Below are 144,179 nucleotides of genomic sequence, written 5' to 3'. Positions count from 1 at the left end.
TCGATCACCGACCTGGAACTCTAAGGGCTTTCGCCGTTTATCAGCGTAGCTCTTTTGCCGGTCGCGCGATGCCTGTAATCGAGCTCTGATCTGGACAATCTTTTCTGTGGTCTCGCGAATGATTTCCGGTCCTGTCATTGCCCTATCCGACGTATGTGTTCCTGCTAGCTGGGTGTCACCTACTTCAGCCCAACATAACGGTGATCTACATTTACGCCCGTACAGTGCTTCGAAAGGGGCCACCTTAATGCTCGAATGATAACTGTTGTTATATGAAAACTCGATCAACGGTAGGTGGGTATCCCAAGACTTTCCGAAGTCTATCACACATGCACGAAGCATGTCTTCAAGCGTCTGAATGGTTCGTTCGCTTTGACCGTCTGTTTGTGGGTGATACGCGGTGCTCATATCAAGATGAGTTCCCATTGCCTTGTGGAGCGACTGCCAAAAGCGTGACGTGAACCTACTGTCCCTATCCGAAATGATGGATTTTGGCACTCCATGAAGTCTTACAATCTCTCGTAGGTACAAACGCGTCAGCCTCTCCATCTTGTAGGACTCTTTGATGGGCAGGAAATGGGCAGATTTCGTCAGTCGGTCGATTATTACCCATATGGTGTCCAATCCGTCCGATGTCTTGGGCAGCTTGGTCACGAAGTCCATAGAAATCCCCTCCCATTTCCACTCAGGGATTGCCGGTTGCTGTAGCAATCCGGAAGGTTTCTGGTATTCTACTTTCACTTTGGCACACGTAAGGCACTTACTAACATAAGTTGCGATTTCCGCCTTCATGTTAGGCCACCAATAGTGCTGCTTAATGTCCAAATACATCTTGTCCGAACCAGGATGAATGGAGTATCGTGTCTTGTGGGCTTCCTTCATAACGATCTCCCTGAATCCTCCGATTTTTGGAACCCAAATACGGTTCATGAAGTAGTATACCCCATTCTCTTTGACTTCCAGGTTCTTCTCCATTCCGCGTAATGCCTCGCTAGTTCTGTTTTCCGTTTTCATAGCCTCTGCCTGGGCTGATGCAATTTGAGTGGTCAAATGAGACTGAATGGTTATCGAGTGCGTTTTCGTACGTCGATTTGTGTATTCCTTCCGACTTAATGCGTCAGCTACCACGTTGGCCTTGCTTGGATGGTACTTGATCTCGCATTCGTAGTCGTTTAACAATTCCACCCATCTTCGTTGTCTCATGTTCAGCTCCTTCTGATTCAAAATGTGCTGGAGGCTCTTGTGGTCCGTAAAGATGGTGCACTTTGTACCGTACAGGTAGTGCCTCCAAATTTTTAGGGCGAAGACCACAGCTCCCAGTTCTAGGTCATGGGTTGTGTAATTTACTTCGTGCGCCTTTAGTTGACGGGACGCATATGCTATCACTCTTCCACGTTGCATGAGAACGCAACCTAAGCCTTGATTTGACGCGTCACAGTATACCACAAAATCTTCCGTTCCTTCAGGTAGAGATAGTACAGGAGCGCTGCAAAGAGCTTGCTTCAAGGTTCGAAACGCAATCTCTTGTCGGTCTGTCCACTTGAATGGCACACTCTTTTGCGTGAGCAAGGTAAGTGGCTTGGCGATTTTTGAGAAGTTTTGGATGAATCTTCTATAGTAGCCTGCTAGGCCTAAGAACTGACGAATTTCTGTGGGAGTAGTCGGAGTTGCCCATCCTTCCACAGCTTTGACCTTAGAGGGATCCACATGAATTCCATCTTGGCTAACTACGTGACCTAAGAAATTCACACTCCGAAGCCAGAACTCGCACTTGGAGAGTTTGGCGTAAAGCTTTTCCGATCGCAGCGTTTCTAGGACTTGTCGAAGATGTTGGCCATGCTCCTCTTTGCTTCGAGAATAGACGAGGATGTCATCGATAAACACAATGACGAAGTTGTCCAAGAACGGTCGACAGATTCGATTCATTAGGTCCATAAATGCGGCAGGTGCATTTGTTAGACCGAAGGGCATCACGACGAATTCGTAATGTCCATAGCGGGTTCGGAAAGCGGTTTTAGGAATATCTTCTTCTCGGACCTTGAGTTGATGGTATCCGGACCGTAGATCTATTTTAGAAAAATAGCTAGCTCCTTGGAGCTGGTCAAATAAATCATCGATTCGCGGGAGTGGGTAGCAGTTTTTGACAGTGAGTTTGTTTAACTCTCTGTAATCGATGCACATTCTGAAAGATCCATCCTTCTTTTTGACAAAGAGCACCGGAGCTCCCCATGGCGAGTAGCTAGGTCGGATAAATCCCTTGTCCAGAAGCTCACTGAGTTGGCTGGACAATTCCTGCATTTCAGCAGGAGCCAGTCGATATGGTGATTTAGCGAGAGGAGTTGCTCCTGGGACGAGGTCGATTCGGAACTCAACCTGTCTCTCTGGGGGTACTCCTGGAAGATCTTCGGGAAACACGTCCGGAAATTCACACGCTACCGGAATGTCTTGAATGTTAGTTTCTTCTTTTGTCTTGTCCACTATGTGGGCCAAGAACGCTAAGTTGTTCTTTCGCAGATGTTTTTGCGCTTTGATGCACGAGATGAGGCGGAGATTCGTACTGGGTTTGTCTCCGTAAATTACTAGGGTTTCGTGATTCGGGAGACGAAGGCGAACGGCCTTCTCGTGGCACATAATCTCAGCATGGTGGGGGCTTAACCAATCCATGCCGATAATCACATCAAAACTCCTAATTGATACTGGCATTAGATCTATTCGAAAGACGTGCTGGTTAAGGGTTAGGGTACATCCGATGTAGATCTCCCTAGTGGATTCGGTCTTCCCATTGGCCATTTCCACCGTATAGGTTTCATTTAGCTTCTGGGGTTGTTGTTTTAGTAAATGTTTAAACTTCTCGCTTACGAAACTTCGCTCCGCTCCGGTATCAAATAAGATGCATGCATAAGTGTGGTTTAGGAGAAACGTACCGGTCACAACTGCGGGATCTTGGACTGCATCACTCTGACCCATAGTCAGCATTCTTCCTGTTCCTCTGTTTCCGGAGTTGTTGTTGTTGTTAGGGCAGTCTCGACGGAAATGTCCCGTCCTTCCACACCCGAAACAGGTGTGGCTAGGCCCTGTGTTGTTGCCGCCAGCATTGGTGTTGTTGGTGTTGCGGTGATTGTTGTTGTTGTTCTGGTTGTTTCCCTGACTCTGGTTCTGAGAAGGATAAGTCCTGCAGAACCTTGCAGTGTGTCCCCTTCGGTTGCAACTGGTGCAATGGAACTCCTTACATTCTCCATGGTGATGGAAACTGCACTTATTGCACTTGGGAGCATTACCGGAATAGGGTCTTGAAGCATTTGAAGCAGCTGAGGCTGGAGCATGTGAGGTGACTGGAACCGGCGCAGTAACAGCGTTAACTGCCACTGTTTGTTGCCTTTTTGAGGTCTCGGGGCCCTGATGCCCCTTTCTTTTGTGGTTCCATCCTTTCTTACCATCCCCCTCCTTCTTCTTCTCGGTCTCCACTGGTTTTTCGCCCTTTTTGTGGTTATGATCATATAGCCTCTTTGCCAATCTCTTCGCGCTGTCAAACGTTTCAGGGTTAGCAGCTATCACATTCCCTTGAATGGGGGATGTCAGTCCCCAGATGAATCGTTCAATCTTCTTTCCCTCTGATGTGATCATACCCGGGCACAACAGGGATAGTTCGCTGAATCTCGATATGTAAGCATCGATGTTCCCATTATGCACCGTGAGATTCCACAGCTCCTGCTCCATCCTCTGTATTTCACCTCGGGGGCAGTACTCAGCCGTCAACATCTCTTTCATTTCTGTCCAGGGTATAGAGTTGGCGACAGGGAGTGTCATAGCTTCTATGTGACCATTCCACCAAGTGAGTGCTTGGTCCACAAAAGTGCAGGCCGCGAACTTCACTTTCATCTGCTCGGGGCACTCGCATATCTCGAACACCGACTCTACCTTCTCGATCCATCGCTTTAGAGCGATCACTCCCCCAGTGCCGTTGAAAGTTCGGGGTTTAGCGTTCGCAAAATCCTTGTAGGTGCACGTTTTAGTGAGTCCTTGGTTCGTCCCGTTGTTCGAACTTCCGGAGCCTTGACCATTGCCTCCTCCATTGTTTCCTCGGTGAAGTTGTGCCATAGCTGCCGTGACCACAGCAGACACAGCTGCCTGGAAAGTTGTGGAGTCAACTTCGGGCGGAGTTGGTTCGGGATTCCCGCGAGTAGGTCGGAGAGGCATCTTCTTGTCACGAAACGGAGAGATGTTGAGTGTACGTGGTTTCGGTGAGGTTGTGATCCTACTAACTAGGGGTATGGTACGGACTTAAGTACTTCTATCATTTAGCACACAATCCTAGATTCGCAACACATAGCAAACACGTAAAAGTTCACTGATATTATCCTATGTCTCTTCCACTATTGCAGACTAAACATACATTCTCTTTTTGGTGATAAAGGGTATAGTTTTAGGTTCCCTAGCTATCCCGATCTCATCAAGGCGTGTGTTAGTTTTACCTTGGAGAGAATGTAGTTGATCAGGCTACATTCACTCCTTGGTATCACTAAGAACAGTCCCGAGTTAACCGAGATACCAGCATTATGGTGTTTGATTCAGCGTTAGGTCCTTACTCCTAATGCAAGCAAGTGTATTTTATTCATTTGTTTTGTTCAGAGTTATGTTAGTCCTTCTTTTTGGTTTATAGTTGCATATCAATGTATGGCTCGACATGCTAGTTCACTATAAACAAAGCTCTGATACCAACCTGTCACACCCCCGAACCAGACGGCGGAAACGTCCGGGGGCTGTCGTGACTCAATTGAATACCATAACATTGAATATATATGAAACAAACAACATTCGTCACCATTCATCAACATAATACAACCAGCAGTGTTTACATGTCATACTTTGTTGAGATATTACAATTCCAAAAATTAATATTGTTTGGTTCATTCAAAAATGAACTGCAACCGTCACTGAGCATGATTTCCCTTGACTCACTGGTTTCCTGAGAATACAAGTATTTTGAAAAACGTCAACATATGAAATGTTGGTGAGTTCATAAGTAGTGTTTGAAATCGAATGTTTATATTGTTTGAAAAACCACCAGAAAATCCGATATTTTCTGAAAAGAAAAGCTTTCAAAAACGTTTGTGAAGATCCATAGGTATGCTTGTTTGTTTCTATACTTGCAAAAATTGTTCATTTAAGTTGTATGCGTTTAAAATCTGTATGTGATAAAAACCCTAGGGAAACCCGATGTTCCCCTAGTTCTTTTGAAATCCGTTGAGTTGCGTTGAAACCATTACAAAAATAGTAGTATCGGTCCCAAGCGACGTTGGAAGGTTCTCGAGCATTGATTATTTACTACAAACCCGCATTACACAAATGCCCGGTTTATAGATATACCAACGATTCCCGAAGGCGTCGTCAGTACTAATCACGTTATCCAATCGCCCGGACTATGAGTGGTCCCACATCCGAAGAGAAAGAGGTCACGAAGACCCCGGTAACTCTATTAACCGGCTGGGGAAAAATGTGTGCGAGGGGTCCCCGACCCGCCTCGTAAAATGTGTAGACTTTTCTAGCAATACCATGGCCCTTGGGGTCCAATGATACAAGCCATTGAAAGTCACCCTACGTTGTGCCAAGTCGGTAAAACTCAACACTTCGTAGAAAAAAAATGTCTTCGGGCCTTAAGATCAGGTCATTGGGCTAGCTAGGCCCAACAAACAAGATTTTACACTTTTGGGGCCCAAAGATGGTGCGTAGACGTCTGTGCACACTCGTATGTATGTGTATTACCAATCGTTATTTGTATGTATCAAGAGTTAGTAGTTGTGGATTTTCATTGGCTCGAGACCGAGCCAATTCGTTTAACAACGACTTTTGGTATTGTAATGAGTTGTATTTCGTTGGTAGTTGAGGTGTCATTATTTGATCACATTGTACATAATGAATCAGCCTTGAAATATTTCTGTTTTCAGCCCCTCATTATTTGTAAAATTTACATTTTCAACCCTTTTATTTGAATATTTCCCGGTTTGGTCCTTAAACTATTTTTCTTGACATTTTAACACCAAAAATTATTGAAATTAATATTTTCCAGCATATTTTTCAAAGAAAACAGTTTAAGTCCCTGAAAATGCAGTTTTTCTCGGTTTTAGCCCATCTTTTCGCAATTTTGACAATTTTGGCCCAAAATGGAAAATTTTTGCAACTTTGGTCCTTTTTAAATTTAAAAAGCATTTTAAACCTTTGAAAAGGGTTTGGGACACTTATAGTCCACTGTTTTACAGAATTTCACAGTTTTGGCCCTTCAAAACAGAAAAATTCGCATAATGGGCCTTATTGGGCCGAAATTTACATTTTTAGCCCAATAGGCTTGAAATTTATGTTTTTAATCCTCAAAATGAATAAAATTCCAGAAATAGCTTTATTGAAACTGTTTTGACACATTTCAACTATCAGAATCTGTAAAATGTCATTTTGGGCCCTTAATTTTGTATTTTTCACATTTTTGGCCCAAGATGTGTGTTTTTAGCTTAAAGAAAATTGTTGCTAACCACTTGGCTATTTATCTAGTATCACTTATTATGTAGTAACATATTTGAAGCTAATATCATAAAACATGAGTTATATCTCGGTTTTGAGGGGTTTAATGGCTAGATCCAACATTAAAACACATATAAGCATACATATAAGCATGGAAATCATACAAGGCATACAAATACATATAGATCTACACTTTCACTTGTATTCCCCCCCACAAAAACTCTTAAAAACAGAAAATAGGGGTATGAATCTCACCTTGAGTGGGTAGTTTCGGTTCTTGAAGAAAAATTGGAAGAAATGAAGTGATTTTTGGCCCTTGCACTCCTTGATGAACTTTTCGAGATTATGGGGTTTCTAGAGTGCAAGATCACGGTTTTTACATGGATTAGGAAGAGATTTTGATAACAAAAGAATTTAAACCATAGATCTATGCATAATCTTACCTTAGATGATGATTTACTTGCAAAATCCTCTTGGAAAGTCCCTAAATTTCGAGATTTTTGGAGAGGGGAGGAAAGGAGAGTTCTTTGAGTGTTCTAGAGAGAAAGTTGAGATATTTTGGTGTGTGTGATGATGCTTGGCCGAGAGTGAGAGAGGAGAGAAGAAGAGATGACTTTTGAAGTGATTTGCATGGAGATATGGACTAAGATGCATGGAGACATGTTGGGTAATAATGAGGTGGCAAGCAAATAGTCAACCCTTCTTCTTGGGCTTTTCTTTTGGGCCGAAAATGGGAAGGAAAAAAAAGGTTTTTGGGCTTTTTGCTCCTAAGCCCAACATTAGTGTTAATTAGGGTATTTATTGGACTTATAAAATAAAATTGTGATTTTTGTGCTTTATTAAGCTAGGTTAGGTTTAATTATGGATCAAAACTTGTGTTTTATTTCCTTCTAGGTTCTACCTAGCCCAAAATATTGAAATAGACGAATGTGGGTCCAATTAGAGCCCAATTAGGGTCCTAACCCATGATAGTCCAATTGGAAGCTTATTGGTCCATTTGGATCCAATAAAGAAGTCTTAGTCCAAAATGGACTTAACCAAAACTTCTAGGGTCTCCAATTGTTTGATGGCTATCTATAGTACTTGTATCTTGTATTTGGTTAAAGTTTTTGATTCACATTAATTTGAATGTATAGATTACATAGCTTAAAATTCACAGTTGTGACACCAGACGCCGACTCGGCAAGTTGGTCACTTAACTCGCGACCATGACCCGCTCCGACTCGACGAGTAATCGCACCTACTCGTCGAGTAGCTTCCTCAATTTACACTTTAAGCCCATGAACTCTTGCTTCTGAACTTGGGATGTTACACAGCTATCAGGTTAGAATGCCCACATACTATGAGTCCAATCATCCTCGGGATGGAATACTCTTGGCTCATAACCATCGGGTTGGAATGCTCTAGTCTGTTGGCTCTCGCAGAAAGTAAAAAAGCCTCAACCACCAATCAATCATGTGCATATATATCAGATAATTACATAACAGTCTACAGACAGTCAAACCGATCTATAGATCACTAAGCATAGCAACATCTTATCTACCAGGATACCGATCTAATTGATCATAACCACATATACACATCCCATCTACCAGGATACCGATCTAACAGATCTCACTAATAATAAGCAGGATAACAATCCAAAGGGTCGGCCTTGGTGCCTTCGACCCTTGAGTATAGTGAGGAAAACTCACTTCAAAAGTAGTGTTGTAACACCCGAAATCAGAAAGGTCAAGAAAGGAAAGGAAAACCATAAGTTAAAGAGGGTCGACTCGTCGAGTCCAGGGAGGAACTCGGTGAGTCGGAGCGGGATCCGGGTGTAAAGTAAGTAACCGAATCGGCGAGTCGGCAAGTGGACTCGGCGAGTCTGGTCTGGGTTGGGAAACCCTAATTCCGGGACTTGGTACCCTATTTAAGCATCTTATTCTCTTCCCTAGGGCTCATTTGCGACCCCTATAGTCCAGAACCCCAAACCCTAGCCACCATAACCGTTTTTGGAGCAAGATCTACCCTTGGTGAAGTAATTTGGAGCTTGGAAGAGAAGAGATTCATAGCGGTGCAAGAGGAGGCCTTGGATCCAGAGTTGGTGGAACTTTTTAGAACATTTGGAGGTAATGAATTGTTATTCTTGGCTTTCTCCTTTCTAGATCCATCTTTCATGGAGTTTTAGGGTTTCTTTGAGAGTATGTGATGAGAAATTGGTGCACAAGTTAGATCTGGAGTTGAAACTCCAGATCTGAGCTCTATTTGGACCAAAGATGCAGAAAGCCGTATTAGTTGCTATGTAAAAGCCATTCCCCATGAGTTAAGTTCCTTTCTAGCTTGGTTTTTGGTATTATGAGACAAGAAGCACGTAAAGGTAGCAACTTTATGTTGCTAATGGACTCTAGGAACCCAGATCTATTGTTTGGAGCAAAGGAGTAGCTCTGTGACTCGAGATATGAGAATACACGTAAGGACTCGGTGAGTCTGGGAGAGGACTCAGCGAGTCGGGCTAGATACCAGACTTAAATCGCGTAGTAACTCGGCGAGTCACATGGGTGGACTCGGCGAGTTAGATGAAGATAGGCAGGAACTCGACGAGTTGGAAGAACAACTCGGCGAGTCTGTTGAAGATTGCCTTGGACTCGACGAGCCTGTTCTTGGACTCGGCGAGTCAAGTCGCGAAACCCCAAACCCTTTTAGTTAAGACTCGGATCAGTGAGTTGAGTGAAGACTCAGTGAGTTAGACAGGACAGAACTCAGAAATTAGTAGACTCGGCGAGTCATGGTGTGACTTGGCGAGTCGAGTCGCGAATGAAAGGAGTTTCTGAGCTTATGAACTCGGTGAGTCAGTAGGCTGACTCGGCGAGTAGGGTCAACCTGGAAGGTTGACTGTGACCAGGACTTTGACTTTGACTTTGACCAGAGTTGGCTTAGTTGACTTTTAGAGGACTGTCAGACTAAGTGTCATATTGATATTGGTAGCTCGGAGAGCTAGAGGAGTAGCGGCTCAGAGGGTTGTCAGTTAGCAGCCAGAGGGTTATCAGCAGAGCTCAACAGTTCAGGTGAGTTTCCTTCCAGTAGGAACGGGTCTAAGGCCACAAGGTCGACCCGTTTAGTTAGCAGTAGTTTCTGGACTTCGGTCCGATGCAGTAGTTAGTATGTTTGATGCCTTCGTGGCTCAGGCAGGATTTATGTGTTATGTGTTCCAGGCTACGGCCCGATGCAGTATGCAGTATATGTGTTCATGCTAGTGATATGTTTATGCTATGCTATGTTGAGTTAGTTTCGGACTTCGGTCCAGTGCAGTTAGTCCGAACTTCGGTCCGATGCAAGGGGCAAGGCCCCAGTTAGTCCGGACTTCGGTCCGATGCAGGGGACAAGATCCCAGTCAGTTTCTGGACTTCGGTCCGATGCAGGGGGCAAGGCCCCAGTTAGTCTGGACTTCGGTCCGATGCAGGGGACAAGGTCCCAATCAGTTCCGGACTTCGGTCCGATGCAGGGGCAAGGCCCCAGTTAGTCCAGACCTTGGTCCGATGCAGTGGGCAAGGCCCAATATGTGTTTTATATGTTTGTATGGTATGTAGAAGTTTGGGGGAGCTCACTAAGCTTCGTGCTTACGGTTTTCAACTTTTGGTTTCAGGTACTCAGTTTTCAAAAGAGGAGCTCGGAGAGGTTGCAGTGCACACACCATAGTCAGTTAGCCTGGGAATGTTTTACTCTGATAATAAGATTATGTTTTGAATTAATACTCGGAAACTATGTTATGACTTATGATACGGTTTTTATGAATATTGTTTTAGTAATGTTTTAAAAGAAATTTTTAGTCGTGATTTTTGGGTCGTTACAAGTGCTGTCGTGATAATATCCAACTCCCAATCACAGCTCCGAACTCAACCGCCTGTAACCATTATATGACTAATTCCATCAAAATTCCAAATTACCAAAATACCCTTAGAAGTCAAACTTGGTCAGCCCTTGGTTAAAGTCGAACAACGGTCAAGGTCAACAGTCAATATTGACCCAACTCGTCGAGTGTAGCTTAATGACTCGTTGAGTTCCTTCAGAACTCAAAAACCGTGAAAACTCGAGTCAACTCGCCAAGTTGCCAAACAAATCGTTGAGTCCACGTAGTGTCTAGAAGATCGGAAAAACCTTAACCAACTCATCGAGTTATCTCACCAACTCGCCGAGTTCACTCAGAATCTAGAAAGCAAGAAAATCCTTATCCAACTCGTCGAGTTGGCTAAGCAACTCGTTGAGTTCCTTCAGCCCTTTTCTCATTCAGACGCTTTTAAGCGAAACCAAGGCTTCGGACTGTAGATCTAGCCCCCTATGGTGTAGTTACCACGTAAAATTACCAAATTTATGTGCATGCAATGCCTCAAGAGGCTAAAACACCCAAAAACTAAGCTTAAGAAGAGGTTTAGAGCATGGAGAAAGGCCAAGACTAGATAAAGTCGACAACTTTATGTCCATGGGGCCTAGAGGAGTCCAAATCTGAGACCATGTCCTCATGGCAAGCTCAAACCCGAGAGTGACTCCATTTTGCATCAAAAATGACCATATACTTTCATAAGAGGAGATCTAAGAAATGGAAAGCCAAGGTAAAGACTTTTTACGTCTAAATGGTTGCTAACACAAAGCAGATGTCAGATCTACTGTTTCTCTCTTTGCTCCAACCTCTTCAAGCTCCAAGTTCCTTCACAACCACACCAAAATCGCTCTCCAAGACTCTCACACACACACTCAAGAAGGTATAAGGCTCGAACTAGGGTTTCTCTGGATTGTAAAGTGATAAGGGAGGCCGATAAGGGGACTTAAGGTCCTTTAAATAAGGTGTAAACCATAAAAACTAGGGTTTTCATGCACAACCTCAACTCGTCGAGTTGGGGTCCTCCAACTTGTCGAGTAGGTTCCATAAACCACGCGGCCTGATCAGTTTCTACACGACGAATTGGGGCCTCCAACTCGTCGATTAGGTCTTAAATGATGTATAAGAATTCTTGAAATTCATACCTAAAAATTGGGATGTTACAATTAGTTTCATGTTTTTGTCTGATAAAATTAATTTTAGAGAAAAAAATATGTTTAAATTTCATGTGCATGCCATGTGAGCGTCATGTGTACGTAGCACTGTCGAAAATACCCGTTATCCGAATGACCTTACCGATTTTTTCGGGTATCAGGTAAATCAGGTATCGGGTTAAATTTTTTGGGTAACCCGATTGTTTTTTTAGGTCGGGTATAAGGTACGTTTGTTGGGTTTCGGCTATACCTGAATTACCTTAATTATTTTAGAAGTTCCTTTTTTTTTTCTTTCGTAGAGTTTGTACTCCGTAGCATGTATTTGACCACGCTTAAACTAACTGTCATTATTGTAAAACATGAATCTCTTTACTATGGAAGTATGACACCAACAATACGAAAAACATTTATTTATATGTCACCATGTTCTTTAAAACTTATTTGTTTCCTAGATTATAGTTTTTATTGCAACTAACAAACTCATTATCTTGACGAAACTTCAGAACATGAAAAAACTTATGGCTACAATTATCTTAAACATTTTAAACTTTTAAACTAAGATCTTTAATTATTTGTTTTTTAACACCTTATTATATTAGAATAAGCTATTAAAAGATTACTTGATATCTCAAGTATTATTGACTAAAAAATCTTAATGTTCAAAGTTTGAGTAACTTCGTTTGTGCCTCGTTTGTTTATATAAACAAGACTAATAGAGCATGACATATTTATTTCATTAAATTTCTTTTCAGGTGCCATTCCAAAAAAATTATATATTTCGGGTAATACCTGAATTACCCAAACTCGACCCGCTACCCGAATTACCTAAACCCGAATTACCTGAACTTAATTTGGGTCGGGTAACGGGTAATTTTTTTAAACATGAAAAACCCAAATTGTCCGACCCGAGTTACCCAAAACCCAAAAACATTACCCGAGTGTACGAATGTAGTTAGAATTAGCTTGCATCGATCACGTAGGGCAGTTGTATGTAGAACATGCTATTGCTTGTATCAATTGTTAAATTGTGATAAAAATGAAAGTTTAAGGGCTTAATTACCATACTTAGAAATTTATTGGCAAAATAGTGACAATTTTAATACTTTGATGGTTAATAAAATCGAGAACTCCGAATGATAATTATTTGTGTGAAATAATATATACTTTTTTTGGTTTTCTAATTTTAGCTGATTGAAGATGGTTAATGCAACTTTTAACGCATTCATAGTATTATTTATCCGTCCGGTGTCAATAAGGCTGGCTGAGGTGGTCATCGGTGGTTTAAGAATGAAGAGGATGCGATGTTACTATTTATCCATTCCAGAACCAATCCATTAGATTGTGGAAATGATATTTAGGCCCGATGATGAGGAGGGGCAAGATGGGCATGTGAACAGGGTCCAACTTTTTTCGGGGCCCATTTTCTTTTAATACTATGCAGGAATCGGATGCAGGAATCAAAATTGAATCTGTCCAACACACGAAGTCTGTCCAACACATGAAGGCAGGAGACCAACGATCATTCAAGCGAGGGTAGATTAAACGATTAGGGTTTAACTCCGAACACTATCTGCTCCATACTCATTGAGTTTGGTATTCTGTTACACCACAATAAAAAGGTATGCCTTCTCCGGTCAAAAATTTTCTTTGGTTATCTAAGGACACAAATTTTCATGGTTTCTTTTCATTTATATGTTGGTCGATGAGGTTACGCAAGAAAAATAAGTTAATTTGGGTGAAAATTTGCAGAATTTTTGTGTAAGATATTAAGATAACATAGTTATAGAGAAGATTCCAAAATCAATCAATGTATATGTGGTTTTAAAGCTCTATAATGAAATTAAAAAAAAAAAAAAAAGACAGAAGAATAATTGCCATGCACGAAATATTAGTTTCTGATTACTTGCAATGGTCTAGCATATATTGGTAGAAATTAGAAAGTGTTGTTATATATAAAGTACAAAAATGTTGTATTTGGAAAAATTATGTGATTTAAGGCATAGTTGACAATGAAAAGCAAAGAGAATGAAGGGTTCTTATAGTTTATCCTTATATGCAACATGCCTAAACTGTGATTGATTAATTGAGTTGTTATGAAAAAAATCTTAATTTTTCTGTAATTTGATTGTTTGCAACATTCACAAATTAACAATTTGATAGCAACATTGTATTAAATCTTCAACAACAACAATTTTAACAAATCAATAGTAGGTCAAAATTATAACTCATGCATCCCTTTTTTAGAGAAGAAAATCCATAATAACTTTTATAAAACAATATTAATCTACTAGCTAAAGAGACATGAAAGAAAAAATGTTCATTTATGTTGTTGGAAATTATAATCATTTATGTTTATTCTTATAAAGTTTTTTATCGTTTTAAAAAACTTTAGTATATATAATTTAATTCGTTATATGTTAAGACCTAAGGACTTTTTTTTCCCGCTCGTCCTGTGCATTTGAATCCTGAGGCCAGCCCTGATGAAATTCACTAGTGGTTAGGGTGTGAACACGCAAAAAAAAAAAAAGGAGAGAGAGAGAAAAAAAATGCGAGGGGAAGAAAATTAAGCCAATCATATCATCATTTTTCATCCATCTTTATAAAGACGTCACAACCAAACCACCGAGGTTGGAGGTGGTGTTCACGCGTCCTTAGCTCTTCCAGCTCAACCCTTCACATGTGGAAAGCTATCTATTCCGAATAACCTAATGAAATTTAGAAGTTTTACATCTTATTCTCAATTCTCACATACCACAATCATAAACGAAACATCTGGAGGACATGAATCTAAAAGAATCAATAAGAAAAAAAAATCATTTTGTCGACATATAACAACCATGTATTATTTTGCATTTTATGTGTCGGAGGTTCTTGATTAGATAATAAAGCAATAATATGTTCATCAAGACATACGCCAAAACAGATATTTTTTTATATGTATAATTTATTTATTTCTTTAGATGCCCAGTACTTTTCCTATTTAATTTCAAAATATGAAAACACAAACAACTCAAAAAATAACATACATAAATTATAAAACTAAGTTCCAAATTAAAAATAGACAAAATACATGGCATATTAACCTAAAGTGATCCATTATACCCACCACTAATCATTATAATGGTAGTGTTACATTATCACCACAATACTGTTATTAACCATGAGATATCTACCATTAAACACACAATTTCATATATTTTTTTAATTAAATTTAATTCAAAAATACAATGAAAATACAATAAAAAAATATATTTTAAACTAGTTTTTTATTCAATAAAAAATAATACATTAATTTAAAAACAACTTAAAACAAAATAGAAAAAAAAAACCAAAAAAATACAAACACAAACAACTTAAACTAGTTCTTTAAACCTCATTTTTTAAGTAATCCATTTTTAAGAATCTTTAAATTTTAGCCAAACTTTGAGGTATGTAAACGGCCTGTGGTTTGTGTCTTTATATTGATGAATGACCTGGATTCGTTTTTTATAACAAAGTTATAAATTCCGACGAACTCGCGACATTTTACCTTTATATCGCGATACTTGAAACATATTTCTTTAATATTACGACTTTAACAACTCATTAAATTGTGGAAAATATTTCGAACTCTTCCCCAAAAATCTCTAGACACACCCCTACTTACGTCTTTCAAAACTGACACTCATGCTACTGCTAACTTCTCTTTTTCCTCTTCCGACCGATTCTACATTTTGGGAGCCATAATTTTTGAAAGATCAAGAAACACAATTGTGTGATTGTGAGAGAAGAATTGTGTGAGATAGAAGAAGGTGTATTGCAAACTAGCCGTTAGAAGCATTAAATTGCAAATCAAATTCAATTGGCCGTTGTTTTCCGTTGTATGCACCACGAACGACCACGGACACAGAGGACCACGGATTAGGGGTGAGCGCGGTGTGGTTCGGTGCAGTTATTAGCCAAAACCTCACCACTAACCACAAATGCGGTTAATCCATTTTCAAAACCGCTTGGTGCGGTTATTTTAGCGGTGCGGTTAGGCGGTTATTTTTACGGTGCAGTTTTATTTTTTTTGTGTTGCGGTTATTAACTGCATGGATTTGGTGCGGTTATTTTGTGTGATTTTTAACCACAGTTTAGAGCTCAAACGGTTTTAAAAGTTCAAACATATTATTTGTAATATAAAAAAACATAATATATAAGACAATTAGCTTAAATCACAAACAACTAATATTTAAAAAATATAAAATCAATAGTAATTAACAATAAATATCTTAAAATTGTCTAATTTCACAATTTTTTTCAAAGTTAAACATAATAAAAAACCAACACTCTTATTTTCTAGTATTTTATACATATTTCATCCATCAAACTTGTCTTATTTTTAATATTTAATATAGAAATAATTAATTAAAAAAATTGTATATAGTATATGAGGCGCGGTGCGGTTTTTTTGCGGTTTTTGAAAACTAATAACCTTACCGCACCGCAAATTTGTGGTTTTTGAAAAACAAAAAACCTCACCATCGGTTTTTATTGCGGTTGCAGTTTTTAGGGTTATTGCGGTTAATTTTAGTGGCGGTTCGGTTTTTGCTCACCCCTACCACGGATCGTCAGGGTGTTATTCACGACAGTGTTCTATAGCCACGGAGACCACGACCTTCCTCGTCATCGATATACGAGATGTATTTTTAATCCAAAATTTTAACATTTTACCTAACTCATTCAACTCGTTTGTTGGTCACCTTATCAAACACGTGTAAATAAGTGTCGGGTTTTGCTACGTTTTTTTTTCTTCGAATTCAGGTCTTCCATTTTTTACACACACGTAGACGTAATGCAAATGACGTTTACCAAACACAAGTGGTGTAATTGCTTATGGCCCCGCACACACATTTCAATGCAAGTTCGTAGAATCTTTCCGCCGCCACCAAATTCCTTCCCCCGCACCAAGTTGCTTCTCCGATTCCCCACAGCAGATATCAGCAACAAAAGGACCACACAATATAATAATAATAATAATACATTTACATCTTGGATTGGTTGCAAGGAGTAAATTGTAATTATATATTTTTATTTACAGTAGCAATCTTTTGTGAAAATTTTATAGAACACTTGAAAACACAAGTCTAAAGGTTTTAATTACCACGTGTTTATACACACTTTGTTTTTGATATTTTTGGTTTACTTGCATAAAAGAATGAAATCTTGTTGTAAAAAACTTTAGAGCATACGCTGACCAAAAACTTTGTAAACTCAAAATAATTAAAGAGTCGTCGCCCGTTTGGCGTTAAAAAAGAATACGCCTCTTCGCCCGCGTTATGGACGCCAGGTGTCAGGCACTACTTGACCCTTTCCAATTTCTTCGACTCTATATAATCACCCATGCCTTGTCTTCTCAATTCATCAATCACTTCTTCTTCTTCTTCTTCTTCTTCACAAAAACCATTCCTTCTCGAAGTTTCTCTCCTCCGGCGATTCAAATCAGTCTAATTTTCGCAGATCCGTAGTCAGTGGAATGGCGAACGCCAAGATTATCTCATCCTTGATCGTTGATCAACTCTCTGTTGTTGCCAGGTAATGAATCATCTCTGTTTGAGGGAGCTTTATTAATTTGTAGAAAACTTTTTTGAGATTAAGAAACTTTGGAGATCTAATCAGTATGTTTTGAATGATTTTAACAGACGTGGATTCGCGACAGCAACACAGGGGAGTGTATCTGGAAGCCTGAGAGGAAGTGGAGTTGGAATGATGAAGAAAGGAGGCGAGGAATCGAAGAAATCGACTCCATGGGTTCCAGATCCCGTTACAGGCTACTACAAGCCGGAAAGCCAAATAAACCAGGTTGACGCCGCTGAGCTCCGTGAACTACTGTCAAAACAGAAAAATCGTCAACACTAAATTAAAGCCATTGAAAATGGATTCTTAAGTTGCAAGATGAAGATGAGTGAAGCTGATTAATATCATTCATCCAAAAATCCATAGCGCCATTGTTTAGAAACTTATTGATTTTGTTCAGCAGCAATGAAGCATTTGTTTTTCATTTGGCCGGTCAATATTCTTGTTACTAAGCTAGGAATCATTCCATTAATAAAAAAAATATACGTTAAATACTAGTAAACATATTCGTGTTGGAAGTATGTTACTTTTTATTCCACTGAACTTGAAACATTTATCTATTCGTATACTCTGTGCCTCTATAATCTCTGTGAGTGTTTGGTTTGGGAATCCGACGTCTATTAGGTGTTTTGTTGTGATATTGACGCAATTTACTTCTATCGGAATACTTCATTTTTACATGATGTATCATTCGTACAACTATTTTTATTGGTAACAAATTAATAGGGTTAATGAACTGTAACAAAAATTGATTTGTTATATTATTAATGAACTGTAATGTGTTAGAAACTGGGTAAGGTTTATACCGGAGATACCCCTTTGATTGTGTAAATATTTTCCGAACTGATATTTATACCTTATGTCCGGTTTACAAGAAATTCAATATAGGATAATCTCAAAGGGACACTAACGATTCTAGACAAAGAAAATATAAGCCAAATTACTAATTAATCCTGAGTTCGGATGAAGAAAAACGAGAGCTAAAGAGCAATGTTTTAAAAACCGGTTTTTTAGTTGAACCGGTATGGTGACCGGTTCCCGGTTCAACTGGTTCGACTGCTGGGTGAACCGATTTCTATATTTTTCATGTTTTTTTTTTCTATTTTCCTAAACATACATACATATACAAATTATGAATTTGATGTTTACAAGTTCAAACATTAAAAATTCATATAAAAATAAGTTGTAGATGAATCCAAATACATTAAAATAACACATAACCATAAGTTTTAGTGTTTTACATCAATTCATATATGTCAAAAAGAAAATAACGTATAATACCGAAATGAAATATAGTTTTTTATGAATACAAACACATCAAAAGAATTTATAACATTTGTCATATGTTATTATTTAGAGAAAACTAAATAGATTCGAAAAAAATCAACAAAGTTTATTATGTAAATGGTTTTTTTTCATGTGTTTTTATTCAGTTTAACCGGTTTATTTTAACCGGTTCAACCGTTCTTTTTTTCAAAAAACCGGTCGATTCAATCCGATTCAGAAATCAATGTAAAACCGATAATAGTTGAACCGTTCCCTTTCCCGGTTCCCGGTCCAACCGGTTCGACCGGCCGGTTCAAACGGGTTTTTAAAACATTGCTAAAGAGTATCCCTTTTAAGGAAGAGAGCAGTTTATATAGAAAATGAGATGTAGGGTTTCCTATTTTAGGGTTGGTCGTCATCGGTTTCTGTGGAAACAAATCAAGGGAATCCGGAATAAATGAGGAAATCAATGGTTTCCAAAACTGATGATCTTAGTCAGTTTTACCATATTCATCCTCAAAAATTCGATTTTTCCACTATGTACCCACTTGTAAAATCCAAAAAGTTTTTTTGGGGCGCTGCCCCTCGACCCCACCCATTGACCTGGCAGCGAGACCCCAACCAGGGGCTCTGTCCCTTGGACCCCGCTAAGGGTGGGTGCTGCCCCTAGACTCCGCTAAAGGGCGTTGCCCCTTTGGAAACCCCGAACCCGGGGGTGTTTGCCCCGGACCCCCCGACTTGTCGTCGAACCGACTTCTAATTCGATCTTATACATGTGTGCACTCCGCACATACCCAAATATATATATTTGAGTACAAATTACGAAGCCCCTTAGCTCATACGTAAGTTCCAATTACACAATTATCTGGGTGACACTAAAATCACCAACATAATGCATATCTATATGAAAAGAAATTAGATTTTAATAGAACATTAGAGTGGACAGTATTGGCTCGAGGTGCTCGGTATCAATGTTTCCATCTCTCCTCCATGTCCGGTAACAGAAAATTTGAAGTTGCCACGGGTTGAAGGAGCTAATGCTCCTTCTGTTTTTTCTCCTCTCAACTTGTACCATGTATTCACATACTTTTACCAAATTATGTGACATTTTCGTATCTTTAGGGTTGGCACACTTAGAGGTGAGAGGACAAAAAATTTGATATGTCATCAAATTTGGGAGGAAGAAATACAATTTCATTGTATTTTCCTTTGAAATAGCTCGTCAAGAAAATCTCAGTGTAACGCTGAGTTTTTCATATAAGGTATACCCCAAAATTTCTCATTTATCATTTAAAGTTTATAAAAAATAATTTGGTGTACACTAGCATTTTGGTATACAAAAAGTTATCACAAGGATCGTACTGGCCCCAAGTATAGGATCGAGTTGGGGGTCACAATAATCTACTTGCAAAAAATATCATCACAAAAACATAAGCCTCATGGCTTAATTAGTAATAACTAGTCTTTATATACTTATAAAGGAAGCATTTTTCCTTTCACCATATTTATTTGAAACTCCCATGATGCATTTTACTCAAACCATATTCATTTGAAACATCTTATTTTAATGAATACCACTCAAAAGTCTCTTAATAATGATTTACCATTCAAAGGTTTTATAACTTATATAATATGTTTAATAAGCAATTAATGGATAATCTACTATAAAAGACTAATCTATTTGTGTAGACACACAAATACCAATCACATATAAAATTCACAAAGAAAACAAGTCTAAAGGTTTTTGTGTTGGTTTGAGGGCTTTGGATCAATTTTCAAGTCATGTTATTATGTTAAAGTTTTAATTTTTAAGTTTGTTATATACTAATTCTTTTTTTTCTTGGTTTAAGTATTCTTTTAAGGCAACCGTTGTATGTTGTGGTTGAAATTTTAATATAAATTAAATCAGATTAATGTTATCGATCATATGTTATAAAATGTGATATAGATAATATTTAATTAAATATTGTATATATGTTTGTATGTTTGTGTTGCTTCAAAAAAATAATTAATTAAAAATCATGAATATGTCATATTATCCATATTATCCATGTAAGTCTCTTTTAAAATGAAAATTGTCTATCGTATCATTTTATATTTTAATATATATTTAATATTTTAAGTATAATAATAAATGCTTTTTAAAAGGTTTTTTCACTTATTAATAATAATAAGTGGTTTTAAAATTAACAAACAATAGTTATAAATAATAAAATCAAATTGTAAAAATCATGGACAATAATTATTTAGTATATGTTTCATATTTAAATAATAATTATTAAACAATAATATTAAGTGTTTCTTAAAATTCTTCTTTAACTTATTAATAATAATAAGTGGTTTAAAATTAATGAACAATAATTTTAAATGATAATAATATCAAATTATAAATTACAAAACGTTAGCTACAAATAAATTATATTTTAAATGAACAACTTTAATGAAATTAAAAAAATAATTACATAAGTAAAAATTTAAATTAATCAATCATAACAATTGTTAAAAATAATTCTAAATAGATATTTATATTTAATTTTGTTACCGAGGAATGTGGGTTGATGTCACTAAATATTATTGTTCAGAATAGTTGAGATTATATATATATATATATATATATATATATATATATATATATATATATATATATATATATATTAATGTAAAAATATTATGTCAAAATTAATGTCAATAACATAATCATTATAAACACATATTTTTCAATATTCTAACAATATATTTTTAACTTGCGCCGCGCAACGCGCGGGACTTTGTTTAGTGTAACATAAAATCGCGTAGTTCACATAATCATATAAATCATGTACATCATGTATCACAGATCTAATAAAATCAAGTTATCAGAAAATGATTTATCTCTCAATGTGATCTATCTCTTGATGATGATCTGTCTCTCTTTCTCTCGATCATAATCAATCTCTCAGTTAAGATCTATTTCTCATTTTCTCAATAGTGATCAATCACTCGGTTACGATCTATCTCATAAATCATGATCAAATTCTCAATACTCATTTTCTCAATCGAAACTATCTATCAAGCATGCTTAATTTCTCTATCTAACAATCATGATATTCCTCAATTAATAACGAATCTATCGATCAAAATCTATTTCTCAAATATCAATCGCTCATCAAATACCAAATTTTCTTTAATAATCAATCATATATAGATCATAGTAAATTACACATATAGCGTAACATAGATATCACAACAACGGATGTTAGAGTAGCGTTACTCGTCTGATTAGCCGGTAGACTAATTCCAATCTCGGTATTGATCCTTTGTTGCATATCAACTCGTATAGGGTAATACCTATTTATCATATAATAAGTTCCTCATAATCTGTATCAACTCAATACTAGCTGTATTTTGTGGCCACTTGTCACGATAATAAACAAATATCATAATATAATCATAAAAGGCTTAATCTGTAAGCTAAATCTCTCTTTAACAATTAATTTTCAAATATTAAGTTTTCTAACCCTCATCAATCAAATTTAATATTTAATCATGATATATTCTGAAACATCCCAAAAATACGGTCCAAAAATTTAGTTTTGATTATTTATAAAAACCATAAATACCATTTGTCATCCCTTAAAAAGAACATAAGTAATGTATCTCAAATCATCATAATGAAATACTATATTCAAAATCATGTGTCAAATATCAGAGTTTAAACACCCCAGGCCGAATTAATGGTGTGTGCACTACAATCATCCTGAGCTCTTCCCCTTGCTACCGGAAGTAACTGAAACCAAAACTAAAATTGTAAGCACGAAGCTTAATGAGTCTTCCCAAACTACCACATACCATACATATACATGAAATTACGAGATACCGTCCCCGCCCACACTCTGTTGTCTAGGAGATTTGGGCACCGCCCACACTCTGCTATCTAACATGCATACAAGTATCACACAGACGACAAGTATATCTACTCCTATCAAAAATCGCATAACTATACTTAATAATACTACGAGATTCGCCCCCCCCCCCCCACACTCGGCTACTGTGAGATTCGGGCCTCACCCACACTCAACTACCAACATATCACATATACGGGACGACCTTGGTGCCTTAGACTCATTCCTACTAAAGGAAACTCACCTCGCAAAGCTGACTGCTGAAATCCCGAGTGAGGAATCTCTGATGGTTGCTCCCACGACTTCCCGACTATTATTATCACAATAACACTTAGTCAAAACCTGATAATTCTCCTTAGGGTAAAATGACCATTTTACCCCTGGTCAAAGTCAACACTTTGTTTAAAGTCAACCTTCTAGTTAACCCAACTCGTCAAGTTGCTCCATCAACTCGTTGAATCCTAGAACCTGAAATCGTGATCTAACTCGTCGAGTCTCCCCTCGACTTGTCGAGTTCCCAGGCTACTCATAGTTGCGATCTACCTAATCAACTCATCGAGTCCCTTTACTAATTCGTCGGGTCCTACCTTAAGCTAAAACGGGACAAACCAACTTAACTTATCGAGTCCCTCTATGGACTCGCCGAGTTCCCTGTCTGGTTGAGTCATCTCAATGGATTAAGCTCCTACCCTTTAGATCAAAACTCAATACTTCGTCTACACTCTGGCAATACACTTTTAAGGGTAAAGTTTCCAACTTTACCGGTTATTAGTCTTTCTTAATGGGTTTAGCTCAAACGCTAACTCTCTAAAACATAGATCTTGGTCCACAAGCCATAAAACTCTAAACCAAAGCACACTATAATAGATCTAGGCCTTGGACATCAGTTAGACATGTAAATTTCATAGCTTTCCTTCCATGCATGGCCTTTTAGGGCTAAAAAGGCCATAATAAAGTTTTTAAGCTTGCATGGGGCTTCCATGGTCATAAAGTTTGCACCTTTATACCGTGGAACCCGTTCTAGATCCCAGATCTGAAATATAAGTCACTTGGGACGTCCAAATCCCAAAGACCAAGGTTCTTAAACCAAAACCTTCATAAAAATGGAAGTAAGTAGATCTAATGAATGAATGATCAAGTTAGAGACTTGATTGCCAGAAAGTGATGAGGATGGAAGGAAATCCTTGGATATACTATCTTCTCCTTGAACCTTCTAGCTCCTTTTTCTTCTTCTAGCTTCATGAACAAACAAAATCACTCAAGAATGGTTCACACACTCCCAAAATGCTCTAGGGTTTCGTGGATTGGAGTTTAGGACTTGGAGGCTGGAAATGAGGCCAAAAGGTGGGGATTAAGATGCATACATAGGGTGCAAAACCCGGAAATTAGGGTTTCACTCTGGCAAACCTACTAGCCGAGTCGAGGGCTCTCGACTCGTCGAGTAGATAGCTAAAAACCCGCGTCCAAGACTCGATTCGACTCGACGAGTCTAGGGCTTCCAACTCGTCGAGTAGCTCTATAAAAATGAATAATTTATAAATAAATGCATACAAAAAAACCAGATGTCACATTTTCTCAACAATTTTACCAATGGGTTTGTAACAGCACCATATCATGAAACCCATAATATACTCGGGTCTATCGAATCTAAATAATAATCATATATCATAATTACAAATTATCGAGGTAAAAGATACTAGAACGTATGTCGTAACTCGACACCGTTTCTCCTGTACAATGGTATATCTCCTCTGTGAGAATCTATAATGCCCATGTTTCCTACTAGACTTAGTTATCAATCTCTGTGTGTGAGTTCTATAAATTTTAGTTACCTGATACCTGTGTGAAATCTTACGTCAAAATGTAATAAATATGGGTAAAATATATATTAAAAATAAAATGTTATTTTGGATAAATATTATAAAAAAAGTCGTAGCAATCAAAAAAGCAAAAGCATGCATACGTAGAAGACCCAAATCTGACTTCGTGAGAGGAAATTATGATTTTTCGAAGTTTCAGCGAAACATTATATGAATTATAAACCGAAATTGAAATCAGTCGATTGTGAGGAAAAAGTCTAAACCAGAGTTGAAGATCTCATAAATACCTATCCGTCGATATAAAGACAGTTGAGAATGGATATCATATGAAAAAATTATGATTTTTATACAGGACTTTAGCAGTCTAAGCTGGTTGAAAATATAGATTTAAAAATAAAGTGAGAATTAACCGACTTAATCTAATTGAAAGTTGTAGATCTCATAAATAGCTACCGATAGGGGTAGAGGCGCGCATTTGCGTGACGCGTCACCATGTCGACCATTTGCGTGACGCGTACCGATAGGGGTAGAGGCGCGCATTTACTTTTCGGTCCTATATATTCTTCGATTTACATCCTCTTTTTCCACCTCTTTCACCCAGAAACCTCTGGATTTCTTTCATATCTCTAGTCCATATTACTCCCTAGTTATCAGTTACTTTAGCAAGGCCCTATGGTGTCAGATAGCCAACAATTAGAAGTTCTCGGGTCAAAGTTCTGTCGGCATAATTCTCGGTTTTCATCAGAATACTCTGTAAGTTGAGCTACACTTACTCTACTTTAAGTGTGATTTATAATTATAGTCATAGTTGTTATTATGAACCTATAATTAAGATTTATCAGTAAATCCAAAGTCATTATACTGATTGGTCTACTTACTGAAGTGATGTCTAGGTTGGATTTAGTGAAGTGTTTAAAGTGAGATTTCCAAGCAGTATACGTTGTATACCAAACAGACCCTACCTCTAATATGATCTTACCTGGTTATTCCTTACTTGATAGATCTTGATGTAGAGACTGGTATTATTGACGAATCTAAACTATCATTATATAGTCGCAAGGATTATGAAACTAGACTAAGACTTAGTGCAATGTACATCTAGGTCTTTTGAAAGGATAAAATGTCAAGGCGAAGCACTTCCCTAACATATGGTCACCTGCTTTTGTTAGGTGAGTGCATAGTTACATTCAATAGCATAATGTAATAAAAGTATTTATTAAATGTTAATTATATTAAGTATACCTTGTGCTATTTTTATAACAATGGTAGTTTTGATTATTAGGGATTATGTTAAATTGACTTTAGATAGTATGGAATAGTTATAGACTTATAGTATGGAAAAGTTATAGACTTATAGAGGGTAATTAGTTCCAAATAAGGAATATTGGGTAGGTCTCATTCTAGGATAGATTGTGAGATCAAAATGGAGTGTAGTAGTTCTCCTCTTTTTGGATGACCAGAAATGGTGGGTCCAAATCAGACAACTGGCAAGTATGTTTGGGTCATCGACCAAAGTAGATGACAACACTTAACTATTCTAGGCGGTCTAATGAATTACATTACTAGTGCATACTTATAACCCATAGACGTAGATAAATTAGGATACCATATTTATCAATAGATCGGAACATTGGTTGCCTTTATATGACTTATATTGGCCATGGACTCCCCTAGCTGTGTAGTCAACCATATACTCAAACGGTTTACCAGGTAGGGTGATTCCTCCAGATAATCATTGCTTTAGGATTATTGAGAATCGATTGGGCAGGGTAGGCGATCTTATGTCACATTATACCTATAATGTTTGTTTCGGGAATGTTATTATATATTATCATTAATATATTATGGGATTGAAAATCATATGCATCTCATCAGGTTTCGCAGACCCGACCCACTTATTTTATTTGCATCACAGGTAGCGAATGTAAGGTAGTCGAAGTCCAATTAGGATGCCAAGTAAAATAAAGAGATGTGCATGTTATAGTATTTCAGGGCCTTTTAGTATTTACATTGTAATGTATGTTTGGATATGAATGATGACATCCTCAGAGTTTTAATATAACAAAATAACTTCTGTTATCTCAAAATGTTTTACTACACTGAGAATTTCCGCATCTTAATTTATTTAAGTGTAACATCTTAAAAATCAAGGTAAAATTTTCATTTTTAAAATCCAACCAAAAACCATAATCGTTTACAAAACATTGTTCCCAAAAGTAATAATCACGAATTAGAGTATCCCACAATCAAATATCATAAATCAGAAAGATGTGCAGGATCACGCCTTTGCTTTTCCCTGATCATCTAAAGTACCTGAAACAAAAAATTTAAATTGTAAGCCAAAGCTTAGTGAGTTCCCCAAAAGTACCACATAACTAATACAGATAACAACATACATATATGATCCTTCAACTTGACTGGACTGCCTCACATGGCTTCAGCCTATCTGGACTGCTCTCCAGGCTCCGGCATGACTGGAACGCCCCGTAGTCTATCCGGACCGCCGTGGGTATCTTGGCCTTCAACACAAAGCATGACCGCCTCAACCCAACAAACCATAACATGTCAACATATACAATAAATATCTATAAACAACAAGTACAAGTAATAATACAAATCTACCAATCTAACATATGCTTAGTGAACACAGGTAATCATACATATCTACCAATCTATCATATGATCAACATAATGTCAATCCAATATACCAGGATACATAATCCAATGGTTCGGCACTGGTGCCTTCGACCCACAAGTACAATAAGTAAAACCCAACTCACAGTCTGAAAAGATAACTGAATATATCATAACTCCAACTGCAGACTCTATAGGTCACCTATGCAACAAACAGTAAACTAGTCTTAAACTACTGCTCAAAATACCAAAAATGCCCCTAAGTCAAACTTGTTCAAACCCCAAGTCAAAGTTCAACGTCAGCAAGTAAAAAATTCAAGGGAATGTCAAGTTGGCTGAGTACGCCCTGCATACTCAGCTGCTATGTTGGGCGTAGTTGCATCTCAGTACATGCAGTGTACCCATTGGTTCGCCCAACGTACTCCGTCTAAATCGAAAACTTCATATTAAGAACTTATTCCTTAAAACATCTCGTCCAAACTCAGATCTAGACCCATAACATCATTCTAAGTCATAAAGTTTCCACATTTATGACTTTCCATGGCTAGACAAAGCCTAAAAGCTAAAACCCTAACTTAATTATCCATTAAGACATCATGACTCTTGCATGGAAGGGATATAAGACCAAGATATCTTTTTTATGGTTCTTAATAACTCCATAATGGATAAAGGTTCCAACTTTATCCATTAGGATGATCCAAACAACCAAGATCTAGTCTTTCAGTCTCAAAAGGACCAAAAATGCATCTTTCTCAATTTAATCCATTAAGTCTAAGTCTCCAGCCCTCATATCTGAATCAATATGATGTTTAGATGGATAAAGTTTCCAACTTTATCCATAAGAAGGTCACAAACTTTCAAGATCTAAAATTTATGCACTAAAGTGACCAAAAACTTACAAATATGAAGATTAACAAGATCTATGAAACTAATGGGCAAGTTTGAAGTTTTTTACTCATAATGGTCCAGAAATGATGTAATCTTGTTGGATCTATGCTTGAATCCTTCTTCCATACACTTTACTACCACCTTGTTCTTCAAGATTCCACCTTCTAATGGATAAATAAGCTCATAAATGATGCCAAAGCTCAAAATAAATGAGAGCGGGCTAGGGTTTCGAGTTAGAGGCCCAAGAGGATGGAGGCTCATGATAGGAATGACCCCCAAGAGGTTAGAGACCTTAAATAGGCCTCAAAACCACGAAAATATGGTTTTTACACAGTGACGGTACACCCAACGTTCCTAAAGTTACGCCCAACGTAATAACCTAAAAAACATGACTTCTTTAGCATAGTATTTATAACGTACTCCTAGTGTATGCCCAACGTACTACCAGACTCTCCAACTTAACTTCGAACAACCATAACTTCTTTGTTCCAACTCCGTTTGCATTTTTCTTTATATGCACGTAAATGTATTGAAGAGCCCCATAATCCTATCTTATTACTTTTAACTTAAAACATATCGAACTAAAATCCTTATTCTAAAAAAGAAGTCCAAAACATCAATTTTCCCATTTTACCGTTTGACTCCGAAACACAAATCAATGGCTTGGATTGCATAACCAATATTATCAACATCTAATAGGGTCTAAACCCTACTCCCTTGAAGCCCAAGGCCTTTAATTGATCCATTTGTTGTCCAAAATCCCCAAATAAGAAACTTCTCGAACCAGGATGTTACATTAAGTGTAAAGAAAAAGTTTTAATCGGTTCTAAAAATTAGGGGATGCCACATTATCTCCCGAGAACGACTCCTGAGCAGCATTTTCGATCACGTGTGCCAAAAATCCCTCAAAATGACAAAAGACTCCCATATTTATACTCTAGGCATTGCCACGTCGTGGCCATATGTGTGCCATGTTGTGGAGATCAAGTGAAGCCTGGTTTCGCCATGTGTCTCAGTGACTCGACTTATTCCACGTCGTGGAGATTATATTGACATGTGTCTCGATGACTCACTCATTTGCCATGTTGTGGCAAGCATACCTCCACGTTGTGGTGGTCAAAAGTTTGGCTGTTGACTTGACTTCTGTAACGACCAAAAATTTCAACCAATTAAAACATTTTAATTCATTCAAATACCGTTACGATCATACATCTTGTTTTCAAAATAGTTTAAACATCAAAGTATTTTCCCCAGAATCATATTACATAAAGCATAAATATGAGGAGCGGTACGATCAAGCCTTCGCCTTGCCACGATCTCCTGAAGCACCTGAAACAATAAACCACAACTGTAAGCCCGAAAGCTTAATGAGTTCCCCCAAAGTACCCATACACACATAAGCATATGCATACAGCAAAGAATAACATACTATGGGTCCAATCAACCTTCCAGTTGGAATACCCCTGGCCCTCAACCATCAGGTTGGAATGCCTACATACTACGAGCCCAATCATCCTACCGGGATGGAATAGTCTCGGCCCACAACCATTGGGTTGGAATACCCAAACACCTATACGTACAACACTAGCTACTATGGGTCCAATCATCCCTTAGGATGGAATACCCCAGGCCCCTCAACCATCGGGTTGGAATGCCAACTACTATGAGTCCAATCATCCTACCTGGATGGAATACTCCTGGCCCATAATCATCGGGTTGGAATGCCCCACTTCCTATACATACAGTAACTACTACTACTACTACTGTTAATATGGGTCCAATCATCCCTTGGGATGGAATACCCCAGGCCCCTCAACCATCGGGTTGGAATGCCAAACTACTTTGAGTCCAATCATCCTACCGGGATGGAATACTCTTGGTCCACATCCATCGGATTGGAATGCCAATCTACACTAGCAGACATGCACACATAACATGCATACATAAAACAATCTCTACATAACCAACACACTAGGGCCCTATCATCTTACCGGGATGGAATACCCTTTGCTAATGCTCAACATACATAACCTGCACGTACCTCCTACCAGTGCACGTAGTGCAATACCAACTACCGGTCTATAAATAATCACTACCCAACTACCAGGGCGCTGATCCAATGGAACTAGCCATCATACAACTATCCATTTCTCAAGGATACTAAGCTAACAAAGCATATTCTCATATCACTATCTCATCTACCAGGATACTAGCAGACATATCATCACATAACATAACATGCTCTAACAACAATTCAATGGGCCGGCCTTGGTGCCTTAGACCCTTGAGTACAGTGAGGAAAACTCACCTAGAAACTGCCGGAATCCTGAAACTCTCTGACTACTGACTCGCCGGGAATCCCAACCATCATATGAAAACCATCACATAAAAAACCATCACAACTTTCTAGACCCAAAGTCAATTTCTCATGCGAAGCCCAATTTACTAAATTGGGCCCACCTCACCAAATGGGCCTAGATCTAAGGTCCATAATAATTATTGGGTCTAAAATATTCCATCCATACTGTTCAGTCACGGCCCAAGCCCCACTAGCCCGATAACAGCCCAATCTCTTAAGGCCCAAAATCACAAACCCAACAGAGGGAGTACGCTGGGCGTACCCCTCTTGGTACGCTGGGCGTACATCGATGCTCGCGGACTGGAATCGGGACACAGACCCACTACACTGAGCGTACATAAGCTTACGCGGGGCGTAATCTCGCTGAACTAAAATCTTTCATAAGTTCTTAATGGCTTAAGCTCTTAAGCCCAAACTTCATATCCATCGACCAAATATGCCTAGGATTCATAAAGTCTCAAACTTTATTACTTGGGACGTCCATAAAGCTCTTAATCCAAGGTCTTAATCCATTAAGACCTTCCTATCTCACACATGGGACAACCAAAGCCATTGGGACCTCATTTTTCTCACTCAAGACCTCTCTTAAGGTTTGAAAGGACAGCTAATCTCAACCAGCTCGCATCATGCATCGCTTTGGGGTTTTTGGGACAAGAATGATGTCAAAACTTCATAACACTTAGATCTACAGAATATGATTGCCAAGCAAGAGACTTTATACCTCAAAAGGACTCCAGAAGATGATGCCTTTCCAGATCTACGAGCTCCAACCACCCCACTCCTTCTTTGACAACGTCTTCTTTCTTCTTCTAGGATCTCCTTTGCCAAACCAAGCTCTCCAAGGTCAAATATCCACAACAATGGAAGAAGAACAACTACTTAGGGTTTCTGAGGGTAAGAGGGCAGATATGGAGGCTGGGGATGGAACCATAATGTTCCTTATATAGTGGTTGGCCCTAAAATTAGGGTTTCTGGACACTGGATGTACGTTGGGCATAATTCCAGTAGGCTGGGCGTACATTGAGGGACCCCGCGTTTCATTAACTCCATTACGTTGGGCGTAACCCAGCCTTACGCTGGGCGTACCCACGCGTGTCCCTTGCATGCATGGCCTTACTTTGTCAACTTTTTCCATCAAGTGCCATAAGTGACAATATCTTCAAAGTGCCATAGCTCGTTTATTCTAAGTCCGTTTCCGACGAACTTTATATCCACGAAAAGGTGGCGAGAAGCCCTACGCTTCTAGCAACACACCCCGACCCGAAACCTTCTCGAATAAAACCCATTGCCCATAAAAGACCGAAACGCCCTTACTCTTGATCTCGGGGAACCATAAATAGCTACTCTTAGAACGAGGCGTTACAACTTCCGTTGACTTTCTCAAAATAGCAACATACTATCATCTCAATCTTCAAACGGCCATAACTTTCTCATACGAACTCTGTTTTCGGCAATCTTCATATCCACGAAATCCTCTCAACAAGCTGTACAACATTCCTCAATTATCTTTTGCTAAATAACATTTCTCAGTTGAAAGCAACTTAAAGCTTTATTTTATTTACTCATTTCATAACATTCAGATCTTGTGAAATAATATGTGTTATGAAAAAACATGAAAAACGCAGGTGGTACAAGTAGGCACCCAATAGGAGAGGTTTTAAGTTCAAATCTTGGGTGTTTCAATCAAATGAGGACCATAAGAAAAGTGTGTGACGCAGTTCCGAAAGAAGTTATTTAATATATTCGCCAAAGTTGAGCCATCTTCTCCAAACCTCACAATATTGTTGGGTCGCAGTGGATGTCGCTGGTGGAGAACCCATTTCATTTTAGAAATAAGAAAACTACATATCAACTTAAAAAAATCAAAACATTTAATAATTTGAAAAAAAGATATAGAACTAAAGTTATAATTAAAAACAAAAAAAATTCACATTTAATTCAATTCTTATAAACAATAGCGTAATGCCTCCAAGACAACTTTGGCATAATAATTGGGAATAAAATATTAAGAATACAAAATTACGTTAATCAATAAAGCCATAAGATAACAATAACATAATCCAATATTGAAAAGTAACCATAAGTGAGTGGTCGACTTGTATGGTTGGATAGTTAGGTTACACGTAACATAAATTATGAACATGGCCATGGTATCACCAAACCATTGAATAAATAATGTTCACACCTAATAAATTCGACATTTGTCGCGCGTATATCTTAGATATATCATAAATATGAGTACTGTAATTATGAATTTAATAAATGATTAAAACTTTTAATCTGATATTTTAGATGTATTAAAAAGGATGGTTTTGCTTATATATGCATATCTTACTTCTTGATGAAGTTTTTATTTATTTATTTATTTATTTTTATTTATTTATTTAGAAGATAGGTTAATCTCATTTCGTAATTTTCTTTAAAAGAGTTAGATATTAGCCGAATGTCCATTGATTATACATATATTGTGTGCGAAAGAAATCATCAATAGACCGAGAAAAAATCGTTTGTGCAGTGAAAAAATCTTATTTGGTGATAAATATATTTTCTCGTATTTCTTCGTTGAAGAAGAAATCATCAATATACCGAGAAAATATCGTTTGGGCAGTGAAAAAACTTTATCTTGCCGCAACATGATAAATATATTTTTTTCTTGTATTTCTTCGTTTTCATATAAATTTTTGAGTGAAAACTATTTAAAAAACACTATTTTACATACTTAAACGTCTTTTTAGCTATGGAAATGTTTTCGAAGATTTTGAACGGTATAAAAATGTTTGTTTTTTACTTTTTGTAGATCATATCTGAGCAGTTAAGAATTTTTATAGATTATAGTATATACAAACTTTTCTTATTTTTGTAGGTTAAAGTTACATTATAACGCCCTTCTCTATTATTGGAAATAGCTTTCAAAGATTTAATACAAAAATCAAAACATGATATATTGAGAGCTTTTGAAATTACCCTTCCATACACGATGAGGTGTAGGAATGATCATTCATTGGGCAATAAGGAATTCTAAGAAGATGCTTAGAGTTCAAGCAAACCGGTTGCTTAAGGAACAAACAAGTTTTATTTATGACAGTTTGTAATTAAATAAGATTCTAATTGTTAACTATATATAGATGCATATGATCGAATAGGATCATATCACATAAGAGACTTACATAGATTTGATTGTAGAAAAGTTTTGAGATATATAGTTTCTTTGTTATAATAAGTATAATTCTCGTTTCCTCATGTTCTTATTTTCGTGTTTTATTTTCGTGTTTTGCCAATTATTTACAACAATTGGTATTAGAGTTAGATAACATCATAGTGATCCACGAATCATGATGGGACCAGATCCAAGAATGTCTAGAACAAAGGAAGGTCCGTCCTTGTCGCTCCATGTTCCGATGTTGTCAGCAATAAATTACACCGTATGGGCAATCAGCATGAAGGTGATCTTAAACATACATCAAGTTTGGGATGTCGTCGATCTAGGAGTGAATGACCCGAAGAAGAATAAAATCGCTATTACAATTCTCTTCGAAGCGATTCCTGAAGATCGAATTTTGCAAGTTGGAGTGATGAGTACGGCTAAAAAACTTTGGGATGCCATTAAAACTCGTCACCTTGGAGAAAATAGGGTAAGAAAAGCACAACTACAAACTCTAATCACGGAGTTTGATAACTTGAAGATGAAGGAATCAAGCACTATTGATGAATTTGCAAGCCAACTGTCAGACATCTCATCAAAATCTGCATCCCGTGGTGAAACCATAAGCGAAAGAAAACTCGTCAAGAAATTCCTTATCAGTTTGCTGAGAAGATTCATTCATATCGTTGCTTTGATTAAACAAGTTCTCGATCTCAAAACAATTGGTTTCGAAGATGTAGTCGATCGTTTAAAAGCTTATAAAGAATGCATTCGTGAAATTGAACCAACAAGTGATCAAAGCAAATTGATGTTTCACAAAATCAAAAAATCAAATCGGGGCTCAGACTCGAACCGAGGAGGAAGAGGTGGCCAAGGAGCAGGATGTGGTGGTCGTGGAGGTGGAGGTTGCCACAATAATTCTCATCAAAAGCAAAATCGTTCCGCAACACCGGTTAACGGAGACTCCGATAAATCAAAAGGTAAGACTAAAGACCAATCTAAAGTGAAATGCTATAGATGTGATAAATTTGGTCATTTTGCTTCACAATGTCCCGAACAAAAAGCAAAACAAAACAGGGATCAAATGGACGAAGGGAAGAACATAACCCACATTTGCTTATGCACAAGACTCTTTATGAAACTGTACTCCTAAATGAAGATCGTGTGATACCAAGTAGATACGAATCAAAAGATGGTGACGAAAACATATGGTATCTAGATGATGGAGCTAATAACCATATAACGGGAGACTTATTGTTTTTCACGGAAATCAACAAACGAATAGGAGGAAGAGCCAAGTTCCGTGATGATTCATTTGTCGAGATTCAAGGCAAAGGGTCTATACTCTTTGAAGGAGAAAGCGGCAAACAAAAACTATTTATCGATGATTATTATATTCCAAAACATAAAGTTTAGGCCATGCAACGGAAAGCATATGTGAAGTCTCCATGAAGAAAGACTATTTACTGTTACTTGATAGTAGAAACTCACTCATATTCTAAGTGAAGATATCACCAAATAGGCTTTACAAAACTAAAATTACAATTGGTAAACCGGTATTTCTACATAGTTGGCTTAGCAATGAAGGGTGGTTATGGCATGCTAGACTTGGGCATACCAATTTTGATACAATCACTAAAATGAGCAAAAAGGAGTTTGTCACGGCTTTACCACAAATCACAGGAAACAATCAATTATGCGAGATGTAACGCCTCGTTTCGGGTACACATTTAAATTGTATTTTGTTTATTTTGTAGAGCTACTCGATGAGTTGGGAGCCCCAGACTCGTCAAGTAGAAGCGGGATTGGACGCGGGTTTAAAGCCATCTACTCGACGAGTTGAGAGCCCTCAACTCGACGAGTAGGCCTGCCAAAATGAAACCCTAATTTCGGAGTTTTTCACCCTATTTAAGCAACTTAATCCCCACCTTATGGCCTAATTTCCAGCCTCCAAATTCCAAACCCTAATCCACAAAACTCTAGAGCATTTTGTGAGTGTGTGAGCCATCTGTAAGCAATCTTGTGTGTTCTTGAAGCTTGAAGAAGAAGAAAGAGTTAGAAGGCTCAAGAGGAAGAGAGTAGATCCAGAAACTACAATTCTTTGGCTACATTTTTTGGTAACCAAGTTTCTATCTTGACCTCTAGTTTATTAGATCTCTTCCTTCCTCTTTTATGAAGGTTTTGGCCCAAGAATGATAACCTTTGGAGAATGGACGACCCAAGTGGGTAATCTTCCAAATCTAAGACCTTGAATGGCTGGTATGGCATAAAGGTGCAAACTTTATGCCACTAGAGCCTCCATGCAATTCATAAAGTGTCATCTTGGCCTTTTTAGCCCAAAAAGGCCATGCATGAAGAAAAAGGTGGGAGCTTTACGTGTCTAAGTAGTGTTAGGGGTCTAGATCTGTGGTTGTAAGTCTTGTTTTGGTGTATGGATGGCTTAAGGACCAAGTTTTAGGTCCCAAGGAGTTAGGGTTTGAGCTAAACCCATTAAGAAGAGGTATTAACAGGTAAAGTTGGAAACTTTGCCCTTAAAAGGACATTTTCTGGGTTTATGTGAAGCATGAACTCAACGAGTTGAGTCGATTTATCCCGATTTCGTGCCAGGTGGAACTCAACGAGTTGACTTGGTTTATCACGAGTATGAATAGCATAGGAACTCGATGAGTTAGGAGGTAACTCGACAAGTTGGGTCAACTGGAAGCTGACCTTGACTTTGACTTTGACCAGAACGTTTACTTTTGACCACGGGTAAAATGGGCATTTTTCTGTTAGATGGATTTTTAGTTTTTAACTAAGTGTTCCTTGTGAATTTATAGCCGGGGAGTCATTGGAGTAGCCATCGGAGATTCCTCACTTGAGATATCAGCAGCCAGCTTGAGAGGTGAGTCATCTTCCAGTAGGGACAGGTCTAAGACACCAAGGTCAACCCGTTTATGTATGTTAGCGTATGTCGGACATAGGTCCGATGTCGGGGTTATCCCGATGTAGTTTATATGTTTATGTGTTCCGGACTTCGGTTCGATGCCAGGCGGGGCCCGATGGAGGCCTCTATGCTTGATGTCTTTGTGATTCTTGCATGTATTGTTATGTGTTCTAGATCTCGGTCCGAGGTCGGGCAAGCCCGAGGAAGGTCTAGTTTATATGTTTATGATATGTGTTAGATTACATGTTTGTTGATATGTTATATGTATACCAGACTTCGGTTCGATGCCAGGCGAGGCCTGATGTCGGGCAGGCCCGATGTCGGACTTTGGTCCAATGTCGGATTCATCTGATGCTGGGCGGGGCCCAATGTAGTGGGAAAGGCCCAATGTATGCTATTATGTGTATGGTATGTGGTAGTTTGGAGAGACTCACTAAGCTTCATGCTTACAGTTTTTAGTTTTGGTTTCAGGTACTTCCGATGGCCTGGGATATTTTAGACTCTGATATTTTGATACATGGTCTTGATACAGTATTATGATATGATGTTTGAGATACACGATTTGGTATTTTATTATGTTGTTTTATGAATTATGGGTTTTCTTAAATGGTTTAAAACGAAATTTTTGGACTATATTTTTGGGATGTTTCACAAGATATGCCTAGTTGGAAAAAAAACCCGAAAACCGTTCCCCAAGAATTCTAAGTACCGAGCTAACAAGACGCTAAAACTTATCCATAGAGATCTATGTGGACCGATCTTGCCGCTGACAAATGTCGGGAATAGGTATAATTTTGTGTTAACAGATGATTACTTACATCTTATGTGGTGCTATTTAATGAAGGAAAAGTTTGATGCAATTAAATACTTCAAGAAATTCAAGATGAAGGAAGAAAACGAAACCGAAAATAACATACGAGCACTCCGAACGGATAGAGGCGGTACATCACACAACATATATAAAGACGCCACAACAAAATGGCATTTTATGTGGTAATCTTTATGATGGTCATGGAATGATGAGGCACCTTACGGCTCCATACACGCCACAACAAAATGGCGTTGTATAAAGACGAAACCACACCCTTCTCGAGATGACCCGAAGTATGTTAAAAGCAAAGCAAGTTCCTAATTATTTTTGGGGTGAAACTGTACATCACGCAACATATATAATAAATCGAATTTTGAAAAGAATGTTAATATATATGACTCCATACGAGTTATACTATAATATATATATATATATATATATATATATATATATATATATATATATATATATATATATATATATATATATATTGCACATCTATGAGTATTTGGTTGCCAGCTCAAAAATCATAGACCTAGATATAAAGAAGCTCGATGATCCCTCCAGAAAAATTGTGCACTTTGGAATGGAACCAGGAACCAAAGCATAGAGACTCTACAATCCTGTAAACAAAAAAATTACAGTATCACGAGACGTTATTTTAACTAAAATTCAAGTTGGAATTGGGAAAAAAAGGTGATTCTACAATGAAGCTTGTAATGTTTTAGGTGCATTGGTCAAGTCTCGTCGACATCGGAGATAAACCAATTAATCACACACCAGAACAAGCTGACGTCAAAATAGGTGGTAACAACGATAAAAGTGATGGTGGTGAGGTAATTTCACAACATGATCCCACAATCAATGAATTTGTCGAGCATCACGAGCCTCAAACGTTGTGACGATCAAATCGAGTGGGTCAAACACCACAAAGATATGATGAATACGAGATAAACTTTTATGTTGAAAATCTCGATCGATTACTTGCACTTAATGAAGATGATCCATCAAATTACCAAGAAGCCAAAGATAATCCAATGTGGATGAAAGCAATGAAAGAAGAAATCGACTCGATTGAAAAAAATGGAATGTGGAAATTGGTTCCAAAACTGAGTCACACAACCATTATTGGATTAAAGTGGATGTTCAAAGTCAAGAGAGATGTAAAAGTACAAGGCAAAATTGTTGCAAAAAGATATATACAAGAACCATGTGTTGACTTTGAAGAGGTATTTGCACCAGTTGCACACATCTAGACTGTACGAATACTAATAGCTCTCGTAACTTCAAAAAGGTGGGAATTACATCATCTTGATGTATAATCCACATATTGAATCTGTATGCCCAAAAATCATTATTGAGTAACATTGCTAATAATATATGATCCTATAGGGTCACACCTTTATCAACTTGACAAATTTTGTATATATATTATTAATAAGATTATTAATAAACACTATCAATTATTGTATATTTAGTTAGGGAATAATTATTGTTTTATGAAGATAATAATTATAAGAGAGCACTACTAGTTATTATTTCATATAGTATGAATTAATAAGTCATGCACAACCTTTTGGACTAGTTGGATTCTTTTGTCTTTCACCTAAAGACAAAGTTTATATTTTATAAACTTTGAGTTTATAAAAATTAAAGAAATATTCTCTTTTCAAGAGGTATGGCTGAAAACATAGTTCAAGGAGTAGAGGTTGCTTGTCAACCTCTGTACATTGTCTCTCATGCTCCTTATACTAGCCATTACTTTAGAGTATTTTAATAGTTAGACTTTACTTTGCATGGAGTATTTAAAAGAGTGTCTTGCATGAGTTTTGAGCTAGTTTTTGCTTCTTACTTTATCACGGCCGAAATTATTCTCACTTCTTCATTTCTCTCTATTTTGAAGTTAGTTTAGTGATTTAAAGCTTCTTTGAGTTGTCTCATGTGGTGCTTATTTAAGTTAAGAACTTAAAGGCTTAAGACACTCAAGAATACAAGAAGGAACTAGCATTCCAGGTATCTTACTTTTGACGGTGGATACACATAGAGAAATCCTATTCTTGAATTTTTCTATCTTCATCAACACCCCAAAACCAAGTGGGTTCAAAGGCTTCAAAATTTGTCATTTTATAAAGTATTTGGTTGTTTTTATTTCATTATTACCTTTATAAATGGATCCTTGATGGTTTGGTTTTGTTATAAACTAAACATAAACTTGTTATTTTTATAAGACTTCCGTTGCGGTTTTTATGAAAAGCAAACTTATATTTTGTATATAAACCCATAAGTAGTATTAGAGCATTTTTTATATGTTGGAAAATAAACATGAATTTCTTTTGGTTAAGAAAAATGCATATTTATCTTATTTGGCGACTTCTTGATTAAAATTGATTATTTTTATATACAATAATGTTTCAAGCACTTTGGTTATACAAAAGTTGCCTTAGAAAAAACAAAGAGCTCTTTGTTATAATATTTTGTAACGTCCCAAAGTATGTCAAATAAGAGTAATTATTAGAAACCAACCAGTTTTCATAAGAAACCAACCAAAGTATGTCAAATAAGAGTAATTATCAAAGTACAAATCCAAATCATAAAAAAATGCGGAGCATGGGTGGATGTGCAACGATCAAGTCGGGTCCTTCCCTTTCGTACCGGAAGTACCTGAAACCACATACAAAACTGTAAGCAGAAAGTTTAGCGAGCTTCCCAAAAATACCACATACATCACACACATAATATAGCATCATGTGGACGGGTATCGTCTAGAGCACATGGCGTCCAAAAGGGACGCATATCGTCTAGAGCACATGGCGTTCTCTAGGGAACACATAGTGTTCTCCATTTGCTCCCATTTTCTTCCATTAAGAGCTTAATCCTTAAGCTCTTTTTCTCAAATACCATATCTAGCCCTAAACTAACGTCCTTAACCATAAAGATTCCAACTTTATGGTCTTGCATGGCTAATAAGTGCTTAATATCAAAAACCTTCACTTCTTAACCCAATAAAACATCCTAGTTCATGCATGGAAGGAAACTAATGACCAAGACTTCATTTTTAAGACTTCTCACACCTTAAAACATCTGAAAGGAGAATTCAAAGGTCCTAGAGTATTTCGTACTCACAAGGATCAAGATTTTAGACAAAAAGGTGCCAACTTTAAGCTAAAATAGATCTAAATGAAATACTCATCAAGGTTGGAGCTTTTTACCTTTAGAAGATGCACAAGGGAAAGAAGATGTTGGATCCAAAGCCTTAGGTGAAATACTACAACTTCTAGGTTCTTCCTTTACCACCAAGATCAACAAAATATTTTGAAGAACTTACCTTAATATGTTGGGAAAATGACACTGTAGCCCTACGATGTTTTTCATATTTTCTCATTCAGTCCCTTATGTTATTTATGTGCCTTTTAAGGGAAAAAAGTTGGCTTTATTGGGTCGAATAGGTCCTTTTGTAAAAACTAACAAGGTCAGACGACGACTTCCTCATATAAAACGTTGACCACTTGACCATTTGACCAGTGCACCTCCTTCCTTCATTTTCTTAGTTTCATCTTATTCACTTTCTTCATCTCCTTCTTTCTTCTTCTTTTGTTTCGTTCTTCTGGTGCATCCAACACAAGAAAATATGGGCATTCGCGATTGTGGAAGCATGACAATCATAAGGACTTCCACCACTAAGAAGAATCCCGGTAGGGAATATTATGCTTACCTGAATATGATACTCCATTCTCAAGAAACATTTGGGTTTTCAATTCTAACCTAATTTTGCTGATTTATGGTAGTGAAATTTGTAGGGACCTAGGAGTGGGTTTCTTATGTGGGTTGATGATGTAACATCCCAAAAATCAAGGAATTTTTTTATTTTTAAATCAAGTAAAATAATTGTTTTTAGATACCATTCAATCAAAACCATTCATCTACAAAATTGTGTTTTCAAAAATAGAAATCATATATTAGAGTGACTCCAATTCAGTCTCATCAAAATCAAGAGGATGTCCACGATCACGTATTTGCGTTGCCACGATCATCTGAAGTACCTGAAACAATAAACCAAAACTATAAGCACGAGGCTTAGTGAGTATCCTCAAAGTACCAACACACAACATATAAGCAACAAGTATTTGTTCCACAACCTCCCGTTTGGATTGCCCCTGGCACACAACCTTTCGGTTGGAATGCCTAATACATAACGGGTTCACAACCTCCCGGTTGGATTGCCCTTGGCCCTCAACCTTTCGGTTGGAATGCCTAATACATAACGGGTCCATAACCTCCCAGTTGGATTACCCCTGGCCTACAACCTTTTGGTTGGAATGCTCGGACCCACAACCTTTCAGTTGGAATGCCCTGGGTTTGTTGAATGCTCGCACAAAGAAATACAATGTCAACCGAACTATACTATGTTGACATATAACATATATTCAGCAAACACATAATCATACAACCAGTCAACAGACTCACATGCAGATCTACAGATCACTACCGCATAACTACATCCCATATACCAGGACAGTTCTAACAGATCAATACAACTTAACAACATTCTCTAAACTAGGATACATAACTTAGTAGGCCGATATTGGTGCCTTCGACCCACAAGTATTGTCAGGAAAACTCACTTAAATAGAAGAATTCTAAAACACTGTGATGCGATCCCTTTTAAGCACTACTTGTTCAAGCGAATCCACAAATACCAGAACCAGATAGAATCTCAATCAATAGCCCAAAATCCTCAAGTTTGACCAAAAGTCAAACTTGGTCAAAAAGTTAACAGTCAGCAGACCCTCTTGACGTGACCATCTATGGCTCACATCGTGAACCACTACATGACAAAATAGTCGGGTCTTACACTCCTCATGATGTGACATGCATCTTCCTCACATTGTGAGATTCGTCTGAGTGACAATTCATTCCAAAAATTTCTTAATCCATTAAGCCACTACTCCATTTTTTCAAGGAGGCTTCCTAACACTCCTAGTATCATAAAAATTGATGCTTTAAGGTCTTGCATGTCCAATACAAGACTTGAGCTCAAACTAGGCCATTTATGGAAGTAATTTTTCAAGCATGGACTCAAACTGATGGGTTTTGGTCATAAGACATCCTATGTGCTCATACAAACCCTAATGCTTGGATCTAGGTTTCTCTATTGTACATGCTTTGAATCCAAGACTATAAACCCTAATTCTAGCATATGGAAATCAATATTAACATATAATTAGATTTAAGATATTACCTTGATTGTTATGTAGCAATAACAATCCCAATTCCTCCTTGAATTGACTTTGGAAGGCTTAGAGTCATAAGTGTCACTCCTCTAATGGCTTACAAACACCAAGAGCAAGTGGAGAAGGTATAAAGAGAGAGGAGAGAGGTAGGAATTCGTCCTTAGACGCTCTAGGGATCAAGTGCACGAATTCTAAGGCCTTAGGGGTCTTTATATAGGGTTGGGATTAGGGTTTCAGTCCTTATCCTTATCTAGTTACTTGCCCATCAAGTAACCATAAGATAAGCCTTGAAAAACCCTTATCTCTTGGGCCTTGGACGATTTTAAGGATATCCTTATCCTTGAATTCGTCCATCCTTTAACAAGGATAACCATTGCCCTATTTTGCAACTATCACATAATTACAATTCAGCCCCTCTAGTTTAATTAATTACACTTGATCACAAAATTAATTCTTAATTAATTATTGACCAATATTAATTAAACAAATATGATTTCTCCTTTAATATATTATTCTTATAACATATTAATAAATCATAATAACCTCTCTCTCTTTATTTATTTCTCCAATCAAGTTGCTTTGGTGAAGGCAACCCAAAAGGACCATGCACCGTCGGGTCAAGTACATACCAAAATAGTTATGGACTTAGACACTAATCCAACAGTCTCCCACTTGGATAAGTCTAATAACTATTATGCGTATGACTTCAGATCCTGATCTGCAATGGTAGCTTTCCAAAGCCGCTTTCAACTCTGATCCTATCAGATATGTGTGTCCTTAGATAAGGGATCATATATTCCTCCATTCTAGATATCATATGAGATATGATTTCAAATCATTCTCTTTGTACTATATCTCGATTCCGATTTATGACGACTGACTAATTGAATAAATCAAATCAGCCCTAGCCCGGCTGAGCATTTACGTTTGTCATCACTAAACTATCGAGGGGCCCAAAGATATCGCCTTTATCCTACTTTGAATAAAAGGAATGGATAAACTTTGATACAATGCTCGCTTGCACTCACGCACCGAATCACACACAACAATATGTTTTATAACACCAAGTTACTAGTGCGTTTACATATTATCAATGTGCAACCGATTCGCAAGATACAACTCACACATCTCGGTTTCAAGAATATAAGATGTTATCGTCTCACCAATCACTCGTGATACAATTCATGGAGTGATCCAAGTGAGCACCAATTCATGATAGTCTTCATTCATATCTACTTCCAACATATGAACGATTGTGGCCCGTTTGAATAATTCAATTATTCTTAATAAACTCAATTATTCTGGAAGTCAAAACATGCAAATGTGAAACACAAGAATAATACTAATCCCATATGGCCTCAACCCTTTGAGCATAAATAAAACACCTTTTATTTATCACCATATTGATTACTCATTATTTGTCGTTTCGGGTAATCAACTTCTTACTTGAATTATTACACTTGTCCTATGCTCCTAGCATGCACACAATGTTTACCCATGGTTCTTGCTTTGTGAAATAGACCAAATTGAGCACATTCCCCATCATTCTCATTTCACAACTCCAAATCCTTTTTCATAAGTGCAAGAATATCAAATACTTGCCACTTATAGAATATGCTAGATTCTAACACTTTATGCAATGATCCTTTCGTAATATCATTGCACCAAAGTCACAAAGACTATTGCCAATGATATTACAAAGTCTTCTATCGGAAATTGTTACAAGACAATTCCTTAGATATGATGTCTCTCACTCAAAGTACATTCTTTTGAACATCCTTTTGCATAAAAGTTTCTAATCTAGTCATAGATTTTCAATATTCAATTCCCAATATAGACACATTTCCATAATTTCCATATGACAACTTATTCTTAATAGAATCTTATTTATTCATAATAATGTCGATATGGTCCATCCAATATGGAAACATTTCCATATTTTCCAATACTATACATCCAACTACTCACAAGCGACCAATCCTCGCCGAACTTTGGATTGTCCTTTGATAGTTGTTTAATAGTTTTAGTCAAAACCAATTCTAGTCCCTTTTCCCTCTAAATGCGCTAGACATTTGGAAAATTTTAGAATGGTCAAACATTAAATCATTTGCAATCGATCCTATACCCGAAGCGTATGCGACACGACGCATAATGTTTTATTTGCTATGTTCTTAAAATTCGAATTGTGAAGAGGAATGCCGTAATCATAATCAAAATTTTAAGAACACACTATGTACCTTTGACTAAATTTATTAACATTCCACAACCTAAGCCTTAAGATTTGAAATGAAGCATAATATTCTCTCCCTTAATTATAGCAAAACAACTTTACAACTCTTACGACTTTGCAATGTATAACTCTTGTTTTCTATAATTAATATTGCCAACTTGCAATACATGCCTTAATAATCATACAATCATAACATTTATGCTCCCACTATCATGATGATTATTATAAAACATAACACTTATGCTCCCACTAGCTTCGACATGTATTCAGAAACAGCTTAACTTTCAGAAAACAATGCTTATTGAATTTCTTAAGTTCATGTTTCTAATACTTAATGCTTTTATAATCTTTTATCAAGGCTTCTTGAACTTATACACCTTTGCCTTCGATAGTTCATATGTGTGTCTAAACACTTAAGACTAATTGCCAAACCTCACAATTCAAATTATGGAAAGGGATACCGTAACCATAGTTGAATTCGAGAATGCAATTTTACAATCACTATCTTCTTAAAATCTTTCTTAGTGAAAGCATTTCCTCACAATCATTTTCATGATGGAGGAAATCTTATGACACTTAGATTTAAACGGTGTATGTGTTCCTATCCATGTGAATTTGTTAAAACCAAAGTCTATGACAAATTCAAACTCATATGGATCGAACTTTCTTAATTTTTTATTTCTTGCCTTATGGTAGCACAGCTGCCCACCATGTCTTCCAAGTAGTTAAGCAGCTCACCTTTTCTTATCAATGTACTCTTCATTGATCAAGGTCCTTGCCTTTTATGCATTCAAATGATAACTCATAGAACTCACATGCATAATTAACTTAATTAGAACGACATAGAAACAAAATAATGTCAACACGATGGGTTGTAAACCTCAACTCGTGTGCTAGTGATTATCGATAAGGTTTATTTGATTTGTTCTTGAAACCTTTCAAGACCATTAAGACTCCCACTGACTCCTTGACATATAAGATTCTCTTGTCAATAAACATTTCTTGACAAACAAATATTCAAGAGTTAGTGTAGCTTTTATCAAGACAAAACACTTCATAACTTTGGTCCTATTTGGTCTTTGTCTTATCCAAGACATCACAACTTTCCACAATTGATGAATGTTATAAACCTTCTTAATTCTTGTCACTCATTGTCACAATCTTAACTCTAAGACTTGTTTTGGAACGAAGTATGATTGACTTTATGATTTAACCATTTCCTGAATTCTTGATTCCTCTTCTTAGACATACAATTGTACTGAGACTCATTTAGAGGATCAATTGAGATATGGTTCTTAATCATTAAGACCTATCATAAATCATAAAAGGTACTCTCCCATCTTCTTAGAATGGAGAAACTTTTATCTTTCTGCCTACTTGATTCTTCTTATTCGTCCTGCTATTGATCTAAACCCTTTAATCAATTCAGAATTACACTTAATCTTGTAAGTATGATCATATTTACTAAACCTTTAGTAAATCATGACGAATATCTTTGTTACTCTTATGGTGGACTTGAGTAACACGCAACTTTGTGTGCTCGATCTCTTAGTCCTTCACTTGACACTTTGTCAATGAATTAGTCTAATTTCCAAATATGAAATTTCTCATTCATCGTGCAACCAAGTTGCATGATTCCAAGTTTCTGTCCAATTGAAACTTGGGCGATGAGAAACTCTCCCTGTTTGGTAAACTCTCGACTTTCCATAAATGACATAATAAGAACCAAATCCATTATTGATAATAATAGAAACATTCAAACATCAATTTTTTTCATATACGCCATTGCAAGGATAAATAAATAATATAAAATCAAAATTTATTTTATTGCGGAAAAATTTGTCCTTACAATGCAATTCATTGAAAAACTATGCTAATACATCTTTCTTAGCAATCTAATTCTAACTCTAAGTAGTAGCTCAAGAATCTAATCTTCGAGAAATGCGATCGAAATCTATTCCTTCACGGTTAGATTCTGCTCACTTCTTCACTTAATCTTCCTTTCTTTTCTTCGATCCTACAAAACATCAATTGTAATCTTATCACATTATGTATTAAGAATCTAGAATAGAAGCTTAAAAGAGTTAGTCAATGGATTTTACCTAAAGCAAAGCCATATGTTTTGACTCTCCCATCTCTTAGATCTCTTAGGTAAATAGGGCAACTTCGTCTCTAATGCCCCTTCTATTGGAAATAAGAGCAAATTGACTCTATCATAACAGGACATGGAACTACTTCAGACATCGCCTTTCTCTTATAATCAAACTTTTCAATCATTGCATGTCTTTCGTTGCCATTGTCTACATCCATAGAGCTCTCGAAGGTAGATTCACCAATCAACATTGCTTTTCTATTGCGCCAAACCATTGCTGATTCAACAGCAATAAGCATATAGGTGAGATCTATAAGGGTCACGTTGCGGTTCATCATATAGTACTCTCTTACGAACTCACTATACGAGTTAGGAAGTGACTGAAGAACCCAATCAACAGCCATCTCCTCACCGACAACAGATCCCATCATTCTTAGTCTATCAATGTGCGACTTCATCCCTAGGACGTGTGCACACACCGACTTTCCTTCTTTATGTTTACTTGCCAAAAGGGCTTGAGTGACATTGAACCTTTCAATTTTAAAATCTTGTGGGTTAGGGAGAATAATTAGAGGAGGTAGAGGAAGTGAAGCATGATTTCTTGTTCCTCGATCGAATCGTGGAATATCATCTTCATGTGGAATGCTTGTTCCACGGGATTTGAGAAGACCATAGTTGTCGAACTTTGACATCTACAAAACGGGAGAAAAACGAATTCAAGTTAGTTGATAGATTGAGTCCTTAGTAAATCACCCAAATGAAATACTAAGGCTACGACCCAACACAATATTCTACAAATCGGGAGAGGGATGTCGTAACCCTAATTGAAGAATATTTGAAGGTAAGTGAATGACGATTCACTAATTTCCACCGCAAAAAACAAAAAAGAAATTTAAGTTTTACATCTATGAAAACTCCTAGATCCTTTGAGATTCATTGAACTTTCAATGGCATGTTTAAATCTCGATATGCCCCTCTAGTTTGTGACTGGGATGCCGATGATCACAAAGCGGGTGTGAATGACCATGCAAACTTACATGGTGCCCTCACATGTTACAGTCACCTATTCGATGTGCCGGTAAACCACAAACGCTCCACCGAACTATGACAAACATTGAGTCACCCTTTGCTACCTTTGCTTAGAACCATTTAGTGTGCCGGTAAACCACACACGCTCCACTAACGTCTTCGCAAGGGCACAAAGTGTAATTTCATGGAGTTGCATCAATTCACTTTTGCCTAAGTAACTAAGATTGGGAATTTTATGAAAACATTTAGTTACTTTTATACTTCATTCGGCTAACGACCCTCCACTAGTCAAGAGTGCGGTGGGTAAGAGTGGATACCCATTCAATCGCCATTTTATAGGCAATTTCCTTAAACACCCATTATAGACCAGCTTCGTGAATGAGGCCTATTAACGGTAAGACTGACTTTTACTCATACATATATAATGCTAGACTTTTAATGTTATATATAGTATAGGGTGTATTTTATACTTTCAAAATACTAGGTGGTTTAATTTAACAATTATACTTTTAATTCAATTGTAAACCTAAACTTTTATGGATTTATTAAACTTCTTTTAATTATACACCTTAATTAATTAATAAAACCATAAGGGTGTGATTTGAACTTTTTCAAAACTAGGGTCTTAGAATTTAACATTCCTAATTAACTTTTAATCAACTTTTAAATTCCAAAACTTGAGGGCAAGTTATGAAACATTTCAAAACATTAGGGTTTTAACTATTTAAATTTCAAAACTTTTGGGTTCAAATTTAAACTATAAAACCTAAAGGGCAAAATATGAAACTTTTCATAACAACAAGGATCAAATAACAAATAATTTAAAATTAACATTTAATCACATAATTATCCATATTTGATTTATTTAATGATTTCTTGCAAAACAATTTATCAATTTACTCAAAATAATTAGTCAATTATCTTATAAGGAAACAATTATCTTATTAATTGATAAATATCTTCAATTAGATCAAAAATATTGTCAAATATATCATATAATTGGATTAATATTGATCTAACATGATAAGGTAACTATCCCAATGCAAAAACAACAAGAAATCCCGAGATAACCTCCATCTGACGAGTTGACTCGTCGAGTCAAGCCTGAACTCGTCGAGTCACCTTGGACTCGGCGAGTTCAGCTATGGACTTGGCGAGTCCAGCCTCCAAAATACCAAAAATCAAATTTTTCAGATATACAATGCATCAATACAATTGAAACCAAGCTAGGCTCTGATACCACTGATGGGTTTTGGTCATAAGACATCCTATGTGCTCATACAAACCCTAATGCTTGGATCTAGGTTTCTCTATTGTACATGCTTTGAATCCAAGACTATAAACCCTAATTCTAGCATATGGAAATCAATATTAAGATATAATTAGATTTAAGATATTACCTTGATTGTTATGTAGCAATAACAATCCCAATTCCTCCTTGAATTGACTTTGGAAGGCTTAGAGTCATAAGTGTCACTCCTCTAATGGCTTACAAACACCAAGAGCAAGTGGAGAAGGTATAAAGAGAGAGGAGAGAGGTAGGAATTCGTCCTTAGACGCTCTAGGGATCAAGTGCACGAATTCTAAGGCCTTAGGGGTCTTTATATAGGGTTGGGATTAGGGTTTCAGTCCTTATCCTTATCTAGTTACTTGCCCATCAAGTAACCATAAGATAAGCCTTGAAAAACCCTTATCTCTTGGGCCTTGGACGATTTTAAGGATATCCTTATCCTTGAATTCGTCCATCCTTTAACAAGGATAACCATTGCCCTATTTTGCAACTATCACATAATTACAATTCAGCCCCTCTAGTTTAATTAATTACACTTGATCACAAAATTAATTCTTAATTAATTATTGACCAATATTAATTAAACAAATATGATTTCTCCTTTAATATATTATTCTTATAACATATTAATAAATCATAATAACCTCTCTCTCTTTATTTATTTCTCCAATCAAGTTGCTTTGGTGAAGGCAACCCAAAAGGACCATGCACCGTCGGGTCAAGTACATACCAAAATAGTTATGGACTTAGACACTAATCCAACAGTCTCCCACTTGGATAAGTCTAATAACTATTATGCGTATGACTTCAGATCCTGATCTGCAATGGTAGCTTTCCAAAGCCGCTTTCAACTCTGATCCTATCAGATACGCGTGTCCTTAGATAAGGGATCATATATTCCTCCATTCTAGATATCATATGAGATATGATTTCAAATCATTCTCTTTGTACTATATCTCGATTCCGATTTATGACGACTGACTAATTGAATAAATCAAATCAGCCCTAGCCCGGCCGAGCATTTACGTTTGTCATCACTAAACTATCGAGGGGCCCAAAGATATCGCCTTTATCCTACTTTGAATAAAAGGAATGGATAAACTTTGATACAATGCTCGCTTGCACTCACGCACCGAATCACACACAACAATATGTTTTATAACACCAAGTTACTAGTGCGTTTACATATTATCAATGTGCAACCGATTCGCAAGATACAACTCACACATCTCGGTTTCAAGAATATAAGATGTTATCGTCTCACCAAACACTCGTGATACAATTCATGGAGTGATCCAAGTGAGCGTGGGTTTAATCCAATGCTCAAATCATATTCATAAGCACTCATGAACGTTGCAGCAAACATTTGCTTACCCAAAAACCATGCCTTTGACCCATCGAAAACCAAAATCGATCCGATTTGGAAACTGGGTGTTACAGATGAGGCTAAATATCATAGGCATGATGTCGAAGTCCAAAATAAAACCTTGAGGGAAATGGTAATACAAATTCGGAGCCTGCCTGTTTGCTTAAAGGAGGTGGTAAGCCAAAATTGAAGCTGAAGATTTGCTTACTGTTCAGTTAGGTTTTGTTTTTTTGGCATAATTGTTTACAAGCTGTAATTTGATGTATCTTAGAAATTAACTTGTTATGGATCAATGATAAAGGTTTTTTGGTTTTTAACAAATTCTTAACCTTTCGTCTTCCTCCTTCCTCCTCCATCATTAACACACTGCTTCACACCTCCATTTTCATTGAGGTTCATATCCATCACCATTAAAGTTTTCATTTTACAGTAGCAGAATAACAAAGAAGATCAGTGTGTAGAAAGAGAAAGCAGTTGAAGTTGATATAGGGAACAATCAGAGATATTGGAATACAGAAGTCGACATAGTTTTCAATTGCAGAAGGCGATACACTCCAACGACTTTTTTCTGGTTTACATGCCCGTGATTTTGACTTTTACCATCTGATTTTGGCTTTGAAATAGAAAGATGCATAACTGGAACAAAGAAACTAACTACTAAAGGTAAAGGGTCTAAAAGATAGGTCACTATTAACTTTGTTCCATTAAAAGTCACAGAAATAACATAAGAGACTAAATGAGCTAAAAAGATAGGTCACTAGGATGTTGTTTCTTCACTACATTATTATTTTTGCAATGGAACTAGACTTGCTCCCCTTAACTTATTTTTGACTAGAAGTATAATTAATTTAGGAGCTTTCAAGTTGTCTTGTAATATTTCACAAAAAATTAACGATGCTAAACTCGTAAGCAAAGCATGTATGAAATTACTATTGGTCTCATTTTATATGGATGGGAAGCTATATGGAAAGATATTAACAAAGTAGTTGAATATGTAGTACAAAATCTTATAGAACTCGATAGTTCTTAACATCATCCATGTTTTTAGTACAAGGTATGACTTCCATCTGTATTTAAACAACATTGACCCAAACACCCTTCACTCTACTAAGTTCTAAACTAAATAGGGTAGAACTAAACTTTTAGTTCCTTGACAGTAACTCTAAGTTGAATTTTGGTATTTGATCAAGATCACTCAATTTGGAACATATTCATGATAGTATGATCATGATCCATTAAAAAAAGAGTAATCAATTATATATATATATATATATATATATATATATATATATATAATATGTCTCTTTGTTTTGGTTATGTAAAATTATGATTGGGGAATTGCAATTATGATCAAATGGAACAACAAACAAGATACAACCAAGGGAGCATTTTAATATTTTCTTCATGATTGTAGCATACATTGTTTGTGTTGAATACATATTTTAAGATTTTTGGTTTGAGTTTGGACATATGTATCAAATTACAATATGATGTTACATATTATATGTTTTTAGTTTCATAGTTGAAAGAGATTAATAATGTATTTTGTAGTATTTGTAACGGATGGAGCAAAAATACGAGAAAATCAATGAATAAATGTTGCATTGCATCAATTAAGTGTTTCTTAAAATTGGAAAAATGTTGCCATGTTGTACTTAATAAACACGATAAAGTGTTTTCAAAATAAAGAAAATTCCTACACTTTTACAATGGGATACAAAAAAAAAGGGTTGCACATGATACTTAAAAGTGTTGACATTGATTGGAGGTAGTACTAAAAAGTGTTGCATATCGTGTTAAAAGTGTTGCCTATAATAGTTAAAAGTGTTTTTGTAGGATGATAAAAGTAATGAAAAAGTGTTGCGCTTTGTGGAAAAAAGTTGCATTTTAAAAGTGTTGACTTATAAAGCAGAGACAACATTTTCGAAAAGTATGGCATATTCTAAAAAAAGTGTTTCTTTACACCTAAGGCAACTAGACCTAAGACAACACTTGGTGAAGTATTGCATTAGGAATTATACAACACTTTTAAGGCATAATACAACAATTTATGGGTGTTGCAGTAGTTTCATTTTAAAAGTGTTGACTTAAAAAAGCAGAGACAACGGGCGTGTTTGACACGGAGCGTTTGAGAGCTTCTAGCTTCTAGCGTTTAACAAAACGCTCATTTTTGAATAGATAGTCTCATTTGGCACTACAAGCTTCTTACGTTTAGTTTAAACAAAACGGTCCAAATCCAAATGCTACTTCATGTAGAGTTTAACAAAATGCTACAAGCTACTTGTTACCTGCTACACGCTACAAACTACCCGCTACCAGCTAGTTTTGCCCAACACGTCCAACATTTTCGAAAAGTATGGCATATTTTATAAGAAGTGTTTCTTTACACCTAAGGCAACGAGACCTAAGACAACACTTGGTAGAGTGTTGGATTAGGCATAATACAACACTGTATGGGTGTTGTAGTAGTTTCATTTTGTTATAGTGTATATACAGTTATCCATCCAAAATCTAGATAAGACTATGCCTTAAAAGTGATTTATAAGCCCGTGCAACCCCTCAACTTTGTATGAGAAATGTAAATTTTTTCTGTTGAAGAAGAATTTCTACACCTAGATAATATATTGTGCTACACCTTAGCCTAGATTGTTGAAGACGATGGACAATGAAGATGAAAAGAGGAGCAGTGAAGTCACACACGAGTTTCTATACTTTACAACTGAAACTTCCGACATCTTCTTGCTCATCTTCTTAATTGCAGATCCAAAGCATAGTAGTTGCTTTACTTGTTTTATGAATGTATCCAAATTCAAAAATCGTTAAATAGCTTTATAGATTATACTGTATTTTAAGGGTTTTTATATGGATTTGATTGTGTGACATCCCCAAAATCACGGCCAGAAAAGACTGGTTTAATTTATGCTTTTAAAAAAATTTCAGAGTAATCCTTTGATTAAAAGAGTTGCGGAATTTGTTTCCAAAACAAAATATGATAAAATAAGATTTACTAAAGCATTTCTTAAAGAAATGTATTTTTCATTATATTACAATACTCGGGATGTCATGTTCTGATAAACAGACCAAAAGCATAAACATTTCAATACAGACCTTACAACAGTTATTTACAACAACAGGTCTATAATCCAAAAATAACTTGACAAGTCATCCAACTTATGCTCTGGCGCCACTACCTGTAATACAAAGAAACTGAGTGGGTCAGGCTTGGGAGCCTGGTGAGCATATAGGGTTTTCAACCCACAATAAGTAATTAAATTTATTTTCATTAACCAACAATAACCCAATTACCCATTCCCGTTATACTCACTTTATGTCCCTAAAACAACTAATACATGGGACCTACTCTAAGAATATTTCATCGGGGCGACAACACATGCGTTCGGGGGTTTCCCAGCAATATATGTCAAATAAGGCAACCATGAAGGGGATGGAATACAGCGAACGAACACCCAAGTTCATTAACACCTACAGGTGGCACTACTAGAAAAACAACCTTTTACGACGCTCATTGCGCGTCGTAAAAGGCTCAGACGACGCGCAAATGCGCGTCAAGGAAGGCCCTGTCATAAAGAGAGACGACGCGCATTTACGACGCTCATTTACGACGCGTAATTACTACACGCAATGCGTATCAAGGAAGGCCTTGTCATAAAAGAAGACGACACGCATTCGCATGTCGTAATCTTACAACACGCGTGTTAATGACACGCAATGCGTATCAAGAAAGCCCCTGTCAAGAAAGGTCATGTCATAAATGAAGATGACACATTTTTTTGCGTATCATAATTTTAAATGTTTAAAAAATATTATTTATAGATTTACTAATTTTCAAATTAAAAAATACATTAAAAATCTCATAATATAAAATAAAATACCATAAATAACAAATATAATTCATTTCACTAATATGTCAAATACAAATAATTATTCCAATAGTGAGTAAATGTTATAAAAAAATGAACTCATTTATATACAATTCCATCATCTAGCTTACTATGTGTCAACAATTCTCTGTGTGTTTACTTTTGCTTGAGTCTCGTTTCCTCCAAAGCTTCTAGCCATGCCAAAATATGATATCTTGAGTCTCGTTTCAAGAACCAACATCACCTTCAATCACCCAATTAAACTCTAATGTTGGTGTTATTCACCTTTCTGTAGATATAATAAAATATATATTATGGTATTATTCACCTTTCTGTAGATATAATAAAAACATTGAAATTTTAAATCATAATATGGCAAGGTGAAGGTGTTCAAATCACTTTTGAAAAATAAGAGATAATTAATTCGGACATGAATGTCAACATGGTTATATATTAGATAGAGATATTATATGCCCAAAAATGGAATAATTTTTATCTTTTTGTTCAATATTCGTATAATTTCATAGATACAATACAAATATAAATAATGAAAAATAATAATAATAATTAATAAAGAGAAACTTAGGTACCTGATCTGTTGGGTGAAGGGGGGATATACTTCCCTACAGGAAACAACTTTTCTTACCCTTTTCCCTCGACCAAGAGTTGCTTCCTCTTCACTCTGGCACTTCTCCGATCTAAACATCCACAATAATCACAGTAACGACTACATTCAAACAATAGCAATGTACTTCCATTTATTTATTCTTTGCAACATTGTAATTTTAACTAGGTGGGGAACCCCCGCGTTGCGGGGGTCGGATGCGACAAGTCTTTCAACAAAATTTGAAATATGAACAAAATAACTTTACATAGGGTAGTTTAGTCACAAATTAATAATGCCAAAACAATAAATAAGCAGCTTTAAATATATACTTTATGTTGTTATGCATTGCAAGTTTGTACCTTCATTCCCAATCATCTTTGATTTCTTTTATAAGCAGTAAAAAGCATCTTTGATCTCTTTTAGAAATGCTACATTTTCTTACTTCTATAATCAATAAAGACAATTAATAATGCAAGATTATAAGTTTAAACTAATAAAAGATAAACTAAAGTACCTTCATCAATTTCTTGTATTCGGACCCCCTATTTTTTAATGTCATAAGGACTTTTCTAAACATTTAACTGTCACGGGAACAATTTATGTAATTGTTTGCTACAACGGGGACCATATATGTAATTTATAAATACATGTTTTTTTATATTTTCTATAGACAGTAAAAAATGAATCAAAACAAACCACCAAATGAGCATGTGAGCCGTCAGCATGGGGTAAGTTGTCTTGATTTGCAGCCTACGTGTGTTTCATTGCATTTACCACAAGTAATATCTCATCTACCTTCACAATCTGTCATCCAACCAACATTGGATTAATTAAAAAGTTAAAAACCCAACACTAAAAACATATAAAACCAACAATTATGTCATGATATTTGGGTTATTTATCACATGAGCATTTGTTCTACTTCAAATGGAATAGCTATCTATGTGATCATGCTTTACTTTTGTTGATCCAAATTCTTATACAATATCTAAAACTTTCGAACATATCCAGAATCTGAATTGAAATTACATATGTTATTCAAAAAACACAAAAGATAAATAATCAAAGAAGTGAAAAATGGAAAAGTACATGTTTACCTTTTGCAATAAATTAGTTGTTCTTCAAATTAATTAAGCCCTAATTTCAGAAAAAGAAGATTAACATGAAGATGGAACAACTTAGGTAAATAAAGAACCCAAAAACCAACACCTGATTTGGCCAAAATTTATCGAAACCGCGGAGCTTCTGCTATGGGTAAAGAAGATACAACTCTTCCCTCTGTTCTTAAAGAGAAAGGAGATGATACGGTTGGTGACTACTGACTGCAACTTGCTTTTATAAGAACTCATGGATTTTGAACTATCACAAGAATTCGAAAGGTTAAAAAGTAATTTTTCCATTATATTTAGAGTAAATGCTTAAAAATGTCAAAATCATAATTCCTGAAACAACTTACACATCTGAGAAAATGTGCCATTTTTTACTTGGAGTTTTGCTTCCAACAGCTAAAGGCGTTTCCACCCTTTAAAAAGTATAAAGAAACGACAAAAATTATCTAAACCATTTAAAAGAATAAAAAAAATTAGAGTAATTTATTAGTTACCTTCTTTTTACTGAAGGTGTTGCTAAGCTTATTCACCCCACTTTTAACCTAGGAAACAAATTTCATCGTAAGTTTAAGTTCCATTGCATATGAAGGAATGTAAAAAAAATGTAATTTACCTTAGGAGTTCTTGTAGGTGTTAGATGGAATTTGGGTGTGGAATGAGCAATAGGAACAATTTTTTTGGTTTCATTTGTATCCGCCTTTTGTAACGACCATTAGTAAATTAATTTTAAAGAAATCCAAAAATCATAAAAAAAAAAATCATTTGTTTCCACATCAAAATGCAACGTACGTGCATTTTCTTGCATGTAAAAAAACACTAAATGAATAATTAAGTGTTATTTATGTTTGTTCAGGCCCCACAAATTACACACAATCACACACTTAGAACTCACGAAATGTAAATTTGTGTTCACTTCTTGAAAAACCTGACTCTAAATTGATTAAAAAAAAAGCAATCATAAAATCCGACTTATACTAAGTCTAAAAGAGTCTTATTCAAACATAAAAACTTAATAAATTGAATGTTTCCTAAAATACCCCCGATACTAAATTCTTCCCAGAAAAGACCATTCTACCCCTGGCCAAAAAGATAACAGAAATTTGGGGGCTTAGCAGACATACTTACGACTAGTTACTTTACAATAAAATGTATGAAAATTCAGAATTTTTTTTCAATTAATTTTTAGATCTTCGTGAGGATAAACGTTATTTAGCAGATCATCCTGGACTTCTAACCTGAATATGTTCTTTATACTTGAAGTCAAAGATAAGAATGTTTGACTTCAAAAGTCAAAAAGGAAAAAGTAATGTATAATAAATAAGTATAAAACAATCTCTCCACACATTATACCTTGTTGCAATCTCTGTGTTAGTGTCTTCAACTTTTTACAACCTACCAAAAAATAATGCAGTATCAAAATAAAAACACAATGTCTTTTGTGCCCTTTGACTCTGTTTTGAACCTCACACTATGATCATAATTTGAGCTAACTAGTACTGGGTTTTATTGGGAGTGCAGGAACATGTTTTGCAATAAGAAACTTACTTGCCTGGGGTAAGACACGTTAAAGATTCATTCATATTGTAATTTAATGTTGAAATCGGTTGTCATTATTATCATATAGGATGCAAACAGAGAAGTATATTTGTTGGATATATATCATATAGGAGTGAGGGCTGTTTGATTTTGCTTCTTCTTGCCTGATGCTTGAATATGCAGTGGCTATGTACTCCTCCAGCTCTCTTGGTATACTAGGAGACAGCTTCCAAGCAGCTGATATGTATGCCCTATTATCATCATCATTTATTATATCATATCAACAACACAATCCATCCTCTCATACTTTGCAACTACAAACTTTTTTTTTACCATTGAGTGATATGATATCAAGGGAATATGAATATATACCTGAGAACAGAAGCTTCAAGTGGAGCAAAGCCAAGGGCAGGAGATTCTCTGTTCTGGTGGACATAAACAACATGCCTGGCCATTTCAAGATCATTGTCCATATCTGCCTTGTCAAGGATCAACCACAAAAGATCAAATCTTGATAGAAGTGCAGGAGGCAGGTTTATATTTTCAGCTGGAGTTCTGTGGAGATCATATCTCCCCCTGAATCATCAAACAAAACATTCATATTACTATTAGTAATTAAAAAATAAATGATAATTGGTAAGAGTAAATAATATCAGGCAGGATTTGCAGCAGCAAGAACTGCAGTTCTTGCATTGAGAGAAGTGGTGATCCCGACTTTGGCAATGCTAACCGTCTGCTGCTCCATAACTTCATGTATGACAGTCCTGTCTGACTCATCCATCTTATCAAACTCATCAATCGCACATATCCCCATATCAGCCAGCACCTACACCCATCCATTTATTTATATATTTTCTTTGTTTACATATTAATATTAGAATATGAATAGTAAGTAACAAAATCCTGACTCACCAATGCCCCCCCTTCCAGCACAAACTCATTTGTGACCGGGTCCTTCTGACCAGCAGCTGTAAGACCAACACCACTGCTTCCTTTTCCAGTTGTATACACACCTCTTGGTGCAACAGTAATTATGTGCTTAAGCAGCTGAATTTTTGCAACTCCAGGATCACCCATCAAACATATATGTAGATCCCCTCTTATCTGAATCACAACTTTAATCTCATACTTGTATTGTGCACAAAAAAACCCAAACCACATGCTTTTAAAGAGAAACAAAAACACTATGATTTACCTTCATCCCATCCTTGAGCTTCCGATGAGGAGCGCCCACTAATAAGAGTAAAAGAGCTTTCTTGATATCTTCATGTCCAAATATCTCAGGAGCCAATGATCTAGACAGCTTGTTGTATATGTCACTATCCTCAGCTAACCGACCTATTTCTTCTTCCTCAACCCCTTTCAGTTCATAGCTGCACAATACCAAAATAAATCCCTCAACCACCAAATGCATAACAAGGAATCTTTTCTATTACATACAAAATCAACAACAGTTTCAATTCTTGAAAAAAAACAGTTTTTATTTACCCCCTTTTTTCATAAACAAAGTATCGAGATTCATTGTGATCCCTTTAGTCTCATTGAAAGATATTTAGGTATTGAAAAGACATTCAATTCAAAAGTTTGATAGTTTTTGGACAGTTGAAATACTAAAGTCGCAGGAGAAGAAGTGTTTGTGCAATCATAGTAGTTTGAGGGTTTCCTTCGGTTACTCCCTTCACATCTCCGAGAATCTTCATCTCTGGAGGAGAGAGATGAGAGAAAACCTGATGGAGGGGGGAGACGAGAAGGCGGATGCATCGATTAGGAAGAAAACAAACTCAGAGAGTGGAGTGAAGTCAGATTTAGGAGAAGTTGTACCAATTTTAGGGATAAATCGAACCAGTTGGTCTTCTTCGTTAATCTTCTTTGCCGCAATTACTGGATCGTGAGTAGAGAGAAAGGTTAGGGTTTAGGGTGATTTAAGGAATCGTAGTTAAATTCGAACCAGTTGGTCTTCTTCGTTGATCTTGTTTGCCGCAATTACTGGATCGTGAATAGTGAGAAAGGGTAGGGTTTAGGGTGATTTAAGGAATTGTAATTAAATTTGTGGATAGGTGAGCTTGAGCTCACCGATGAGGTGAGGTGAGACAGAGGTTACTGGTGAGGCTGATAGTGTTTTGTGTGTTCTTCAAAAAAAATCCCTACAATGAATACTCCCTGCGATTTTCTTGAAGAAGGATTGAGAATCAATTCTATTAGGGTTCTTAAACCATGATTTTAGAAGGAGAAGGAGGAGACGCAACAGGCAGGGGTTTAACTTTTTTGGGATTTCGTTTCCCCCCTATCTTCTAAAAAAAGTGCGTTCATTAAAATTATAAAGCGACACTTATAGAGGGCGCGCATTTAACATAGAGCGCCCTCCGTGTTTTTATTTTTTTTCTTTATGGCACTAGTTTAAGGGCACGCAATAATGAGTGACCTAAATCCTTAAAATTTTTGAAGAGATGACACTTTTTTAATGTCACTCTCTTTTGCGTAACATCAATCAACGAGTGTCGTGGTTTGCGCGTCGTAAAAGGGTCTTTTTCTTGTAGTGTGGCGAGCCTGCTAGCGTTCCACGGGACTGTCTAGAAAAGTCTATAGTCGTCATCTAAACTCCGCTAGATGACTGAAGCAAAAACAACATCGAGGCCTCTCATCTGTTTATCACACATCAACTATCTACCCATGTTCTACCCAACATATTAGTAGATAAAAGTATATATTTTTATGCATAGTTTAAAACCTGTATAGCATTCTCATTCAATACATATTCCAAACAACAAATGAGGCACATACACATAACACGTATTTCATAGAGAATAAATCATATCTATGAGATAGAAGAAAGTGAATATACATTCACACATATAACAACAAAATATACACATAACACGTATTTCGTATAAAATACTTCTTAATTATACGTTAGAAGAAAGTGACTACACACTCACTTGATCAAAAGATGATCGGACAGCACTACGACTTGTAGAAGTAGTATTCTTCGATGAAACTGGGTTCACTTCACTCACCGGGCTTCTTGCGGGTAGAGCTTCGGCTCGGAAACTCTTTTCTTCGCGGGATCTTAGAGCTTCGGGACTTGCTTAGGGTCTCGGGATGATACCAAGGCTTCGGGGGGTACTTCTTTGCACGTAAATTGAGGTAATATGAGTGAGAGGAGAGGATTTGAGCAACCGAACTCGCCTGGCCCTTCAAATCTATTTATAGGGCAAAATTTGCCTTTGCCATGTCGTGGTACGGTTTACCACGTCATGGTGGCTGGGTCATCACTGCATGCGTCATTGCAAGTGGGTCTGACAGATTCCAGAGCTCCTACCACGTCGTGGCACTTTTACCACGTCGTGGTGGCTGACAGTTTTGGGGTTTCGCACCCCGAACTTCAGAAATTCATAACTTTCGCATACGAACTCCGTTTTTGACGTTCTTTATATCGATGCGTAGGTGAGAATATGCTCTACAACTCTCGTTTAGACTCCGTTGACTAATTTTGACTTTAGTTTTAATATATTTTAAATATATTACTTTTATATTATTTTTAGTAGGTCGGGACAGGAAAACTCTGTTATAAATTCATAACTTCTTCATCTGATGTCCGTTTTCGTCTATCTTTTTATCGTTTCACTACTATCGATGAGATCTTCGATTCTAATTTAGATTGTTTCAGCTAAAAATCACTCGATCTCAAATCGAGGATTCGGGCTGCATACTGCTAAGTCGAAACTTCGGAAAAATCATAACTTCCTCATACGAAGTCAGATTTGGACGTTCTTTTTATGCACACTCTCGGTTTAACGAACTCTACAAATTTTATTTAGATCACTAAGGCTAGATATCTCTCTATATTAATTTCATATTTTACGTCATTTGGCGTCGTGCCGGTTCTGTCGCGAAACTTCGACAAATCATAACTTCTTCGTTATAACTCGGATTTCGGCGTTCTTTATATCTCCGGAATCTTTGTTTCGACCACTACAACTTTATGTAAAAATATCGGGTTTATCTCACACTTAAATTTTGACACTTATTTTATCGTTAATTCAATTATATCTTTATAAACAATTAAATAAGCATATAATTCACATAATACTCAAATAATTCTTCTTTATTACTTCAAAAAGAGTTACAAAGGTTAACCTAGACTATTACATCAACAATAATGTCTAGTCTGGAAACGCGGGCGTTACATATTGTTTTATCTAGGGTCTATATTTTTTATGAACACCAAATGCTTGATAAAAGTCTTCAATGAAAAACATCCACAAGGTTGTAACTGGTGAACGGAAATAGAGCACATGTATCAATTGGAATCCCTATATATTGCTTTTCTTGAATGTTTCTTTGATATTTCTTTTCTTAAATGTTTTTCTTGAGGACCAAATGACCAATTAATGGAAATAGTCACATCTTTTATCTTGCTTTTCATAAGAACTATATTAGTTGCTTCAATCACCCGTCCCAACACTTACTGAAATCTTTTATATTTCTTTCGTTTAGTTACAACCTCTTAAGAAGTAAAGCGGATAACTTGCAAAACTAAAAGCACACATGACACAATATTTACATGGTTTGGTCAAGGTGACTTACCTCCACGGGAAGGATGGGAGTATTCTTTATTTATGAGTTCTTAAACATGGGTTACAAGTATAATTTTCATAGAGAATTTCCTAACACTCTAGAATTCAAGATACAAAATGACTTAGCATGCATCCCTAGTTTTACTTGAGGGATCATACCTAAAACCCTAATGGGCCAAGCCTATTGGCCCATAGGCCGATAAAAGGTGTCAACCAATCACAATCCGCCATGCAACATCTTCTAGAACATTCATTCCTGCATGAGCATCAACAACACACATGATGGAGAATCATGATGCATATTGGCATATCATGATGCAAGAGTGGCACATTAGAATCACCATGACATATCAATCATCATGGTGGCACATCAAGCAATAATCCTTGAACATCTTCAACTTCTTAGCTTCTTTGAACAATCTCGAGCAACATAGGGGACTTCATAGCATACGACTCATCAAGGGATACATTGACATATCAAGGAACCAAGTGGTGCATCCTTGCATCAAGATGACACATCAGGCATGAGGATGACATATCTTGATCAAGGGATGACACATCCTCTCCAAGGTTGGCATATCTAGACATCCACTCTATAATGGTGCATCCATCTCATGAATGACATATCCAGTCACTTGGTGGCATTTCCTGTCACTTGATGACATATCATGTCACTCGGTGGCATATCAAGTTCCAATAGTGGCGCACATTGACTTCTAAGTGGCACATCCAAGCATAGGATGCTCCATTCCACTTCCAGGTGCTACATACCACCTTTTAGAAGATCCGTACCTTTGTCACTTGATTCGTTCATTTGTCAGGAGATCCATCCCTTTCTCAGATGGTCCGTTCATTTGTTACATGCTCCATAAACCCCAAGTGCTTCATTGAGTTTCAGGTGCTCCGTTGAACTCAAATGCTCCATACAAATGCTCCAAATGCTCGAGTTACATTTAACACTTAGAGATTATGCAAGAAAAACTGTTAGAGGAGTCTAGTGGTGGTGGTTATATGGTAGTTATAAATAGAAGCAACTTGTTTCTATTTATGTTTAATATAATCAACCGCATCCAAAACTAGAGTTTTCTAGTTTTACCCCTTAGATCTTATATAGAAAAAAAGATATGCTACCCCTAAATATATTTTTTTGTTCCGCTACTGTTATCATATATTGAAGAACTAGAGATGAGCATATGGACCGGGGAACTGGCCGAAACCAGAACCCGATGGAACCGGTCGGGTCGGGACCAATACTATAATTTCGTCAATTTTTGGAACCGGGACCCGGTGAGAACCCAGCGTTGGAGCCGGCCCAAAACCGGGAATCGGATCGGATAACTCACTCAAATTTTGAAAGTTGCACAACCCACTCAATTTAACTTGTTTTGACCTGAATATTTTTCCTACATGTAGATTATGATTTTTAGTTAAGTTTAGACTATAAAAACGCTTGATTTGGTTTAAAACTGAATGAGTTACAAGCCCCGTAAGGAAGGGTGTCAAATCAAAATTTTTTTATGTTTCAGCAATTAAATGTAATCTGACTTTGTTGTTCAAATGTGCATAACTCACTCAATTTAACTTGTTTTGACTTGAATCTTTTTCCTACATGTAGATTATGATTTGTAGTTAAGTTTAGACTATAAAAACGTTTGATTTGGTTAAAAATTGAATAAGTTATAAGTCTCGCAAGGAAGGGTGTCAAATCAGAATTTTTTTATGTTACATCAATTAAACGTAATCCGACTTTGTTGTTCAAATGTGCATAACTCACTCAATTTAAGTTTTTTTTAACTGAATCTTTTTCCTACACTTATTTTGGGTTTTGTAGTTAAGTTTAGACTACACAAACACTTGATTTGGTTAAAAATTGAATGAGTTACAAGTCCTGCAAGAAAACGTATCAAATCAGACCGGTTCCAAAATCGAAAACCCGGCAAAAACCGAAACCGGTAGAACCAGAACCCGTAGAACCGCCGGGCGGGTTCGGTTCTTGATTTTGGCCGAAGCCGGTTCCCAAGTCAGGTCAGTTCCGGCCGGTTCGGACCGTTTGCTCATGCCTATAAAGAACCACAGGAAAACCGTGACTCTACATACCAACCAACAATTTGGCGAAATGCCAAGCGAAGGCATCTCAAAAGCGTAGAAGAGTCAATCAAATTTTATCACCTCTGATACAATATTAGCTTCAAACGCAAAATTTATTGAGTTTTAATTGTTATCCAGCTAAAATCGTGGACGAAAGGTTTTGACCCGGTTGACGATGGGAAAAGTTAGGTCAAGAGTCGATAGCAAAAAACAGAACAGCTCTTGTTCCTGGTGATGAACCAGGTCCACGTGTCAATGAAACACTGACTGACTGACCCTTTCAATTATTCTCTGCCACCTCATTTACAAGTTTATTTATTTTTTAAATTTGTTTTTAGGTCACTTCCTAGTTCCTCCACGCGTTTACCATGTCATCTATAAATACCAAGGCGTTTCTCTTCATTTCTCATCATAACAAAACCAGGTCCTTCGAGAACAGAAACCCTAAATAGCTCTACCTAAGTTTCCGTTCTTGAAGTATCTATAGCTGCAGAGTTCAAGTTAGTCTCTTTTTCATATTGTTGATTGAAAAAATGGCTCGATCTATCTCAAACGCTAAGTTTCTGTCGTCGTTCCTTGTTGATCAACTCTCCGTTGTTGCCAGGTAACTTACTATAATTGGTGTATAAAAGATGTAATTCAACGATTTTAACTTTCGTCATGCATAGCTCCTCTGTTTTTTTTTTCATCTTTTATGTTATGGAGATACGTTGGCTGATTATTCTGTCGAATTATTCATTTATAGACGTGGATACGCGGCGGCGACATCAAGTGGTAGTGTGAGGGGAAGTGGAGTTGCAATGATGAAGAAAGGAGGCGAGGAGTCGAAGAAATCGAGTACACCATGGGTTCCGGATCCAGTTACAGGTTACTACAAGCCAGAGGGTCAAACAAATCAAGTTGACGCTGCGGATCTGCGTGAACTGCTCTTGAAACAGAAAACTGGTAGACACTAATTAAAGATAATTTGGACAATCGTTCAAGAAATTAAAAGATGACGACGAATTAAAACGATAAATCTCATTCATTGGATATGCGTTATCATATCATGGCGTAATTTCACAACACATACATATACATTATACCTTCTTCAGCAACACAAAGGATTTGATCCGCTATAGCATAAAAGGGACTAGCTATCTGATATTCGTTTTACTATTATTAATTACCATATTTGTATCCTTCTAGAATGAAAAATCACTACTATTAATTACTTACTGGTATTCCTGTACCTTTTATGATTATCGTTATAGTCCTTTTCAACTTTTCCGGTATCCACGTTTAGAGCAAAGTATATGCAAGTCTAACGCTTCTCCATGTAAAGTAAAATTGAAAATTAATGCATATTAAAAGTACCTCTGTTAAAATCACTATAATTCCAACTTATATGACAATCTTAAAAGACCCAGTTAAAGTCGGATGAAGCATACAATGAAGCCTAACGCGAACACTTGGATCACAATAACACATTCGTTAAGTTAGAGATGTAATGGTGTTTGGTCGACATGTGGCGTGAGGTGGTTTGCTTGTATGGAACATGTTTTCTTCACATGTGTGAGCCACCCACCATACATGCGAGCTTTGATCCTCGACAACAATAATTGGGACACTTACCCAACATTTTATCTCCCTCAAAATAAAATCTTTTTAAAACTAGGAATAACATAAAATGATGCCATCATTTTTTTTAATCATTTTGGCATTTACACACACAAGAAAAAAAAATTATGTAAATTTTAGATGATTTGACCATTTTTGGCTGTTTGCTGGATTGGTTCAAAATTAAAATTGATCCGGCTCTTAACTATACCCGGATGATAAATTTGGCACTCCATGCTTTTGGACGAGGGAATATCGTCTATTTTGGTGTTTATCAGTAGGATTCGTAACAAATGAATGAGTTTACGAACTAATGAATCATATCTTTAATAAGGATTGGTCTGGTCACACCTACAACCAAAATGAAAACCGAGTGTTTCATGTTTAAAAAATATAGAATCTCGTCTCAATCATTATTCATCATAGGGTTTCTCCAAGATATGACAAGCAACTTGCAACATGGTCTTTACATTGTTAGTTTGTTACGTATGTTTTCAGAAACTTCAAAAAAAAATGAAAACCGGCTTTTATCGTTTGTTTAATTTGTCGTCAAATAGCCCATACGGCGAACATCCACATATAGTATAATATAATAGGCAAAGTTGATAGAAGACAAGAATGTGTGAATAAAATAACTAGACATAATCATTTGGGTTTAAGCCATACATTTGGTGTTTAAAAGTATAATTAGTCCGTGTGGCCCCCATGTCATTAATTTGTTAATATGTTGGTCATCTCATCGACGATTTGACATATTTGTTGTTTAACTACTTACTCATTAGTGGATGTCTAATTAATAGATAATGTCATTTTGTTAGAGTATAATAAAAAAGGAAACACATGACAAGGCGGTCTTCTCTTTAGAACGTCATTTTGAAATTAACATACTATTATCTTAAAATGCCATATTATAGAAAGACTGAATTTTCATAGCTGAGCATGGATAACTTTCAGCATGGAATCATAATGTGAAGAAAAACAGAATAAGATTACAATTAAATTGTGAACTTAACCATCCCTCCTTTTGCTGATTTTAGTACATTTATAGTGGTGTGATTTACTCCCACATGATTGGCCTGAGAAGGTTCAAAATGGGCTGTTCTCATATGATACATTTTACCATTTTTTTTTAAAAGATGTTAAAAGAAACTCTCAAAGAGAGCAATAGCTTGCACAGCTTGATTTGTTGTACCAGAGGGATATATATATATATATATATATATATATATATATATATATATATATATATATATATAATTGGACCCACATATACTATAGTTAGATTGTGGGTTTAAGGATTGTCAAAAAGAAGACTTTAATTTGTATTATAGTTGCTTCAAAGATCATCAAAAGAATCAAGATTCAAACCACATAGTAATGGGTCTAATTTTGTATTCATAAAGGGGCTTTTAGATGCTACATTGATCGAACGTTTTGTTCCAAAAACCATGCGTATTTCAAATAGCATAATCAATACCATAAGTCTAAAACCATAAGACTTTTAGATGCTACATTGATCCCCAATCTCACACTTACAAAATACAAACATATAGACTCCTCTCTATGCATTCGCTAGGAAACATCATTATCTTTGTCAAAAAGATAAAAAAAAATTGACAAAGATCCAGAATGGTAGAGGCATATAAAACTGAGCTATTTTATGGATTGGAGAACAGTTGAGATCATCAAGTGTACAAAATTTAACTAAAAGAACCCAACATGGATCAATGACGCATAATTCATTTGCACATAATTCGCATGGGTGCAAGAAAACATACTGGGAATTAAAACTTAGTAAAAAGGAAAGAGGAAAAAAAAGCTAAAGAAGAATGATAGTCTGTCTCTACGTGTAATTGAAATTGCAGATGATCGAATCTCTAGATTGAAGAAACAAAGGGGTTTGTTCTGATCTTCGTCGATTGCTTACCTCGAGGGTCGTCAACAACGCCATTACAATCCATACCACATCCACATTGCGGACAATCCTCAAAATTATCGATCGGAAACCCAGCTGACGCAATGCCAACAGAAAAACCAAGCTCGTCTTCTGATGTATAAACCTCGACAATGTTGAGCCAAAAGAAAAACACCTTGACGCTAACCCCAGTAAGATCCTTTAACCTACCTTTCGATATGATCCCACCAATAGTTGATTTGTATTTAAGGTCATAGGAACCTTCGAGAGAGAAGCTACAAGAACCGTTGAAGAAAGCTTTGAATTTTCCGGTGGATTTGTCGAGTTCGTAGCCGGTGACGCCTATAGGGAGAATCCCCTTCGGAAACCCATACGATTGGATGATTTCATAGGCAGTGAGGTTGTCATGGTCTCCGTCGTCCGTGGCGTCGATTAGAGATGAGACTGTAAAGGGTGAAAACAGGAGGATGGAGAAAGTGAAGATGATGATCGAAGACATCACTGAAAATCTTTATAATTCTAGGGTTTTGATGCGCTATTTTAGTTATTAATTTGGGGGACTTTATGTGCTGTCAATTGCCAGCACTTGGGGACGATGAGATCGGAATGCTAGAATATGATCGGAAATTTCGTCATTCGAAAAAGGGAAAATGATTTGTAAGGTAAGGAAGTATCATCATTATACAAAAAATATCATTAAACTTTTTTTTGTATATATATCGCTAACCAACTATAAAATTTATACACATATGACCATTAAACTTTACCTTTGTTCAAAAAATACCATTGCGTTACCGGTGATAGTAGGTCAACCGCCACATGTCATGCAACGTGGTTGCTGACATGGATATTACTGTTTATTATGTACACATTATACCATTAAACTTTTTTTGTACACATTATACCATTAAACTTTTTCTTGTACATATTTTACCATTAAACTTTTTTTACATATTTTTGCCATTAATTTTATATAATTTATTAAAAAAAATAACATTTCAAAAAATACATGTTATTACATAAAAATGGGTTTTCCATCATTGTTACTCCCTGATTTCGTAATGTTTGGGGGAGAGGGTTCATTTTTACGATGATTCTAAGCACTCCCTTTTGCAACAACATCTTACATTTATGTTGGTCATACATCGATTGAAAACCACAAGGTTTGAACTTGAGACTTCCCTATAGAGTGCCTAAGAAATAATCAACTCTTTATTATTTTAGCTAAACTTTAATAAACTTACCATTATAAGTCATTTTCCTATCGGTAAACAACAATATAACTTTAATGCATATTTCTAATCAAGAAGGGAGAGCGCGCGCGCGGGGGGGGGGGGGGGGGGGGGGGGGGGGGGGGTAAACAACATATGGTTTTCAATCGATGTATGACCAACATAAATGTACAATGTTGTTGTAAAAGGGAGTATTTAGTATCATTGTCAAAAACAAACCCTCTCCCTCAAACCTTACAAAATCAAGGAGTAACAATGATGGAAAACCCATTTTGATGTAATAATATGTCTTTTTTGAAATGTTATTTTATTTGAATAAATTATATAAGATTAATGGTAAAATGAGTACAAAAAAGTTTAATAGTAAAATATGTACAAGAAAAAGTTTAATGGTATAATGTGTATAAAAAAAAGTTTAATGGTATAATGAGTACATAATAAACAGTAAAATCCATGTCAGCAACCACGTGGCATGACACGTGGCGGTTGACCTACTATCACCGGTAACGCAATGGTATTTTTTGAACAAATGTAAAGTTTAATGGTCATATGTGTACAAACTTTATAGTTGGTTGGCGATATGTATACAAAAAAAAGTTTAATGGTATTTTTTGTATAATGTTGATACTTCATTACCCTTACAAGTCATTTTCACTTCGAAAAAGGTTTTATCTTTGTAGACTATCCGCAACTTTGATCTCCCCGACTAACCTACATCAATTTTTTTTTTCTAAAAAAAGAAAAAAAAAAAAAAACTAAAAAATGTAAATAAAATAAAACTATAAGTGGGCCATCTTTCGCAAATTGGCTTGTGATACCCATATAGATCACGCCTATGTCATATTATATTTGTTCTTTTTTCTTCAAAATTCCAATTAAATCTATAAATCCTAATGCTATCTTTATCTTTTAAAATAAAAATATATATAAAATTTGTGATTATACTCCTATATAATATCTTCAAATAAAAAAATACAAAAAAGTAATACAACCTCATTAGAAAAAAAAGTAGTTGTAATAATCATTTTGTAATAAACAATTGGGCTTGAGAGTGGGCTATGATTAGAGTTTATTCTATAAAATTATTGGCCCAGCCCATTTCTGGAAACCCTCCTACGCAAATCCCAATCTCTTCACGCATCCTCTCCGTAACGGAGATCCAGTTAATCTCCGATCAAAGTTTCTGCAGAAGCGCCGATCATATTTATTTAGTTTCTGTCACGAGAAGTTAATCGTAACAATGGCTCGCTCGTTCTCGAACGCTAAGCGCCTCTCATCTTTCTTCGGCGACCAGCTTTCCGTTGTTATTTCCAAGTAATTTTACATGATTTTGCTAATTTTTATCGTTCTATTTATGTTAAGAAAGCAGATGTTTTGATGTGCGTGAGTCCTTTTTACAGATCCTACTGTTTATTAAGATCTGGATATAGCAATCGATGATTGTGTTTGTAATTGTTTTCCAGGCGTGGACTTGCTGCTGCCCCACAGAGCGGTGCATTGGGCGGTGGCGCTGCAATGATGAAGAAAGGAGGTGAAGAATCGTCGAAATCGGTTTCTAGACTTCCAGATCCTGCTGTAACCGGGAACCTCAGGCCAGAATTCCGATCGAACCAGGTTTACTCTTTTTTGAACTACACCCATCCGTTCTCTTCTCATGTGAATGTTTACAAGTCACAGAACCCTTCGATGTTCTCCTTTTACAATAGATTCGCTACGGTTGCGGCTCCGTATGTTGCGAGCCCCTCAGCTAGTCACGCTCGCCCTTTATCTCCCCATCTTTCTATCTATAAGCCGCAGTCTTCTTCGATGTTTTCCATTTCTAATAGGATCGCTGCGTGCTTTCTATCCGCCGTTTCATTGTTGTTCTATCTTATCTGTATGAAAACTGGTTTGATTTGCTTCACCTACAATAGTTTCTATCAAATCTTCTTTGGATTGGCTGGGTTCACCGAGTTGATTTGCTATTCCTCAATTCCTCTCATCCTTCTCCACATCCTCCATGCAGTGAAGCACTAAACTTACAAAGGAAAAGAAAACGAATCCTCAAATCAAAAGAGCTATACATGATGTTGGATTTTCATGTGTACTTCATGGATGGTAGTGTCTGTTGTTTCCTTGATTTCCTGCAAAGTAATAAGTATATGCAAACCTCTAGTAGTTTTTATCTTTTCATTGGCTAAATAAGTGTATGCTATGCTTGTTTATAGCAAAGTAAATGATTTGTATGGAACAAGAATTCTTTTTGCTCATCTTGCTTCTTGGTAGAAATGTAACCACTTGAATCTGTGTGATAGGAAGCTAATAGAATGTTTTGTCTAGTTACATAAGCTAACTATTGTGTGGGATTTGGTATTTAAACCTTCTGCTAATATGTACATTGAACTTGTAGTATAGGCATTTAACCTTGAGGGGCTTAGCTCAATGCTATTGAGTATTGACATAATACTATCCTTTTGTAGTAGAAGAGACTTGAAGCCATGATTGCTAGGAGTGTACTAAACTTATAATGATGTTTATATACCAGCTTATACTACTTAATTTGCATATTGTCGAAGTTAGAAATTTCAACTGATCTAAGGAGTGTTGATTATGGTTTTAGGTTTTAAAGCATCAATTACATGTTAATTGTATTCAACATTGAACTTTCAAGTGCACGAGTATGTAGCTAATTTTCCTTCTTATAGCAGCTACAGGTGTAGGGTAGGTTCAGAGCTGATCTTTTGTAGCTGCTTTGGATATTCTTTATAATCAATAGAATAAGTGAATCAGTAGATCTAGTTTAGTTGAGTTGGGTATACCTTATATTTGTTGTTACATTTTGCATTGTTTTGGGATTTTTAGTGAGGTTAAATGGTCTTAGGTGATTGGTTTTATGCTGTGCTGCTGTGTTTTTCATTTTGCGTCTCTCAAATGATGTGAAGCGTTAAAATTGTGGATCTTTTTTTCCATCGTGTCAAAATATTTACATTGTTAAATCTGTTATATACTATAAAATACTTATTCATTTCTGCTTCCAAATTCGCTATTAGGTTTGTTAGTTCTAAAGACAAAAATTACAGGAACTGTCCATGTGGTTTATCAAAACTCGTGTGGTGAGCGTAGCTATCAGAATGCATACGTGTTTTGTTCCTAATGATTTCATTTTGTTGTATGATCGGTCCCTTTGATGTTAAATTTAAATATGGAGTTGTTACTTTTTTTAAAATGACAAATATGCCTTCTTTAATAGTTTTAACTATTTATTATTATTTATACTTATTTTTACACCTAACTCGTGGATTTAGAAACCACCCATGTCTTCTTCGTCTGTCTTCCCTCACCCGTTGCCTCACACCCTATCCCCCTTTTTTCTGATTGATGAATAAATGTGATAACTTAGTCCTCTCTTCTATGTGAAGTGTGAACCATCATAAAAAATTAAGCTTGATATTCATAATTAGGTTGACCTTATTTTTAAGGGATTTAATTATAATACAGTTCTTAATTCCATTCAGCTCCTCAATTTAAAGATCAAAACTCAAAAAAAAAACAATATGAGAATCTATTCTAAAGCGAAACTCTGATTCCAATTTCCAAGTATGCAAAAAAAAATGTATAAAATAAAAAATTAGATACATGGATGAATTGATTGTTGGTGCTATGAGTGTCGATCTTTTGATACGGTTGATGCATAAAAATCAATCTTTGTAAAAACTGTTTATATGAGTTATACCAGGAAAAATAAAAACCCCAGTAACATCAAAACCTCGTTTATTGGGGTTGAACACTGGGATCTTTCCAAAAATCTTTATGAAAATCATTTATATGGGAAATGGAATCAATCTTTCTATAAATTGCCCCATCTTCACCATCGGCAGATCTGTTGGTCGAGGGTGGATGTTTTAGTGACTCAGTTAAAAAGATCAAGGGTGGATCTTTCAAATAAATAAATAAAAAATCTTGCTGAAATCTATTTATATGTGGTTGGAGTTGCCAGCAAGGGAATGAGATGAAAGGAGTAAGGTTGTGTATAGGGGATGGAGAGGGAATGTAGGTGGGTGCAGACATGCAGTGAGGGTGAACGATGTGTTTGCAGGTAGGCGCCCGAGGGGGTTCAGTTGGTTGTAGGTACGAGGCTGGAACATTATGGGTTTTTTTTTTCTTTTTCTTTTTACTTACAAAATAATGCAATCAAATAAAATAAAAGGTTGTAGGTATTTCAGTCATTTTACTTAGACATACTGTCTCATTTCTAAGGGAGTTAAACAAAAAGAACAACTGTGCAAGATTTTGAAACCTTAGGACCAAACATACGTGTTTTGGTATTCGATGGTTGTCTTCATCATACCTGTTTTAGCAAAGCCACAAAGACTAATCATGTAGTTTTGTTTATACTAAATTATATTTTAGGAAGTACCACTACTTTGTGCCTCTACTTGACCCCTTTTGCAGTGAGGTCGCTTATATTTTTAGCGGTATGGTGCTTGTGAAATAAATTTGTAAGAGCAAAATAGGAAGTTGATGGGTCTTCTTGAGTTAAGCCTAACGTATTTGTGATATCAATTGTTGAAACTTCAACTGAGATTGTAAGGATGAGGATCTTACGTATGATTCTTTCACTTGGAAGATGGTGATCGTAAAAATTGGATGAGGATCTTAATGAAGTAGTTTCTTCTTTTTGTACTTTATATCAAAGATGATTATAAGCCATATTCACATAACAAATTACACTTGAACTTCAAAAAAATGTAGAGGAACACGGTTCCAAGTTTCCAACAATAAAGAATAAACACGTGCAACCCTAAAAAAATTCAACTCATAATCTACATCCGCATAAAAAAGTTTATATAATAACTAGAGTAAATTATATTAATAGTCCATGTGGTTTCAATAATTTGTATGTTTGCTTCGTAACTTTTTTTTTTTTTTTTTAAATTCGGGTTGACCCTATAGTTTGGTTTTGTTGTGTGTTGGTTTATGAGTAATGTAAAAAGACTATTTTACCTTTGTATAATTTTTTTTTAATTTTTTGTTATTTATTATTTTATTTTAATTAAAAAAACACAAACACACAATAATCCTACCCATACACTATCCCCCCTCTCTCTCTACTTAGTTGTGTTTGGCAGCAATTTTTTCTGATGATATTTCCAACAAGAAAAAAAAAAGCAGGTAGGTAAACTCCTATTTTTTGCGAGAAAAAAAAGTCTATCTTCTCCGGTGACCTGCCCCATTTTCTCTGGTGAGTTTCTCATCCATGTCCCACCTATGGTGGGAGAGATTACTGAGACCTGAAACCTTTGGTATTTTTTGGTGGAGACCTAAAAACTGTGGTTTTTTGTGGAGATCTGAAGAGGGAGATCAAATAGTTGCTTTTTCTGGTGGCAGGGGAGATGTCGAGGGTGAGTGGTGGTGGTTGGTTGATGGTGAGTGGAGGCTGTAGAGATTCTTGAGTTAGGATTTTGGCTTTTGAGAGATGAGGAAGAAAGAGAGAAATATATAGTTAGTTGGGTTGATGGGTAGTTGTTATTGTTAACATCCGATGGAGTGGAATTGTCTTTTTTGCATTAAATTATGATAAGGCCGTAAGATCAGATAAAAACTATGATTTTAACATCAGTAAGTTTCTTTTTATTGTGTTTAATCATTTGTTAATATAATAATGATTTAATTATCCTAAACGGGGAGTTTAAAAAGATTAGGGTAAAGAACTAAAGATAACTGGTTTTCTTTTTGATAAACATCAAAAACTAATTATACATTCTTGTAACATGGAGGAGACTTGTCGAAATAATTAACTGTTAGAAAATTTGCAAACCATCTAAATGCGTTGGTCAGAATTCCTCGTCACGTTCTTAATATTGAACCAAATCAAAGATATTTTCACCTTCACGCCACTTCATCCTTTAATTTGATTTTGGGATATGACACCTGTAATCATGGGGTTGTATTTCACCTTTTATTTGCCTATATGGAAGTTACAATAACCACCGAGATAATTAACAGAAAACATATGACTATTGGGATCCAAATTGTAGCCAACAACACCTTGGGGAAGAACACCAATCGGGAGGTTGTTCCCGGTAACTGATGATGAAAATACAAGACAGAGAGATAAACAGATAATGGTTGGGTGGTGGATTTTGCTTAAAATCAAGATGTATAAATACATCCAAAGTACATATCAGCATTTATTACGTAAATTTTAATGACAACTATTTATATAGTATTCTGAAAATATGTATTTTAATTTTTAATTACAATAATAAATGTGGGACTAGCCCACTTGATAGAGATGTAAGTCTCTTAGATCCGAGGTTAAGTTGGTTATGATATTTATAATGTTACAAATAGTTAAATATTATTTCTTTCATGATTGTTATCTCTTTTTATGTAATTTTTAGCAGCTTGTTATTTGTTATTATATCTTATATAACTATTTTTATTATTTGAACAGTTAAAACAATGAAAAACACAATAGTATAAGACTCAAAAAAAACTAAAAATCTGTTATATCTCATATTTTTTAAAAATAAATTTTCAAAAATAAGGTTGTTTAGATATCACATTTTATTTTAAAAGAATATAAGTTTTAAAAAAAATAATGTTGAAAATAATATGATCCAAAATGAGATTATTCAATATATTTTTTTGCTATTCAAAAAGTTATGATCTAAAATGTTATGATTTTTAATCGGATCTTTTATGACTTCAAATTATATGACTCAAAAAAATATAATGATCCAATTTGTTATAACCGATAACTTTATTTAATTATGACCAATGTTTTAAAATGTTCATCATGGCTCTAAGGCTTCTATTTACCGTCAAGTTTTGACAAAATGTCGCCTTAAGTCACAAATGTATATAAAAATGAATAATTGTAGAAAATATATATAATTATTAATTATATACAAAATTGTCACCTTAAGTCATGGTTTACAAACGATGTGGCTCGCCACGACTCAATAAAGTTTAAGTTTGACATTGCCGCCAAGTCACACCTTACGTTATTTAGAACATTGATTATGACCCAAAGTTATATAATTCATAATTCATATGATCCAAAATAATGTGATCAAAAATATATTATAATGTTTAATATCTTATGATTCGAAACTTTTGTAATTGTGAAATCAACAACTCGAACCAATATTTATTTCAAAAAGATAAACAAAATCATAAAAATAAATAAAAACACACAAATGACTTCAAATATATGCTAAAAACATTTAAAAAAAAGAAAAAAAACGTGTTTATTTTTATTAATAAATAAATAATTTAAAAAAATAAAAGTGAAAAATTAATACTTAAATGATGGTCCGTAGACGTTTATCATAGATGATTATATCATCAAGTCTGTATTACATTTCGTGGACGTATGTCGCATTTAATTGCATAACATCTAAGGATGAAACACAAATCCAAACACCCTCTAAAATAAGATGCACCTGTATTAAGGGTGGCTAATCTCGACATCGACACAAACCTAACACTGAAAGAAACAAATTTCAATTCATTTAATTAAACGGGTTAACACAACATGACTAAATAAGATGCACGGGTATTAAGGGTGGAGGACGTCATGTAGAGTATCACAATAATTGCATAATAGTAATCAAAACAAACGCAACCATTACATTGATAAAATGTAGTAATTACATATGTTCAATACATAGTTTATATGACATCAAAATGTATAGCAAAAGTATAAAAGACGTGTCTAAAAGTTTCGCCTTCTCAAAACCTGTGGGTGTACTTGTTTACCGGTTCCCTGAGAATACATGTGATTTTGAAAGTGTATCAACATTTAAGTTGGTGAGTTCATAAGTATGTTTTTGAGATCGAAAGCTTGTTCGTGTTCCTTGAAAATGTTATAGTGTACTTCCAGAAAATCCAATATTTTCTTTAGTGAATGAAATGTAGTCTTAGGACTTCAAGACCAAAATGTATGTATGTTTCTGTACTCTGAAATAGTAATGTGTAGTCTTATTAATAAATAAAACCAAATCATGATTGTTCTAGAAAAGTTGTATGTTATACTAGTGTACTTCGTACTAGAAAAGCAGAATAATGTAGTAGCGTCTATAGTAGTGTTTGTATGAAAACGTTCTTGTATGAATGCCTGGAATCCACCAGCTATAGTGTAAAATAGTGTACTGTAGTTTTATTACTTAAAATAAAACCTTTGAAGTAGTGTTAATCGTAAGAAAATGTTTTAGTTGATATTATTGTGAGTTTCATATAACCATGCTTGATATGACTAGTGGCCTCTACGACGTTCTTCAAGCGTCGGAATGTTATGATATTTGTCACCCCAAGCCTGCTAGCCTAGCTGTTGCAAGCAGCTCAGGTGCGGGATTGTCAGTTCCGTATAAATCTATACACAAATTCACGCTCTCCCTCCAGGAGACTCTGGTTATAATTTATAGGACTTAGAATTGTACCCTAGTGGATACCTCGAAGTAGTGCCTCACAACCCTATATTAACTACTTTACGTGAAGTGTACTATTGTTCTCTTGTACTTGAAACTGTATGTATTACCTTGTAGTAATGTACTTTGTAATGTAAATAATTGTGACATCCCCATTTTCACGGCCAGAAAAGACCGATTTTGTTTATGCTTTATAAAAATTAGAGTACCTCTTTTAATAAAAGTGTTGCGGAGTTTGTCCCCATAAAAACATGAAAATTACATTATCAAAGCATTTCCGAAGAAATGTATTTTTTTTTATTCATTTTAAAACATTGGGATGTCATCGTCAATACAGGAACATAAGCATAAACAGAACTTACATTTATTTACACTAGTGATCTACATCTCTTTTAAATCTCTCAGTGTAAAATAGCTTCGTATCGACACCTGTGATACAAATAAGCTGGAGTGGGTCAGGTTGGGGAACCTGGTGAGTACATAAGGTTTTCAACCCACAATAATATAATTATTATATTTAAACATCAAACAATCAACCCCATTACTCATTCCCATTATCTTCTTAAAGATTTACCCTAAGGATCAGCTAATCCTTGTTCATTCATTCCTAAGGAAACAACATGAAGTCCATTGTTGCTAATGACACGGTGGTCAAGTGCAGCTGTTGATATTATCACTTAGACACAGCTGCCAGAATTAGGACATTTTCTATGAGGCGCTTCTGTCGGTATTGACCTTTAAACGCTACTGTCATGGTCATAAGGCTCCTTATTAGGCGCAGCTGCCGATACTGTCCTTAAAGCGCAGCTGCTAGGACGTTTATCGTAGATCTAAAACATCTACGGGTTGTGGCGCAGCTGTCAGTGCTCATTTATGGGGTACTAGGTCCATTGCTGCCAATGTTTACCTATAGGACACTAGGTCCATACTACTAATGTTCCTCTATTTCAGCTTTTATCCCTCATCATTCATCTACCCATGTTTTACCCAACATATTTTGTAGATATAAAATACTTTATACAATTTACATCATTTAAAACATGTATAAAAATCTTTCACCAGCATAGACAGCAAGTATTCAGACAATATGCACACATAACACGTAATTTATATTTAAATACTTCATATCAATGTGTAAGATGAAATGGATTATGCACTCACCTGATTAGGTGGTGACTTGGCACTCGGACAGCACTTCGTTACTCTTAAAACAATTTCTTCGACAAAACCTAGTATCAATATCACTAAGGTTTAGTCTGACGTTAACCGTGATTAATTAATAGTCTAGCTATTATTACTATTATATAAGCGTTAACACAATACTTTTCACCCACTATATACACACGAGGCCAGACATGGAACACCGGAGGGCATGATCATTTCGACATAGAAATCAATATACGCTTGATATACAATTTACACAACATAAAATGGTCTATAAAATCATCAATTAATTGTAGAAATAACCAATGATATAAACTTATTACAGTTAATAAAACTAATAGGTTAACTATATGTTTTATTTTGCTAGTGACATTGGTTTTTGCATGTATAAATACTAAATCATAATTTGTAAAAGTTTATTATTTTAATTAAATAATTATATTTGTGTGCAACGCGCAAGAATTCGTCTAGTCTATATCTATATATGTATATCTATATCTATCTATATCTATCTATATATACTTATAAATGAAACATTTTTTATTTCACTCCATTCATTTGAAACTCCTATGTATTTTTCCTTTCACCACATTCATTTGAAACTCTCATGACTTTTCAATTTCTTTTTAATAATGATTATAAGTTGGTTAATAAGATTAAATAAATATAAACCTTAAGTGTATAAAGGAAGCATTTTTCCTTTCACCACATTCATTTGAAACTCCCATGAGGCATTTTTACTCAATCCATATTCATTTGAAACCTTCTATTTGAATGAATACCACTCAAAAGTCTCTTAATAATGAATAATGATTAACAATTAAAATGTTTTATAACTTATATAATATGTTTAATAAGAAATTAATGGATAATCTACTATAAATGGCCAATCTCTTTGAATAGAAACACAAATATCAGTCACATACAAAATTCACAAAGAAAACAAGTTTAAAGGTTTTGTGTTGTTTTGAAGGCTTTGGACCATTTTTCGAGCCATGTTATTATGTTAAAGTTTTTAATTTGTAAGTTTGTTATATATTAATTCTTTTTTTATTGGTTTAAATATTTTTTTAATACAATCATTGTATGTTGTGGTTGAAATTTTAATGTAAATTAGATCAGATTCATGTTATCGATCATATGTTATGGAATGTGATATTTAATTGAATATTGTATATATGTTTGTATGTTTGTGTTGCTTCAAAGCAATAATTAATTAAAAATCATGGATATGTCATATTATCCATATTATCCAAGTAAGTTTCTTTTAAAATACAAATTGTCTATCTTATCACTTTATATTTTAGTATTTGTTTAACATTTTAAGTATAACAATAAGTGCTTTTTAAAAGTTTTCTTTCACTTATAAATAATAATAACTGGTTTTAACATTAACGAACGATATTTATAATTAATAAAATCAAATTATAAAAATCATGGATATGTCATAATATTCATGCAAGTCTTTTTTAAAATACAAATTGTCAATCTTATCACTTTACTATTTTGTATATGTTTTATATTTGAATAATAATATTAAGTGTTCCTTAAAAGTCATCTTAAACTTATTAATAATAATAAGTGGTTTAAAATTAATGAACAATAATTTTAAATGATAATAGCATCAAATTATAAATTACATAACGTTAGCTATAAATAATTTTTATTTTAAATGAACATCGTTAATGAAATTAAAAAATAATTGCATAAGTAAAATTTTAAATTAATCAATCATAACAATTGTTAAAAAAAATACTAAATAGATAATTATATTTAATTCTATTAATGAGGAAGTTGAGTTGATGTCAATAAATATTATTGTTCAAAATAGTTTAGATTATATATATATATATATATATATATATATATATATATATATATGTATATAAGTGTAAAAATATTATGTCAAAGTTAATATTAATAACATAACCATTATAAACATATATATTTTTAATATTCTAACAATATATTTTTAAGCTCTGTCGCGCAACGCGCGGGAATTCGTCTAGTTATACTATAAAAGAAGCATTTTTTCTTTCATCGCGTTCATTTGAAACTCTCATGACTTTATAATTTCTCACAAATAATGATTATAAATTGGTTAATAATATTGAAATAAATGCAAAACATAAATTGTAATCCTAAATTAACTAAACTTCAATCTTAAAATAATATCTTTTACTATTATATAAAATTATGTTTTGTGCTTTTAATATATTATATACTTAATTTAGTTTAAATATGTTGTTATGAACATTGCAATTTTAAATTCATGAAATTTAAATAGTTTGTACAGAATATTTAAATTGTTAATTTAAATATAATGTTAAAAAGTTAATTTAAATCGAAATTTCAATAAAACTTAAAAGAGAATACAGATACTATCTTGTAAATAATTGAAAGTTATAAATTATAGTGTTAAGTACAAAACCTAAATCGTAATCCCAAACTAACTAGAAAATTTTCTAAGACTATTTTTATAATCATTAAGAGTTCCAAATAAGTAGCTTAAAAATAATTTACAACATTTAAAAGTAACATTAATTTCTTTCAAATAATGATTATAAATTGATTAAAAATATTAAATAGATGCAAAACCTAATTTTGAATCCTAAATTAACTAAACTTCAATATTAAAATAACATGTTTTACAATTATATAAAATTGTGTTTTAAACTTTTAATATATTATATACTTAATTTAGTTTGAATATGTTGTTGTTGATAGGTTTTATAGGTTATATTAAAAATCATGTGACGGAAAAACTTAACCTTAAGTTCAAATACAACTTATTCGATCTAAGTTTTCTCTATTGATTGCAACAAACAGTTGAACTTCAAGAACCCTATGAATACTCTACTATTTGCGAATTTCATAAATGGATTAAGGTTTACATACCTTTTGATTATCGTTGTAAATAATCAATAAAATCCTTCTTGAACAAGCTTTGGAAAACTAGCATTAGAAATCTCCTGCGTCTGATGACTCACACCTAAAACCCTAGAAACCTTAGAAAGAGGAGAGGAGAGAGGGGGAGAAGGAAATTTCATTCCTAATACACTCTTATGAATGTCATGAACGAAAATTTATGGCCTTAGGGTCCTATTTATAGTTTAGTTAACATGCAAACAAAGCAGAATCTAAATTGATTAAATAATAGATTTAATCTAATTCAGATAATTTCCTTTTATGCAACCAGGAGGCTTCTAGAATCCCTAGAAAGACTCCTAATTTTTTTCACCCCTTGGATATTTTAGAATTGTTTCTTTTGTTCAACTATTGAACAATTACAATTCACCCCGTGTATCTTTAATTAATCTCAAATTAATTCCAGATTAATTATGATTAATAATTAATTAATTCTAATTGATTTCTTATTAATTTATTAACCCTATAAATTAACAAATCCATTATTTAACTATCGATCTCATGTTAATTTATTAATCACATAACAAATTACATATCAATTATCTATTCTCAATTTATATATTAATCACATAATATATAAATAAAACATTTCTCTCTCTTTCACCTAATATCATTTCTAGTTATTTCTGATTATGAGGGTAACGAATTTTGTTTCTATTTTCATGTTTATACCAATTTCATTATGAGCTTAGATACATTAATCCAACAGTTGTATATGAACCATTGCTAATTTAAATCGAAATTCAATAAAACTTAAAAGAAAATCCAAAGATTATTTTGTAAATAATTTAAAGTTATAAATTATTGTGTTAAATGAAAAACCTAAATTGTAATCCCAAATTAATTAAAATAAATTTCTCAAATTATTTTTATAATCATTAAGAGTTTCAAATAAGTAGATTAAAAATAATTTACAACAACATTTAAAAGTAGCATTATATAATAAAATTATATTGTTTTTTTTAACGACAAAGAAATGAATTCTAATATTCGGAATAAAATTATACTGTTAACATTAAAAATAAGGGTGCAAACGAGCCAAGCTACTCGCGAGCTACTCGGGATCGGCTCGTTAAAAGCTCGACTCGAAACCGGTTTTAAACGAGCCCATGCCGAGCTCGAGCTTAATATTAAGCTCGTTTATTAAACGAGCTCGAGCTCGAGCCTATGTCACTAAGCTCGATTAGGCTCGCGAGCCAAAACGAGCATTTATATAATATAATTTATTATTATTTTCTTATATTAAAATAAAAACATATTTAAGAAATTATGGATTTCGGGTATTAGTAAACGAGCTTGAGCCGAGCTTAAACTTATTTAGGCACATCAAACGACAAACGAGTCGAGCCCGAGCCCGAGCCGAACTTGTATAATTCTTAACAAGCTCTAGCCGAGCTCAGTAAAAGAAAGATCGAATCGAGCTGAGCTCGAGTTCGAGCCTCATATAACTTAAACGAGCCCAGGCTCGGCTCGGTTCAACTCGTTTGCACCCCTAATTAAAAACAAAAACAATATTTGATGTTTTAAATAATTACAACTATGAAAATTAAAATTTTAAGCAAATATTTTTTTTAAAAGTTAATTGATCATAACAAAAACTCTAAATAACGTTAAATCATATATTATTTTTATGTTATATATGAGTAACTCAATCATAGAAGTCATTGAAATTATATATACTTTATCATATAAATCAAAATAATCAAAGTTTTATATCAACTTAGGGGCTGTTTGTTTACCTCTTATTGCCTCTTAATAAAAGGCAAATCTGAATCTGTCAAATTAAGTGCGATTGTTAAAATCTTATTTTGACATCTGAACCTTAATTTTGTCACTTATTCGGTCAGACATTGAGATGGATCTGAATAAAAAAAATTACGCATGTGCCCTTCCTCAATATTTCATCCGCTTCTTTTTTCCCTTTTTAGTTTCTACTCCATCGATCATCATTCCTTTCTCCTACCTCTCAATCTCTTCTGCAACAATCGACTCAACTGGTTCGCTGACAGCCTCCGCCACAGACGAAACCACCGAAATCCTCCACCATAGACGAAGCCATTGACAGCTTCCTCTTGCCTCCGCCAACGACTCCGACTTATGTTGCAGGTACATCGATTCTTCTTTTTTTCCCATTAAAATCGATAGGTTGCTCAGAGCGTGCTCCCAAGTTGTTGTTACGTTGCTTAAAACCCTAGAGGTTGTTGTTGATTAAAAACCCTATGGGATATTAGAACCCAAGAACATCAGTTATGGTTTTGGACCTTTTGGATGAGTTGAAGGTTTTTTGTTATGATTTTTGTGATTTTTTCATATGATTTGCTGAAACTAGGTTATGCTGAAATGTTGAAATCAGATTTGTCATTGAAGCTCTTAAGCACACCAATTGTTTGTGAAAAGTCCTGTGAGGTTCTATCAATATATGCTTTACAGAATGGTTTTTTTATCAAATCACAAAGTTGTGTTTGATGGGTATTAATGTTTAGATTGTATATTCTGTAATCATACCCTTGGTTGCAGTTTGATGGGTATTAATGTTTCTGAATTGAAGATAAAAAAAATATTGAATGACCTGCTACAGAAATAAGAATAAAGGGCATAATGGTCTTTTCCTTGTTATTATCAAGTGGTACTAGGTTATTCTAGATTACATGAAGCATCGAGACTTGGGATGGCCTAAAGAAAGGAGTTGGTTGATGGTTTACAGGTTGGGTGCAAGAAAATTTTAAGGGGTATTTTAGTCTTCTTTTGGAATTTTACATAAAAAGGCTTTTTTGTAATGTGATCCATATAAACATACTTTTCACTTTGTTTTCATAGCCTATTGTAAGCTTGTTTTTGTAAGGGTGAAGACATGAAATAGCAATGTACTTTTATATATTTCTTTATTATAGTATCATAATTTCACCTCTTCCTATTAGAGCATAATATTATGTATCGTGTTATATATATATATATATATATATATATATATATATATATATATATATATATATATATATATTATATAATTATTTAAGGATTTTTGTTCGGTTATTTTATAAATAGAAACATTGAATTCAATGAAAAATAAGACAGAAGGGTAAAATGGTCATTTTTATAATTCAGCACAGGAATTCAGAGGTCCCGACCAAACAGCATGTTAAATTCAGATCTTAAAAATTCAGACCCTCTTAGAAATTTAGACCTCTTAAAAGTTCAGATCTTAAAAATTCAGATCCTGCCAAACAGCCCCTTAGTATAAATTATTTTATCAAAATTAACATCAACGTCATTGTTATATATATATATATATATATATATATATATATATATATATATATATATATATATATATATATATATATATATATATATATATGGGTAAAGTGAATATACCTAACAACCTTATATAAGTTTAGGTACCTAACCACATCATACTATGTAATTTTGTATGATATTTGCATTGTAATCACCCAAAGTGATTAAAATTCAACCTCATAACTTGATTGCTTCCAAAATCTTTGGACTTTCATCATTATCTTCCTTCAAATAACGTCTTTCTATCGAAGACCCTCTGGTGGGCTTCATATACTACCGTTACAAATCAAATGGTGTAGGAAGAATATAATGGTGAATATCTGAAAATCTTGGAAGTAAATCAAGTTTATATATATATATATATATATATATATATATATATATATATATATATATATATATATATATATATATATATATATATATATATATATATATTACGTGCGGATAGTGGTCTAGTTTTTTAGATAAAATAGACGGGTCTAAAACCAAACCAAATGTAAAAGATAACGTTTTGTAGAACTCACCAATTAGGAGATTGAATCAATACCTATTTTTAGTTTTTCACTTTTCATTAATATTCATATTCTACAATTTGGCTTCTTCCCATCACTATAACTTTTCACTAAATTAATTGTGAATTTCATGTTTTCACCTCCAAAACTACTTGATTTCTTATTTCACGTTTTTCATTCCCACCTCACAATTCTTACCTTTTCAACTTAGTGTTTCAATTTAGTATAATACGACATATTTACAAGATCTAAACCCTAAACAAAAACCTGACAAGATAATTAAATGGACCGGGTTTAGATAAGATATTTCAAAATGTTTAAGTTTCAATCCGAAACGAAGACGACACATTTGCAACACCTAATCGGTCTATTAAAATAAACATCACAAAAATAATAAGACATACATATCTCAAAAAGTTAACAAAATTTTGTTTGGTATTACAAGCTCGAAGAGCTCACAAATAACCTATAAGAACTACATTCCATAAAACAAGGATTAATAAAAATCGAAGCCTGAAATTTGGAAGGAAAAGAGTTGAACATTCACTTAAAGATTATATTATATCATTAATTAATTCATCTTACTAATCAACTCATTGATTTGATCTTCACGATTCCCAGAGTCACCACCATCCTTGTATGCCTTCTTCTTACCCTGCAACGCCTTCTCTGGTTTATTCAAATTGAAAGGACACAAAAAACTGCACACCTCCTTGAAATGTGGACCCACATTTGCTATCTCCTTCACTATGTCTTCTATGCATATAATTCCATGTTCACTCATAGCCTGCCATAACCACCATTAACTCACCTCAAATATTCATCTTAAACATTTCCCCCCAAAAAAAAAAAAAAATCCTGCATACCTGCTCAATGATGTTGTTGTCTGTCAATGGAAATACTTGTTTGTTGATTTTTGCCAACCCCTTCTTGTATATCAGCTCATTCACACTCTTCAGGTTAGGGTACCTTTCAAAAGCATAAACAAAATGAAAATTAAAAACAGTTTGTCCAAATTAAGTGCTTAACTCATTCAGCCCCATCAAGTCAAAAAGACATAAAACCTCTTTGATAGACTTGCAGTGCTACTCACCCATAAGTGACATACGGCTCGATTTTCTGTAAAATTTCCATGATTCTATCATTTGCCTTGACAAAAACACCAGTAAACATTCTCCTTAATCTCAGAGAGTACAACAGTTTTCTTGTCTGTGGATGCATGTCATTTTTACTGAAAATCAAAATGTAAGCAAAAAATACGAATGATAAAACTGAAGAAATAAAAAAAGTATATAAAAGGTCACATACCCCTGTATACGTATTATAAAAAGGAGTTTTGATTGAGGAAATGCTGATGATTTTATTGGTCGCTTTCCTCGATATTTCATTTTTATGAGATCTGACTCCTGGATAAAAGCATCAAGTGAATGTTAATTATCAGAGTGTTAGTCCATTAAACATACAAACAATAGAAGAAAAATATTATTTGAAAATGTTTACTTTATCACGGAATTCTCTGATAAACTGTTCGGGTTTCTTGATAACAAAATTATCACTTTTAGACTTTTTCACCCTTTGCTCCAACTGCTCTTTCCTTCTATTTGCCCAGTCTTCATTGCTTTTCCTCTTCTTTAATACAATTTCTGACACATAATTGAGAGGCTTTGCTTCATCATCGGCCATGATGGTTGATATGCTATCTGATAAAGCCATGTACCCACAAAAAAAAATTATCAAAACCAAATCTGTCACAGAATCGAAACCAACTCAAAATTCAACATGTTGGTCTAGTTACATCAAAAAGTTTGCGCTCAAGTTTTCTTTCTATCACTTGATCCAAAAACATGGTTGAATAAAAGAAAAAAAAGCGTTTCATTTAAAACCTAAAAGAGGAGGCTTTTCACAAAAATATCCAACAACCAAATGCGTACATAGGAATTGCACTCGAGTTTTCACTTTGTCTGCTAATAGAAAGTAAGAAATCAATTCTTACTCGACTCTTTCTTTAGGAATAACAAACAAGATTGAAATTGGAGTTGGAATTGGAATTGCCTAAATCCCTTCTAAACATAAACCCTTTTTTACAGCTACCTATAAGTTCTAGGCGTTTTTCAGTTCTCCAACTTAATAAATGAGATATGAGCTGATCAGTACACTAACCAAGCAGACTATGCATAAACAACTTCATTAGTCAAGCAAAAAAGTATGCTTATCGGTTCTCTTGTTCTTGTAATTTGGCATTAGGGTTTCAAAATTTTCAGTATAATTAGACGGCAACACAAACACAACAGGTTGAGGATTCAAAAGGTAGAAAAACTTACCACGAGAAATCAACAGGTTGAAGATGAAGCCGAATGAGAAGCGAGTCCTTAGGTGGAAGCCGAAAGACGGAAAAACTTTTAGGTTTTCAGTTTTTCACAATGCAGGGTGCAAACAAAGACCAATATGGTAGTATGGTATTGGACTATTGGAAGGGTAGACGGAACAAAATCAGCCCAAATTAAAACCAAACCCAATTTGACCCATTACTTCAACTGTTGGGTTTTGCATGGCCCACGAGCCACAACCAGATCTAAACGATCGGATAGGTCGTTCCTTCTTTTCTAGATGATTTTTGTAAGCATTAGTATTTAATGGGAGAATGAAACACATTATTATGGTTGAATTAAAAAATTAACAAATTATATATATATATATATATATATATATATATATATATATATATATATATATATAAATAAAAATAAAAAACTTTGTAGGAGATGCTACTACTTTTCAAGAAAAAATTTCACAAATTTTAATGAATTCACCCCCAAAACTTTTTTTTGGCTCTTATACCATTTGACATGGTATATATATATATATATATATATATATATATAGGGTAAAGTGAATATACCTAACAACCTTATATAAGCTTAGGTACCTAACCACATTATACTACATTGTTTTGCATTATATTTCCATTGCAATCGTTTAAGGTTCTTAAACTTCAACCCATAACTTGATTTACTTCCAAGACTTTCATACATTCACCATTATATTCCTCCTACACCATTTGATTTGTAACGGTAGTATATGAAGCCCATTAGGGGGTCTCCAATAGAAAGACGTCATTTGAAGGAAGATAATGGTGAAAGTCCAAAGATTTTGGAAGCAATCAAGTTATGAGGTTGAATTTTAAGAACTTTGGGTGATTACAATGCAAATATGATACAAAATTACGTAGTATGATGTGGTTAGGTACCTAAGCTTATATAAGGTTGTTAGGTATATTCACTTTACCAATATATATATATATATATATATATATATATATATATATATATATATATATTGTAGAGTGTCATACAACTTTCATAAAAATCAAAATAATATAATGACTTTAAATAATATTTTTATAAAACAAATATTTTTGTTTTTAGATAATGTATTTGTTTGTAATGATTTTTAATACTAGCTCTTATGAGCCATCTAGCATCGTGAATATGATTATTATTTAAAATTATACCTTGATTAGTAGGTTTGTAAGAATTCTTAAGATTTTGCTCAGAATTATTTATAGATTCTTGAATTCTCTGTATTCTTAAAAGAATATCTCTATTAGGGATACAGTTCATCAAGATTTTGTTAGACATGATTATTAAAAACGAACAATATTTTAACAAAAATTTCAAACCTTTTAGAATTAATAGTTAGAATAATTTGAAATGAAATTATCATGGAGAAATAAAAGTAACAACAATTGAATAAATACTACTAGATAATACCTTTTTGAATTAAGTTTGAATTACAATCAGTACATACATCTGGAGAAATAATTATTTGAAAATCTAGAGACTTGGAACATCTACTAGTAGATAGAGAAACTCTTGGAGATTTTTTAGAGAATGAATATTTTTCTTGTGTTTCTCTACTAAAACATAGTTTCTATTTATAATCATCTTGAAGTCTTCAAATCTTCTAGTGATATTTGACGTATGATCAAGTGGCCAACCAATAGAAATAATTACTTGTAAATGGTTGTCCTTGAAAGTGGTTGTCATTCATCTTTTGAAGAAATTGTTGTTTGTAATCAATAACCATCTTTTTTTGATAAAGTATATCATCATAGAGCATCTTCTAAAGTCTTTTGTCTTCATATCATCATTGATGATAAATTTGATAATAAATTTGATAATATTGATTTATACATAAATACATACACCGGTATACTCACATAATATATACATACACCCGTATTTGAAAATCATAATTTTGATAATAGAAGAAACGAAATACCCTCCATTGAAGGTATTACACCAAATTCAATGATAATAATTGCTTATTCTTCATAAGGATCATCAAAAGGGTCTTAAGCGTCTTGAAATAAATCATTATTTATAGATTTTGGATAATCGTCAGAAGATGGAGTTTGGCGAATTTCTTGAAGTAACTTTTGAAGTTCTTCAGGGGAAGAACTAGCAGCTTCTTTAATTCTAGCAATTAAATCGATATCAGTTTGAGGAAGACTATTGATAAATGTGGCTTCAACTTCTGGTTTTTGAATATATATATTCATTGGTAACGTTTAATTACTGCTTGTTCGTTAGCTTGAGAAATCTTCATTTTGTCCCACCATTTTGAGCGAAATTGGCAATTAAGCAATGGAGGAGAGGAATCTTTTGTTTCTTGATAATGAAAAGTCCAGGACATGATCCATGGAACTTTGAATAACATGGTGAATTGTAACATATATTCAAATTCTGGAATTTGTTGAATAAATAATTCCTTAAATTTGAGATATCCAGCACAAATTTCTTTCGGTAAACAATTTGGAAGAATTCTCATATATTTATACGAATAGATAAACCATCTTGGATATTCACATTTGAAGTTCAAATCAAAAGAAGATAAACCATTAATGTGAATAATTCCGAATAAAGAATGCCTTAGTCCACGCATCTTGATGATCATAATAGGAAAATCGGGGATAAGCAGGATAACTTATAAGAGGTTTTTCAGAGTGAAGATTTGGAACCCAATTTTCTAGAGAAATTATCTTGATAATATGAGCTTTGCTAAAATCAATGTTTCCTTCTTTTGAATAAAAACGATGAACAAAATTGACTGAACCCGATTCTTGCAATATAACTTGGTAATATTCTCGAGTTTTATATGAATCAACATAAAAAGTTTTCCCTTGACCAAAAAGGTAATTTGTGAGAATATGAAAACTTTGATGTAACTTATGGATTTGAAAGTCTTAAAGAATTTGGACTCTTGAGAAATTTGGATTAAGAACATACAGAGTTTTAGTAGAAAGGCTAGGAGTAATAGATTTTTTAGTTTGGGGGTTGGTAGGTTTTGCAAAAGGGCTTACCATGTTGGTTGGAGTAACGAGTTTTGACTAAAGGAAATTAGAATAGAGTTGTGAATTCTTAGAAATAGGAGTTAAAGGAGAAAAACTATTTTGAGTAGGAAATGGAACAAGCTTCTGAGAGACGGGCTTCTTGTCATCATTTTTGGAAGAGGAGGACGAACTCATTTTCCCTACAAAAATTCCCGAGAAAGAAAGTCAGGAAGCAAATTATTTTCTCCTTTTATGAATTCTATTTCGAAATCAAAGTTACCTAAGAGGGCTTGCCATCGAGCAAAAATTTGTTTGGAAATAATATTTTTAACATCCTTTTCTAAAATTATTTTGCAGATTGTCAATCTATTCTTAATAAAAAACTTTTCATAAATAAATCATCTTCAATTTTTTTTGATACATAAAACAATGCTTAAAATTTCTTTTTTGACAATTGAATAATTTTTTTTGTGTATCATTCCATGCCCCAAAGTAATATCAAACCAACTGTTCCTCTTTTGAGTTAACAAACTTTTGTTTTAAAATTCCTCTGAATCCAATATCACTAGCATCGGTTTTCAACTATGATATTGACATTGGGATGAGGTAGATTTAAACATGGCAAAGTAGGAACCTTTTGTTTTATATATTTAATTATATATGTATGTTTTTTAGTCCATGGTTCAGGATTATCTTTTAATCTATTATAAAGCGGTTTACATATAATCCCTAAATCTTTGAAAAAATCATGGATATAATTTAAGCATCCTAAAAATCTCTGAAGTTGTTTTTTATCTTTAATTTCATCATAAAATTTAGTAGAAAATTGCAAGTTTCTTATAATAGGTCTAATAGTTTTTTTGACAATATCATGTCCTAAAAAACGAATTTCATCTTTAAATAAATGCATTTTTGCTACAGAGACAGCTAAAACATTTTATTAAATTAAATCATGAAATTGATTTAAATGTTTGAAATGTTGATCAATGGATTTTGAAAAAATTAGAGCATCGTCAATATAAGCAATAGCAAAACTACTTATAGGAGTTATGATTCATAATATTCTCGAATTCAGAAGGGACATTTTTTAATCCAAAAGGCATTACATTCTATTCAAAATGTCTGAAAGGAGCATTAAAACTAGTTTTGTATTTATCTTCCTCATGAAGTTGTATTTGACAAAATCCATATTTCATATCAAATTTTGAAAAATATTTTTGAATCATAAAGTCTTTTTAGCAAATTTCATTTATTAGGAATAGGATAAAGAATCCATTCTAAAATTTTGTTTAAAGGTTTATAATTAGTAACTAATATTGGTGATACTCTTTCTAATTCTGCGACATTCATAACATAAAGTGTTGAACAAGACCATGATGATTTAGAAAGTCTTATGAGTTTTTTATCTAATAAATCTTGAATTTGATTTTTATAATGAATTTCTAGTTCATTATTCATGTGAATGACTCTGATTTTGAAGGAATATCTTTTTCATTAATTTTTTTTGTATATGGTAATTTTACGATATGTTGCTTTCTATTCCAAAAGGCATTAGGAATATTAGAACAAACATTTTTCTCGAATTTCAATTTTAGAGTTGTTATTTTATTTTGAATATTATTATCATTTAATTAATTAATTATTCGAACATCATTTATGTCATTAATAAGATATTTGGCTTGTTGTGTTTTATAATTAAGGACATTAATAGTTGAATATAGAGGGGGTTCATAAAATTTAAATATGAATTCTTTTCCAAAAACATTGGTTCTTATACCATCATCATGAACCATAAAAGGATATAGTTTTGTTATAAAAGGTGTTCCTAAAATTAAAGGAGAAGAAAGATCTTTTACCAAAATTAGGTGAGTTTTATAACAGTAATATTGATCATTACAAATATGAACATCAGAAACTTTATAATTTACAATTAATTTTGTACATCCAACACAGTAAGTCCGCATGCAGTTTTTTCATAGAACTGTGTAGGAAAAATTCTTTCTTGAATACATTTCATATCAGCAGCACTGTCTATCAAGGCAGTTAGGTTGATTTTAAAATTATTTTTGACTAAAGTAATATGAGTGTTTCATTTTTGAGAAATTTGATTATTTATAATTTTACCAATAGTTACCTTTTCAATTTTATTTTCTTCTTCATTATTAATTTCTATATTTTTGTTTCTAAAAATAGAATGTTTTTCTTTTTCTAAAACAAAAAGTTTATTTTTTATTTCTTTTATTTCTTGTTTTACTATTTTTAATTTTTCTTGAAGTTCTTGTATAGAAATTGGTTTTGCTTCAGTAAATCTTTCATATATATTTTTTAAATTAAAATTTTCATTATTAGCAGGAGTTATGTTGTTATTTTTATTAAGCATCTGATTTATTAGTAATTGTTGAGTATTTTTATCTTTTATAAAATCTAGAGAGTTTAGAAGATCTTTATCATCTTGTGAAAGAACATTAATAGAACTACTGAAAATAACATTGATTAAATTATTACAATGACATTTACCAATACATTTGCATGTATCAGACTCTTCTGAACTCGAAGTAGTATGTTCGAGAATATTTAAATCATTTGTTTGAAAATCATAAATACTTTCATCGGTATCTAAATCAGTATTTAAAATATTTTTTCTTATTTGTTCTTTCAAATCTTCAGAAACATTTAACTCATTTACTTTTGTATTAGCATAACAATTATTAGTTGTATGACCATTATGCCCACATTTATGACAAATAATAATATCTTTTGATTTTCTTTTAGATTTTTTATAAATTGGTTTATAAGGTTTTTTAGATTTTGAAGCGTAATCCTTGCCTTTTCTATAATTTTCTGGAATATTGTATTTCTTTTTCTTGAAATATTTTGAAGGTTTTTCCTTATATACTTTAGATTTTGAAGTAGACGGATCATTCAAGGGTTGATAACCATATTGTTTGCAAAAATTTCCAAATTCATTTTTACTGTTAATTCTATCTTTTTTGAGCTATTCTTTAAACCTAAGATCAGCACAAACCACTAATCCCTCTTTATCAATGTAGTTTATTAAATATCTAGAAGTTAAATTTTGATAAGGAATGGTATTATTAAAATTCTCTCTTAATTTTTGTCTAACTCTTTCTGCAAAGAGTTTTGGAAGACCAACAATAAAACGTTATTTCCAATAAGACTCTTTACAATCGGGTATCGAAAAAACTTTAACAATATAATTATCTCTATACTATCTAAAATTAGTAAGTTTTCTGCAACGTAAATTCATTAAATTTTTTGAAGTTTTTTCTTGAAAAGTAGTAGGATCTCCTACAAAGTTTTTGACTTTTTGAAAAATTAAACGTTCATTAAGCTCAAAACTGAAGGCTGTAAAACAATCTTCTAAACTAGACGAATGAGATGATTCACAACCTTCAGGTTTTCAGAAATTGCTGAAAGGTATCATAAATCGCCTTCAGAAGTGGCTTTCATCGTCTGGAATCGTCTCCCTCTCGCATCTGATAATGAGGGTTGTATTTACAGGCGAAACAGAAACTTCTGGAGAAAGAAATTGATAAGATGCGATCGTAGGTTTTCTTAAAAACACATAGTAGGCCGATTTAATGACGAACATCGCTTATCTGGGCTTTTTTTGGACAACATGTGATCACATGTATGCTATCTGCGATCGCATGTACTTTAAAATTCTCCAGAATTGTGTCTGAATGAAGGCCGAAGCCAAATTTGAAATTTCTTGAGTTGCGGCCCAAAGCTGCGATCGCATGTTCATTTTTCCCTTCCATCTAAATTATCAACACGAAAAATCCTCAAAACTGTTCTGTGAACAAACATGCGACCACACCTGCGATCGTAGGTTATATATATATATATATATATATATATATATATATATAGAAAAAGGATCAAAAGAGAACGCGAGAACAAGTATATTTATTTATGATTACATGTATTTATTTGTGGATAAATGATAATTTTTTACGCACAATCAACATGAATATGTTTTATCTCTTCAATTGAAACTAGTTTATAACCCGTGAAACCACGACTACAAAATTAATTAAACTTTAATAGTTAGAACACAAAATTATTTATCAGTTATAATCGTTAATTTAAATAAATATTATATCACCTTATAATTTCTATTGATTTTATTTTAATTTTTATTGCATTGTTATTAATTTATTGTAATTAAAGTGAAAATTTTAAAATTAGAAATAGAGAATTAATAGGTTGACAAGTGGCATGTATTAATTAAGAGTTTTAATAGGGTGACACATGACAAAAAAAGAATAAAATGTGTATTAATTAGGAGGTATAATATGATGACACGTGTCAAAAGGATATTAAAACTATTCTTTTATTATAATAGAGATTAAAGGCATAAAAATTTATCATTTCTCTACAAATGAATACATGGAATCACAAATAAATATACTTTGTTCTCGCGTTCTCAACCTTTTTAGTGTTCTCATTTGATCCTATATATATATATATATATATATATATATATATATATATATATATATATATATATATATATATATATATATATATATATATATATATATATATATATATGCGATCGCATATAGGAATTTTTGGCTCGCTTTGGAAGCAATTCTTCGGTTTAAGCACTCCTTGTTATTCCTTAGCATCATTCTTCAATTCCAACTTCATTTAAGCTCCAAACGTGCATCCAATTGCTCCTAAAACATTGATCCATTCGAACTATCTCAAATTGACACAAAAATGCTAGCAGTACAAGAATTCTGATAAAATACATGAGATGAACATTATTTAAATAAATGACATGCTAATGTACAAAATATGATGCTAGATGATAATAAAAATTACCCTAACAGATGCATAAAATGACATTCATCGTCATGTTTTTAATATATAAATTGTTTTGAGAATAAACCATTGAACTCTCTATCATTCCTTTCATGTCTAACAATTTTTCCTATCAATGTGTATGTGAAGAGCGAGATAAAGAAGTCATATCATGTAAATAGCAGGTAATGTCGCATTTTGATAATGTATATGAACGATTCACTAGCTCTCGTTACAAAAGCTAAAATAAAAAATTTATGGCACAAATAAATTACTCAATTAGTGGATCAATGTTCCTATGTTGGCTCAAGAATGTAAAATGAATAAAAAAAAGTACTGATGCAAATTAATAATAACCACAACTTACAAACTTACAACGAAATCTAATGAAGCGTTTAAGATAATAAAATAATATGTTGTATTTTGATAATAACAAGTTCATCATATTACATCAATTCATTTTGGTTCAATTAGATCCATTGTTACATCATTATAATATTTAGTAACATTCAGGACACTTGTTAAAAATAGTAATCGGAAAGTCTTTAGTTGCAAAGTTACTAATCTGAAACTCGATTTGGTCACCGTTCCTATTCACACTCTCAATATCAATCCAAAAGAATGCTATTTTAGCCTTCACACCACTTAATTTTTCTATTTTGTTTTTAGAAATCATCCCTGTGATTGTAGAACTATATCTGAGTTTATATTTTCCTGCACGTACAACACAACTGCTACTTAAATCAACTGAAAACTCACCACTTTTAGGATCCAAATTATAACCAACAACACCTTCTGGAAGAAGACCAATAGGGAGGTTGTATTTCTTTATAGCATCATAGGCCGATGGTGGACCTTCCCCAAACACCAACGAAATAAAAAGACAAAGAGATAAGCAAATAAAAACCATTCTCATTGTCTCCCTTCTTGGTTTGGCAAATTTCATTGTTTTTCTTAGGTGATGGGATTCTATATGTTAGTCTTTTAACATAGATGATATATAAAGAGATCCAAAAAGCACAATAACATTCATTACATATGATTTAATGGTAATTATTTAATTTTTATTTCAAAACTTAGATTAATTGAAGTGTTTATTAGTAGTTATTGTATAAAATTAGAGTTTAATTATTTTGATTATGTTTTAAGACATGTTATTTAGTGTGGGAACCACTCAATTCACATGTTGTGAAACATAACTTAGATTACGTATTAAATTATTGATTTCTATGTTCTAACATATGCATTTCGGTTGTGAGAATCACTTAATTCATACCTTTTGAAACACAAGTTAGACTAATTTAGTTCAAACACCAATTAATTTTTTTAATAGCTAGATTTTATAAAAGAAGCTAGCAAACAACTAGAAAATTACAAAGCAATAACTAGAAAAGAGTTTGATAACCAATGAACCCATTTAGTATAAACTTTAGAGTTTCTAAAAATAAACCAAATAAAATAAACACCAAGTCATTTAATTAAAGTATTTGATACAACAGGGTCATGTACACAACAAGTCATGTATGTAGTGTAAAATAATAATTACTATTATACGAGATTATAAATCACCATTAAAAAAGTATATATTTTTATGTCTTTGTCCCAAAATTATCAATATATTTTGAGCAAAAGGAACATAAATTTTAGGATAATATCAGAAGATTATTGTATTATTAGGTCAATTTCATTTGTTCTGCCATGAACATTATGGACCAATATATATATATATATATATATATATATATATATATATATATATATATATATATATATATATATATATATATATATATATATATATATATATATATATATATATATATATGACTTATACAGCATGACAATTTACTTGAACTTAAATTTATAAACTCATATTGAACTATGATTGTTATATGCTTTTGAATAAATTATAATTTCCATCCTCAAATTATATTTAATATTTTAGGATATGGTATAAAAAGAATGTTGTTTTTCTTTTTTGGTCTCTAATGCAAATCTCTCTCTCTCTCTCTCTCTCTCTCTCTCTCTCTCTCTCTCTATATATATATATATATATATATATATATATATATATATATATATATATATATATATACTGTAAAAATACGAAAAACAAATTTTATCTTATAAAATGAATACATGTACTTTATAAATTAAATTTATTATCAAAAATTAGGGATAATAATTTTACATTGGAGGGTATTATGATAATATAGATTTAAAAGTGGTTTTAACAACCGTTTCTCTTTTTTTTTCACGTCCTTAACCACTTTTAAATTTAAGTTTTCATAATAAAAATGTCAAAAAAAAAAAAACATGTTTTACTAATATGAAATAATTTCTCATGTATCATCGATTATCACCATGTAGTTCAAAGTGTGGATGGATTCTTGTACAATATAAAGTTGAGGTGACACAACTATTACTAAACTCATATAATATACGAGTCTTACAACTATTATATATCTACCCTAATAAATAAAGATATTTTTTAAAATATTATTTTCGGAACTTGAATTAACTAAAAAAAATATAAAAAATTAAAAAAAAATCCGTTTTTTTTTTAAAAATACGTGAAATATTCTAATAGAATATTATACTGATATATTCTAAAAAATAATTTTAAAATGCAAAATAAATGGAAAAATCTAAAAATTCTTTTTTTAAATATTATTTTTGGAACTTGAATTAACTAAGAAAAATAAAAATTAATAAAAAAAAATTAAAAAAAAATCTATTTTTTTTTTGAAAATACGTGAAATATTCTAATAGAATATTACAATGTACATATTTTAAAAAATAATTTTAAAATGCAAAATAAATGGAAAAATCCAAAAATTCTTTTTTTAAATATTATTTTCGGAACTTGAATTAACTAAAAAAAAATAAAAAATAATAAAAAATAATAAAAAAATGCGTCTCACGGTCTCACAAAATTAGGCTGTCTCACATGAACCACTATATATATATATATATATTATATATATATATATATATATATATATATATATATATATATATATATATATATATATATATATATATATATATATATATATATATGCGCACCACTAATTATTAGATGTTATGTTTTTGAGATTATTGTCTCAACCAAGAGCTCTATTTTGTCGACTGGACATTCCGTTCATCTAATTTTTTATTTATTACAATTTTTTGTCTAGTACGATTATTGGTTGACTTTGTTCACCAAATGAATATTGTATTATAGTTGCGTTTTCAAATAAAATTGATATATATATATATATATATATATATATATATATATATATATATATATATATATATATATATATATATATATATATATATATCATAATAAGCATTTAGCCTTAAATGTTGAATTGTAAGAGGTACAAAACTTATTGCCACACATACAACCATTTTATGCATTGAAAAATACTAAATGTTATCCGGTTAGCATGTTATCAGTTAATCAGGTTTTGAATAGGTCTTTGCACTCATCTTTAAATTGAATCGGTCAAATATGAGACAACATTCCTCACTTTCAGCCAATTAAATTGGGCTAGCTATATAAACACATCAACGTTTTCAATCATTTAAAACCCTAAAATTCTAAAGTCTCTTTATCGAATACGAACACATATTCACCACCGATTGTAGCCTTCAACTCGCCTCCCTCCATAACCACCGCATTTAATGTAATAGATCTGAAGCGACTCATATCTGCTTCTCCTTCGTCTACAAAGATAAATTGAGTCACATATCGATTCCGTGGTGAACTTGGTGAGTAAAACATTAAATTATATCCTATCTCTCCTTTAATCGATTTCACGTTTCTTTTTTCTGTTGTGTGCTTTATTAGAATTTTAGCTGTCATTAGAATGGGCACAAATAATAAAGACGTACACTTCTGCTTTCTTCTTCTTCCATTCTCCCGAAATCTCTTGCCCACCACCAAGGTATATCCCTCTTTTACCATTTTGTTATCACAAACCCACTCACACATCACAAATTTGATACAAAGGTTTAATGTTAATCTTGGATTTTTTTTTCCTTCAAAATAGTTTTATAATTGGGGGTTTTATCTTATTTTTTAGGGATGTAGAAAAAACAAATGTAAAGGATGTTAATGGAAATGACAGTGGTTCAAGAATATTTTTAGGTCATTCTTTTTATTTTAATATTCATTTTTACTTTTATTAAATACTATATTTTTGCATTATGATTCCATGCCACTGCAGAGGTGGGTGTTCTCCTTAGTCAATTTTATATGGGTATAACACCATCTTATTTTAGATCCATTTTTTCAGTAAACATTTTTATAGTATAACTGCTTATTTGGTGTGTCAAAGATATACGAGGTGTAGAGCTGCAAGTTATCAAACTCGAAACTGGATACAATTTTATTAAAGGTATTTCACATCCTGGCAGCCACAAATGATAGTTGCTCATTTTGGGACGACTAATTATTTTTTATATGCTCTATTTATGATATTTGTATAAATCCGTTGTAGAGAAAGAAATTAGTATTATAGATTAAAAAAAGAAATAAGTTTATCTAAAAGAATGTCAGATTTTAAGATTAAACATGTCTCGATCATGTCAGATTTTACAATTTTGATAAATTTATTCTTATATGCCTTCAAAAAATGTTTAATTATAATGCACATGTTTTGGCTTAATCTGATGTTAAATTTACTTCATGTATCCAATTACAACATAAGTAGGTAAAATTTTATCTGATTGTTACATTTTTTGTTCTTTCGTTTTTTAGCATCTTTTTGTTTAATTAAAAAAAATACACGAGTTTATCAATATATCCAATTTTATTTTTTGGTTTGAAAGAAATTCATGTCGCGTTTTGAGACCCATCAGGTATAAAATAAACATATCTTGAGAGTTTTCTTATGGATAGAACAACCTTTTGATCTATCCTTCGCGAGTGTAATGTCTTTTTTTATTTTAATTAATTCTATATGTGTTTAAATTCATAAAGGTGGCTTAGAGTGACCAAAAGTTGATTTGAATTTTTGCAAATCTTATATATGTTTTCTATTGTTCTCTCTCTCACTCTCTCTCTCTCTCTCTCTCTCTTTTTTTTTTTTTGACAAAGATGAGACTTTTTTTTTGCCGTTGTTGAGTGATGTTTGTACCTTAGTGATATAATAATAAAAAAATTAAATAGAAATTGAAGTTCCATGTAGAAGTGTTAGAGGTAATAGTGGTGACAGGTAGTCTTCATTATATCTATTATGACATCGTGGTTCATATAATGGTCTGGAATGACGATGTATAATATGAGAATCATAATATCAACTTGTGAAATTAGTTTTAAAATTTTAGTTAATAATTGGTGTTTTTAGCTCTTTTTTGGCATGACATGTATTTCTTCTTTTCTTTGCAGTTTTGATTTGTCTAAAATACATTCTTATTGAAACATGACAATGATGGTTTGGAATCACGATGTATGCATGTTTGTTGTTCAATTTCTAGCACATCTACTTATTGGTTTTCTCATATTTTGTGTGTTTTTATTTCATGTTTGCGATTTGGGTTTTTTTTCTTGAAACACGGCAAAAAATAAGTTGTAGCAATAACTTAATTTTCGTTCAATCCTTATTATTTGAATTGTTATTGTAAGCGAGAGGTCGTTGATAGAAGGACAATTGTGAAACATATGGGAAAGAATTAAGCTTCTTTTATTTTATAGAGTAAAGAAACGATCATTTTTTTTAACACCAAACGTTGTGGGATGTACATCATCTTTATAACTTTTTTTTGGAACGACAAATCTATTCTATTCCTAAATTACTCCTAATTCCACTTTTGTCTCCAATGAGACTTGAACCCTCAACCTCTTTATAGATGAGCCAAGTCTTCAACGTTATATATATATATATATATATATATATATATATATATATATATATATATATATATATATATATATATATATATATATATATATATATCAAACAATGTGGGACGGTCATTACAAACAAATGAATTTTGTTAACCATTTGTAAGTATATGTTATATATTTATCATATCTTTATATATATATATATATATATATATATATATATATATATATATATATATATATATATATATATATATATATATATATATATATATATATATATACACGATCACATATCTTTTAAACTAATTATTTGTCTCAAATCAAATATGCAAACTTTGTATACAATCAAACGCAATTGGCCTGTTATTGAGTTAAAAGAAAATGAAAGGAATTACTTACATGTATCTAAATTGAAATAACTTTTATATATAACTTTTATATATACAAACTGGTTCGGACGGGTACCTATCAAGTTGCGGTTCCAAAAATATGAGAACCGATACCGAGACCGCTAATAGCGGTTCCAAAACTACTAAAGATGGTTCCAAAAACTTTAGGAACCAAAACTGGTATTCCAAAACAATTCCGATTCCCAAAAAAAGATAATATGTTTCGTTGATAACCCTAATAATAACATACTTAGGTTTAATCCAAAACAACTTTATAATCTTTTCCTTAAAAAATAAAAATAAATACTTTTACTTTTAACGGAAAACAAGGTTGACTTAGTCAACTAAGTATTTAAAATTCATCGCAAATGAAAATGTGCATCTTCGAATAAAAAAACAATTTATTTTCATAAATTTTTTAAATTGAGACAACATTGTATTTTTATTTTAAACCCAAAATAATCTATCAAAATGGTTTAGTTTCCAAGTCAAAAGCTACCATCCAAAGCAAATGTCCTCAAGGCTTAACTTTGTTTGAGTCTAAATCCAATAGTAGGGAAAACCGATCAAAAACCACGCTACAATATCTTGTTTGATTAACTATATTCAGAACAACCTCATAATAAGGAGCCTGTAGGGAAATAAAAGTGGGATATGGATCTTCTCATTCATTATCATCATTATTCTCCCTAAGACTACTTTTTCATATCACATGTGTGTCAAAGTTGGACACCCAATCATACATGTTTTTTAATAAAATAATTGCCGAAAAAACTATTCGTACCCGACGCTTGACGCGGGTAAACGGCTAGTATATATATATATATATATATATATATATATATATATATATATATATATATATATATATATATATATATATATATATATATAATTTAATCTTCTTATTTTCCATTTCTTTATTGTAATGTTATTGACATCCATATGTCATGTAAGGGGGTCGAAGAATCGCCATTTATATTCCTATAGACTTAAATCTCTTTATATTAACATTCTAAATAATATTAGGCGTGACTTGGCGACAGTATTAAGTCTTAAGATTTTACCAGTTATGGCGAGTCACATCATTTGTAAGACGTGAGTTAAAGCGACTATTTTGTATATAATTAATATTTTTATATGCATTTTCTACCATTATTCATAAATATATACATATATGAATTAAGTCAACATTTTGTTAAAGCTTGACGTCAACTGCAAGTCTTGGAGCCATAACAAGGTTTTTTAGAACCTTGTTATAAAGGGAAAATATTAGCATTAGGATGTTTTACACATTTGTCCATGCAACATCCGAAAAATCAAGGTAAAATTTTCATTTTCCAAAACCAATCATAACCATAAATTTTTACAAAACATAGTTTCCAAAATGTGGAAATCACAAATCAAAGTATCCTAAGAACAAAACTCATAAAATCTAAAGGATATGCATGATCAAGTCTTTGCCTTGCTCCGATCATCAAAAGTACCCAAAACATAACACTTAAACCGTAAGCCAAAACTTAGTGAGTTCCCCTAAAATACCACATACAACGAAACAAAAACACTTAATGCTTGTTGGGCCCACAAACTCCCGGTTGGATTACCATAGCCCACAACCTCCCAGTTGGATCGGCGTACATATTGCATACTGGTCCATTGGGCCACTCGGCGCGAGGACTTCCCAGGGGGTCACCCATCCTGGTACTACTCCCGCCCGAGCACGCTTAACTGCATCTGGCACGTATCACAATATTGTCCGCTTTGGGCCACTCGGCACGAGGACTTCCCAGGGGGTCACCCATCCTAATACTACTCCCGCCCGAGCACGCTTAACTGCAGAGTTTTTATGGGATCTGCTGCCCTCACGGCTTTAAAACGCGTTGTGATAGGGAAGGTATCCACACCCCTTATATGGAGATGTTTCGTTCTCCTTCCAAGCCGATGTGGGATCAGATCTAACCCACTTTCACTGTGACATCCCCAATTTTTACGGTCAGAAAAGACCGATTTTGTTTATGCTTTATAAAAATCAAAGTACTTCTTTTCATAAAAATGTTGCGGAATTTGTTCCCAGAAAAAAAAATGCGATAAATACATTATCAAAACATTTTCGAAGAAACGTATTTTAATCATTTTAAAACGTTTGGGATGTCATCGTCAATACAGGAACATAAGCATAAACGGAACTTACATTTATTTACACTAGTGATCTACATCTTTTTAATCTCTCAGTGTAATGTCACTTCATATCGACACCTGTGATATAAATAAACTGAGTGGGTTGGGTTGGGAAACCTGGTGAGTACATAAGGTTTTCAACCCCACAATAATATAATTATTATGTTTAAACAATCAAACAATCAACCCAATTACCCATCTCCATTATCTTCTTTACTCTTAAGGATTTATCCTAAGAGTCATCTATCCTGCATTCATTTATCCCGAAGTCCCTTACTTCCAGGGTTATAGGACTGACACTAAATCCATAGCTGCCAATGCGTGTTCGTAAAGCACTAATTCCATAGTTGCTATAGTTTATTCATCGGGTACTAAATCCATAGCTACCAGTGTTTATCTAATAGGTACTAAGTCCATAGCTACCAATTCCTAACAGGTACTAAATCCATAGCTACCAGCGTCTAACTAATAGGTACTAAGTCCATAGCTACCAATTCCTAACAGGTACTAAATCCATAGCTATCAGCGTCTAACAGGTACTAAGTCCATAGCTACCGGTGTTTGTCCCATAGGCACTAAGTCTATAGCTGCCAATGTATACTCACATCATCTTATATCTCTCATCATTCATCTACCCATGTCATACCCAACATATTCGTAGATATAAAATACGTATACAGTTTAAAACATTTAAAACATGTATAAAAACGTTCATCCAGCATAGACAACAAGTATTCAGATAATATGCACACATAGCACGTAGTTTATATAAAATACTTCATATCTATGTGTAAGATGAAAGTAACTATGCACTCACTTGGAAAGGTGGTGAGTCGGCGCTCGGACAACACTTCGTTACTCTTAAAACAATTATCCCTTGACGAAACCTAGTATCATTACCACTAGAGTTTAGTCTAACATTTGACGAGACTAATTTAATAGTCTAGCTATTATTATTATTATATAAGCGTTAAACAATACTTATATAACCCATAATAATAGCCCAAACACTCCTTATAACATCCTAATAATATTACTATATTGTAACATAAGCTATACTAAAGATAGGATAGGTACAGCTCACTTACAGCGGGTTTTCTCGAAAACCGGGCTTCGCTGGAGCAGCGTTCCTGAGCCGAAAGGCTCTTTTCTCGAAGCCGTCAGGCGCTCCGGGGATTCCGCCTCGTGCTAGGGAATTACCCTAGGCTTTGGGGGGTTTGGGAGGCTTAGAGAGAGAGAGAGTTTAGAGAGAGAAAGAAGAGGATTGAGGGGTGAGGAAATGAGGGAACCCGACACCTCTATTTATAGGGTGAAATCCTAACAGACTCGCCGAGTCGGTTTACTGACTCGCCGAGTCAGTGCCACATGTCATCACCTGATGGCTTTCCTTGGGGAGAAAGCCTTGGCCCATATTCAGCCACATCACCCTTTTTGCAGCAGCACTCTGCTGACTTCTAAACCCCGTAACTTTCACATACGAGCTCCGTTTTTGATGTTCTTTATATCCATGCGTAGGTAAAAACAAGATCTACAACTTTAATTTAGATTATGTCGGCTAACTCACGACCAATCTTAAATTTCACAGTATGAGGTGATTAGACTGCTAAATGACCGCGAAGAATTCATAACTCCTTCGTACGGACTTTGTTTTCGTCTGTCTTTTTACCGTTGGGTTCCTATTAATGAGATCTTCAACTCTTATTTAGGTCGCGTAAGCCAAAAACCACTTGAACTAAAATTCGAGTTTCGGGTCGTGCACTGCTAAGCCGAATCTTAGAAAAATCATAACTTCTTCATACGAAGTGAGATTTGGGCGTTCTTTTTATGGATTTTCTCAGTTTAACATATTCTACGACTTTCGTTTAGATCACTAAGGCTAAAAATTCCTACATCGTAAATTCACTATTTGCGCCTCCCGATGCCGTGCCGGTTTTGCCGTAAAACTTCGGCGGGTCATAACTTCTTCGTTATAACTCAGATTTCGGCGTTCTTTATATATACGGAAACCTTGAGACATATTCTACAACTTGGTTAAGACTATTTATTATAAATAATACTTTGCCAAAAATTCATTTTCGACCCCTATTATCTCTAAATTGACTAGCCCGGATCTACGGGCGTTACATAAACCAGGATACATAATCTACTGGGTCAACATTGGTGCCTTTAACCCACAAGTACAGTGAGAAAACTCACCTCACAGTTTGAAAAGACAACAAGAAAGAACGTTGCTCCGAAAGTCAACTCTACATGTCACCTATATTACAAACAGTGGCCTAAACTCAAACTACAACTCAAAATACCCAAAATACCCTCAGGTCAAACTTGGTCAAAATTATGGTCAAAGGTCAAAAGTCAATGAGTCAACTCGGACTGAGTACGCTCGGCGTACTCAGCCACTACGCCCACGTAGTGCAATTTCATGGCCATATTACAAGGTCTCGATCAGGTATGCACGACGTACCCACAAGTACGCCCACCGTACTGGTTGCTACATTTTCCTTTCTATTAAATGATTAATCTATTAAGACACCACATCCAACACTCATATCTAGTCCGAAATAACATTCTAAGTCATAAAATTTCCAACTTTGTGACTTTCCAAGGCTAGATAGGGTCCAATAATTAAACCCTAACGTAATACACAAACTAAAGCCTCATATCTCATGCATGAAGAAAGGAAAGGGACCAATACCACATTTTTATGGTTCTAAGAACCTAAAAACATATGGAATGACAACCCTTATGGGTTATAGTAAGCCATACTCATGAACACCAAGCTTATGAGACCAAAAATGAACACAAACCCCAAGCTAACAAGATATAAGAAAATATTCATCAAGTTTCAGACTTTATACCTCCAAATGATGCTCGAGGGTGAAATACTTCTGGATCCAAAGTACCTTAAGCTTCCATGATGGTTTCCTTTCCTTTTCCTTCCTTCAAGAACACCACGAATGCACTTTTAAGATCACAAAGGCTCACACAAGGAATTAGGGTTTGTTAGGGACGAAAAGTGGAATGGAGGCTGATGAATGAATGGGTCTTAATGAGATAATGATGCTTAGATAGGGTTCAAACCATAAAAATTAGGGTTTAGGCATCAACCAGGTATGCCCAGCGTACCCACACAATGCACGTTTTCCACTTAAGTGACCAAGGGACCGATTTACTACAAATTTCATATATAAGGGTCAAAAATACAAATTACCTAGATAATGAATGTTACAATTCTCCCCTACTTGATTTAAACTTCGTCCTCGTTCGTTGTCGCGAATAACTCAGGGTAGTGCTCTCGCATCTCTGCCTCGGGTTCCCAAGTCTATTCGGAACCCATATGATGTTGCCACTAGACCTTGACCAAAGATACCACCTTGTTGCGTAAGACCTTCGTCTTCCTATCCAAAATTGTCATTAGTCTCTCAACATAGTTCAGGTGATCATCAACCTGAATATCATCCAAAGGAATGACTGTTGAATCATCAGCTACACACTTCCGAAGCCGAGAGACGTGAAAGGTGTTGTGAATTTGACTGAGCTCCTCGGGCAGATCCAATCGGTAGGTTACCCTGCCAACCCTGACAATCACTCGAAACAACCCAATATACCGGGCCCCCAACTTTCCTCTCTTCCTAAAGCATAACCAAAGTGAGATTCGCATACCCCAACTAATCATGAATCCTTGACCCACTAACCTTAACCAATGAAGAATAACCATCATTACCATGCCTAAAATCCGGAAATACAATACCTTGACTGGCTCCCAAACAGGAAAAACCATCACGAAACACAATCAATATGACTTCACTTTGAAACCTGAACCATATGGAACCCTTCCAGCCCCGAGTTATCTTGCTGATACCACTAGAAAACGTAATATATGACTATTCACTACTGTTGAACCCTCATTCCGAAAACAAAGGCGACTCCCAACATGAGTCTCAGCTAAATGACCGTTGTAGTGGAACACGAACAACGTCAACATATTCCATAAATTCCTTTTAGCTACTTCAAAATCAAGGCATTTTACAAAGAAAACTTGAGATACCACTCGGAAACCCACAACTTCCAACCAACAACCCAATAACTTGAAAATACTCAATCGCAACGACTATTTTTCTCTCCCTAGCCAAAGACCCAACTCCCAGTGAGAACCACCCAACATGAGAATCTCAATACTACAACCACAACCAACTCCATAAATATAATTCCCAAAACCAGAATCCCACCAGTTCTAAACTTCATAAACTATACTCTAAGACTGATGATCATCCATTTGTCATACCTAACCATAGTCCCTGACTAGGAACACCACCAAAACATGTAGAAAAGAATACTTAAAACATACCGATCACGAATTTCGCCCAATCCCAAATCCAAAATTTGTGCCCTAAAAACCTTGAATACTCACTTGACTTTCTGACAAGTGATCACCAACCCACTGCTCCCACGAGCATAATGATGGTCCACCCTAGGAATTTCACATTGCATCCAAATCCTTTAACAACTCAGGTGAACGTCCACCTAGAAAATCACTTGGTACATTCACATCGAACTTCATGATTCGAGATTCCATAACCAATACCCAACATTGGTAACTAAACTCCTAATAAACAACCCGCAAGCAAACAAGACTCATAATGCAAACACTTTACAAGAGACTTCTGATGCACAGTTGTTACTCCCAACTGTAACTTCCCGATGATGAGGTATTTTCAATTTTAGCCCTATGTATGAAAGAAAATTGCATTTTGACCCTTAGGTTTGAGGAAGGTCGCAAGAATGGCCCATAGTGGCATTTTGGTAATTTTGATCACGGATTAGTACGTTGAGCGTACGTTGTGTATGTTAGGCATACTAGGGCGAACCCAAGTACGTTAGGCGTACACCGCGTACACAGGGCGTAAATGGTTAACTTTCAAACCCTAATTTTTAGGGTTTTAGCCATATATAAGCATCATTATCTCTCATTTCTCATTCCCTCACCAGCCTCCATATGAGAAAAACGACCCCTAAGCTAGCCCTAAATGAGAAGAGTGCATCTTGAGCTTATCTTTGTGTTTTGGGGCATTCTTGAAGAAGAATAAGGTGGTGAGAAGAACTTGGAGCTCAGAAGCAACTTTGATCTGAGATTATCTCGTTGCTAACAACCTCTAAGAGGTAAAAAGTTCATAACTTGATCACCTTATCTTGTAGATCTAGTGATTTCTTAATTTAGGGCACTTTTGGTCCCAAATATGGTGATTCTTGAGCATGACATGCTCTTAACCAATAAGTCATCCTTTCAGGCCTTATGAGGGGTCTCGAATCATAAAAATGTAGTTTTGATGCCTAGTTTTCCTACATGCATGCTATAGAAGGTCTTAAGGCATTAATATGTTGAGATTTTGTGTATTGAGCACTTAATGTGTTGGATTAGTGTCTAAGTCCATAACTATTTTGGTATGTACTTTACCCGATGGTGCATGGTCCTTTTGGGTTGCCTTCACCAAAGCAACTCGATAGGATGAATTATGGAGAGAGAGGAGTAATTATGATTTATTAATATATTATGAGAATAATATATTAAAGGAGAAATCATATTGTTTAATTAATATTAGTTAATAATTAATTAAGAATTAATTTTGTGGCTAAAAGAGATTAATTAAACTTAAGGGACTAGAACTATCAATTGTATGATAGTTGAATATTAGGCTAATGACTCCATATTAGAGGGGTGGACGAATTCTATGGGGAAACCCATTAGAAATCGTCCAAGGCCTCTAAGAAGGGAGTCCTTGGGTTGCTTAGGGCCTAAGCAGTAAAATTAGGGTTTCCTTGTTAGATAACCCTAATAGCCTCACTATTTAAGGATCCCTATAGCACCAAAAACGTGGCCAAGAGTTTCCTTAGGGTTTCCACACGTTTTTGGGTGCCTCCCCACTTATCATTCTTCATCCTCTTGCTCTTGGTGTTTGTGAGCCATTAGAGGAGTGACACTTGTGACTCTAAGCTTTCTAAAGCCATTACAAGGGAGGATTTGAGATTGTTATTGCTACATAACAATCAAGGTAATATCTAAACCTTATTCTTATGTCAATATGATTAATTGTATGATAGATCTAGGGTTTATAGCTTTGGATATTCAATTGCATGTTCATTAGACAAACTAGATCCAAAAGCTATTTGGGTTTGCATGTACACCATAAGAATGATGTTTTTGCTCAAAACCCATCATAATGGACATGAAAAGTTATAAAGTTAGGAACTTTATGACTCTTAATGGTATTTTGGCCTTGAATCTGAAATTTGGACGTGAGAGCTTAATACATTAAGCTCTTATTAAGGAAATGGGGTTTTGAGCGTACGTTGTGCGTACCTCAGCGTACACCGCAAGTATGTGGTCAATTTCCTAACTCCGGTCAAGGCTTGAGCACGCCCAGAGTAATAGCTGAGTACGCCCTGCGTACTCAGTTGAGTGGACCAATTTGACTCCTTGACCCTTTGACGTTGACTTTGACCATGGTTGACCAAGTTTGACTTTAGGTTATTTAGGGTATTTTGAGCTATAGTTTAGCCTTGGTCTCTATTTGTTGAATAGGTGACTTGTTGTATGACTTTCTTGTGTGGTGACTTGGTGAACTGCGAGACAAATCTTGGGACGAGTATGAGTATGTGTGAAAGTTAGTAGAAGCCTATACTACCATAATCACAAGACTCGCATTGGATCAAGAAGAGTCACAAGGTTACTAAGACACTAGTAGTTGAGCTGTTTTGCTTGTTTTCGTTATTACCTTTGTTTCAGTGATGACTAAGAAAAGGAATGTTATTCTGACCTTGGTGGTCATAACAAATCGAGCCCAATTAAGATAATTGTGTGAAGTAAGTTACCCAGTTCAAAGAACCATGATCAATGTAGTGTCTGACTTTAGTCAAAAGATGGAAATATAAGGGAAGCGATCGACATAAGAAATGCAGTCGTCATTAAGACCAAGCAACTTATAGCTAGAAGTACTACATGTTATTATATGATTATAGCACGTTAAAACATAAATGAAGGTATCTTCCATGCTGGAATCTGACTCAAAGAGACCTGAGTCTAACCATTGCATCATGCAATGAAAAGTCATTAAAGCATGACCCATCGGTGTGACATCCCCATTTTTACGGCCAGAAAAGACAGATTTTGTTTATGCTTTATAAAAATCAGAGTACATCTTTTAATAAAAATGTTGCGGAATTTGTTCTCAGTAAAACATGATAAATACATTATCAAGGCATTTTTGAAAAAATATATTTTTATTCATTTTAAAACATTTGGGATGTCATCGTCAATACAGAAACATAAGCATAAACAAAACTTACATTTATTATCACTAGTGATTTATATCTCCTTAATCTCTCAATGTAATGTGACTTCATATTAACACCTGTGATATAAATAAACTGAGTGGGTCAGGTTGGGAAACCTAGTGAGTACATAGAGTTTTCAACCCACGATAATATAATTATTATGTTTAATTTTCAAACAATTAATCAACCCAATTACCCATCCCCATTATCTTTTTTACTATTAAAGATCTACCCTAAGAATCAACTATTCCTCGTTCATTTATTCTCAAGGATCATCCTAAGGAATTGGCACGAAGTCCATCATCACCGGGTTTAGGCACTAAGTCTGCATAGTCACAAGGGTTTATACAACAGGCACTAAGTCCGCATAGTCGCCAGGGTTTAAGTACTAAGTTTGCATAGTCACCAGGGTTTTGGCACTAAGTCTGCATAGTCGCCAGGATTCGGGCACTAAGTCTGCATAGTCACCCGTGTTTATCTCGTTTATTGACAATATCGTTTTCGAGAGTCCACTAACAATACATGTAAATGGGTTTTTAGAGTACACCGGTGAACATATCGTTCACAACACCTACAGGTTGCGAGCCTGCTAGTGTTCCACTGGACTATCTAGAATAGTTCGTGGTTGTCTTCCATACTTTGCTAGATGACGGGGCCAACATTTGGGAACAAGGCTTCTCACATCGTCCACTTCTCACCCTTACCTCATGGTCTATATCACCTCTCAACTCATCATACAACTCATATTTCATCTACCCATGTTTTACCCAACATACTATGTAGATATAAATACATATACAATTTAAATCATATAAAACTTGTATAAAATCGTTCATCCAGCATAAATAACAATTATACAGATAATATGCATACATAGAACATAGTTTATATAAAATACTTCATATCTATGTATAAGATGAAAAGGACCATGCACTCACTTGAAAAGGTGGTGACTCGGCACTCAGACAACACTTCGTTACTCTTAACACAATTTTCCTTTGTCAAAACCTAGTATCATTACCACTAGAGTTTAGTCTAACATTCACCGAGACCAATTAATAGTTTTTCTATTAGTACGATTATATAAGCACGAAACAATATTTCTCAACCACTATATATAGACAGGGGCCAGACATAAAACACCGGAGGGCAGGACCATCTTGGCATATAACACTTCTGAAATCCAACAACCCTATGTGGCCCTTTAAACCAGATTCCCCGTACCGCGAGTGGTTAAAAAGATATTATAACGACATTTATATAGCTCATAATAATAGCACAAATACTTATTATAAGGTCCTAATAACATTACTATATTGAAACATAAGATATACTAATGATAGGGTAGACGTAGCTCACTTACAACGGGTTTTTCTCAAAACCGGGCTTTGCTGGGGCAACGTTCACGAGCTGAAAAGCTCTTCTTCTCGGAGCCTTCTGGCGCTCCGGGACTCGCCTCTATATGTTGGAAGTTGCTAGGGATGGGGGAGGAGAGGTTTGTGTGACATCCCCAAAATCACGTTCAGAAAAGACCGGTTTCATTTATGCTTTTAAAATAATTTCAGAGTAAATCAATTGATTTAAAAGACTTGCGGAATTTGTTCCCAAAACAAAATATGATAAAATAAAGTTTATCAAAGCATTTCATCAAGAGATGCATTTTCATTATATAACAATATTCGAGATGTCATGTTCCGATAAACAGACCAAAAGCATAAACAACAAAAGATAGACCATACAACAGTTACATATAACAATTGGTCTAATATCAAAAGATCTTGATAAGTTATCCAACTTATGCTCTCGCGCCACTACCTGTAATACAACAAAACTAAGTGGGTCAGGCTTGGGAGCCTGGTGAGCATATAGGGTTTTCAACCCACAATAAATAATTATATTTAATCTCACCAACCAACAATAACCCGATTACTCATTTCCGTTATCCTCACTGTATGTCCCTAAAACAACATCTATCTCAAGGGACCTAATCTAGGATTTTCATCGGGACGAACATTATTGCAAAGGGGTTTCCTCAACAATAGATGTCCTAAAGGCAACCATGAGGGGGATAGAGTGCACCGGTGAACACATCGTTCACAACACCTACAGGTTATGAGCCTGCTAGCGTTCCACATGACTGTCTAGAAAGAGTCTGTGGTCATTATCCATACTCTGCTGAATAACTAGATCAACAACAACAACATTGAGGCCTTTCATCTGTTTATCACACATCAACTATCTACCAATGTTCTACCCAACATATTAGTAGATAAAAATATATATTTTTATACATAGTTTAAAACATGTATAGCATTCTCATTCAATACATATTCCAAACAACAGATGAGACACATACACATAACACTTATATCATAGAGAATAAATCATATTTATGAGATACAAGAAAGTGAATATACATTCACACATATAACAACAAAATATACACATAACACATATTTCGTATAAAATACTTCATAATTATGTGTTAGAAGAAGGTAACTACACACTTACTTGATCAGAAGATGATTGGACAACACTACGACTTGTAGAAGTAGTATTCTTCGGTAGATCCGGAAGATCTTCACAAAAACCGGGCTTCTCGCGGGCAGAGCTTCGGCTCGGGAATTGCAGTTATCGGGATCTTCGGGGCTTGCTTCGGGGCTCGGGAATGATATCGGGGCTTCGGGGTATAAGTTGTACGCAAAACGATGCAAAATGGGGGAGAGAGAAGAGATTTTGGCAAAAGAAGCCGGCTGCCCTTGCATGCCTTTTATAGAGGCTGAAGCCTCGCATTATGCTGGGCGTAATGCTCTACGCGGGGCGTACGCTTCGGAAATCGTCATCGCTTACGTCATCGGAGCTCTTGAGTGCAATGCAGTGCATGCATCGGGGTACGCTGGGCGTAGTTCAGATCAGATTGGTGACTCCTTCGGATATACATCCGAATTAAAAGATTAATTAATAAATATTAATTACTTAAAAACTTCGGAAATTCATATCTTCTTATGAACTCCGTTTTCGACGTTCTTTATATTCACACGTAGGTGAGACTACGCTCTTCAACTTTCGTTTAGACTCCGTCGGCTAAATTTGACTTTATTTTTATTATTTATTTTTAGTAGGTCTGGACAAGAAAACTCCGTTATAAATTCATAACTTCTTCACCTGACGTCCGTTTTCGTCTGTCTTTTCACCAATGCACTACTATCAACGAGATTTTCGATTCTCGTTTTGATTGTTTCGACCAACAATCACTCGATCTCGAATCGAGTATTCGGGCTGCATACTGCTAAGCTGAAACTTAGAAAAATCATAACCTCCTCATACGAAGTCAGATTTGGCATTCTTTTTATGCACGTTCTCGGTTTAACGAACTCTACAACGTTCGTTTATATCACTAGGGCTAAATATCGCTCTATCTTAATTTCATATTTTACGTCATTCAACGCCGTGCCAGTTTTGTCGCGAAGCTTCGACAGATCTTAACTTCTTCGTTATAACTCGGATTTCGACATTCTTTATATCTCCAGAATCCTTTTTTCAACTACTACAATATTATCCATAGATATCGACTTTATCTAGTATTTCATTTTGACGCTTATTTTTTATTCTTAATTAAATTAAGACACACAATTAAGCACAAAACACATAATACTCAAATAATACACTTCTGTTATTTCAAAACGGGTTACAAAAGTTAACCTAGACTATTATACACCTGTAAGGCTATTGTATTGGTTTTAACATAAATATGAATAAAAACGCAGTGATATATTATAGTTTTAGCGAAATTACAATACTATAAATAGCCACGAAACATAACATTAAACTAGACAAAAACGAAACATAAAATAATTTTAATAAAAAAATAAAGAATACTAAAATAACATCATACATTAAGTTTCTCTAAGTTTTCACCCATATGATATTGGGCCAAAATACTTGGGCTCTTTTTTATGCATATGCTATTAGAATGGTTAGTATCATACAAACGGACCCAAACATCGGTTCATAATCCAGTCTATCTACGACTACATAGACTAGCCACATATAGCGTTGTGTTCATAAACCCTAACTCCTTTTTCTTTCGTTCGTCTCCTTCTTCTTTCTGCAGGTACACGCAGCCGTCGCCGTCATGGTATTCTCAATTCCCTTGAACCCTAATCAAGCTAACAATCTTCTTCCATTTACATTTTAATTTGTACGCTCATGTATTCAAATCCGTTTCATGATACCAGGGTATAGATCTTGTTGCTGGTGGAAAGAGCAAAAGGACCAAAAGGAATGCTCCACGTTCCGATGATATCTACCTTAAGCTCCTCGTCAAGGTTATCCTACTCATCAGATTTCACCCTGTCTGCTTTCATTTTTTGTAGGTTTACCGAAATTGTTAACGTTTGTTTTAAAATTGCTTCAGCTTTATCGGTTTTTGGTGAGGAGGACCGGAAGCAACTTCAATGCAGTGATACTGAAGAGGCTCTTTATGAGCAAAGTCAATAAGCCCCCAATTTCTCTCTCTCGCTTGATCCGTTACATGGCTGGCAAGGTATGTCTGTTTGCAATTTCGTTTCTGTAGATATACGTCGTTTCGTAGATAATTGGTAGACTCTGTAGATATACATCTGTACCTATAATCCGACATGGAAAAGCTGATGCTGTTTTATTATCCGTGAATAGTGATATGTAATCAATTGAAGGAATCTAACTCTTTATTTTGTGATGTTGGTTTAATTAGGACGATAAGATTGCTGTGGTTGTTGGCACAGTCACCGATGATGTTAGGGTTGATGAAATCCCATGTATCAAGGTCACTGCTCTGAGGTTCACCGAGACTGCAAGGGCCAGGATCGAGAAGGCTGGTGGTGAATGCTTGACTTTTGACCAGTTGGCCCTTCGAGCTCCTCTTGGCCAGAACACGGTTAGCTAATCATAATCAATTTCTTATGTTTCTGTTCATGCTCAATCTTATGTCTAAATGTAGTTATGGATGCATGTGTTTATGGTTTTTGCAGGTTCTTCTTAGAGGCCCAAAGAACTGCAGAGAAGCAGTGAGGCACTTTGGAAAAGCTCCTGGTGTGCCACACAGCCATACCAAGCCGTATGTGCGATCCAAAGGAAGGAAGTTTGAGAAGGCAAGAGGAAGAAGAAACAGCAGAGGCTTCAGAAACTAGGTGTGTTCATCAATGGTGGGTGTCTTTGAAATGTTGCAAAAGTTCTATAATCTCTTTTTATGCTGGTTTGTTTGGATTAAAGCGATGATGAAAATTTTGGTGTTTGGTAATATGTTATATGTAGCCTTTGATTTCTAATTTACTTTCAACAATTGTTTAATGGAGATCAATTTTAATCATTTATGTTTAATGGAGTTTAGTTTTTATATAACATCACAGAAAGTTGTAGTAGAACCTATAGTATTTGACTTGGGATCACTAACAGGATATGTATAGATATACTCTAAAAAATATTTGATATAACGTCACAAGTTGTAATAGAACCTAAAATATTTGACGTCAGTGTAAGGGGCTGTTTGGTGTGCCTAACACCCTAGACATCCCCAAGAGAGAACATGAGAGAAAGAAGAGAAAAGGGGTGGGTGTGTTTAGCTCCCTAAGCACTCCCAAGAGAGAATAAGATAGAAGTAATAGAAAAGGGGCGGATCTTTTCATGGTCTTGTGACCATACTACCCTAAACATGGTGTAGTTGAACCTTTCTCGAGCACCGTGCTCATAACTGAATCGGATCTTTTCATGGTCTTGTGACCATACTACCCTAAACATGGTGTAGTTGAACCTTCCTCGAGCACCGTGCTCATAACTGAACCTCTTTGGGGGTACCATATTGTATAACCTAACACGTTGTTCGTGAGTTGTAGCAAAGAAAAGAAGAGAAGAGAAAAGAAAGTAAGGATAGAAAAAAAGGAAACAAATTTTTTTTTTGTTCCCGAGCTGGAAAAGAAAAGAAGAGGAGAAAAGAAAGTAAGGATAGAAAAAAGGAAAACAAAAATTTTCTTTTGTGTTCCCGAGCTGGAGAGAAGTGGATGGAAATTTAAACATTTTGTTCTCTCTCCAACTGAATAAGTTGCTCAAATAGTTGTGTAGTTGAGTGAAGATGAATATGCTACTCATGTGGTTTCAATACAATGTCCGAGTATACCGTATCTCCTCTTACTTGATGCCTATGTATGTGTGTAACATGAAACAACTACTAATAGCAGCATGTTAATATCATGTTGACGATGTTGAGAAGTGGAGTCTAATCTAAACGACAATGGTGAAGTTACTGACGAAGTCTTTCGAAGAGCGCGACCTTGACTTTCGCCTAGAGTTCAATCCTAACTTCTGCATAGGTTGCAACATGAGTTTGATCTCAACAAAAGTTGTAGACTCCAAGAAGAAGCGAAGTTTTGAAGTCAAGATAAAAGTGCAGTGAGATGTTCCGAAGCACAAACTCTGATGTGGTGTTCCTAGAAGATTCGATGTGTAAGAGACAATGAAGTAGCTTTTAGTCGTGAGCCTTGGTGTTGGCTTTACAACATTGGAGAACACATTTACCTTTATGCCAACCTGTAAAATGCGTATTGTCCCATCACATAATTTTAGTTCAAAAGCACTATAAATACATCTCATTTATTGTAACCTTAATTAGAGTAGATTAGTGAGTGTATGTCGGAAGTAGGTAGTACGATAAATACACAATTCTTGTATTTCACATCAAAATCAATAATAATCTCTCTGGTTTGCATGTAGACATAGCTTTATCAATCAAATTAGTCGAACAATGTTAAATCTCCTTGTGTTCTTGTTAATCTTCCCATCATAATCATCTCCACTAGTGTGTCTTGTGTTTGCTGAGTTATTCATAATCTCCTACAAAACTACATGGTAAATACGTCATACTCTATATAATGCTTACAACACATAATATACAACATTGTGCTTTAAAACGTTGAGATGACCCTTTTAAAACATAGTTTTTTCTTTTGAATTCTTTTAATTAAAATTAGCAAGACGCTAGAAAAACATTAGAAAACGGAGATAACTGAAACCATCATTCATTTATCTCAAACCATCAAACGTATAACAATGTGAAAAATGGTTATCAAAGTACAACCCAAATCATAAAATGCTAGATATTGGTGGATGCGATGCGATCATGCCAAGCCATTCCCTTTTGAACCGGAAGTACCTGAAACATTTAAACATAAACCATAAGCAAAAACCTTAGTAAGTTCCCCAAAATACCACATACTATACATACACATCATACATACATATCAACCTAAACCTGTAACGGGTCTATTTACCCCTGAGTCCCTTTCAACTCCGTGAGTCCCTTCCGACCATCTGAGTCCCTCACGATTCCTTCAGTATCTTTCAATCGGTACGAGTCTATTTCGCCCCTACATCTAAGCATAAAGTCATATTAGCAAGAGTTACAAAGACAACAAACACATTCATGCATATCTGTAAGTGTCACGAAGACAACTATTATCCTACAACATAATACCGTGGGCCGACATTGGTGTCTTCGACCCACAAGTACAATGAGGAGACTCATCTAAATCTGATGACAAACAATTCACACTCTCGGCTGCTGCTACCACGACTCCTCACACTGAACATATCTAAAATCAACTGTAATTAATAATCAGGGTAATAACCTCTAATAAATGGTCCAAATCATATTCTATCTTACTAAGGGTAAAAGACCATTTTACCCTTCTCACATTTGACCCAACTAATCATGACCCAAAACCCATAATGACCCAAGGACCAAAATAGCCCAAATGGGCTTCTGGGAGTACGCCATGCATATCCATAATTACGCCCTGCATACTGGGCTTCAACAGAAAGGGAACCGGGGAAAAACCCGTTACGCCATACGTACTCCAGGGTTATGCCCAACGTACTACCCTGAAGTCCAAAATCCATATTAAGCACTTAATACATGCAATATAAGCGTCGAATTCACAGATCTAGCCCTTGGGAAAGTCTTAACTAATAAAGTTGACAACTTTATGCTTTTGCATGGCTTAATAGAGCCCAAAACCAAACCCTGACTTCTTAACTCCATAAAATGGTCAATAACTCATGCATGGTTGAACTATTCCCAATAATATTCGATTTTTATGCAATAAGGACCTCTGAAACATCAAGAAATGCTAACCTAAGCTATAGAGTAGCTCCTACTCATAAGAGCCAACCGTTGGGACCAAAACATGCCGACATCTTAAACTATTCTAAATCTATTCAAAAGAATCATAAAGGTTGAGACTTTATACCTTCTGGAAGAGGATGAAGATGAGTAGAGTCTGTATCTACAAGCTATGGACTCCAAGCACACCTTCCAAGTTCTCCTTCTTCACTATAACACACCAAAAATCACACAAAAGCTTGAGATTCTCACAAATGGAGCTAGGGTTTCGTGGGGGCTGAAAGAGAGGGTGGCGTCTGATGATAAGAACGGTTTCCAAGGGTTTAAGGTCCTTAAATAGGGTCCAAGACCCTAAAATTAGGATTTACATTCACTACGAGTACGCCCTGTGTACTCTAGGTACGCCATGCGTACTCAAGGGAAATCCCGCGTCCAAGTTAATGAGTTACGCCCCGCGTAACGGTCATCCATGCAAAAACCTAAATATATAAACTTTTAAAGAATTTACCCGGGAACTGGGTGTTACAAGATAGAATGCGAATACACAATCAAAAAATATTAATCAAGGGTCGTTAGAAAAGGCACACTCATTGTAAGAGCCAAATGGTCGTTATCTCCATAAATCGATCTAACAATTATAACCTATAAAATATTTGGGTCTTAAAGAATTGCCATCTCCATGTAAATAATAACCCTTTGTTGAAAGTTAATAAACTTGCAATTCCCAAACCTCTTTCCCCTTCTCTAGCCAAAACTTTCTTCTATATTACTAAAGCCACTTTCTTTTCCCCCCAAATCGATACAAAAAAATGATTCTAAGAGATATCTACACCTTTTGAAACCGAATTTGGGGCTGGAAAAAGCTACATATAATAAATGCCAATGGTACCCAACACAAATTTCAAAAAGGTAATTCTACCGTGTACGGATAAGGTTTTAACTTTGTAAGTGAAAAGTTTGGTTATGAACTTATCAATCACCGGTTTCCACCCATCGGCACAAGACATATTTATACGGATGGTTAACTAAGGTACAAATTGACAAACAAGTACAAGAACATCCAAGAATCTCTGCAAGTTGATCAACCTACTCAAAAGTAACCCCAACCGAATGTAAATTACTTTTGAGTAAGTTAATTATAAGACCAAAAAGCTAAGCAGAATCATCTAAAGATTCTAATAAATACTTATGAAACTATTTCCCGAAGGCCAACATATTGACACATCTTGCGTTGCATGTCTAATTCTTTAATTAAGATTATTTCTTTATAAATTTTTAGTAAACAAGGAAATTGATAAGTACTTTTTTATAAATGGAGTTGTTTTAGATTTTCAATGCTCAAAGTTTTAGGTATTTCTTCCCCATTAAGATATTCAAGGGTGTAAGAGCTACTTCCGTGGGTGTAAATGCTCTTCCTTTGACACAACTATAGTAATATTTATCTATTTGAGTTTTATATGTTTCTTTTTGTAGTTCAACTATTTGACATCATTATTAAAAGATATATAAGTTGGTGCGTAAGTCTGTATTTGTACGGTCTTCATCGAACTCAAATACTTGTTGGGATATAAGTTCGAAATCATTAAGAATGACTACCTAGGATCTGTAGGTTAATCTGAATGAGGTTTCGTTTGTGTCGGTACAAGGAGTTGTTGAGTATGACCATAACACACTTGGCGGTTCTTTAGCTCACTTTCCTTTAGATTTACCATGGCGCTTTTTCAGTATAGCATTGACTACTCTGTTGGTTACATCCCTTTGTCCATTTGATTATGGATGAGCTACAAAAATGAACTTTTGTTTGATTCATATTTCTTTACTCCAACTCCTAATGAGGTTTTCATCGAACTGGGTGCTATTGTCCCTAACAAGTGCATGTAGGACTCATAATCGTGTGATGATGTACTTTCACATGAACATGGTTATGTTTTTTTCTAGTTATGGTAGCTAACGGTTCCACTTACACCCATTTTGTAAAGTACTCGATTGCGATGACTATAAATTTGACTCACCCTAGTGCTTCTGGGAATGGACCAACTAGGTTATGCCCCTATAGTTGGAATGATTGTGGATTGGTCATGCTAATCATGTTGGATGATGGTAGTCATGTACTAAATTCCTGGCATTCGATGCATTTAGTTGTTAATGTTTGTGCCTCTATGTTTACTTCATACAAGTAATATATGATACAAAATAATTAAGTTGACAGGCTTCTCGCTCCGTGATGTGCTCCATTAATTTTGGAGTGAGTCTCGGTGAGAATATGTTATGCATCTGCCTGATCTATGCATTGTACATGGTCTTCGGTAGGATTCCCCCTCGAATAACCAATTATGGGGCTTTCACTCTTATCTTTCATGCTATTTTCTCAGCTTATGGTAGTACACCATGTTGGTTGAAGTCGTAGTATGATGTCATCCAATTTGGTTCAAAGCCAAAGCCATTGACTTCTTCATTGTCTATGAATGGACAACACATACCGCACAACATTTAAGTAGACGTTTTATTACTTAACCTTGCTGGAAAATTTAGTGAACTATGAGATAATAATTGTTACTAAAACAATTTGTAAATAGATTATGATTTTCGACTATACAACATGTTTAGCTTATGTTTCATTTTTTTTAGAAAATGTAAGTGTAGAATTTGGAAATAAAAGTTACGTTAATTTAGTAGTAAATAATGCTTAATACTTTCATTAAAAATATCAAGCTCTCACATAAAATATTAACTTGTTTATAGTGAAACTTGAATAGCAGGATAAAAAAATATAATGGGTCAGGAATGGGCCGGAGACGGGTGAGGATAAACCCAACTTTTAAAGGGAACATATTCGATTCCCCACACCCATAAGAGATGAGGACAAGGATGGGTACCCCATATCCCAACTTGTTTCCACTCCTGGCGCAAACCCGTTGCAGATAGAAAGTTCTCTTATAAAAAGCGAGATGATAACAACAATATCTACTTCAAACGAAATATTTATCTAAATATGCTCTAACAACACACTACATTGCAGGCATTAACCTGTTTAGATAATGAAATAAAATATGTTAAATAACAGAACATACACATAAAGCTTCGAGTTCTTAATCTTTGTTTATATTAATATAAGTCTGAAATGCCCGAAATAAAGTCCTTATGTCCGAGATAGATCTCGGCGTGTTCGACACAAAGCGTTTGGGAGCTTCTAGCTTCTAGTGTTTGCCAAAACGCTTCGTCTTGAACAGAAAACCTTGTTTGACACTACAAACTTCTAACGTTTAGTTTAAACAAAACACTCCAAATCCAAATGCCACTTCATGTATCGTTTAACAAAACAATACACGCTACAAGCTATCTGCTACCAACTAGTTTTGCTGAACATGCCCAAAGAGTCCTTAACATCCCGTTACCGAGTTCAATTTAACGAGTGAAAAAAAAGGAAATAAGTGGAAATGAGAAGAAAATAAAAGAAATTGGTGTTCTCGAGTTTCATTAAAGGAATGAAGTGGAGGGAAATAGAAGAATCATTTTTCCTTCTAACTTTCCTTTCGATTTGAAAAAAAAAACAAAATGATTAATTTTGCTTTAACTTCTTTTCAACTTGGGAACACAAAGAAAAGTTTGTTTTCCTTTTCTTTCTCTTTTTTTTTTCTCTTATTTTCTTTTCTTTTATTAAACTCGAAACTAGGCGTAAGTCCGAAATGCGATTCTGAAGTACATTCTCCGAAATATTATATACTATATATAGTAGGAGGGACACCACACTAGCAAGTCAAATTCATCATGTAGGTGACCAGGTCAAAGTCTGATCCAAAATGTGATATTCCACTTTGGTATTTAGTTTTTCAAAAATAAAAAAATATTGGTTACTTGAAATGTGATAATAATATGGTTACTTCAGTTAATTTCCAAAAGATGTATCTCATCATTGGTGGGTATGGACCATTTGCTACGTTGTTTGGGTTCACGGCCGGCCGGTTCTTATAATAGTCAGAGTAGATCTCGTTTATCACAGACATACACTTCTCAGTGGGAGAGATATGGAAACTATAAAACACAGTAAGATACCGGTCAACGGAATAAATATGCACGTAGCAGAGATTCCCGGCGATGGTCCACCGGTTCTTTTCCTCCACGGGTTTCCCGAACTCTGGTACTCCTGGCGCCACCAGATGCTCTATCTCTCTGCCCTCGGTTACCGAACAATCGCCCCTGATCTCCGCGGCTTCGGAGACACCGATGCCCCTCCTTCCGCCGCCGAATACACCGCCTTCCACGTTGTCGGCGACTTGGTGGGTTTACTCGACGCCCTAGGTCTGAAACAGGTATTTCTTGTGGGTCATGATTGGGGGGCCAACGTGGCGTGGAACTTGTGTTTGTTTAGGCCCGATCGGATTAAGGCGTTGGTGAATACGAGTGTTGTATTTAGTCCTAGAAATCCGGTCAGAAAGCCAATTGAATCGATGCGCGCCATGTTTGGAAACGACTATTACATATGCCGATTTCAGGTAATCCAAAAACATGGCGCTTTACTTAATTTGGATTTATTTCTAATAATTTATTGTATCTGGTTGAGTTGCCAAATCGATCTGTTTTCGTCATGTATCACTGAATTCAGAGGATATATCCAAGTTATCGATCTGTGAACTGTTTTGTTTATGTAGCAACCTGGAGAAGCCGAAGAAGAGCTTGCTCGTGTAGATACAGCACAAGTTATAAAAAAGTTTCTGACTTCTCGTAATCCAGGCCTGCTTTGTGTGCCTAAAGAAGTTGGATTCGGGGGTAAACCCAATTCTAAGATCACTCTTCCCTCCTGGTTGTCAGAAGACGACGTCAATTATTATGCAACCAAGTTTAATCTCACAGGCTTTACTGGTGGATTGAACTACTATCGAGCTATAGACCTGTAAGTTGCCCTTCCCTTCCCCAACTCTTTTTATGTTGTTGTATATATATAATATATTTAGCCTGAACTGTGGAATATACTTATTTTGTTGCAGAAACTGGGAATTAATGGCGCCATGGACGGGTGTGCAGATTAAGGTGCCAGTTAAGTTTATTGTGGGAGACCTGGACCTGACTTATAATACCCCTGGAGTGAAGGACTTTATACACAAAGGGGGATTCAATAAACATGTTCCTTTCTTGCAAGAAGTTGTGATAATGGAGGGAGTTGCTCATTTTATTAATCAAGAAAAGCCCCAAGAAGTTAGTGAACATATCTATGACTTCATCAAGAAGTTTTGAGTTACTCTTTTAATGTAATCCTGTGCCTGTAGCTGTCATGCTAAGGATTTTCATGCAGAATAAGCATAGAAACGACTTCATCCTTCCTATATATATGCGTCAGATGAGATCCTGTTTTATAAATTCACATATTTTTATAAGTTATCTATCTATATCATTTCATGATTTCTAAATGTTATCAATTGTGTAATATTGAGAACGTTAGTCAGTCGCCTATTACTTGACGACTACTTAGACCGGAAGGATTATGAGGGAAGTTTCCCTCATTTTTGGTGGGCCATACCCCCTTTTTTCCTCACTCTCCTTTCTCTCACCTAAAAGCCAAGGAGTGGGTGGGAAGTCCTTCCCTCACTTTTTTTTTAATATATATATATATATATATATATATATATATATATATATATATATATATATATATATATATAATTTTTTTGTTATGAATTATAATTTTTAAATTAATACTAAACATAAAACTTAAAAATAAAAAGCATTTCATTAATTAAAATAGAACTTACATTAAACCTAAAATATAAAAAAGTAGAAAATTAAAAAAAAAACACACATAAACTAAAAATCAAACAAACCACCAACGACCTAAGGAAAATATTTTTTCAGAATTTTTTCCCTCTTCTTCATTACGAGCTCGAGAGCCGGTCCCGAGAGGTGATCGACGTTTTCCATCAAAAACTTCATGTCTTCCATTTTTTGTCTCTCCGTCCGCTCCTTTTTCCTTATTTCTTCTTTTTCTTTGTCGAAAGCCAAACGTTCGGAGAAATTTAGATTATATCGATCAAACGATGATGTTATCTTACGCATTTCGTCAATGTCCACGCTGAAATCAGATGCACTCGAAAAAGTCCGTTTTCCTTTTCTCTTCGCTTTGTCCCTACTCATTGGGCGTTCAATTTCTTCTAGCTCGAGTTCGTCATCCTGATTTAAATCTAGACTGACCCGAGCATCGGAGGAGGTTGTATAACCACTAGAGCCAGTTTTCGTTCCCTTTGATTGTTGGACTCCAAAAATAAAACCCCGTTCATATTTTTTCCACCTAGGACTTCGGACCAATAATTTCCAACAATCGTGCCACTTGAATTCCTCAAGGTAAAACTGCAACGCTTTTTGAAGTATTTCTTCGTCGCCTTGGCCGGTTTTTCGTTTGGTTTTTAGGTTGTTGTACAACCCGTTAATTTTTGAAACCCCCTTTGCTATTTCTCGAAACTTCGAGTTATGTTGATGTTTCGTACGGTAGTCGTCACATTTTCCTAGCTCCTTTCGAAATCGTTCTAAAATGCGAAACCAAAAATGTTCTCCCGGTTGTGCGTTTCCCTGAATCGAATCTTCAGAAATATCAACCCAAGCTTTGACCAAAACTAGCTCTTCGTGTGGAAACCATAGTGTCGGCTTTTGTCTTCCCGGTTGTGCGACACCCTCGCGCACTTGTTTTTTCCCTTTACGTCTTTGTGGTGGTGGTGTTGGTGTTGGTTGAGTTTCGGGAACCATGTCTTCTTCTTCCGCGTCATCCGATTCATCGACAAGTTGGTGGTGGTGTTGGGTTTGGGTTTGAGTTTCAGTTTGAGTTTGGGGTTGAGGTTGATTTGACGATTGTTGATCTGGAAACACAACAAAGTTTGAAAACATTTGCGACGGAACATTTGGAATTTGCATCGGGTAATATTGGCCAACATTTTGGTATTAGAATTGTAGTGGGGATTGAATGGGAGCATCGAGTTGGGGGCGGTAAACTCCTTGCGGGGATGAATCGATAGCAAAAATGTTGCGAGGAAGGATGTTTATACTCGAACCATGGCTTTTTTTGGGGTTTGCTTGTCGGGATTCATTTTTTTTGTTGATATAAAGTAGAGAGAATAGAGAATAGTATGATATGTTTAAGAGTTATGTGTATATATTTATAGTAGTTTTAAAAGGATAAAAAAAAGAAATAAAAAGAAAGTAGCCGTTACAGCCACAAAAAAAATCACTTTTTACCGTTAATCAACGATAGTTTTTCAAAAAAAAAAAAAAAAAAAAAATCGGCCAATCACAGCAAGAGAGAGAGAGAGAGAGAGAGAGAGGCTCCCCTCTCCGTTTCCCGCACACACCTTCCCCGCGCCGACGGTGCTGTGTTCCGTCGGGCGGGAAGCGTCCCGCTTCCTTTCCCCGCACCCACTCCGTCCGGCCTTAGGGCGTGGTTGGGCACTCTTTTTCATAGGTTTTTTCACTAAAAAGTTAATGCTTATCAAATAACTTTTTAACTTATTACCTTTTTATTTATTGGTTTTCTAAAAAACTAATAAGTCTCATTTTAAAAAACATTTACAAACACCCTTTTTTAAGGCGATCTATTCTATACATTTAATTGATTTTAACCATTTAATTGGAAGTTGATAGAATTAAATTACAAGGCAAAGAATCGGATAGAATTTGTAAGCAAAAAAAAAAAAAAAAGAGTAGTATAGCATTTGATATCCATCAATTCTATACATGATTGCTCCGGCAGCCGGCGCTTATAGCCCACCGTCATATGGCACACCGGTCTGAGGCAAAAACCCATCTCCGGAGATAAAAGCAGACACCGTGAAGTTCACCGCATCTGTGGCGTTGATAATATGGAATCCTGGCCAAGTAACTCTCCTACTAGTATCTGACCCTGGGCCGGAGTTATTAAATTCCGCGTAGTAAGAAGTATTTAACGCAAAATCACCTGACCAAATCGACCACCCTGCCGGAGTGATCAATGAATCCATGAAAGATTGCATATAAACTGTTCGTGAATACTCCTTCCAGGGTCGTCCCAAATAAGTCAGGGTACTACTATTGCTCGATGCCAAATCGTCGGCTGCTCGAATGATACACTTCTGGATCGAGTTGCCGGTGTTTTGCCCGGGATCTGTTCTTCCCTGTGCTGTGATTGCATTGAATTGACCAGACATCGGTAATCGTGGGTACAAATTACAGTTTTGGAAAACCGCCGCTGCGTTTCCAAATATGAAATCTACAGTTCCGTAAATGTCGCATTCTCTGTAGAATTGACGGAGGGAGTGAGTGTATAATGTGTCTTGGTACCCTTCGAAACTGCAGCTGTAGAACGTCGATAAATCTGCTCCGTTTCGTAATGCGACGGCTTGGTGCTTTACTGCTCCGGCGGTGTTGCGGATTGTCATGTTCACCGCCACAAAATTAGGGGCCACCACGACTGTACAGATTTGAAATGTAAAATTTTATAAATTAATTGATGCAAATCGACAATGGGAATAAATTATGTGCATATGGCCTAATCCTCTGAAATTTATATTAATAGAATAATTCGTACCTTTTATTTTTTTTAAAGTAAAGTTAATTTTAAGTTCCCTTTTTGGTACTAAATACAAAGAGACTAGGCGTATTAGATAATGTATTAAAATTGCTTGAGAATTTCTTCTAGATTATCAACCATTAACATATTACATTTAATCACCTTTTTTGTACAATAATAGCATAATTTAAGATGTGTTTTGTAATGGCTACTTATCAAATGAGTCGGGTTAGGTAAGCATGTTTATAAGCTGTATGGGTTTAATTAAGTAAAAAAAAAGAATTGTTCTTAGAGGTAATTAAACAAGTCAAATTGATCGTGTACAATTGGTTCATATTGTATTTCTTATAGTATCAATTAATTAATTCAGAAATCTGAATTATCATTAGAATAATATCTATTTTTAAATTATATTTATGGTATACATTTATTTATTGTAAAAATATAAAAAATCGGCAAATGGTAAATTTAAAAGGAAGGGATGCAGAATGCTTACTAAATGTTGCGGAATTGAAGGTGGTCCAGCCATCTACGACGTTGTGATTTCCGGTTATCACCGTCTGATTAATACCAGCTCCGATCATCATCAGATACTTCTTGTTTTTGGGAATGTTGACGTACTCCTCATAAACTCCGGCTCTCAAATAAATCAGGAAATATCCAGCAGTTGAAAGAGAATTGTTGGGAGCAAAGTTAATGGCGTCAGTAATGTTGGTGAAGTTCCCAGTCCCATCTTGACTAACCACCACAATATTGCTGATAACCAACTGATTTCCGGCGCCACCAGTACTCTGAAGAAGCTTTCTCCGCCCCACCGTCTCCAACACCGCCTTTGATTTTTCCGACATTTTAAAAGGTGGCAATCCACCGTTTTTAAAACCGCTATTTTTCTTACTCGAGAAACCAAATCTCTTGTTTTTACTACCCCATCCTTTGTTAAAAAGGGCTAGTGAAACACTGTACAATTTGTTATCGTTTTTAATGGGAGCCACAATGCCATTTTTCGAGCTCCATGAACCAGCGTTTGCTTGGAGGCCATCAATGCATGTTTCTGTATTTGTCAAAATGGCGCTGAGCATCGTCTGAGTGTCTTCCGATTTGATATCCGAAAGGACACTTTGCGTGGTGTTGACTGTTTGGAAAGTGCTTGAAAGGAACTCCACGTTTACTCCGGCCAAGTACTTGCAATCTTCAAGTGCACGAATTGCACCGGTTGTTAATGAGGCGGAACTGCTAAGATATTTATCGATCAAATTGGAGAATTTAGTGGCGGCGGATATGGATTTCCGAATAGAGAAGCGGCCGTAGTCATAGACAGTGGCGGAGGAGTTGCTGACGGGGAGGGATGCTTGGCAGATTGAAGGATAAGGGGTGTATTGGCAGACTGCGGGGGTTGCAGCGCCGACAGAGGATGTGTATAGTGCAATGAAAAAGGAAATTAAGAGGAGGTTACAAATGGTACTGGTGGAAGCCATTGATGTGATGAGCTTAAGATGATGGAGGAGACGATGGGAATTGGAAAGGGTAGGGGTTGATATATACAGAAAAGGTTGTGGAAGTCAACTTATGCATGGAGAATGGAAGGGAGGAATATAAATTTTTAAAGCGTGTTCTAATACTGGTCATTGAGAGAAGAGACAAACTTGCCTCCATGTTGGTGTATTCTAATATTCTTCTTCTAATTTTTAATTTATGATTTGAATTTTTGGACTTAATTTTTATGCATTTTTGTGGATATTTTTCATCGTTTTATGTCTAAATTAAGATTTTCTACAACAAAGTCACGGTATCCAAATTCAACGTTTTAAGGCATTGATTTTTTTTAATAACCAGCCTAAAACCAACTATGAAAAAACTAGAAAAAGTATGTAATGTTCACATAATCAAGTTTGGACTTTTGATCCAATCGAACGAGCTACATGGAAATTTCTCACTTCTACCCACTCTCCAAGAATAAGAGATTGCAACTATGGAATCAAATAACGTCTCCTACTTCATTCGTGTATCATTAGAAATTAGGGGTGCGACACGACACGAAACGAAATTGGGATGAAATTGAAATTTGAATTCTTGTTCGTATTGTGTTCGTGTTATCTGTAAAAAACATGATGTCGTGTCGTGTTCGTGTTCAAAATTCGACACGAAATTGACACGATTTAACACTTCTTTATCTTGTTTTTCGTGTTATATTTGATAAAATATTCATTAAATAAACTAGTTTTTAATATATGATAGTATATTTTTCGTGTCGTACGTTTGTCGCTTTTTAATTCGTTCGTTTTCGTGTTAGTTAAAAAAAACACGACATCGTGTCGTGTCATGTCGTGTTCGTGTTACATAAAACTTTGTCGCGCCGTGTCGTGTCAGATAGAAACACAACGATAGCACGATTTGCCACCCCTATTAGAAATAGAGGTTTTTGCAAAAATCGGTTGATTTTTATTTTCTTTTAAAAAATAGGGCTATTTGGGGTTATGGCCCCATCCGATCACCAAAGTCATTAAGCATATTTTCAATAAAGTCCTTTTAGTTTTAATAATTCCAATTTATATGTAACATAAAACAATTTATACATAATAATAATAATTATATATATATTGATGGGTTATGAGCAAAACATCATTCCTATGGTGTACATGCAAACCCTAATAGCTTTTGGATCTAGTTTGTCTAATGAACATACAATTGAATATCTAAAGCTATAAACCCTAGATCTAGCATACAATTAATGGCTCACAAACACCAAGAGCAAGAGGATGAAGAATGATAAGAGAGGAGGCACCCAAAAACATGTAGAAACCCTAAGAAATTAGTTCACCACGTTTTTGAGTCTCAAGGGTCCTTTAAATAGTGAGGCTATTAGGGTTATCTAACAAGGAAACCCTAATTTGACTGCTTAGGCCCTAAGCAACCCATGGACTCCCTCTTTGAGGCTTAGGACGATTTCTAATGGGCTTCCCCATAGAATTCGTCCACCTCTCTAACATGGAGTCCATTAGCCCAATATTCAACTATCATACAATTGACAGTTCTAGTCCCTTTTATTTAATTAATGTCTTTAGCCACAAAATTAATTCTTATTAATTCTTGACTAATATTAATTAAACAATATGATTTCCCCTTTAATATATTATTCTTATAATATATTAATAAATCATAATTAATCCTCTCTCTTTCTTTCTCTCTCTCTCTCTCTCTCCATAATTCATCCTATCAAGTTGCTTTGGTGATGGCAACCCAAAAGGACCATGCACCATCGGGTCAAGTACATACCAAAAATAGTTATGGACTTAGACACTAATCCAACAGTCTCCCACTTGGATAAGTCTAATAACTATTGTGCGTATGACTTCAGGTCCTGATCTGCAATCGTAGCTTTCAAAAACCGCTGTTAACTCTGATCCTATCAGAAGCGTGTCCTTTAGATAAGAGATCATTTATTCCTCCATTCTAGATATCATATAGACATGAGACATGGATTTCAATCATTCTCTCTATACTGTTTCCCGATTTCCGATTTATGACAACTGACAACAGACTACAATTGAACACATCAAATTAGTCCCGACTTGGCCAAGCGCATAGGTGCCATCACTAAATCATCGAGGGGCCCACAGATATCGCTTTCATCCCACTTTGGATAAAAGGAACGGATAAACTTTGATTCAATGCTTGCTTCCACTCACTCACCGAATCACACACAATAATATGTTTTATGACACCAAGTTACTGGTGCGTTTACATATTATCAATGTGTAACCGACTCGCAAGATACAACTCACACATCTCGGTTTCAAGAATATAAGATATTATCGTCTCACCAATCACTCGTGATAAAATCCATGAAGTGATCCAAGTGAGTGGGTTTATTCCAATGCTCAAATCGTATTCATAAGCACTCATGAACGTTGCAACAAACATTTGCTAATGTCTAATACACTTTAGACAATCCACACACCAATTCATGATAGTCTTCATTCATACTTACTTCCAACATATGAACGACTGTGGTCCGTTCGAATAATTTGATTGTTCTGAACCAATTTAATTATTCAGGAAGTCAAAACATGCAAAGTGAAACACAAGAATAATACTAATCCCATATGGCCCCACACTCTGGGTATAAATAAAACATTTTATTTAATCACCATATTGATTACTCATTGTTTGTTGTTTCGGGTAATCAACTTCTTACTTGCATTATTACTACACTTGTCCCATGCTCTCAGCATGCACACAATGTTTACCTACGGTCCTTACTTTGTGAAATAGATCAAATGAACACATTTCCAATCATACTCATTTCACAACTCCCAATCCTTATCATAAGTATAAGAATATCAAATTCTTGTTACTTATTCTAACATTTTATGCAATGATTCTTTCGTAAAGTCATAGCTCAAAATCATCAAGACTTGGCCAATCTCTATCAGAAACAATTCTATAGATATGATGTCTCTCACTCAAAGTACATTCCTTTGAACATCCTTCTTGCATAAAAGTTTCTAATCTAGACATAGATTCTCAATATCCAACTCTCAATATGGAAACATTTCCATATTTGCCATATGACAACTTATTCTTAATAGAATCTTATATATTCATAATAATGTCAATATGGTCAATCCAATACCATACTTCCAACTACTCACAAGCGACCAATCCTTAGCGAGCTTTGGATCGTCCTTTGATAGTTGTTTGATTATTTTAGTCAAAACCAATTCTAGTCATTTTTCCCTCTAAATGCGCTAGACATTTGGAAAATTTTAGAATGGTCAAATATAATAGCACTGGCCATTAATCCTATTCCCGAAGCGTATGGGACACGATGCATAATGTCTTACATAAAGATATGATACTTTATCAATCTTCTGCCATAATATTTTATGTGTCTCGTTCTTACAATTCGAACTATGAAGAGGGATACCATAATCATAATCGAAATTTAAGAACACACTATGTATCCTTTGACTAAATTTATTAAAATTTCTCAATCTAAGATTTAGATTTTGAAACGAAGTCCAATATTCTTTCCCTTAATTATAGCAAAACAACTTTTCAATCCTTACGACTTTGCAAAGTATAACTCTTGTTTTCTATAATTAATATTGCTAACTTTCAATACTTGCCTTAATAATCATACAAGCACAACATTTATGCTCCCACTATCATGATGATTATTATCATATAAGCATAACACTTATGCTCCCACTAGCTTTGACATGTTTTAGAAAACAACTGAACTTCCAGAAAACAATACTTATTGAATTTCTGAAGTTCATATTTCTAATACCTAATGCTTTGATAATCCTTTATCCAAGCTTCTTAAACTTATACACCTTTGCTTTAGATAGCTCATATGTGTGTCTAAACAATTCAAGACTAATTGCCAAATCTCACAATTCGAATTATGGAAAGGGATACCGTTACCATAATCGAATTCGAGAATACAATTTTCACAATCACTATCTTCTTAAAATCTCTCTTAGTGAAAGCATTTCCTCACAATCATTTTCATGAAGGGGGAAATCTTATGACACTTAGATTTTAATGGTGTATGTGTTCCTATCCATGCGAATTTGTCGAAACCAAAGTTTGCGACAAATCCAAACTCATATGGACCGAACTTTCTCAATTTTGATTTCTTGCCTTATGGTAACACGAGTGCCCACCATGTCTTCCAAGTAGTTAAGCAGCTCACCCTTTCATATCAATGTACTTTTCATTGATCAAGGTGCTTGCCTTTTATGCGTTCAAATGAGAACTCATAGAACTCACATGCATAATTAACTCAATTGGAATGGCACAGAAACAAAATAATGTCAACACGATAGGTTGTAAACCTCAAGTCGTGTGCTAGTGATGATCGATAAGGTTTATTCTTGATTTGTTCTTGAAACCTTTCAAGACCATTGAGACTCCCATTGACTCCTTGACATATAAGATTCTTTTGTCAATAAACATTTCTTGACAAACAAATATTCAAGAGTTAGTATAGCTTTTATCAAGACAAAACACTTCACAAAATTGGTCCTAGTTGGTCTTTGTCTTATCCAAGACATCACAACTTTCCAATTTCAAATGTGCAAGAATAAGAAAACCTTTTCCAAATTCCACATTTGATGAATGTTATAAACCTTCTTGAGACTTGTCACTCAATTCACAATCTTAACTCTGAGACTTGTTTTTGGAACGAAGTATGATTGACTTCTTGATTTAACCATTTCTTCAATTTTTGATTCCTCTTCTTAGACATACAATTGTACTAAGACTCACTTAGAGGATCAATTGAGATATGGTTCTTAATCATTAAGACTTATCATAAAACATAATAAAAGGTACTCTCCCTTCTTCTTAGAATAGAGAAACTTTTATCTTTCTGCCTACTTGATTCTTCTTTATTTGTTCTGCTATTTATTGAAACTCTTTCAATTAACTGAGAATTACACTTGTGTACTCGATCTCATAGTCCTTCACTTGACACTTTGTCAACGAATTAGTCTAATTTCCAAATATGAAATTTCTCATTCATCATGCAACCAAGTTGTATGATTCCAAGTTTCTGTCCAATTGAAACTTGGGCGATGAGAAACTTTCCCTATTTTGTAAATTCTTGACCTTTCCACAAATAACATAATTAAGAATCAAATCCACTATTGCTAATAATAGAAACCTACAAACATCAATTTTTCATACACGCCATTGCAAGGATAAATAAATAATATAAAATCAAAATTTATTTTATTGTGGAAAAATTTGTCCTTACAATGCAATTCAATTGAAAAACTATGTTAATACACATTTCTTAGCAATCTATTCTAACTCCAAGTAGTAGCTCAAAAAATCTAATCTTCTAGTAATGCGATCGAAATCCATTTCTTCACGATTAGATTCAGCTCACTTCTTCCCTTAAGCTTCCTTTCTTTTCTTCGATCCTACAAAACATCAAATGTAATCTTATCTCATCATGTATTAAGAATCTAGAATAGGAACTTAAAAGAGTTAGTTAATGGATTTTACCTAAAGTAGAGCCATACATTTTGACTCTCCCATCTCGTAGATCTCTTAGGTAAATAGGGCAGCTTCGTCTCCAATGCCCCTTCTGTTGGCAATATAAGCAAATGGACTCTTTTGGAATGGCACAAGTAAGAATCTCAGAATCTACCTTTTCTGGATCTCCAATGTCACCATTTTCAATATCCATTGAAGTTTGGGAGTTTGATTCACCAGAAAAATTTGCTCAACCAGCTCGCCAAATCATTGTCGATTCAGCAACTATAAGCAAATATGTCAAATCAATGACGGTTACGTCATGATCCATCATATAGTACTCTCTAACAAACTCACTATATGATACAAGAAGCGACTGAAGAACCCAGTCAATAGCCAACTTACCTAAAATCTCGACACCCAACATCCTTAACCTATCAGTGTGTGACTTTATCTCTAAGACGTGTACACACATAGGTTTTCCATGTTTACTTGCCAAAAGGGCTTGAGTGAGCTTGAACTTTTCAAGCCTTCGAACTTGTGGGTTAGGGAGAATAATTGGAGGAGGTGGAGGAAGTGAAGCATGATCTCTTGTTCCTCGATCGAATCGTGGAATATCATCTTCATGTGAAAGCTTGTCCCATGGGACTTGGGAAGACCATAGTTGTCATACTTTGACATCTACAAAACGGGAGAAAATTCAAGTTAAGTTGATTAGAATCCTCGATGTGACACCCAAATGAAACATCGAGGCTAGGATCCAACACAATACTCCACAACTTAGGAGAGGGATGCCGTAACCCAAATTGCAGAACATTTGAAGGTAGGTAATGACAATTTACCAATTTCCACCATTAAAAACAAAAAAAAAGAAATTTATGTTTTAAATCTTTTGAAAATTCCTAGATCTTTTGAGATTCATTGAACTTTTCAATGACATGCTTAAATCTCGATATGCCCCTCGATTTGTGACTGGGATGCCGAGGATCACAAAATAGGGTGTGAATAACCATGCAAACTTACATGGTGCCCCCAAACGTTACAGTCACCTATTCGATGTGCCGGTTAACCACACACGCTCCACCGAACTATGAAAAACAATGAGTCACCCTTTTCTACCTTTGCTTAGAACCATTTAGTGTGCCAGTTAACCACACACGCTCCACTAACGTCTTCGCAAGGGCACAAAGTGTAATTTCATGGAATTGCATCAATTCACTTTTGCCTAAAGTAACTAAGATTGGGAATTTTGTAAAAGCATTTAGTTACTTTTGTACTTCATTATACTTATAATGGAAGGTTTCTGTCCTATCCTACCCATTCGGCTAACGACCCTCCACTAGTCAAGAGTGCGATGGGTAAGAGTGGATATCCATTCAATCGCCATTTTATAGGCAATTTCCTTAAACACCCCTTATAGACCAGCTTTGTGAATGAGACCTACTAACGGTAAGACTGACTGTTTACTCATACATATATAATATTAGACTTTTAATGTTATATATAGTATAGGGTGTGTTTTACACTTTTAAAATACTAGGTGGTCTAATTTAATAAATTATACTTTTAATTTAATTAAATGTAAACCAAAACTTTATGGGTTTATTAAATATCTTTTAATTATACACCTTAATTAATTAATAAAACCACAAGGGTGTGAATTGAACTTTTCAAAACAATACTAGGGTTTTAGAATTTAACATTTCTAAATTAAACTTTTAATCAACTTTTAAATTTCAAAACTTGAGGGCAAGTTTTGAAACATTTCAAAATATTAGGGTTTAACTTATTTAAATTTCAAAAATAAAACTTTTAAGTTCAAATTGAAACTATAAAACCTAAAGGGATTAATTTGAAACTTTTCCAAACTTTGTCAAGAATATTCTAGATTACAAAATTCAAATAAGGAAATTAACAATTAATTGGTGGTTATCTAATTTGACCTAGTCCAAATTCTAGCAAGATAATTCACCAAATAATTCAAATAATTAAATCTAATCATATAAGGAAATAATTATCTAACTAATATGAATTTATCTTTAATTTTGGCAAAGATAATCACCCAATATCATAAAAATCTGATTTATATCAATAAAAAACGTTTTGGTAACTATCCCACAGCCAAAAGAGCACAAAATCCCGATTTTCCGTCTTTCTGACCAGCTAACTCGTCGAGTTAGTCATGGAATCGACGAGTTCACCATGAACTCGGCGAGTTCAGCCCCCAGAAACCCTAAATTTCGAATTTCAAGCAAGGATAATCCAAAATAGCATCAAATACATCAAACAAACAACCATGACTCTGATACCACTGATGAGTTATGAGCAAAACATCATTCCTATGGTGTACATGCAAACCCTAATAACTTTTGGATCTAGTTTGATTAATGAACATGCAATTGAATATCCAAAGCTATAAACCCTAGATCTAGCTTACAATTAATCATATTAACATAAAATAAGGTTTAGATCTTACCTTGATTGTTATGTAGCAATAACAATCTCAAATCCTCCTTTGTAATGGCTTTTGAAAGCTTAGAGTCACAAGTGTCACTCCTCTAATGGCTCACAAACACCAAGAGCAAGAGGATGAAGAATGATAAGAGAGGAGGCACCCAAAAACATGTAGAAACCCTAAGAAATTAGTTCACCACGTTTTTGAGTCTCAAGAGTCCTTTAAATAGTGAGACTATTAGGGTTATCTAACAAGGAAACCCTAATTTGACTGCTTGGCCCTAAGCAACCCATGGACTCTTTGAGGCCTAGGACGATTTCTAATGGGTTTCCCCATAGAATTCGTCCACCCCTCTAACATGGAGTCCATTAGCCCAATATTCAACTATCATACAATTGACAGTTCTATTCCCTTTTATTTAATTAATGTCTTTTAGCCACAAAATTAATTCTTATTAATTTTTGACTAATATTAATTAAACAATATGATTTCCCCTTTAATATATTATTCTCATAATATATTAATAAATCATAATTAATCCTCTCTCTCTCTCCATAATTCATCCTATCAAGTTGCTTTGGTGAAGGCAACCTAAAAGGACCATGCACCATCGGGTCAAGTACATACCAAAAATAGTTATGGACTTAGACACTAATCCAACATATATATATATATATATATATATATATGTGTATATATATATATATATATATATATATATATATATATATATATATATATATATATATATATTGTGAGACATGGGGATCAAATCTGAGACTTTGATCAAAACTGATCTTGTGGCTCATAAGAAAACGTGATTAACACTAATTAATCTAAAAAAATAGTTAATTAGGGGTAGATTAGTCACTAGGTTAAATTTTAGATCATCAGATCTGTTATCTTCACATTATCACAAAACCCAGCTGTTTAGATTCTTTCTACCAATTCACACTAATTGATCAACATTCCTTAATCTTCAATTCATTCTAATCAATCTTCTATTTGCTTTTATTTGAGTGATTGAGGTTTATGTTCGTCTATCGACATCAACAATTCATTACAAGATTTTTATCGATTTTAGCTTTGTGATCATCGATTTCATCCAAGGTAGAAGTTCAAGCGTTCAGTCGATTTCTGCTAATCTTCATCTTCAACAATTGCTAACGATCTTTCAAGCTGTGCTTTTACTCTACATCATGATTTTATCAATTGATCAAGGTTTGAGTTTTCTTCTCCTAAGTTTTCATCACTTTCAGATCAACGATTTTTAGCTATTCATCAACATTGGTAATCAATCATCAACTGATATCGATGTTCATCACATTGATGCTTCAAGTTTACTCTCAAATCTGGTGTTTTATCAATTTAACTTCATCTTAAATCTATTATCATTTCAAGTATTTGATTTCAGCCATCGATTATCAATTTCAATCTTTTGGTTTTTTTTGTGCATTCGAGCACATATTAACTGAAGATAAGCAAGCAAAAACAACGTATCTTTGTGTTATTTTGTGCTCATTCTATCAAATCAATGAGGTATGTATATAACTATTATTGTTCTTGAGCCAATTCTCTTACATTATACGTGCACTCCACCTGTTTGATGAAAGTCCTGAATGAATAAAGAGTCTGATGTAGAGTCTAATATATCACTCCTTCCTTCCCACCCTTAAACTTTGTTACTATTTAATGATATTGACCCTAAATTCCAAGCTGATTTTTCTTAAATTAGTGATGATTGGCGTACTTCTTTTTTCAGTGGTTGAAGGACGTACAACTATCATCTATGCAAATGTTCAGTGTATATGTTGGAAGAAGCGTATCATCCCTATCTTGCCACCATTAATTAATGATGAGAACCTCAAGATTCAAGAAGCATATTGACATGTTGGTTTCAATGGTTCTTGGTCCATGCTAAGAATTTGATGGATGATGAGGACTTAGTTCATCTTTAGAATCGAAATCTGCAATGAGGATGTTGGTTTAATTTACTCCCTGCACTCTCTTTATTTATTTCTTGATGAAATTGTTCTATACATTTGTGCAACTTTAAACATTGTTATTGCAGTAGATATATATATATATATATATATATATATATATATATATATATATATATATATCCTAATACCCATCAAACCCCTTTCATCCCTCTCACATTGTAAAGTGGTACATACAATTATTAAATTAGCTAAATCTTTTATGTCTTCTATCATTACAACTTTTTAGGTAAGTCTTGAATGGAACTGTAGAGAATGTGGCTCGATAACAATTTCTTGTAGTGTCTCATTCAATGTAGTAGGATGTTGTAAATTTGCTTATATTCTTTTTGTTTGGTTTCAAGTGATGTATTTGAGGTAATTGAATAAAACGATAACACTATATTCTAAGTTTTTACTTTTACATTGGTATTTACAAATAAACTGTGCATTATTTTAATTTTCTTACATATATATTGCTATATTCTAGTTTGATATTTGATGTTCATATAATCATTTAGTGTTACATTCTATTTAGAATGTTCTACATATACAAACATCCTATAGCATTATTTTATAAGAATATTAAGTTGTAACTTGAATATAGACAACCTAATTAAATTATTATGTTAGAATGGTATGTATATTCAGAATATTAAATATAACATTAGAATCTTATGTAATATAAGTTCATTTTATATGTTATAACACAATTTAGAATATTACACTTTAATATTATAATATTCCATACAATTTCATAATATTACGTATCAATTAACAACATATTAGTAAATACTGTAATCTTGTGATATATTTTTTATAATACAAACTTGAAATTTGGTTTTTAATCTATGAGGTTTTTAGAATACGTTTCAACTTCCAGAGAAAAGTTTGATATTTATCGTAAAAGTATTCATTTCATTTTATAAACCTATATGTTTCTCACTCGTTTAAAAAGTTTATTAGTCTAGGTTCCTACATATTATTTGGTTTCCTACACACTTGAAGGGAATGATGGTTTGAATTAGAATATTTCATATTATAATATAATATTACATCATATTACAATCTTTCAGATTATTACACATTAACATTATAAACATTTCTTTTTCTATAAATCAATTTTTTTCTATAGACTATTCTATATATTTATAACACTATAAGTTGTAAATTCAGAATATTACATAATATTTCATAGAATATTAGAATCTTACATTATGTAAGTTAATTGTACACATTACAACATAATTTTAAAGGGCAAACATCTTTTGTATGATGATTGCAGTATAATCACTACTAGAAAAATAGTCTTTTACGACGCTCATTGCGCGTCGTAAAAGGCTCAGACGACGCGCAAATGCGTGTCAAGGAAGGCCCTGTCATAAAGAGAGACGACGCGCATTTACGACGCGCAATTACGACGCGCGTTTACGACACGCAATGCGTATCAAGGAAGGCCCTGTCAAGAAGGAAGATGACACGCATTCGCGTGTCGTAACCTTACGACGCGCGTGTTAATGACACGCAATGCGTATCAAGAAAACCCCTGTCAAGAAAGGTCATGTCATAAATGAAGATGACACACATTTTTGCGTATCGTAAATTAAATGTTTAAAAAAAATAAATTTATATATTTATTAGTTTTTAAATTAAATTTGCATTTAATTTCTCATAATAGAAATAAAATACCATATACAAAAAATACAATCCATTGCATAATATAAAATAAAATTTCATACTAAAAAAGTAAAATAAATTGCACAAATTGTAATGTCATACAAAGAATCATTCAAATGTTAAACAAAAATAATACATTGCTAACATGGGTTATACATTCCTATAAAACTAACAAATAATCATACAACTCTGTTTCTTACTGGAAAGGAATGTCAAACATGATTACAAGTCTCCCTTAATCTTGATTACTCACCTTCTTAAGTAGAATGTTGTTGTTGAGAAGGTTACCTAGCAACAGAGAAAAACACAACACCTCTCCCACAATCACAACATCATTTATAGAGAAAGGGTTGTCAATTACTTTCATTAAGACTTTCATTCAATCACAAAAATATTAAATAAAAGGGTGAAACAGTAACTTACTTTTGATAAGTTGATCTCCCTTAGAGCAAACACAGCTAAAGCATTGAACAAGACCCTATTTCAAAATTTTATAAATACACAAATCATGATACCTGATATTGGAATACACACTTTGAGACATGAATAAATACGAGTAGATTAACCTGGATACATAGGAAGTAAAGATGGAAGGTGCCAGAACTCCGGGGGCATTGGGTTGGTTCCTTCCCACTCGCACACACCAAGCCAGAACTCCACTTAATCCAACACCAAAATAAGCCTGCATTCAGAAAGCTGTAGGGGTGAGTCACAATTCAAGAATCTATTAAAATTTGAGGAATAACATGTTCAACCAAAACAATATTAGAAAACAGGGTTAAATGTGAAACATAGCAATGTAATAATTATCAAGGTGCTGGAATACTTGAAATCTAGATTATTTGCTTGTTTGTACATCCAGACGATTTTATCACGAACATAAGTCATGTTATCAACTTTCTGAAGAAGTATACCAAGACATTTGTAGGAGAAGAATACTCTCAATAAGATAATTTAATTAAAAAAATGTAATGATAATGATAATCAGTTCATACCTGTGAAGTAGTGCAGAATGCTCATCATCATATGTATAAAGCTCATACTGCTTTGCAAAAGCATTTCCAAGAGAAATGACCCAATCAATGTCTTGAACAACATCCAAAGTTTCTGCAAGAAACTGCAAACAAAAAAAGAAATAAATAATAATGACATGAAAAGTAAGACTATCAGTCTATAACCTCAACAATAAAACAAAACAAATTATTATTAAAATCAAATAATGATAATACAAATTGTTACAAATTATGGAACAACAGGGTCTTCTATGATGACATATAAAGCAGCCCTATTACAATATTACCCTTGTGGGACAGCAGGGTCTTCTTCTATGATGACAAATTGTGGGACAGCAGTACATGACTAAATGCATGTAGATTGATAAGGTTGTTTCTTTTTTACTTAATAAAATCAAAATGACATGTCGTGCTACGTGAGAGGTTGGTCACTTTATGTATTAAGACCCTCCCTATTACAATATTACCCTTGTTTATTTTTTTTATTTTATTCAACTTTTGACAATCTCATGAAAAAGGCACTATCGACCTCGTTTTTTTCAATGTTCACAGAATTTTAAGCAAAATGTTGGCATCTATTTACTTGTTGTTGTTTGTTTTAGAATTTGGAGAGAGAGAGAGAGAGAGAGAGCGAGAGAATCTTCATGCCTTTATGGTGTATCAAAGGAGGGCGCGAAAAGACAACCCAATTACCATCCTAAGCAATTAGTGGTCCTAGACCATGTGAAAAACAGAGCTCATATCATAAGCTGATTTCATAAAAAGATATAAAAAGAAAGACTAAAGAGTCAGTACCAGTTGATCAAACCCATGACATCTTTTGTGTGCCCAATGAATTTGTTCATGACAAGTGGATCCGAAGGACATATTGCATTTGCTTGCAAAAAAAACTAACACCATGCCTGCAAAAAAGTTAAATTTATTATTATAAGCATTGTCTAACCATGTAAGTAACAACTAATATCATGTCATGAACAACTTATACAGATCACACAATAAGGAACATGGACAACTACTTACTCCTTGAATATTTTCTTCATTTTTTCTTGACCTTCAGCTACAGCTGATGGACTCATGCCCTGAAAAGAGGATTTTAAGAATAACTTGAAATAAGTAAACAAGTTTCACTTTCTTAAATGCTTAAAGGTGTCTAATTTGATTAGTAAATAATTAATCAACAACTATTTTGGGAGCACACGAAGCATAAAAGAAGTAAAAAGAATAAGCTGATTATTACTTATAAATTATAATTAATACAATTAGCTTAAGTGAAAATGATTAAACCTTCCTAAGCTGATTTAGATTAAATAAATAAATAAAATTAAATACCAACTAACCTGTAAGAGTTTAATTAAAGTGGATTTGGCTTGACTAATCCTACCGCTTTTTCGGCAAAGTGAAGCAAATTTCAACAAGGTTTCACTATCCTCGTCTGTAGGAGGAAATACAAGTGACCTAACTACAAAAAGAGCTTGCCAAACCTCAACATTTCTTTTTGTGCCTTTAATACGTTCATTCCACATGTTACGGATGAGTGATCTTCTAACCTCAGCAGCAACAGAGTCGCCAACACATACACTGAAAGCTGCACTACCCAATTGCAAACTTTGTTCTACTTACAGGAACTGTTAATCGTTCGTTTGTTTTCAAGATATTTTTTGCTACAGCTGCACGCAAATAAAACTCCAATATAAATTCAATAACCTTTTTTTATACATAAATAACATCAAATTTACATACTAATAAGAGACATGAATAGTTTGGCCACTGTATTGGTACTACCCCTCATTTACTCCCCACCTGTAGTGAAAAATTGAATTTTATTAGATATATATATATTTCAAGTATGAACATGTGAAATCAAGTGTGCTCCTATGAAGGTTAAATTAAAAAAGCCATTTTAACATTTAGAAGCCCATTGATTAGAAGAAATGGCCCACTAATATAAATAAAGATGGCGTGTGTACTAACCTAACATAAACAACAAATTAATTCAACACTAAAGCTTATATCTAATGAAATTGCACTTTATAATTATGTTAACGAAGATGTAACTTTAAAATGTAAATTTTTACATTATTTTGATATATCTAATGAAGTCATAATATATATATATATATATATATATATATATATATATATATATATATATATATATATATATTACTATCCTTTATCGAGACTTTTTTTGTGCTACCCCTAGGAAAATTTTCTGGTTCCGCCATGGACATGAAAACTATGTTCATTCTCATTGTATACAAAAATAACCTACTTAGAGAAATGACCTGCATCCCTATAATATAGACATAATCAATATAGACCATAATCATTTAATATTTCAACATGGTAAGTAAAAAGTGATTTTTCAATATATTTACCATAAATAACAAATGGTTATTATTATACCTCGATTATATTAATGGATCATGGAAGAATTCACAAGAATCTCCTGGACCTAAACTTATGAATGATCCAACTTCTGTCACTGACAAGGCAAACAACCACACATCAAAAAACCAGTT

At 34.5% G+C, this 144,179-nt stretch overlaps 11 protein-coding genes across 11 annotated transcripts; 6 read left to right on the top strand and 5 right to left on the bottom strand.

The window, feature by feature from the left end:
• Positions 1-16,908: 16,908 nt before the first annotated feature.
• On the top strand, positions 16,909-17,623 carry LOC145074962 (protein SENESCENCE-ASSOCIATED GENE 21, mitochondrial-like). Its single transcript, XM_079021272.1, has 2 exons — positions 16,909-17,079; positions 17,187-17,623. The coding sequence occupies exons 1-2, from the start codon at positions 17,021-17,023 to the stop codon at positions 17,401-17,403; spliced, it is 276 nt and encodes a 91-aa protein (XP_078877398.1). The 5' UTR covers positions 16,909-17,020; the 3' UTR covers positions 17,404-17,623.
• Positions 17,624-33,301: 15,678 nt separating this feature from the next.
• On the top strand, positions 33,302-34,264 carry LOC145075281 (uncharacterized). Its single transcript, XM_079021578.1, has one exon. The coding sequence runs from the start codon at positions 33,302-33,304 to the stop codon at positions 34,262-34,264; it is 963 nt and encodes a 320-aa protein (XP_078877704.1).
• A 23,608-nt stretch (positions 34,265-57,872) lies between these two features.
• LOC145075280 (DNA replication licensing factor MCM7-like) lies at positions 57,873-58,920 on the bottom strand. The gene is made up of 4 exons (XM_079021577.1): positions 58,832-58,920; positions 58,416-58,593; positions 58,133-58,324; positions 57,873-58,046 (listed from the first exon to the last, which is right to left on the bottom strand). The coding sequence occupies exons 1-4, from the start codon at positions 58,918-58,920 to the stop codon at positions 57,873-57,875; spliced, it is 633 nt and encodes a 210-aa protein (XP_078877703.1).
• A 5,368-nt stretch (positions 58,921-64,288) lies between these two features.
• On the top strand, positions 64,289-65,098 carry LOC145077049 (protein SENESCENCE-ASSOCIATED GENE 21, mitochondrial-like). The gene is made up of 2 exons (XM_079022828.1): positions 64,289-64,489; positions 64,631-65,098. Exons 1-2 carry the CDS (start codon positions 64,419-64,421, stop codon positions 64,839-64,841), a joined length of 282 nt encoding a protein of 93 aa, XP_078878954.1. The 5' UTR covers positions 64,289-64,418; the 3' UTR covers positions 64,842-65,098.
• Positions 65,099-67,125: 2,027 nt separating this feature from the next.
• LOC145077021 (uncharacterized protein At5g01610-like) lies at positions 67,126-68,058 on the bottom strand. The gene has a single exon (XM_079022806.1). It carries the CDS (start codon positions 67,896-67,898, stop codon positions 67,362-67,364), a length of 537 nt encoding a protein of 178 aa, XP_078878932.1. The 5' UTR covers positions 67,899-68,058; the 3' UTR covers positions 67,126-67,361.
• Positions 68,059-69,743: 1,685 nt separating this feature from the next.
• LOC145072912 (uncharacterized) lies at positions 69,744-70,880 on the top strand. The gene is made up of 2 exons (XM_079019405.1): positions 69,744-69,945; positions 70,095-70,880. Exons 1-2 carry the CDS (start codon positions 69,872-69,874, stop codon positions 70,645-70,647), a joined length of 627 nt encoding a protein of 208 aa, XP_078875531.1. The 5' UTR covers positions 69,744-69,871; the 3' UTR covers positions 70,648-70,880.
• Positions 70,881-85,331: 14,451 nt separating this feature from the next.
• Positions 85,332-87,399, bottom strand: LOC145074670 (Ribosomal protein L30/L7 family protein). The gene is made up of 6 exons (XM_079021002.1): positions 87,271-87,399; positions 86,450-86,649; positions 86,258-86,355; positions 86,043-86,180; positions 85,816-85,918; positions 85,332-85,736 (listed from the first exon to the last, which is right to left on the bottom strand). Exons 2-6 carry the CDS (start codon positions 86,630-86,632, stop codon positions 85,521-85,523), a joined length of 738 nt encoding a protein of 245 aa, XP_078877128.1. The 5' UTR covers positions 86,633-86,649; positions 87,271-87,399; the 3' UTR covers positions 85,332-85,520.
• Positions 87,400-95,613: 8,214 nt separating this feature from the next.
• On the bottom strand, positions 95,614-96,060 carry LOC145075279 (uncharacterized protein At5g01610-like). The gene has a single exon (XM_079021576.1). It carries the CDS (start codon positions 96,058-96,060, stop codon positions 95,614-95,616), a length of 447 nt encoding a protein of 148 aa, XP_078877702.1.
• Positions 96,061-114,863: 18,803 nt separating this feature from the next.
• On the top strand, positions 114,864-116,211 carry LOC145073354 (large ribosomal subunit protein eL18x-like). Its single transcript, XM_079019902.1, has 5 exons — positions 114,864-114,999; positions 115,100-115,189; positions 115,279-115,407; positions 115,597-115,779; positions 115,874-116,211. Exons 1-5 carry the CDS (start codon positions 114,997-114,999, stop codon positions 116,030-116,032), a joined length of 564 nt encoding a protein of 187 aa, XP_078876028.1. The 5' UTR covers positions 114,864-114,996; the 3' UTR covers positions 116,033-116,211.
• Positions 116,212-122,888: 6,677 nt separating this feature from the next.
• LOC145072323 (epoxide hydrolase 1-like) lies at positions 122,889-124,421 on the top strand. Its single transcript, XM_079018734.1, has 3 exons — positions 122,889-123,509; positions 123,666-123,907; positions 124,002-124,421. The coding sequence occupies exons 1-3, from the start codon at positions 123,042-123,044 to the stop codon at positions 124,246-124,248; spliced, it is 957 nt and encodes a 318-aa protein (XP_078874860.1). The 5' UTR covers positions 122,889-123,041; the 3' UTR covers positions 124,249-124,421.
• A 2,196-nt stretch (positions 124,422-126,617) lies between these two features.
• LOC145072322 (putative pectinesterase/pectinesterase inhibitor 7) lies at positions 126,618-129,088 on the bottom strand. The gene is made up of 2 exons (XM_079018733.1): positions 128,037-129,088; positions 126,618-127,441 (listed from the first exon to the last, which is right to left on the bottom strand). Exons 1-2 carry the CDS (start codon positions 129,013-129,015, stop codon positions 126,753-126,755), a joined length of 1,668 nt encoding a protein of 555 aa, XP_078874859.1. The 5' UTR covers positions 129,016-129,088; the 3' UTR covers positions 126,618-126,752.
• Between the last annotated feature and the right edge of the window lie 15,091 nt (positions 129,089-144,179).

Source organism: Lactuca serriola, chromosome 9, assembly GCF_051521515.1.
Source record: "Lactuca serriola cultivar US96UC23 chromosome 9, Lser_US96UC23_V15, whole genome shotgun sequence".
Taxonomy (NCBI): domain Eukaryota; kingdom Viridiplantae; phylum Streptophyta; class Magnoliopsida; order Asterales; family Asteraceae; genus Lactuca; species Lactuca serriola.
Note: the sequence above shows the minus strand (reverse complement) of the source record. Positions and strands in the feature narration are given on the sequence as shown.

Excerpts from the sequence above, each read along its gene's own strand:
- LOC145073354 (XM_079019902.1), top strand. Across the intron at positions 115,190-115,278 it reads ACCTTAAGCTCCTCGTCAAG|CTTTATCGGTTTTTGGTGAG; the intron begins GTTATCCTACTC and ends AAATTGCTTCAG. Across the intron at positions 115,780-115,873 it reads CTCCTCTTGGCCAGAACACG|GTTCTTCTTAGAGGCCCAAA; the intron begins GTTAGCTAATCA and ends TGGTTTTTGCAG.
- LOC145072323 (XM_079018734.1), top strand. The coding sequence starts at position 123,042 with ATGGAAACTATAAAACACAGTAAGATACCGGTCAACGGAATAAATATG. Across the intron at positions 123,510-123,665 it reads ATTACATATGCCGATTTCAG|CAACCTGGAGAAGCCGAAGA; the intron begins GTAATCCAAAAA and ends TTGTTTATGTAG. Across the intron at positions 123,908-124,001 it reads TACTATCGAGCTATAGACCT|AAACTGGGAATTAATGGCGC; the intron begins GTAAGTTGCCCT and ends ATTTTGTTGCAG.
- LOC145072322 (XM_079018733.1), bottom strand. The coding sequence starts at position 129,015 with ATGGCTTCCACCAGTACCATTTGTAACCTCCTCTTAATTTCCTTTTTC. Across the intron at positions 127,442-128,036 it reads CTTCAATTCCGCAACATTTA|TCGTGGTGGCCCCTAATTTT; the intron begins GTAAGCATTCTG and ends AAATCTGTACAG.
- LOC145075281 (XM_079021578.1), top strand. The coding sequence starts at position 33,302 with ATGATGGGACCAGATCCAAGAATGTCTAGAACAAAGGAAGGTCCGTCC.
- LOC145075280 (XM_079021577.1), bottom strand. The coding sequence starts at position 58,920 with ATGAAGATTCTCGGAGATGTGAAGGGAGTAACCGAAGGAAACCCTCAA. Across the intron at positions 58,594-58,831 it reads CTTCTTCTCCTGCGACTTTA|CTATGAACTGAAAGGGGTTG; the intron begins GTATTTCAACTG and ends GGTATTGTGCAG. Across the intron at positions 58,047-58,132 it reads TGCTGGAAGGGGGGGCATTG|GTGCTGGCTGATATGGGGAT; the intron begins GTGAGTCAGGAT and ends GGATGGGTGTAG.
- LOC145074962 (XM_079021272.1), top strand. The coding sequence starts at position 17,021 with ATGGCGAACGCCAAGATTATCTCATCCTTGATCGTTGATCAACTCTCT. Across the intron at positions 17,080-17,186 it reads CAACTCTCTGTTGTTGCCAG|ACGTGGATTCGCGACAGCAA; the intron begins GTAATGAATCAT and ends TGATTTTAACAG.
- LOC145072912 (XM_079019405.1), top strand. The coding sequence starts at position 69,872 with ATGGCTCGCTCGTTCTCGAACGCTAAGCGCCTCTCATCTTTCTTCGGC. Across the intron at positions 69,946-70,094 it reads CTTTCCGTTGTTATTTCCAA|GCGTGGACTTGCTGCTGCCC; the intron begins GTAATTTTACAT and ends ATTGTTTTCCAG.
- LOC145077021 (XM_079022806.1), bottom strand. The coding sequence starts at position 67,898 with ATGTCTTCGATCATCATCTTCACTTTCTCCATCCTCCTGTTTTCACCC.
- LOC145075279 (XM_079021576.1), bottom strand. The coding sequence starts at position 96,060 with ATGAAATTTGCCAAACCAAGAAGGGAGACAATGAGAATGGTTTTTATT.
- LOC145074670 (XM_079021002.1), bottom strand. The coding sequence starts at position 86,632 with ATGGCCGATGATGAAGCAAAGCCTCTCAATTATGTGTCAGAAATTGTA. Across the intron at positions 86,181-86,257 it reads TTTATAATACGTATACAGGG|TAAAAATGACATGCATCCAC; the intron begins GTATGTGACCTT and ends TTTGATTTTCAG. Across the intron at positions 85,737-85,815 it reads ACAACAACATCATTGAGCAG|GCTATGAGTGAACATGGAAT; the intron begins GTATGCAGGATT and ends TGGTTATGGCAG.
- LOC145077049 (XM_079022828.1), top strand. The coding sequence starts at position 64,419 with ATGGCTCGATCTATCTCAAACGCTAAGTTTCTGTCGTCGTTCCTTGTT. Across the intron at positions 64,490-64,630 it reads CAACTCTCCGTTGTTGCCAG|ACGTGGATACGCGGCGGCGA; the intron begins GTAACTTACTAT and ends ATTCATTTATAG.